The following is a 127,310-nucleotide window of genomic DNA, read 5'->3' on the forward strand; positions in this document are numbered from 1 at the left end:
TCCTACCTGAAAGATCGATTAAAAACAGACGAAGGTCTAGACTGTCCACTCCACTCTTCTATCTGAAGTAAAAGGCAGCAGAGGGGGTTGTCAGGTGTTCTCCATTAGTGGATAAAAAAGCAGAATCTCGCTCCCTGCTGACTGTACACTCACATAACAACATGGGGGCATACATGCATGTGTGTGTGTGTGTGTGTGTGTGTATGTGTGTGTGTGTGTGTGTGCTTGCGCGTAGTTAAAAAAGAAAAAGCCATACACAGCATAAGAGAGCAGAGAGAACAGAGCAGCAACAGAGCGAGATGCAGGTCATAGCAGCAGGTAAAAAATCCTGTTTTCCTTTTTGGGTATCGTTTCCAAGGTAACTTTAAACGTGCTTGCTGTAAAAATCTAGAAGATGTCACTTAACAGTGCCTCAGTGGGCAGTGAATGTGACTAGTCCATCCGGATCTCATAACATGCTCATGGACCACTGCAGAAAATGTGGGCACCACAGTCCTCAGGTTCACATCTACTGTTTTATCAGTACGGCTCTTTTGCATTAAATAAGCATTACAAAGTGTGTCGCAATCACACACAAAAAAAACACGCAAAACAGAAGGGAAAAAAAATCCTTTTCTGATTATTTGATGTAGGATATTATTGCCATCATTGTTAATGTTGTCCATGTGCAGTTTTGATAGAAACGAACACACAAGTAGAGTTTGTCTTGACCTTGTGGATGTGTCATGGTTTTTAATGTGACGCTATTGTTACAAGATGCTTCTGATCTTAATCCAGCCGGCAATTATGTTTGGCAACACAACTGGCAAAACAAATTAATAGTACATTAAAATACATTTTAAGGCTGATTTAACACAGATGGCTGAGATACAGTTCCTTACAGTCACATGGACTGAACAGAAGAAAGAAAAGAAAAACAAGATGAATGAGAAACTAATCATCCCTGCAGAAAACCACATCAACAGTGATCAGTCCTTAAAGGAGGATTTGGACAAAGACACTGGTTTAGTTCGGGCAGTCAGACCTCCTCTGAATGGAGATGATGTTCTTGTGCTGCTGTTCAGGGATCAAAAGTTACACACTTCTTCTACTGAGGGTCGTGATGTCAGAGATACAACTGAGAGCGAAACTTTACCTCTAGTTAAAGTAATTGGAAAGTCCTGATGTCAACTTAAAACCAGGAGCTAACACCTTTTCAGTTCTAGCTGCATTCTGCAAGGCTTATTTAAAGGGACAGTACACCCAAAAATGAAAATTCAGCCATTATCTACTCACCCATATGCCGAGGGAGGCTCAGGTGAAGTTTTGGAGTACTCACATCACTTGCGGAGATCCAAGGGGAGAGTGGGTAGCAACACAACTCCACCTAATGGAGGCTTACGGCGCCCCAGATTCAAACGTCCAAAAACACAGAATTGAAACCACAAAATATCTCCATACTGCTTGTCCGTAGTGATCCAAGTGTCCTGAAGCCCCGACATGAAAAGTTGTTTGGAAAAACGTCATTTGAACTCTGGTTTTAGCCTCATTGTATGGAGATATATTTGTGTCTTTATTACATGCGAGAAAATAAGATATGAGAGGGGAAAAAAATGTTTGAGAGAAAAAAAAATATTTGAGAGACAAAGTTTTCACACTGATAGCAAAAAATAATAATATTTGAGACTAAAAAAAGTTTTGAGAGAAAGTATTTTGTCATAGAATATAAAAAAAAATTATTTGAGATTTAAAAAGTGATTTCCAAGAAAAAAAACTCTCTCAAAAACCTTTTCTTTACTCTCAAATATTATTTTTTTGCTATCAGTGTGAAAACATTTTCTCTCAAAATAAAATTGTTTCTCTCAAAACATTTTTCTTCTCTCTCTCAAAACCTAAATCTTTGCTCTCGTGTCAGGATTTTGCTCTCACTGTGAAAATAATGTCATGGACGGGGCCACGTTCCTATTGGCCAGTCTCAATCGAATTGACAGCTAGGTGTCTTGGGAGTCGAATTCAACTGAATCATTCATCCACCATGGTGGATTCACCAGCATAGATGTCCTGCGTTATTTGGGAGCGGATATGCATACATTAACGTTATGCATGTGTGGCCAAATGGAGAGGAGAGGGAAATGAACCGACAACACCACCTGTGGAATTGCACCCCAGGGAACACACTCAAACCTGTAGACTACTCTTAACAACAGAAGGTCACACAGATTCGTACACTGGTAAATATGGGGACAGGAGACGGACTTCCAAATATAACAACACAGAGGTCCAAAGCCGCATGAATGCACAGCCGCGTTACAGTGTGCTTTAATCAGTCTGTGGAAAACCGGCAGAACAGCAGTGGAAAACGGAGCGGCCGCACCGGGGCTGGAGGCCGTGGATATTCGTCCTTCAGGATGCCCAGCTGACGGCCCACGTCACCGTGCAGCCCCACACAGTGCACAGAGGAGGAGAAGAAGCCACAAGCTGTGGCCTCAGCTACAGCAGGACAGAGAGCAGGACAACCTGTTAACATAAAGTTAACAGAACTAGCAGAAGTAGAAATAAAAAAAACAGAGCGAGCTTACCGGAGCGAAGGGAGCTTAACGCACAGCGCACAGCTCAAACCCAGTCACCGTCTCGCAGTGAGGAAGAGCAGACACCACGCTTTTCAAAGTCCCCTCCGAAGCTGCACACAACAGGAACGGCCAACGCCGCTGTAAAGCGAAGAGTCACGGCAGCTGTGACACCATAATACGCTTTAACAGTACACAAACATTGCAGCACCCATGCCTACCTTATGAGTCCCAAGTTTGGGTACAGAAACCGGAGCACGACACACACAAAGCACGCCAACCGGAGCACGCCACACACAGCCCTCGCCAGGTAAACGCCAGGTAGAAGTGAGCGCGCCCGTGAGGGGAAGACCAAATAACGCAGGTGCCACCACTGCGCAATTAGGCTCCGACAACTGGAAATTAGGCCCAGCTGATGCCAATTAAGGGCGGAGGTGTAGCAGCGCTCACCCTGCCACACATGGAATGTTGGAAGAGAAAAGCACCGTAGTAAAGTAACGTTAATGGGATAACCTAGCTAGATGTAAAGTTAACACTAGCTGGCTAGTGCAGTTAATAACACAATCTCGGTAAAATAACGTTAGGTGAGAAAAGGGATTCATTATAGGAATGATTTTGATAACCAACTTGCTCAGCTAGCTACCCATCAATTGTGTGTGTCACCATCTTACCCAAACATTGGAGTCTCCGCTCCCAAATAACGCAGCGCATCTATGCCGGTGAATCCACCATGGTGGATGAATGATTCAGTTGAATTCGACTCCCAAGACGATCCTCACCTAGCTGTCAATTCGATTGAGACTGGCCAATAGGAACGTGGCCCCGCCCATGACATTATTTTCACAGTGAGAGCAAAATCCTGACACGAGAGCAAAGATTTAGGTTTTGAGAGAGAGAAGAAAAATGTTTTGAGAGAAACAATTTTTTTTTTAGAGAAAATGTTTTCATACTGATAGCAAAAAAATAATATTTGAGAGTAAAGAAAAGTTTTTTGAGAGAGTTTTTTTTCTTGGAAATCATTTTTTAAATCTCAAATTATTTTTTTTTTATATTCTATGACAAAATACTTTCTCTCAAAACTTTTTTTAGTCTCAAATATTATTATTTTTTGCTATCAGTGTGAAAACTTTTTCTCTCAAACATTTTTTTTCCCTCTCGTATCATTTATTTTCTCGCATGTAATAAAGACACAAATATATCTCCATACATTGTAGCCTGTAGCTCTAACTGCTTCTGTGTACACCGCCATCACGTGTGTGCACTTGCGGGAGACCATGAGACATGGGCACCGCGTGCAGAGAGGCAGTTAGAGCTACAGGCTACAATGAGGCTAAAAAAAACAAATAACTTTTCATGTCGGGGCTTCAGGACACTTGGATCACTACAGACGAGCAGTATGGAGATATTTTGTGGTTTCAATTCTGTGTTTTTGGACGTTTGAATCTGGGGCGCCATCAGCCTCCATTAGGTGGAGTTTTGTTGCTACCCCCTCTCCCCTTGGATCTCCGCAAGTGATGTGAGGACTCTAAAACTTCACCTGAGCCTCCATTAGCATATGGGTGAGTAGATAATGGGTGAATTTTCATTTTTGGGTGCACCATCCCTTTAAGCCTGAAGCAAATGAATGACGTGACTTTCTCCATGTTGCTGATCAGTAAAAAAAAGTATTGAATATACAATAGTTCAACAGTATGAATCTTAAGCAGTAATGCTACTAGGTGTTAAGCAATCAACTTACAAAGGTTTCAAGTTCGTCAGACCTGGCTTGGTAAACTGATGCTTCCTGTTCATGCACAGTTCCTTCACTGCAGAGTGCTGTCAAATTAATTATAATAGCTGCATTATGTGAAAACGCCTTGTGGGTACTCTGTGTGCCTTGAATTATTTGCTTTTAAATTGCTTTACCTTTCGGGGTAGCTGTCTGTCCCGTGAGCAGAGGTAGTGCGGCAGTGGTCAACAGCAGAACGCTGTGGAGTGACTGAACACCTGCCAATTTATTTTAATGCATGGACACGGAGCAAGTGTGTGTTACTCTCCGAGGATCGATAAAGGTTTATGAGACTTTGAGTGTATAGTTTAATTTGATTACATACATCTTGTAAAGGCTTTTTAGTTTCATGATGATTTTCCTTGTACATATGCTACAGTGTTTTCGGGTCCAAGCTACCTAAAGTGAAGTCATTTATTATTTGGGCTGCAGTTTATGGTTTCTTTTTGGAGGAAAAAAAGTCTGTCTCTCACACACACACACACACACACACACACACACACACACACACACACACACACACACAAACAGAAGCAGCCTCCTCTATGAAACCCAACCTGGATTGGGTTGTTCAGGATCACTCTGGCTAAATAAATTTGCTTTCCCACTTCCTCCCAACTCAGTCCCGTCTCCACAAACGCCACACGCCTCCGCAAATTGTTAGCACCCGCTGTCTGTAATGTGATATTACAACAATTAGCAATTAGACACTATGGAACACTGGTACATTAAATTTATGTTTCTGTCTGCGCCTTTTGCAGATGCGATGGTGCTAGGTGTCATTGGGAAATTTTATCACTGCTTGGGTAATGGAATCGAGGAGAGAGGCGGGAGGGGTCCGAGAGATTGTGTTGTCAGGGCTTCCTGACAGACGAGCAGAGCTTTTCCTTGGAGATCTTTCCCACCCCTACTCCCCACTCCCTATTCCTGCTCCCTCTATTCACTGTTAATGTAATGAGCTATATTGGTATGACTGTTCACAAACAATTATTGTAGAGAAAATTACATACAATTGACATATAATTTAGATAATGATTAGACCTTCCAGGAGGGCACGCTTGTGGATGGAGTAGGAGTGTTTAACGGAAAAAAATAAACGAAACAGATAAAACTAAATAATTACAGCTGCACCTCAGCTCGTGAAGAAGAAAAACAAATCGGCAGACGATGAGAAGAATAGTAACAGTTTCATGTGTTTCATGTGCCGATATATTTTTCTGCCTCCAGAAGAGCTGGAAGAGCTTTTAAATCATATGTTGTTCAAAGGATGTATCAGATTATTTACATTTATATATTACTTTAGTTCTAACTTCCTTGTTATCTGGTTGTTTTCCTACAGGAGAGCGGACATCGCTTCCCTCTATAGAATTTGATCGAATCGACACCTTTCTCCAGGAAAACAGGGTTGTTTGAGGCTATAATGAGTTTGTGGTAAATGAGTTCACATAGCTGATATTTTTCCTCACTTTAAATTGGTTCCACTGGTCTGCTAGTCTGCTCGGTTGTACTTGAAGATTAATAGCGTTGAGGCTGAGTCATTGTCCATCGATTGTGTTTGTCTTTGTTTATAATTTGGTTGGGGCAGCTTGTCTGAGTGTTGTTCAAGTGTCAATTCAGCAGGGCAACTCAAATATGACTGTGACTGGAAAATTAACATTAAATTGTGAAAAAGACCCATGACATTGTGAAAGAAGTTACTCATAGTGATGAACCCACAGAGAATTATCAGCTGATCTGCAGCTCCCCTCGGCTTCACAGAGCATTTTGACAGTTATGGCTCCAACGTCACTGTTTTGGTTCGCTCTCACTGCACTCACGGCGTTGTTTCCAGCTGCAGCAGGCAGCTGTTCCTGGCAAAAAAAGCTCTGATAAACCAACTGTGCTACCAGCTCAGCATCAAAGGTCAGACAGACACAGATACCAAGTCTGACTAGCTGGTGAACACAGTGGAACGTTTAGCAGATAAAGAGCCAGATATTTCCCTCAGGAGTAAGTAGAGACCAAAAAAAGATTTAAAAGAGCTTTAATATTGGCCTTACATTTACCAGGTGGACAGAAACAAGAGTCTAAATGAATGATAACGTTGCTTTGTAACTGCTGGATGTGTAAATAAGCAACTGATTGCTAGTAACTTTGTAATATCAGCTTGCTAATGTTGTGTGCACAACTTGTTCATGTTGCTCCCAAAAATCTGTTATTGCAGGTTTAAATCAAGCAACCTTCACAACCTCATCATTATATTTGGACCTTCTACATCAGACTTCCAAAATAGCCCAGAGTTTAATGTGCAGTAGAAAAAAAAAGATTGCCACAGGCATATTGCCAAAGCACATTATTATGCTTTGGCGATGATTGAGGGTCATAAATGTTACCTGCTCAACAAGGCTTAGTAATTCCTGGGGTGATTACTGGGGTGTTATTATTTATGACCCTCAATCATTCTTGTGCAGGCAGCTGATAACAGAAAAATATGTCAATGACAACAGCGGTTTTGTGTGATCAGCCATAGTGAAACACAAAAAGAGACATCACAGAGTGTCAGAGGCTGCAGACAGAGGGCTTCTTAACATCACAGACAAGCAGCATATTGGCCATGTTTGTCAGTGTAGAGAATACATCATCTTTTTAAAAAAGATTACTCTCTTAAGGAGTATTTGAAAACTCATTTTTTTGCTGGTCAAAAATATCAACATAGTGGGGGATGAAAAGCCAAAAAAAAAAATTCATTTTGTTGACACATTTATATGCTTTACAGCCAGTTCATACTTGCTGTGTCTATGAGTCTACAAGGGTCTGCAAGGGTCTTATTTGGTCAGCGTGACAAGTGCTGTCAGCCGCCTACATTCATGAGGGTCCACATGGATGCCTTTGGTGACGTCCGCATGAGTCCAGAATTTGTGACCCAATTTAATTTGTGACTGTACGCACAGGAAGTGCACCGCATGCACCAAGTACAAATTATAATCTCTTGTTCCACACTGCAGTCCAGTTGGGGGCGTATGCAGCTCTAGCTGGTTTGCCAAGAAGAAGAAGAAGAAGGCTGAATCCAAATGTCCAGCCTTTAGACTTGCGGACTAAGCCCTCACGGACTTTAGTTGTATGTAGTGTGACGCATTTACTGTCATCACGTAAAGTCTGTGAGGGCAGAGACTGCAAGCAGCTGATAGACAACCCTCCAGACTGTTTCACTCGTTGCTGTGGAAACGTTCAACTATCACTGCTGTCGATGAATAGTTGATGAATAGTGCCTACTCATGCGTCTCTGCAGATAACAAGATGTAGATTCCAAAAACAGAAATGTTTGTAAATAAGGACAGGGCGATGGGCCAATTCCAATTCTCTTCCGTTAACCTTACCCCTTGGTTTCAAGTTCATTCCCCTCAACGACAAAGGGGTAGTGTTGAGGGGTAGGGAATTTTACCTACGAATCGGGACACCACTTCATGCAAATTAGTGTAATAGACGTGTTCACCTACATCACGCATATCGTCGACGTAGGCTTCTTGGGGTCCATGTCATTGATCCGACAGCCCATGGGTCCGACATCCCATTAGTCCGACGGTCCGCGGTGCTGAACGGCTCCCGGCGGGCGCTGCGACAGGCTCTGGGTCAGCAGGGAAAGGCTTGAGGCGAAGCAGGCTCACGGCTTATGTGTTTGTCACTTTCTTCTTCATTTTAACCCACACCATGATCTTTTCCTAACCCTAACCAAGTGGTTTTTGTGCCTAAACCTAACCAGACCTTAACCACAGGGCATCATGATGATTTCGGAACGGACTTCGGAACAATGGGTTTAATATGGTCGGAACAATGGGATGTCGGACCTAACCGGCTTCTTGCACGGACAACTCTGTAGATATTCATGTCGGCTACATCGTGAATTAACAATTTTCAAGCATTCATATTCTAACTCAACGCTTACAGACAACAATGCATATGCAGGAACATAACACATTCCGACATATTTTGGAATTTTTGCATGCTTATTTGCGAAAATAGTACTTAAAATTGTGCGATGGCTTTCTCATGGAGGCTGCCATCTTCCTGGAAAACTCGCCTGGCTGGATAGTTTCGCAATGCATCCTGGGAAATTCAATCTTCCCCTCAGTTGAGATGGGTTCGTAAGTGTGCGTTGCATGGCCCTTCAAATTAAGTGGGGAATTTAAGGGCTGAAAGCACTTCCTTATGTTTGGGGGACACCTTAGCCCTTCACGAGAATGCACAAAAACAAGGGCTAGGGCCAATTTTGAGGGAAAGTGTGAGTATTGAGACAGACCCAATAACTCAATAAATTGGGTTTTACTTACATTAGAAGACCTTCTTTTGTTGTTTTTAAGCCAATTTTTCAGCGTATTACACAGCGCAGCCTGATGGGCTGCAATAATAAAATGCATTTTCATTCCCTCTACAGCCTATACTTATATTTCTGTATCATGATGTGGTTGAATATTATTTCTGGCCAGCACAATTCAAGTAGTATTTTAATAGGCCTAACAATCAATAGCTATTTTATACATTCATGCGTTGTTTTTTTTGGCAATTGAAAAAAAAATAACGTCACATCCATATTGCAATGAATTGTGTGTTATTAAATCAGTAAAGGCTGCTGAAGTCTGCACCCCAAGCGGACTCTCCGGACGTCTGCAGAAAGTCCACTTGAGGCCACTTGTGGACTTGTTGAATTATGGATTTGGACATCCCTTAGCTACTGGACTTTCCGGGAACGCACCCGCAAATTCCATAAGCCTGCAAGTGCGGACATTTGGATTCAGTCGAAGAAGAGAAAGAAGAAGAAGAAAGGAAGAAGAAGAATAGACAATAACAAAATGGATGCTTGTTTTGAAGACATGTTGTGCAAGGAGATCTGCTGTTACCCACATTTATATAATTAGTCTAGTCTTAGTGTCCGCACACAGATATATACAGACACACACATGGTGGCTGTCTTTCCTGTCCTATAAAGTGGCCAGATCAGCAGCAGATAAGGAGAGCAGTGTGTGAGAGAGATTATGGTAAATATAAAAGGTCAACAAGGATAAAGACACAGAGAGTGAGGAAGGCAGGAATAGAGAGAGCAGAAGAGAGAAAGAGAGGGTGTGTGTGTGTGTGTGTGTGTGTGTGCATGTGTGAGAGCTTTGAGGTAGTCATACATGCAAGATGATAAGTGGTCAAACTTTCCCCAGATAACAGATGTTGTGTTTTATAAGACATCTTTGCATCAGAGAAATGGGACAGAGAAAAAAGCGTATAGGAAGATGTATGTTTGTGTGTGTGCATGCATGTGTACAGTATGAGTGAGTGTGTGAACCCCCTGAGGTGCAGTTTAAAGGCTATTTAACATTTAACAGCTACCACAATAAAATAACTAATCCCAAAACCTGTGCCATAAAAAGAGTTGAAAAAACTCACTCAGGCTGACATTTACCACACGGACACACAGCTCTCAGGCACACACACATACACACAAAGAGCAGATGCACTTACATACACTGAGACATACAGTACATGAATACACACTGCATGGGGTTTATCCTGGGTTATCAGGGTTCCTGTTTCAGGAGATGGGCCTCGGCTGGTTTCCCACTTGGGAGCGAGAGAGAGGGAAATGGATTGAAGAGCCGCCCTCTGATTTATAAACCATGTATGTGGTTTCTTCTGTTAGCCCTATGTGTGTGTGTGTGAGAGAGTGAGAGGTGGTGGGGAATGGAAGTATTCATACTAAAGAACTCTTGATGTGATGTAACAGTTTGTGTGTGCATAGCTCTGTGAGTTTATATACCTTCTACACTCACTTATTCAGCTCTTGAGTAGCTTCTTCTGTCTAAACAGGAGCACAAGTAGCAGCAACACTCTGTTGTGTCTTGCATGTCGAACAAGGACATCAAGTCACAAGAGCTTTATTTTGCAAATGGATGTTTTTCTTCTCTCAGCTGGTACCCTCTCATAGATCACATGGCACAGATGCACAGCTTTGTGACTTGACATGAGCCAACAAAATTTAGTGGCGCAGTAATTGGTACTGTTCTGTTGTCGTTATTTTAATTTAAAATATGTGCTCAAGAGTTACCACCCACACCAAAAATCAGAAAGAAAGAGCCTAGTTTAAGTTAAATTATGGCCTTGAGGGAACAGTGAGTTTTGGATCTTGATGTGTTTGACATTTATGGGAATGGATCACAAGCACAGGCTCAGATACAAAGGATTTTTGGCACTGACACTTTGATTGAAGCGAAGTGTATTTAAAGGCATGCAATACTCCCACGTTCCTACAGAAATCAAGAAAGATATTGTTTTTGTTTATAGCCCCGTCAGAATAGCAGGGGAGCTCAGGACGTACAGTATCTGAGCTGCAGGTATTTTGCAACCAGTGTTACAACACACAGCAGCTGTGCCCAGTTCAGTGAGAACAACAAAACAAAAACACTTATATAAATAACTGTGAAACTTTCAATAAAAAGGTTTTGTAACAGTCCTACAGCACGTTCACATTCATGCATCAGCATCAGATCTTTTCTGCTTTCAATGCAAGATATTCCCTTATTTGCACCCTGCAGGTCAAAATGGCTCTAACTGGTTGTCACTGGATATGCAATACACAAAATAGCAGTGTAAACATTCAGCTAATTTTCACAAGTGTAAAATCCTAGCAGCATTCAGATGTCTATTCTTTTAAATGTGAATGGCAGTGAACTGCATTTAGCAAGGATTTGAAGGGATGAGCTCAATAATGCAATGTGCGCCCCAATGCACATGAGCCGTGGTGGATCTCCCTGTAGGCAACATATGCAGCCACTCAGGGTGCCACCCAGAATGGGGGGTGCCAAAATTGCTGAGTATGCCAGGTCTGCCAACACACATGAAGTGTGATAGAGACAGTGACAAATCACAGTAATAAAATCATACCAGTATGATACTAAATTACAGATTACAATATGTAACACAGCCCAGTCAGCATTAGACAGGAATTGGTTCAATGGCTACCAGAGGGGCACTTGTGAACTGAAAATGTGACCATGCCATGACCATATGGTGCTGATATAATCAGTGTGTCCATACAATCTCGAATAAGTGTTTTTAGCACTTAGAGGTTAAAAACTGTATCAGACATCAGTGTGATTGTATTCTGCACTAAGCAGGGAAAGGAGCGGCATCCCCAGCTGCTCCGCTCAGGTGCTAACAGTGGAGGATTGTGATTCAGCTGGATACAAGCAGCATCCAAGTGTGAATGGATGCAAGTTTTGCAAGGAGAAACAGCATGCAGGCTTAAAAAAATGATTTTGGGAAAAAAAAAAAAACAGTGATGTGTACTCATTATTTTATTATTATGAAACTATCCAAAACCAATAGTAAGAAGTACTTCCACTGTTGAGCAGTGTGTTTATAGTGGCAGTTTGTAATTTGCAGATACTGTAGATCACAGATTGAAGCTCACAACTGCTGCAGAATACCACTATAAAAAGTAAACTCTTCAGTGAAAAATGTCCTCTATGTAATTGTAATTATGTAAATGTAATTTCCTAAACTTAGTCTTAATCTGATGTCATCAAATACTGGAGCTTGGGCAGTGACACAGCAACAGACCAAAAAAGCCTACCATCATGTTTCACAGCTGGTCATCGCTACTGTTTAACAGCGCCCAGCGGCGTCTGGGGAAACACAGCAGGATAACAATGGAATTGAAACTACGAATTGGGTCCAATAACCACTGACTTTCACCCAGGAGGCCAGTGTTTGCTTCCTGTAACACTGTAAAGCCAAACCCTGTTCTTTCTTCCTAAACCCAACCACGTACATTTGTTGTTGAAGGAAAGAAAAAGCGGTGCTGAAATGTATTTTGAAAACAGACAATGCACGTAACAGGCAGAAGTTGACATGGCATACCAGGACGTCAGCAACAAATGCACCCAGGGTATCTTGCACGTCACATCTTGACGTGGAAATCCACGACCAAACGTCGATATGTGACGAGGTCAAAGTGAGAATTTGTTGAATTTTCCACATGATGCATAAATGTAGTTTATAGGATGCCTATTAGAGATGAACAGCAAAACGTTTTCTATGAAGCACATACTGTATGCATAATATACTACAGATATATACCTAATGCATTAGGACACGTGCAAAATACATCTCAAGAATTTAAAGTCAGTTATTCATGATGTCTTATTAGAATGAGTCTTAAAGCATTGCCATTTACAAATAATTGCCTGTATTTGTTTCATAAAAGGTAGACTGCTTGATGTAATGAAAACTGCTATGCAAGGTTTGAGCTATTAGACATTTTTGGTTGCATATAGTAAACTACTGTAATAAGACAATCACACTTTTGTTGCTTGTGACATTTACCACACAGAACAAATACCAAGATGGGACACATGCACATATTCTCCTAAAAATTAAATCCATTTGGCTGTAGAAACATAAGCAAAGCAGAGTTAGGCCACTCAGAAAACCAGTTGCAGTATGAGACACTCTTCGGTTCATTGACATTCATACTTGTATTTTCTGATGTTATTTTTGAGACACCCAAGTATGTGGGGTCTGTGGGTCGTGAACAGCCAGTATTCCCAGTCAGTTGGTGATGTTGTTTTAACAAGGCTGTGGCTCTGCTCACGCTGCCACACTTCCACTTTGAATGTCTGTCATGCTCTCTCGAGGTTGTGAATGCGGACTGTGGTGTAGGGATCAACAAACAACATGATGGCTGTGTCCTGCTCCTGACAGAGCCCTACAGCAAAGTGTGCTCACGGGGCACAAAACCAACACAGCCTTACTTAACTTGAAGCAGAGAATGAGCTCCCACAGCCATATTATTCATTCATTACGACTACAAAAAGCACACTGATCTTCATAAGACTTCACGTAGCATGTAAGATCTTATGAATGTCTTATGACTGATGATGCCTGGCATCGTAATTCAGTATGGAAGCTTAAAACAACTGTTATTATTCAATACACATGTATTGTAATCCACTAAGTAGGTATACTTTTACATGGCATTTTGGGTGTTACCCAAACCTTAAAAAATGAAGTAGGTATCAATAGAGGAAAGGTAAATTAAGGTATTTTTAAATGTGTACATCTGCAGAAGGGACATCCTAGGTCTAGTTTGTCAACACATCAGTGGACTTTCACCTCTACATATGACCCACTAGGTACCCTCCTGCATCTGTTGTTCATGTTGCGGGATGGCGTGTTAATTTACGACTGCTATATGTGTCTTTTCAAAATACACTTACACTTTCACAGGAACTGTACAGTTTATGTTTGTTAGATGCATACAGACTTTTTCAAAATAAACCTGCAACATCAGTAAAACGCCTCGCATCTACATTTATTTCCTTGTGCAACAAAAGCATGTGGTAAGGTTTGGGGAAAATTGCGTAGGAAAGAAGCAAGCACTCTCAAAATAAATCCCCTCGAAAGGTGCACGGCCAAAAACAGCGAAAAAGGGAAAAATGCCAGTACTCACAAATGTCCTTTTGGTAAATTTAATAAACCAACTTGGGTGGCAGTACCAGAAACACAGACGTTTCGACAGAAAGTCTTCTTCACTGAAGAAGACTTTCTGTGGAAACATAAACTTTGGCTCAATATTCATATGTGAAGTGAACACTGGCCTCCTGGGTGAAAGTCTATATTTATACGGTATTTGTTGGACACTGCCCCTCCCACCTACCTTGGCGGTGCCAGATCAAAGTCGCAGAACGCGAATGGGTCTGGACATGGAGTGTACGTTTCCTCTATTCCCGAGGGGCGGTATCAACGGCTGTCACTCAAAGTGCCCCTTCACGCAATTTGAAAGACAGAAAACCAATCAGATTACACGAAACGTGTGACGTAGGCTAGCACAACGCCACTGTAAACAGACCAGCAAGCTAGTGCAGCGTGCAGCAGAGATGAGCTGTGATGATGTCTGGGAAAGAGTGTTGCCGTCTTTGCGGATTTCCTCCTCACTGTGGACTCTGAGTTGCATGGCTGTGATTCCCAGCTTGGTTGCTTCCCTGACCTGCTCCTCCATGAGAGCTGCTTTTAAAGAAAATATACATTCCAGTTCGTTCAACACATTTACCGTCGCAGTTTCAAAATCAGTAGCCATGTTGGTTGTTTATGAAATGCATTCACTCCGCTCCTTGTCCCTCCTATTCTGATGACATGCCCGCCCCAAATTATAAACAGTTGTGACTGGCCCGGTAAGCTTTAACCAATGCCAGAATGTGCCTTAATGATTGCATGACCAGACTGATCTGTGGAGCAAAATCAAATATGAGCTTGCGAGATAGGATGGTTTCACCAGGCTACCTCCCACCTGCCCTATAGGAACTTTACAGCTCCTTAAATTATGTTTTATTCCGCAGCATTTCACATTGATGCTGCCTGGCAGTGTATCATACCACCACAGAAGCATGCCTTTTTGCATAGGTGTCTGACACCAAAATCACAGACCAAGCGATGGTATTTGATGATTAGGATTGAAAACGGATTGAGATTGTGGGATTTTGTGACATCTAGCTGTAAGAGTTTCAGCTAGGAGAGGACCCACTACATACGTAGATATAAACAGCTCATTTGTAACGGAAAACGCAATGATTCTTAGTTTCAGGTAAATATAAACTAATAAAAAATTGTTGTAAATATTACATACCATTTCTGCCAAGAAACCCCATAAATCCTACACAACAGTCCTTCAAATGTTGTTTCTTTACACTCATAATGAAAACTGTATTTTGCTATGCTTATGGTAGAGATGATAGCAAGTGTTGCAGCACAAGAAAAGCTTGGAAAATGCTCATATTCTCAGGTAGTCCTCTCAATTGTCTCTCTAGCAGGGTCTCACTTCCAGATCTATCTGCTTGGGTAGTGTTTCAATGACCCCGGAGTCATCCGTTAGCGTCTGTATAGATACACTGGGCTTTCAACCAACTCCAGTGTAAACCAATCTGTGCAACTATCCGAGTAATGGAAATAGTATAAAGAGCACAAAAGTCTGCATAGGGCAGGTGGGAGTGTCATGGATGGGTCAAACTAGCACAGGACTTTGACCCTAAAGATCTGTGTTTCCATGCAGTGTGAAATCAAAACCCTGTTTCCACCGAGCACTACAGTACGATACAGTTCAGTTCGGTACGCTTTTTTTGCCGTTTCAACTGTGAAAAGTTGTGAATGGTACCAATAGAACCGTTCTGTACCACCCTCATTTTGATCCCCCCCTCTGTTGGGGTACCTAGCACACAGATCGGTTACTAAAAGGTGGAGCTGTGAACACTGTAGTCTGTTGATTGGTCAATAGAGGACGGTCACTCTGCTCAGGGCTGACTTGTGGCTGGTTTTGAGGCTCATGTAACCACTGTTTATACCAAGTTTTTAAATATATTAGTAAGTTATAAGTATAAAATAAAAGGATGTTTTGCTGCTTCTTGAAGCAGCTAGAGTCAGATAAAAGAAATAACTTAATTCACTGGGCCGACTGCCAGCAACTTTTAAGGTGGAACGTTAACTTGTTATTTTACTCAATGTATGAGTTGACGATGTGACTCCATCGCCGCAACTTAAATTTCAGTGTGACAACTTTGACCATTCCATTAGTTTAATTGTCTCTTTTGGATGACACATACTTTCAGTAATGAGTGGATCTTCAAGCGTTTTTAAAATATATATTAATTTTGACCAGGTTATGTGAGCTGCATATATCTCAATCCTCATTTGGAGACAAAATAAAAGCATTGCCGAGCAGCATTCCTGTGGGCTCTGGCAACACTAAACCCCTGAGCTTACCTGAGAAGGACTAAATACAAAAACCCACTATTTTGAAATATCCCAAGGAAAGAGACTCTCACTGCAGCCTGTTCTGTTTTGTTATGAAAATGTTGGCATGCAACCTTGTTCTGTGGATGATAATTGAGGTGCAGGCTGATAAGGAGGAAATGCAGTGAGTGCTGGACGGAGCAATGAGTGACAACAACAACTCCGCCCATGTGAAAGAGTACTGCTTGCGATGGAAACGCTAAGAGAACCTAGGGTCTAGGTACCATGTCTGAAGGGTTACTTTAATTCTAAAGGTACCATGCCATAAGTGTTTGGTGGAAACTGGGCTTTTAAGTCAATATTGAGTTATTTTGATATGTCATTAGTCACGAGGGTCAACTGACATGATTAACATCAACCACAATCTTCTCCTAACCCTAACAAAGTAGTTTTGTTGGGTAAACCTTACCACTGACCCCTTTTTAAGAGTAACCATTGTTATCAACTTCAAAAAAAAAAAGTAATGACCTAGAGAAAAAGCAAGATATAAATCAAAATATATTGTATTCCATTGTATATTGTATATTATATTGTATTCCAATTCATGTTGCTTAGAGTTATTGCAGTCTCTCTTCTGCCAAAAGTTCAGAGTCTCTCCCTCTTGCGCCATTAGAAGGAACTCAGCAGATGAGGGCCGGGCAGGAGAATGCTGCTCACCAAAGTCCACAGGAGTTTGGGCTTACCATAACAAAACTTCTACACTTGGGACCAGAAAAGCACATGCACAAGAATGCAGTCAATTTAACCGTTTAAAACTGTAGCATTTCCTACCAATCTTTTTACTTTTTAATATACTTTTTGTATTTATTTATGCTCATCTCTCCCTCTCTCTCCCCATCACAGACGTTGATACATACACAAATTATGTCAATGTCTCTCACACACACTTCACACTGGTGGTTTCCCTACATCTCTCAATAATCTGTGTTTGAAGATATGACAGCCTCAGTGGTTTTAGATAGATCCAAAGGACATAGATTACACGATAGAGAGCATGATAGAAGTTTCCTATGATGATCAGATAAAGAACAACCACAAAGATAAGCTGCTGAGGAGGGCTGACATAGAGCTGATGAGGTGAGTGGTGTCAGTGTTTGCATGACACTCACAAGGAGACCTCAGAGCAGAATGGCTGCAGTCACAGAGCTCTGCTTCCTGCTGTTTGCTCTCATTAATAACATTCATGCAGAAGAACGCATCAAACTCATAACAGAATGGGACTCTTACACCTTCAACCTCCCCGAGGCCAACTCCTGCCTGATCTCCAGATTTGTTGGTGAGCAGAAGCTTGTCCTGTGGAACACCTCTGACCTCTGGTCCAAGAACTCCACAGTACCTGAAGACTTGAAACAGCGACTTTCAGATGTCAGCAGGGAGAATATTTCTACTTACATGATCCACAACCTGACCTATTCAGACTCCGGCCAGTACCAAGAGGTGTGTTGGACCGAGGGCAAAGTGACATATGAGAAAAACGTCAGTATCATCATTTGTAGTTTAATGATGGGGCTATTAGATCAACCAGTAAGACCTGGAAGAACACTGGACCTGCCATGTATTGGAGCGACTGACAATGAGAATGTTCTTTGGCTCAAGAATGACTTTAGATATGGTCAAAACATGTGGACCAGAGTTTTTGGAGACAATACAAGCTCAGGAATGGACAATGTAAGAGGAAGATACCAACTGGTGGAAAACACATCAGCTCTTCGTGTATTCAATTTCACAACAACAGCCATCACAGAGTTCATCTGTCTGGTGATGAACCAACAGCAGTGTGTTAGAAACACTATACGGTTACGCCTACAACCTGAGACAATCTACCACTCTGTGGAAGAGACGGCTGTGTTGCCATGCACGTTTACTGATTTCAGTGATGACCAACCCCCTCAGTGGCAGTCCAACAGTCCTGGATTCACCATGTCTTCAGTTCCCCAAAACCACTCTCTGGTGTTGTCATCACTGATGTTAAATCAGTCAGGTTTTTACTCATGTGAAACCTCCATGAGAAAGAAAACATATCAACTGTTGGTGTGCCCCAAATTTGGCCCACCTGCTGTGGAGCTCTTCTCAGAGGGAGAAAATGTCACTCTCAGATGCAGAGATGTGGTAGCGGGTAAGAAGCCCTATTGGTTCTTTAAGTCAAACCAAACAGAAGGCAGAATCGTTTATGTGCGTGATCTGCGCATGAGCAGAGTGGGCTGGTACTGGAATGGGAGCCTGGTTATCTCTAATATCTCGCTGAAAGATACAGGAGAGTATTGGTGTGCAGTTTTGAGCCCAGATGATCAGTGTGTGTCAACAGCCAAAACTCTTCTTAGGTACAGAGAGCCCTTTGGGATTCACTCCACCTTCTACAAAGTGAGATGCGCAGTGCTCAGTGGTCTGCTGGTGGTACTCTGTGTTGCTGTAGTCACTGTGAACCAGAGGACCAGGAGAGGAGAGCAGCTTTCAGCTCAGACAGACAGTTAATATGCATATGATCATTGCCTTACTGCCTTGATAAAACTGAGTTATATACTTTATGAGAGAACTATTATTATTTGTCTTATTATTATTATGTGAAATAACAATGGGAGAACAGAGGTGAAACATAAGATAGGAAATGAGAAAAATACATTCCAAATGATTTAAGTAACCAATAATAAGAATTAATAAAAAATAATAATGGTGAGACTAAAGTTTTTAAGGTTGGAATTCAGCCTTTAATTTAATATATATATATATATATATATATATATATATGTATGTATTACATTATATATACAGTACATGTTGTTATTGTTGTGATATTGTTTTTACCTTTTCAAAATTAATGTTTGAACATTGTTTATACATAAGGTGTTTTTTTTTTATCATTTTACATTTTTATCTTGTGTCATTACATCAGTGTTTTTTAAATCAAATAATTATGTGTTTTTTTATTATTATAGGTGCCTTTTATGCATTGATAATTGTTTTATCTTGTGATGTCATATATAATTGCTATTATACCTTGTTTTATATTAATCAGTAATAAACTATCTATCATAAGGTTAAATATAAACAATAAAACTTTTCTGATTTATAAGAAACAGATCTCTTGGTTTGTAAAATGTATCTAACATTACATTTTGGAACAGATTAAGAACATCCACAAATTTCAGTTTTATCTGTGCCTGCACTGCAGATTGCATTTTACTGCATTTTACTCCATCCTGCTTTTTTATCATTGTTTGTGAACAAGGCACATGTAGGTTATAATAAATCTAGTTTTCTAATTGAGGCCAAGTGCGGGATAGCAGATTCAGGAAAGTAAATTTGATTTTACTCAACAGTCATGTTTTGGTGTTTGTTGTGTTGAAATGCTCATGTGCTCGTAGCAGCCACAACATAATGAAGTATGACCTCAGAGTGACTGGAATGAAACTGTAATGATGTTGTGTAAGGATTAAAGCCTGGGAAGTATTGGGTTTCTCTCTAAATCTCGATGTGTCTGTGAGAATTAGACACACCTGAATAATTCTTTGGAATAAGAGAGAAACACAGATGTTGTGTTTGAGTATTTAGTTGTTATTCATCTCACCCTAAGCAAACGCAACATGTTTTCTGTTTGTCGCAAAAACAGAAAACATTAACATATATTTTGTCAGGACAGGAATCTAGAAGTACAACATAGGCCAACACACTCTTAACTGTAGGAGAAATAAATACCTCAGTCACTAGCTTCCCTTTTGAAAAAGATAGAGTGATCCTGATGGGTGAAGTAGATAGAAATGTCACAGCGGTGAATTCTGACAATAAAGATAGCAGGCGAGGGTCAAAACTGAGAGGGCAGCCTGAACAGGCAAACATACCAAAAAGGGCCCAGCAAAGAATCATAAGTCCAAGGACCAGGTAGAAGGTCAGGCAGGCACAAAGATAACAGGTGAAACAGGTAAAGGAGTGTGTGTTATCAACTGCAGGGCTGATGAGGGAAAGAGGATACAGGTGTGGGTGGGAGGGGACGTCAGGTGACCAGGACTTGCTGATGGTTGGAGGACGGCAGGTGTTGGGGTTGAGAGGAGAACATATGAGGTGCATTTCATCATGCTAACATGTCTCGTCACTTCACTCAATCACTTTTCCTTCCTTGCATCTTAGTGAGCGGATGAGGTGAGGAAGAGACATGAGGAGGAGGAGCTGAAGCTGCCAAAAATGAAATCCTTGATTTCATAACATCATTAAGTGACATCATTTACATATGAAGTCCTGCTCAGCTGTATCACCTGTCAAACCAACTGGTCCATGAACCTTTTAGAGAGTTTTTAAAACCTTGTAGTATTTTTATAAATAGATAGGAGGGTTTCTTTTAAACCTGTAAAAGTCTTACGTATACAAGAGAGCTTAATTCACTTAGACATGTAAAACTCTTAACCATAAAGAGAGGCAAACAGACATAAGATGACAACAAAGACACACAAATGTGCCCCGAAGACAAACAAAACCACTTAAATAAAAAACAAAACGGCCACAAAGATGTAAAACAACCAAAAAAGAGAGGTAAATCAACCACTGAGATGCAAGATGACTACAAAAACATGCACAGTGACCGAAAACAACCACAAAGTGATGCAGGCTGAAAAATCCACCTTTTTACTTCACATTTCAACACCCCTTGCTTACAATTGTTTGTCTCATTTCTTTAGAAAACCCATCTGTAAGACCTTGTACTGTTGCTCTCAACAAGCTTCTAGTCATTTGTTTAAAAAGTTAAACTCTCAGTTCTGGATTATACTGAGCTCTTCCTCCTACATGGTTTGACTGCACTTAGTTTGAGTCGCTTTGGAGCAAAGCATCTGCCAAATGGATGTAATGTAACGTGGTGAATACCTGCAGGTTGAGTTAGCTACAAGCTAATATTACAACAAATTCTAAACAAGTAAGAGCTAACTTGTAAGCCAGCTTTCTTACCTTGTTACGCAGAAATCACAAGTTAAGGAGATGTGGCAACATGGGTGGCCTCTCAGTTCGAGGTTGTTTTTTATAGTTCTGACGCATTGAGGGCCCTATTTAGATGGTCTAAAGCCTGACCACTCCTCATTTTTAGACCAACACACCCAGAGAAGCGCAAGTTCATTTGCTAGTTAGACGATGAGGGCGCAGGGCGTGAAAATGACAACTGCGCCTGCATCTATAGCAATGACACTTGCGACATGGATTATGCGCCCTCCGCCGTCCGCTTTAGACCATCTAAATAGGGCCCTGAGTCTTTTATCACACACACGGACACATACACATACTCACTGACCTGTTTGTCCAGGCGGGGGTTTGGTCCCTTCTTTCAGTTTCAGCTCATCACAGCCTGGCAGTCCTAATTGCTCAGCTGGTTAATGGGAGAAAAACTGAAGCAGCCGCGATGACATCATTAGGGTTATTTTTCTCAGATTTGAAAAAGCTCAAAGCAAAGAGCCACAGAGGACAACATGCAATATTTTTATTTTATTTTAGTGTGTTAAACAGTGCCCCTCTAATTTTATACTTTTCACTAAAACATGCAGTATTTACTGGACAAAACATGAGGTCTCATATTGCACTAAATACCAACAACAGAGAAGCGTTACATTTAAAGCCTTCTAATCAGATGTCAGAGAGTTGATAAAAGGGTTTGTTTTGTTTCCAAAAAAAGGCCTATGTGGTCTTTAAACCCACTGAAGCAAAAAGTGGGCAGCATGTTTTGCTGCTTATTATGCTGCAGCTGTCAAAGCTGCTTCTTCAGTCCAAACTGGATTCAACTTTTTTTTAACCTCTGGGTCTTGGAAACAGACCGAGCATACCAGCGACAGAAGTAGAGCAGAACATTACACCAATGAGTTTAAAAGAGGAGGAATCTAAGAGAGGACAGTTTGGAGATAAAGGTTAGGAAGACGAAGGATAGGTGGGGGAGATGAGGGGAGAGACGTGGAGAGAAACAGAGGGAGAGGGAGAGAGAGAGAGATCCATACAAGCTGCCCAGTTTGGCTTCTGTTTAGAGAATTGAGAAACAGGAAATCAATAGCAGCGGCCACCCAGGCAGCCAAATAATGGAGGCTTTACAGTGGCACACAGAAAACGATGACTACACATTAATAAGGGGAATGGTGTTTGGGGGGGGGAATGAAACATATGCTGTGGCCTGGCTGTGGAACAAGAAATAGACAGAGAGTGGGTGCAGCAAAAATATAGAATGCAATGCAAATATCTACATCCTTTCTTTTTCCGTAACTGTTTATCCTGTTAGGGGTTGCGGGGGGGCTGGAGCCTATCCCAGCTGACACAGTTGAGAGGTGGGGTACACCCTGGACAGGTCGCCAGACTATTGCAGGGCTGACACATAGAGACAGACAACATTTACACCTACGGGCCATTAAGAGTCACCAATCAACCTAAAATGCATCTCTTAGGACTGTGGGAGGAAGCCGGAGTACCCAGCGAAAACCCACGCTGACACGGGGAGAACATGGAAGGTCAGCACAAAAGCAAGTCTTTGAACCAGGAACCCTCTTGCTGTGAGGCGACAATGCTAACCACCGCCTGCAAATATCTACACTTGAGCATAAATACACAAACTGATGATGGTTACTTAGTACAAGTAATTAAAACAGGACAATGTGCTAATACCCATATGGCTTTATCTTATAGTGATCTAATGTGAAATCTATTATGTGCAAGGTAGATCAGCAGAAAATGTTTCAAAGAACACATTCAAGGTTGGACAGAGAGCCCTCAAGATGTCAGCAACAAGTTTTCTGTAAAGTCTTGTACGATTTTAGTAAATTAGATTAATCTAGTGGGAGTTGTTTTGAATATGTTATTGACTCTAAGGACTGTTTAGTCTTCAGTTTCTGAACTGTGACAGAGCAGGGAATTTTAAAGACTTAACGTATTATACATCTCCCTCTCTATACTAAACAGTTTGATTGCAAAACAGACACAAAATTAAAGCAGGAAATTGTACACACTGCCGATAACACTTAAGATTAATACAGCTTTGTGAAACTAAGCTCGTCATTTTGCACTTTGAAACCTAACACCGTATCTCCTTGTATCCTTCACAGGCCTCTCTCGCTGTACTACAGACTTCTGAAATCATCAGAAAATCTTCATTAAAGTCTCACCCTTTCCACTGGTTTACCTCACTCTGTTGAAGTCATCCTGTAATTGACGAGAAGTGTGCAGTCAGCTTCCTCCTTAAAGGTCACATGGAGAAAAAAAATGTCCAACTGACAGTAACGGCTACACTGGGATTGGATCCTCCACCGTAGCTGCTAATTTCCTCTTAAACCTGACCAAATGTCAGCAGCACGCCTGTTTGAGGATCCTGCAGCATAGTGTCAGTTTGTGATGGTTAAAGATGGTGCAGATGGTATTGAATGGTGCTGTAGTTATTAGCTATGGTCTGAGAGGTGTCTCAGGGTATAGAGTTACACATTAAGAAAATATTAAAGAATAGATCTCAGCTCAGATGAGATATGTAATCTCTCCAGCTTGGTCTACCCCGGGGCCTCCAACCAGTAGGATGTGCCTGGAACACCTCTAATAGGAGGCGTCCAGGAGGATCCTGATCAGATGCTCAAACCACCTCAACTGACCCCTTTTGACGCGAAGGAGCAGCGGCTCTCTGAGCTCCTTCCGGAAGACCGAGCTCCTTACCCTATCTCTAAGGCTGAGCCCAGCTACCCTTCTGAAGAAATTAATTTCTGCCGCTTGTATCTGTCATCTCATTCTTTCGGTCACTACCCAGATCTCATGACTATAGGTGAGGATCGGGATGTAGATGGACCAGAAAATCGGAGGCGCCACACTAAACCACTAATCCATCTCGCGCCCTTTTCTGCCCTCACTCGTATACAAGACCCTGAGATACCTGAACTCCCTCACTTGAGGCAGTAACTCTCCCCCAACCCGGAGAGGGCAATCCACTGGTCTCCGGCAGAGAACCATGGCCTCAGACTTGGAGGTGCTGACTCTCATCCCACCTGCTTCACACTCGGCTGCAAACTGCCCCAGTGCATGCTGGAGGTCATGGTGTGATGAAGCCAACCACATCATCTGCAAAAAGTAGAGATGCAATTCTGACACAAGACCCCCCCAAAGGACACAGTCGTGAGCCTTCTCCAAGTCCATAAAGCACATGTAGACTGGACGGGCAAACTCCCACGACCCCTCTAGCAGCCTCGCAAGGGTAAAGAGATGGTCCTCCCTGCTCCACGGCCAGGATGGAATCCACATTGCTCCTCATGAATCTGAGGTTTGACAATCGGTGGGAGCCTCTGTTCCAGCACCCTGGAGTAAACTTTACCCGGGACACTGAGCAGTGTGATACCCTGATAGTTGGAGCACACCCTCCGTTCCCCTTTTTTGAAAGTGGGAACCACCACCCCGGTCTGCCACTCTGCAGGCACCGTACCCGACCTCCAGACGACACTGAAAAGGTGTCAGCCAAAGACAGCCCAACAATGTCCAGAGCCTTCAGCTTCTCAGGGCGAAGCTCATCCACAACCGGCACCTTGCCACTGGGGAGCTTTTTGACTACCTCAGCAGTTCTGATATAAATGTTGTTTTCTATATTCTCATTTATGTATTTATTTATGTTTTGGGAATGGGGTGTGACAGGGTCATTCTTCCAAAATTGGATTTGGACAGGATTTTTTTTTTTTTTTACAAACAATAAACAGGAGTTTTTTCTTGTGAGAGTGGGATGGGACAGGAGTAAAAATGCACTCCCGTGTCACCCTCTAGTGTACATTGGGTTTATCAGACTGCCGGCTGCACCTGGACACAACGCTGATTAGAACAGTGAGAGTGAACCAACATAATCACAACACTTTTAAAGTAGCCTGGATCCCCACCAAAGATTGTTGGTTTTGGCATCATTTAAGCAGGAACTTGGATTCTAATGTTGCCTTATAATTTCATGACTCATTGTCTCTGCAGCTGCTTTATAAGTGTAACTCCAAATGTGAAATAATATGCAGTCGTCTTGGATGATTTAAGTGAAATTTAACCAAAGGGATACAGCCTTTCACTCATACATTATATTCATTGCTATAATCATATATTTAGGACATTTGACGCACAGTATTATTTCATCTTTTACGCTGCGTTATGAAGATCTGACATCCGTTGGCCTTATCTGTGTCATTTCTTCTTATGATAAATGAGGAGGGAACATCATCTGTACTTAAGTGGATGTAATGCATCCGATGTAATTACAGACAAGCTTTCACGCTGACAAGAGCTAAATAAATGTAATAAGACTAACAAGTGACTTTACCGTTACACGGGGTAACACCAGCACTGCCTTGAAAATAGACTATGACGCATGACACAGTGAAACTGATCCGGTGATTAGCTGACTTACATATTGGACATTACCTTTTATCAGGTTTACCGTATATCTGAGATCATTCTTTCTCCAACATCTGATTAAAACTGGTGTCTTCTTTTTGAAGAAGGAACTAACACGTCGGTGCTTCCCCCACCAGTGTTGACTCACACTCGTACAGTAGAAAATAACAGTTTCAACAGTGGAGACATGAAGGCACAGATGGAGTTGCACGAGAGACAGTGTTTAACAAAGCAAAATCCCATGCAAGGATGGTGTAGATAACTGATGTTAGCCAATCAAGGCGGTAAGAATGGCAGGCTTCCTTGTTTGTCGAGTTGTAAGGAGATTACTTACCACCGGCCATAGCATCTTATCCCCAAATCCCTCTCTAACACTAGGCAGCCTCAAGCAAATACAGCTCTCATGCTCCTCGTTGCCACCCAATCCTGGCACTGTGCTTCCTCCTGTGTGTCAGGATATAATCAAGACAACATAAAACACAATAGAGAGCAGACACTGACAAACAAAACAAAGAGAGGGCTCTAAAAAGCCAGAGAGGGACTTAAAAGATTACAAGACACCCCAATGTATTCCAGCCAAATTCAAAAGATGAAAAGCAGGAAAATATGCACTCTTCATTAAAAATAACTGGGAGTCAGTGTTGGAATAAATATATCAGCATTTAACGAGTTAATATGTACTGTGCATCAACATATGGCATAATTTTGTACTAATAAGAGCATAAAAGGATCCCAGAATGGATCACTCAAAATGGAAGTTATCTATTTTTTAATCAAAATATATCCATCTATATACATCTTGGAGGTGTCCTGTGATTCCATTTGCATGTCAAATGACTCAGTGTGGGGTCCAACACCAGGACCGAGAAACTTTGACGGAAAAATCAACACAGGATGTAAAATGAGAATTACACAAGGACACACAGGGCAGGTTTTAAGAGATCTAAATGCTGTCTGTAACCCAGCAGGGTTGTTCAAAGTTTCAACCACCTTGACAAAGCAGAAACTTCTAATACAGCTACTTCACATTTAGGTGCTAACTTCCTTATTTTTGGCTCAGTTTGGGGCGAGGAGGAGGGTGAGAGATTACGCTCAGGCTGGCGGTCAGCCAGCTCCGACGTTTGAAGATGCCTTTTGATCATGGCTACATATGTTTTCTTTTTTTCCACATTAATTAGTGCAGCCGGCCCACAAGGCTCATCGCTGCCATCAGAAGCCTCTTTAGTTAAAATTCTCCATTAGCGGGCACACATGTTAACACGCGAGCACACACACACACACACACACACAAACACACTCAAACAGATTTGTTAAGTAAATGAGAGTAGCTTTATAGCAACCCTCTGTGAGCAGTAAACAGACGTTTACATCACTATAAAAAATTGGCAGGATGTTAGGACATGGCAGGGAGCCAGCAACATGTTGCAAGAAGGCTTCGACTCTTAACCAACCTCGGCCTTACACATGCTTCGATTACAAATAAACATTATGCAAAATGTGTGTATATGCTAATCCCAATCCCAAATTTCCTCTTGCAGAGTGCGACTGCAAAATCAAACCAGAGTGGAGGAAAAGAAAAGATAAAACAATCCTTCATCTTTCCATCCATCATGACAATAAGCACACTAGAGATGTTCACACTTTGTCTAATCCAGTTTATTCTTTCTCAGTAAAAGAAAAAGTTGGAAAGGTGAAGCATAAAGTAAAGCAATGGAAACAAAAATATAGAATTTTCCACGTTCATCTTCCCATTTTATAACCACATTACAACCAAAAAAAAGCAGCTCTACACTAAAGTGTAAGTGAAAAGCAAAAAGGGGTTAAATAAGTTTTTCTTTAAGATACAGAATATTCATTCATTATGCATTTTCTGTTCATTCCTTCCACAGTCCACCAGGAAAACGTTTGAAAAGTAATTATTTGCTGATTTTAACTTTCAGCACTCTGCTCACCCCAGCCGCCACCTCCCTCCTCCTCTACAGCAAGAAAGAGCGAGGGAGGGGGGAGACAAAGAGGGTGAAATAAGGAAAAACAGAGCAATCAATAAGGGGAAAGATGAGAAAAGGAAAGTGAAAGGCAGGAGGAGGGAAACGCATGTGAGCTCATCATGCTAGCTGGAAATGAAAACATGGGTATTAAAGGAAGGAAGGAGATTAAAGTACTGAAAACCTTGCTTCACATCACCTTTAAAATGTGGATAACTGAAATGAAGGCCAAAGACAAAAACCTGAACTGTAACAACTGTCACCCATCTCAAACAGGAACCTCTGAGTAACGCTCTTCTGCCATCTCAGCTTCAGTCCAAACTCAAATCATACGGCAATGTTTCGATCTTGCCTGCATGTGCTCAGTGTGAACAAAAGCTGAGCACATGAAACAACACAAAAGTGTGACAGAGAGTGTGTGCATTTGTAAAAGTACAGAGGTGTGAGGACGTGTACAATGCAGACATTTCAGGCAGAGTCATAAATCGTACACTCACTTCCATGTACGTCATGTCCTGTAAATGTTGTCTTCCTGAAGTTTGTACACCAGCACGCGTAATCCACATGTTGCTATAAAACACACGTGTGGAGAGGACATGGTCTTCATGTCGTAGGGGCTGTGGGGAATAAGGAGATGACGACCGAGACGAAAAGAGGAAGACAGAGAAAATCTGCGACAAATTTACGTCTTGATCAGTCACATTCCAGCGTTGGAGACAGATCCGTGTGCAATCCAAGAACAGCCAGCTCATTCACACGGCATAATGTGTTTAAGTCCGGCTCACACTGCAAGTTCTGAATTTGGACTTACAGTATCACCCCCCAGTTTCATTATAATGGCCTCCTGGACTGAGCCGAGACACCTTCGGAATAAAACAAAGGAGTAAAAAGGTGTCCTTTAGAGGAAGAGAGAAGGATGTGAGTCGGTGAGGGGAGCGGTGAAGATTGGGCTTTGATATCCTGATAACCTGAGGTGGGTGATTAACAGGTGTTTCTAAAAGTTTAGGATTAGGGGTAGTGGACGGCCAGGGGGTAAGACACTGACTTTAACTGAGGCTGGCTTGCTCGGTTTGCTTCACAAAGTCCATGCTTGGCGCAGAGTACAAAGCAGCTCTGTCTGATTTTGAGGTAAAGAGCACAGTCTACAAACAGCGCCAAAGCAGAAGTGTACACAAAGGGTAACCGTCCTGTTCTCCTCCTTCTCTTGTCATTCTTTGTTTTTGTTTTGTTTTTTTATTTTTTTGAGGTAAAGAGTATAGTCTTAAACTGGCTTCCAGGACAAACATTTGTATAAAGCATGTTATTTCTTCTCGTCTTGTCCTTAAATTCGTTCTTACTTCGCTCACACTTGTGTGGTCAGGAGCTCGCAAAAAAAGTGAAGAAACTCTATATTTCCTTTGCTCTTTACTGTTCTGTCATTCCTGGGTTTGGATTTTTCCAAAAGGCATCTTAGCAGCAGGGATATGATCAAGCCAACAGAAGCAGAAAGTAACCAAGATATGGGATTTAAAAAGAGCGAGTATAATTTAAAAGAAAAGTGGGTGAAGGTTTGTATCCAAAAAACCTGCAAAAGTCTTGAAAAACAAAACGAGAGGAAAAAAGAAAAAAAAAATCAAATCCCTGTTGGTGCTAAGACACCGTCTGAACACCGAGATTCTTCTGAGCCCCCGGCACGCTCAGGAGCACTCTTCTCCGATGCGCTGGCATGAGCGGCCCACCTTGCGGTCGAGCTTTACCATCTTTAGGACGGCCTCCTGGCGGCCACGGCCCAGGTGGTCGAACAGACACTCGTGTTGCTCTGGGAGCCGGTGGAGCATACAGAAGACATAACCTGGAGGGTGGGGTGAAGGGTGGGGGTGCATGAGAGGGAGAGCGGTTAATTTTGCCAACCTCAGCAAATGTACAGTACAGTTACAAATTACCGTGGCTGCACTTAAAACTCAGAACCTGAATTTAAAAGTTATGTAAAGGCATGCATCTCTAAATAAAAGCCTATTATGTGAAAACATTTGAAACCACTACACTTTATACAAAAAGTAAAAAAGCAACACTGTAGATGCCAAAACAGGTTGAGATACACTCCCTTTTTAAATGGCTATGGGCAGATAAGATTTACTGCTCTGCGACCGTGTCTTTGTGAAACGTCTTGTTAGCAGAGAAGACATTCTAGTTGATAGCTTCCTCTTTTGACTCTATTCAACAAAGGCAGACAACCCTCATCTCTCTCATTGACTCTCTGTCTGTACTGTAGCACTCTCAACAAAAGGCCCTGCCACTGTAGGAGGCTCGTTAAGCTCAGAGAAGCTCGTTAGCTCTCATCGTCTTAAATTCATTCATTAATACACATAATAACACTGCTGGCATTCAATGAGCGGTGATTAAAGGCCCAGTTTGACAGCTGGTTGCTATGCAATTAAAACCTATGCGATTACAGCACACACGAATGGAGTGGAAGGGAGAGTGTTTTGTAGCATTTGAGGTTCTATAAAGGGATGGGCTGCGAGACACTGTCCAAATCCAGGGGGGGCAACAGTGGTAATCCACACTACTTTCTTAGTGTTATAAAAATAAAAAATAAAATGGCTTGATGACGTTGTACAAATTTAAAGCTCATTAAGATGCTTCATGCTACGTACAATAGCATGTACATATCACTCTATTTTACAGCAAAACAGCAACAGCAAGACATTCATTTTTAACTGCCTGAAAATCTGTGTATGTTACGACGACACCATTTGTCCCAAATTAAACTGCACCAACTCATTATAAGCAAGATATTTTGGACTCTTTTACCACACTACTTTTTAAAAGTTTGTTATAGAAGACCACAATTTTGTTATTCCCCCATTAAACACCCCGTAACAAAAAATGTTCCACCAAGCTCACTGCTGACACTTTGAGCTGTGAATGGAGCTGAGATTTAAAACATCAACGAGCTGGGAGGACATTTTGTGATTTCAAAATGCGTCTGGGCAATATCCATGTGTGTTCACTAAGTTTCAAGTTTTCAAAGTTTTTATTGCATAAAATCCAAAAATTTATTTTACCTGAGGTAAAACTGAAAAAAAGGCTATTTCAGGAGAGTAGCTGAAACACACACACACTCAATCACACATTGTGCAGAAATCATTTACACATAACCACTTATTGTAGCAAAGACATTAATTAATAGGCTAATTATGCTATTAATTTTTTTCCCATCACTGCCGCTGCACAACGTGCAACATGCTGGCAAGGCCAAATGGATTGCGGCCATTGTCGCATTAAAAAGTAAGTGTGACTGGATGATTCATTATTTTTACATACAAGAGCCAGATCTGTAACGAAGGTTACTGGTTAAATGTATTGTGGTATTTCTCTAATTTTAGGGACCATTGCTTGCAAAGTGAAACACAAGGAAAAGTGGCAGGCAGGAATAAATTCCTGCTTCTCTTTGATCTCAGAAGAGAACCTGTATGATCTAATTAGCTTTTTAAGTTCCTGTGCCTTCACTCCGTGCCACCCTAACACCTAGTCAGATGAATATTATAGTCACTGTGTAACAGCAGAAGTCTACCGAGTGTGACAACACTGGATCAGATACTCCGCTGGAGCTATATTTTCTCCCCCATTTACTATCTGAAAAGCGTTCATGCTTTCAACTCATTATCAGACCTTCTTGGCTTACACTGTGAAACATTCTGCAGAACCATTAGCAAAGTAATCTGCAATTATAGCAATAGTCAGAAATCACTATAATTGCCACCATTTCCCCTTCAGTCTGTAAAAAGCATGTTTTCATAGTAACCGTTGGACTATTAAGGATGGATGGCCCATGCATTAAGTAGTGCCTGGTGGGAAAAAACAGGCAAGTCAATTTCCAATTTAGAAATTATTGCGTGGGTTTAAGCAGATGGTCTTTAAGCAGTGAGGAGCTGTGACTTTTTAAGTACTTTAATTTGTATGCAAACAAGTTGATTAGCAAGCCAAGTATTGCTTTAAACTGCATTAGTGTTTGTGGTAATTGGCTTATGTTTTATGTGCAATGTGAAACATTCAGGCTTTCTGTAATGGTTCCCCCAAGGCTAGCAAAGGCACTCTGGTCATCGACATTTCCGTCAACACATAAACACATGCTCAGGTAGAAGATGCATTTCACTGCGCTCGATGTAAAATTCGCAAAACCATGACCAACTTCACTGACCCAACATGCATTTATGTATTAAGAAGGCCAATATCAATGATTCAGCAGTCATTTATCACCTCATGCACATGCAAGACACAAAGCTGAGGTCTTTAATAATAGTTACCATTACTTAAAGCTGGAGTGCAAAACTTTTGCCTCCTCTCTTTGGCAATAAGAGTATTTACACAAACACTGTCCACGTGTACATTAGACGTATGCCTGCAGGTGAGCTTGCTGCTTTAATGTGCACGCTACTGTGTGTGAGTGGGCCTGTGCATGTACAGGTATCTGGTCATGGGTTAAAGCAGTGGTTCCCAACTGGTCCAGTCACAGGGTCCAGTCATTAGCTCAAGGTCCACACAGTTTAATATAGTCAGAGTCATACAATGACGCAATGCAGTCGAGCTAGTTTGCGGTCTCCGTTTAGTAGCTGTCCATTTTTCCTCTCGCTCTACAGCAGGAAACGGCACTTCAAAATGAATGCTCAGTGCGGGAAATTAACTGTACTTCTTTACAAACACTTCCGGTCCATTCAGAATGGACCCACGACCCACCAGTTGGGAACCACTGGGTCATAGTATGTGTTCCAGTGTATGTTTATGCGTGTAGAGTTGTGTTATCGTACCACAGCGACAGGAGCCCAGCTCTTGCTGTACCAGCTCCAGTTTGGTTTGGCAGCGATGGCAACGTTTGCGGCTCCGCTGTTTGGAGCCGCTGCGAGACGAGGATGATGATGAAGCAGACAAAGATGACGATGAAGACTCCTCACCCTCTGCCACCTCAGCCACTCGTGCTCGCTTCTCGGGTGAAACGTCGCTTTCTGACTCCGAGGCTGGAGACACATATTAGCAAAGACAAAGAGAAAACAAGGCTGTCAGCTGTGCTCCAATACCACAAATATTTTTTTCTTTTAAACATTTTTGTACTTTTAATAAAGGTAAGAACATGTACAGTAGAAGTTTCTGGATGTACTGTTCATGCTGTACTGACTGAAAGTGTGGAGTCAAATGCAAAATGAATAGTAAAACGTTGACAGCTCAACAGCAGGCCTCACACAACTTTAAACATGTTCTATTGGATAAAAACTTGTCTATAAAATGCAATAACACATCTTTAATCAATCTGTTTATACTCCACTGTTCAACTTAGGGTAATCTTCTGAATTTGGTTTGAATAATTATGATTAAAAATATGTATCTTGGACCAAATGTCTGCACTCCTGTATCTCCAAAATTTTCATTCTACATTTCAAATATTGTCAGCAAAATAAAAAGTCTTTCTAGCATCATCACGTGGCAGCATTACAGAACCAAATAAGCTTGTCAGATACAAAGTATTAGGCAGCTATGAAGAGATCTGTTTTCTGCTGTGGACAGATACAAAAGCATTTTAAGGTTAATCGACGTTCAAGAAATGGATTTAAATAATCAATCTACCAATAAACTTACAGCTAAACCTTCTCCACATTTTATAATCCCCCTACCCAGATAAGAATCCAAAAAGCATTAATCCCCTGTGTAACTAGGAGAGCTGCTTTGACTAGAATTTCAAGAGAAAACTTAGGACCTCCAATAATAAGCTCTACAACAACTTCTATTTAATATAAACGGGGGGGTAACAGATGATAGGATGCTGGAACAAAAACAGCTTTTTGCGTTAAATAAAAAAGGTGCTTTGCAGATTAATGATTCTCCTGCATTAGATTACGTTTAACTCAGCACCTGGAGACAGGTAGAGCATGTAGCCAGTTCCACTGTCCGGCTGGAATTTCAACTCAGCTTTTCTCATCAATCCTGCAGACTTTTTCCCCTGCCCCAGCCAAATGCTGATCAGCGCTCAATAAATCTCTGAGAACTAGGCCAAGCTGAGCAGCCAGATCCCCCTAGCCTGGCTCATCGATCCCTATATGTGCGAGAGCATGCGTGTCTGTACATGTGCAAGTACATATTGTGGGTTTTTTTCTTTGAAAAATTGTGCCTTTTGTTATCCTGGTAAATCTCTGTGACCAATTTACACTGGCTGAAATGTCAACAACTAGCAAGTTATTTAATTATTTTTTCATGTCAAAAAAAAAAAAAAGATCTGAGACATTTAAACTAAGAACTGATTTAGGAGTATAATAGGTTGCACAAAAGCATATCCAGGCTTTACACTAAAACACATTTAGAGACAGTAAAAAGTGAAACGTCAGCTCAGTCACAGCACAAGGTTTAAATGATGTTGCGTGTGCATGGGTGTGCTTACATGATCCCGCTGCATTAGACGAGGGATCAACATGTTCACACACCACTGCTGAGCCTTGCCTGCTCCGCAGTCGTCTTAAGTCATGTGTGAGATTTCACACGTGTGAGTGCAGCAGGTTGTGTCACCTCAGGATGAAGGCACAACAGAGGGAAATCTACACTAGAAGGCAGCCTGCAGTCTTCTAAACCTTGTTAAATTTATTTCAATCATTGCTGCTAATGCTCCAGTGTACACTGGCTCCTGTGTGCTCCATGTTTTAGTTCTGTAAGACGTGCATCATTGTGACCTGTTGTCTCTTAAATAATACAGATTTGTTTCTTAAATTTGTAGATTTAAACACAGGACCTTCTGGTTATGATGATCTATGTCACCTTTACAATTTTGAATCTTAATCCTTTGTCTGTTTTTATCATTCTGTGCAACTAATGCATATGTATATATTTATTTGTAGCCAGCATTTGCACAAGTAAGCACTTGATTGCCTTTACATTTGCACCCTTTTGCAGACACACTCTACTGCGTCCCCAATATCCTTCCCTCTGCTCTTTCCACTGGAAGAACAATTAACCTGGCTATTTTGGATCAATCCGGTGAAGTTGATGCTAATGGCTCCCCCGCTCCAATAGTTTAAGTGGACATGACAAGCACATGGTGCAAAACACAATAACGGACATTGTAATGGTAGTGCTGAGGCTTACCTGACTCAAAGGAGCGTTTTGTGGGAGTGGAGAGTGAACTGAAGACTGTGTCTGTGCTGGATACTTCTGAAAGAGAGATACAGTGAGAAAAAAGGAAGAGAAAGAAAAGATATAAAAAGAAAGGGGAAGAAAAGAGAGGACATAAGGACACTGGTTTCTTACTTGTGAGGCTCTGTTGTAATTTCTCTAAGACAAGTGTAAAACAAAATCAAATGTCTTCTGGCTATATTGACAGAGAACAGACAAATAAATCATTCAACAATAAATCCCCTATAAATAGACAATACAATTGCCAACGGTCCAACAGTCCTGATATTCACACTTGCACACATATATTGATCATGTCTTTGCAGTGGTGGCTCCGACACCATGGAACACACTTCTCACAGACATACGACCTGTGATCTCTGTTGCTAAAGACTGGCTTGTTCAAACTGGCCTTTGACTTGCCTCATCCTGTCTAGTGTTTGTAAATTTTGTGTGTTTTAACTTTGTTTCTTATGTTTTATTGATATCTCTGCCAGATGTAAGCCTAGAGGGGATCATGCATTTGGTTGTGTGTGTTTGAGTATTTGTGAGTCTGCAGCTGATCAGGGGTCCGTTTCAGAAAGGAGGTTCAACAAACTCTGAGCCTAACCCTGAACTCTGAGTTGAGTAACTCTGAGATGGGAAACTCTGGGTTACGGGTTTCAGAACAGGTGATTTCAATCGGTTCAATCAACACAGAGTTTGTTCACTCTGAGTTAAGCGCGTGCACCACGACTTTAAAAAGCCATCATCAATGGAGCCCCGATACCACGATTCACCATGGCAACAAGCGACAAGAAAAGGTCTGCATTTTTTTACTCCTCTGGAGTTAGATATTTTAATGCGCTCATACAGCGAATTTGAAGCTGTTTTCAGGAAGAAGAGTAACACGGCTGCAGCAGCGAAGGAATGGGAGTCGGCGTGGGAGAAAAACACACTTTAGGATCCAACTTTACCTTGAGGACAGATGATCAAACTCGCTGAAACCCACACGACACTAAACGAATGAATGAATGAATGAATCACACTGCGTGTGTGGCGTAAGAGGGAGGAGACAGCTAGAAACTTGAGGTTCATTGAAGAAAACCTGCTCCCGACCAGGTTAGGTTCACAGAGTCAGTTGCCATAGTAACCCAGCAAGCAATAGTCGTGATTTAAACGTATTGGCTATATTTAGCTCCGATTTAGTCTAGCTACATATAACCCAAATCTAGCCGATTGAATTTTGAAATTGATTAAATGTAATTTTCGCCATTGCAGATGGCGTGCGGTATGATATTCAATCACATATGGAGAGTCAACAGTAATTAAAATATGTTTATTTCCATTTTTTGGACATGGTCTCTACATAGCCGTATAATTGACGACGTCTATACTTTGGCTATGGTTAGACGTCTTCCAAATTCTCACTGACAGCCCAAATTCAGCCGTGATTTAGCCTAGACGTCAGGTCTTCATGTAGACGGCTATTAGACATTTTTTAAACCAAAAAATGCTTGCTGGGAACTGACACCGAGCTTCAGTTACCTCTCTTTCTGAAACGGGCTGGAGTTACTCCGCTTTCTCTGGTTTAAGTTACCTCCCTTTCTGAAAAGGAAAACCCAGAGTTTCCCTCATTTCAGGGTTAACAGACTCAGAGTTTTCACTAAACCTGCTTTGTGAAACGGACCCCAGGCATACTACTGGACCAATCATCCTAATATTTTGCAAGCACATTTATGACTATATGCTCAAGGACTTCTTGTGGTTGCAGTGATTCACAATTGTTGAACAACCTTTTTTAATGACTGTTTTATACCATCATCTCACCTATGTTAGCCGGCTGGTGGGGGCCACAAGTTTCCCATGAATCAGCTCAGCTAAAAGCACCAAGCCTTGCTTAGTCTGTTGCACACTACATTTTGGCCTCCAGCATGACTCAGAAACATCCATAGAAACGTCTGGTCTTGTTCTGAACCACAGCATCTGCAGATTAATTTGATACCTCACATGTTATGATCCTCTGAAGCGAGGCATGATAGGAGATCAATAAGTCAACCGTTTTTCTTATCTTCACCACCATCTTGACTGTAACGGAACCACCAAGTGCAGCTGTGCCGCATTCTGGCTGCCCAGCTGCTCTGTCCTTCGCACGGTATTCTCCACATGGCATCATACCATAACAAGGTATTTCAGAAGCAGAGCATTTTGCCTGTTTGACTTTGTTGATTTCTTGCATCTACCCTAAATGATTTCTTTTTTGTCTGTTTTAACTGTGTTCCTTGTTGTTATCTCCTACTCTGTTGTGCTGTAGCCTCCAGAAAAAGTTAATCCCCTTTAAATTCCAGTTATGAATGACATGGATCACAGATTTCTGACCGTGTTTTACTTATTAAGGATACATTCAATTTCATAAAAAAACATCATATCTATATTTCACATACTATAAGCAGGAGAATCCGATCTGCTCTGTGGAACCCGCTGCAATTCCATCAAAAATAGACGAAATAGGTATTTTTCTTAAGCTACTGGGACACTTCTGAAAGACGCTGCAGCGCATCTGCTGGAATTACAAGAATTGTCTACAGTGGCTGTATTCAATCTGAATGGCCAAGCGGCCACCTGGCAGAGATCTGCACTCTACTGAATGCACTTTTCCAGTTTGTTTCTTTCAACTGTTTTTATGGTCTTGTTTTTAACAATTTTACTCCAGTGAAGCACTGTGTGACCTTGCTCTTTGAAAGAGGCTATATTAAATAAACTTTACCCACTTACACACCACACAAACACAAAGGTTAAATATGGAAGCCAAACAACCGTGTAAAAAATTGTTAAACAGCAACTGATTGACAGATTAGGTCATGTGTTAGGTTGCCCTGAAAGGAACATAGTTTACAATCGGAACAGCCAGAGGACAGAAGCTGTTGGAGAGTCTTCTGGTGGTTGCCCGGATACTGCAGTACCAATTTCCACACGGTAGCAAGATAAAAAAGACTGTGACTGAGGTGTGTGGAATCCTTTATTATGCTGTGAGCTTTTTTCTAAAGAGACTGTGATAGATGCCTGTGAAGGAGAGACAGCAGTCTGCGTGTGTGCAGAGTGAAAACAGTCACAAGACTGCTGACTGTAGGTGGGAACAAGAAAAGATATCATCCACCTGATCCTGATAATTTAAAAGTTGGTCTTTAAATGGCTTGTTTTGTCCAACCAATAGTTAAAATCCCCAAGATCTCCTGTTTGCAGTAACATAACAAATATAAGAAGAAAATCCTTACAATTAAAAAGCAAGAACCACAGACCTGTTACCACTTTTGCTAGAAAAAATTCTTCAACAGTTAATCAATTATCAAAAAAGTTGCAGATTCCTCTTTTGTCAATCAACTAATCAAAATCGGTTATTTTTCACAGGTCTGGTAACATATTTTAGCATCAGTCTAAACTTAAATGTGTGACTTAAGTGGATTTTTAACTTGTTGATGAGTAAACATAAATGAATACGTTTGTCGGTCTGTGGGTGAACTACGAGTCAGTCCCATGAGCAACCTATTTAAAAATCTAAAAACCAGAAATAATCATGTCCTTATGCAAATCACCCACAAGCTCCAGATGTACCCGAGAACCAGGTGGCTGTGGGCACAATGTTTCACAAGTTCCACACATCTATTTGGTAGCCACTTCATTGTCCTGTCCTGGATCGGCCTCCACAAATAACCTTGTCACTGTATAGCAGTGACCGATGAACTGGCAATTGTAGGTGTCCTTTTAAAACCTTCACTTCTGAATAGATACCCTTTCCTATCATTCTCTTTATCTGTGCCATGAGGACAAATATAGCCAGAGCAGGGCACTGCAGCTGCTGCTGGTAGAAACTAGTAGCAGTCTTCTACAGAAAGATGCCCTGAACTAAAAGCTACAATACTCTGGTTGTGACCACTAAAATTTGAGCTTGTGTATCAAAACACACTTATAAATAAACAGACCATTAAGCACACATGACTTCAATGTATATGAGTAGGTAGCATCGCAGACCATACAGACACATCCTTACAGAAACATTATGCAACTTTTTATTTACCTTAAAATAACAGCTTCGATATCATTGTGATGGTACACTGACTTGTAATAGTGAGAATTGCGCCTCTTTCATTTCCACTCCGCTTCCCAAACACCTGTTCTTGCACTATGTAACTTTACTAAGCAAGTAGGGTCTCTTGGGGAAAAGTACGTAACGCTTCATGGCATTAGCTAGCTTGGCCTTTTGGCACTGGTTATTGTTTTGTTTTCTCAATGCTTCATCTGTACGGGTGTCACTTTGTTTTTTTTGATACTACGGATGCTGAGAGTTTGAAAGATTAAAAAATACAAACAAGAAGAAGCTAGCTCGGTATTCTCAGTACAGACATCATAGCAGATGTGAAGAGACCAAAGTGGACGTTGATTTAGGAAGCAAATAAGAGAAGAAGAGTCTGTGCATTCCAAAATATACCATCGTATTTAGTATACCAGAAAAAGATTACATAGCATGTAAAATACAGTATGCCAAAAACACCATGATGTCTTAATGCATCCAGGCGCATTTTGACAGCATCCTTTTTTGACTATTCTGACCCACAATCCTCTGCGCAGCGGAAGATGCGTCACATCGTCTGAGCCGCCAACAGATGACAGCTTGACAGCTTGTTGACAGCTCATTTTGACAGCTCTCAGAAGCCACAGTGACGGATGACAGCCAATCAAGTGACTGATGACCAGTGGTATAGAAAGTAATAATAAGAATAGGAATTGTTTAAGTGAACAAAATAATAATAGGGATTACCGAAAACAAAAGGATATAACTATGAAAATAATAATGGCAGAGAACACGGATATGTACTTTCAGTGTTGTGAATATATTATGGTAGAATCTACAATTTATGCAGTTATTACTTAAAAGGTAAAACTACATACATTGGAAGGTCACAACAGCAGAGTTCTTTGGGTTGACCTCTGTCTCTGGCAAGCTCGGTCAATGGCGTTTTATCTCCAAGGTAACAGATATATGAGCAAAAGTTCAAGGCACAATGTTATGACGAAGTAGTATGTCCTAATTGTATGTAACAGTACGTATTTTGTTGGGGCAGTTGAAGTATGACCTGATAGTAAAAAGAAAAAGTATGCAATTTCAAAAGTAGGGATAGAGTGACCAAGCAAGAGGTAGTACAAAAGTAAACTAACACACCAAAACACCAATTCTTGCATATTGTTGCTTTAAGTGTGTTCCAGACCCCATAGGCTCAAAAACAGAGGCAGCAAAAATGTATCCTTCCAGCAGGTATAGCCTATGGCACTCATCCAAAATAATAAACCCATTATAGATAATAATACTACATTTTACTTGAAAAGAAAACCTAACAACATTCATCTCTTACTGATAAACTACTGTCTTACCGTCCTGAGCAGGTAGAGATGGCACTCCCGTCTCTCCTGGCGAAGGGTCCTCTGATGCGTTAGGCATCGACATCAGTGACTGACTGATGCTGCTGTTTGTTTCATTACAGAACATGTCTGCTTGGCTGCTGCTGGAGCTTGAGGAGGCCTTTGGGGCACAATCGTCGTCTGGCTGTTTCTTCTGGATGTCTACGAAAATAGTCAAATGGCAAAACAATTGTACACATCCATAAAACATGTTTGAATGCATCTACCAGCTTTGGGGTATGGAGTGGTTAATAACATGGGCAACAGGCCAGACAAGTGTGGTATAGGGGGGAGCTCAGGCACATCTTTGTGTGATGCTCAAAATCATTTAGAAATTCTGGTGCACTGACACAGTTTGCAACTTGCAACAGTCCCACACACAAATTGGATGGAATTTGTGGCTGAGATGACAAAGAAATGCAGAAGTTCAAGTATAAAGTATATATAAAATAAAAAGTTAACAACTGTCACGCTAAAAAATGGGCGAAAATTGGCGTTTCCACCCGTGTGTCTTTTTTCAATTACTGCCGATTGGAACAACTGTAACCTTTCCCACTTAACAAAAAAGCCAGATGTTAGTGGGTGTCCAGTGTTTAGTTTTTTGTCCAGTGGGAAAGGAGCTTCAGACCTTCTCTTTTCATCACTCAAGGTTTTTCCAGAACAGTTACAGAAGTGGAGACAGTTTTTGGACCCCCTTATTTGGCCCACACAGGTCTATGTCAGACACAAGATCAGTCGCCCAAACAAGCACATAGAAGAAAAAGAACTTACCTGCAAAACATTTCGAGCAGAGATTCATAGTTTTGCTTGACCTGAGGAAAAAAACAGAGAGCGAAAGCACCTGTTAATCAAACAGTGTGTATCAGAGGTCCAAAAAATGCAGAGTGGGACACAAACAAAATGTGCCTTTTGCTGGTGGGTATCCATGCAGCAAGAGCAACAACATGTTTCCATGATCCGAAGTCGAAGCCTAGGACTTCATTTCTCATTTAGGATCCCAGTAGGGAAAAATTCAAGATGAAGATTGTGATCCGTTACAGTATTAAATTATTCACTGCATCCAAAGCTGCAATGTATGAGGCTGTCGAGGTCTAAGTGGCACATGAGCCACCAGGCTACATCAACTTGAATGTGACTTTTGTTTAGATCCATTTCTGCGCATATTTCAACCCATGCATGAATATTAAATATAAAGACCTTGAGGAGACACAAAAAACTGTATGCTTAGTTCATAAAGTGAACGTCTAGGGAAAGCAAAAATAAATATGCGTAATGAGTTTGTCACAATACAGAAAATTGTTAATTTAAAAAGGCACCAAGTGTATAAAATCACATTTCAAAATCATGACAAAAAAAGGCAGTATTCTCTGCTCTGAGACGCTGAGGGCTTGTCCACTGAATGACACGCCCACAGCCACGCCCACCTATGGAAAAGCTGCACCCTCTTTTAATTACAGCACTACAGTGTCCACCTAGTAGTTTTATTCAAATTCAAGCCAGAGGACGCTGACCTGCCAAAAAAATCAACAAAGTCTGCAACACAGTGATAATTTTTATTTATATTGTCAAACAACAACAAAACTCAACAGCTCTAGTTCTTAAAAAGTGTAGGGGCGGGGCTTATGCCAAAAAAAAAAACCTGGACGGTCTAACACTACAATTCGTTAATCTATAGTTCCCAGTCTTTTCATGTTTTTTTCAACTATGTTTTTCTAGCATATAAAGATTTTACTTTACCCCGACTTAAATGTTTTTGAACCATACCATGTCCTCCTGGTATCCAAATTGTACAGTTAACACCAACAGTAATTACAGATGTACAGAGGACATTTATATTCACATCAAACTTTTTTTCAATATTAAAATTCAACATCAAGTGTCACTGTTCTAGCTAACAAGCTCACAAATGATGACTGTAAATGTAACTGTAAAGCATCAGGGAGTCATAATAAACTAGCTATCCGGCAGGTAAAGAAAGTCTTGCAGAAAGTTAATATAGCTTTAAAATGAGCTGAACTGAAGTCAAGTGCTGTTGTTAATTTTACCTACAGTATATCTGTAGTGGTGAAAATAAAACTCAATTAAATGTGTGTAGGATTTAGTGGCATATGGTGATGGGGTTACAGAACTTGAACTTCTCCTGTGTAACAAGTGTGTAGAGGAACTATGGTGGTCGATGCGAAAACGCAGAAATGTGTGTGGCCCTATCTAGAGCCAGAGTTTGATTCTTGGTTACTGTAGACAACATGGCTGACTCCATTGAGGGGACCCACTCAGTGTGCAAATATGTGTTTCCTAGGATAGCAAAGGCATGATGCACCCTACTCACCCTCTGATTGGCTAGTATCCCTTGCTTTTGTTGGTGGATTGGTTAGATTTAAGGCAAGTGGAGTGAGACAGGTTAGGGTCAGAGTAAGCCAATCAGAGGCAGAGTAAGGCAGAGTAGGGAGAGTCATGCCTTAGCTACCCTAGGAATCGCAAATTCGAGCTCTGTATCATTCTACGGTAACAAAAATACAATTCTTATTTTCAGGTGATTATAAACTAATGAAAACACAGTTATGGATATTGTATGCCATTTCTGCCAAGAGATGCCTCTAAATCCAACACACTGGACTTTTTAAAGGTTACAGGTCATGATCAAGGTCAATGGTTAGTTGTATCTGACTAACAAACATTGATTCTGTAGTCATAACAATGTGCAGTGAGGTTGAAAATGTCAGTGTGGTGGAACAAGTTGGCTTTACAGTTGATTTCCCACAAAAATTTGAAGGCCTCTCTCACTGTGTTGGCAAAGTACACAGATATTACAACCAACTACTCAACTGGTCTGATGAAGGTGAGCAAAAGGCACTGATGGAGAAAACTACAAACCCCCATAATGTACCAACTACAAAAAGGTCTACACACACTTTATCCTTCCTATCGTGGAGAAAGATCTTTGATATAAAATTGCTGTTATAGAGTTGATCACTGAAGCCTCACTGATTTTAGTGGCACAACTCGATCACAACAGATGGCACTAGCTTTCCTCTGGGAGGGCTCCTCTCATTTCCTCTCCAGCCCTCGTCCTTACTGTCTGCGCATTGAGCGTGACGGTCGCTGCTATCAGTCACATTCTATTTATTTTTGGTGCTTCGTTGCGCACCTTTGTCCTCATTTCTAAATGTAGGGGTCAGCTGCGGCCAACCTGAGGGCTGTCTGTCAGTCTGCTGGTGTGTGGTCTTGGGTATAAAGAGAGTAGAGGAAGCAAGAAATAAGGATAGAGAAACCTCATCATGAGGTATGTGCAGGGAGGAAGCCGATACCGGGTAAACAACAAGTCATATCCTGTTGTCAACCTTATAAATCAGAGGCAATCAAATCACAGATTAATTAAGGAACTAAAAGGGGTGAGAAAGGATGAGGGGAAAAACATGCAGGAAAAAAGCTGCAGCATGCTTGTTAGGCTGAGTGAAGTTTGAACAGAGCGCACACAATCAGTCTATCTCATAGCTGGCTCACTGCTGTTACTAATAAGACTATCTGATTGGAACCGACAGCAAGATGGGCTCCGTCGCCTTGGTGATGAAGCTGATGAGTGACACAGAGGAGCAAAGGGTTGGATGGGTGATAAATGTTTTGAGGGAATTAAGTTCAACTGAATATGACTGGTATGAGCAGTTACGTACAAAATAACTTCATACACAGATCGGAGTCTGTTAATACACAGTATTCACAGACATTTTGTCACCCACGCACATGGCTGAATTAGTTATTAGACAATGGTATATCTATGGGGACTGAAACAGCGACAGCGAAGGGCTCAGCTGTGTGTTATGTTACAGAGCGAGGACAGATTACACATTACAGTTCTACATTTGCACCTGGAACATGTCCAGTAGTTCTGCTTTGCTGATGGGCGCCTGAATAAAAGCTCTAAAGGCAGATGAAGCTTGTTCAACTTATCCATTAAGGATACGAAATGGCAACTTCCGTGTTAATCTAAAACATTTTTGCTATGAATAGCAATATAGGGCTAATTAATAAACTAATTCATAATGCAATTGCTTGACTAATCCAGCAATTCTCTATAGCCTTGGCAACCATAATCTTCATTACTTTCCAGTGTTATACATCTTTTGTGCTAATATGAAATCATTAGGCTGGTGATGTAGTAGTATGGATTTTAGAAATCAGTTTCTTTCTCATGGATCCCACACAGCATACCTCAAACAGGAAACATGATGTAAAGCATATTTTGGCAATATAACATACATTTAATATAAGATAACTCTTCTTTCAATATATTTAAATGTGTTAAGACCATTGCCAGTAATAGAGTTGCAATAATTAATTGATTACTAGTCAACTATTAAATGAATCACTAACTAATCTGATCAGCAGTTAGATGGTGTGAGTAATTTTTTTAAGAAAAAATAGTCAAATTCTCTGATTCAAGCTTCTTTAATGTGAATATTTTCTGGTTTCTTCACTCCCTTTATTCGGGATGCACCAAACTGATATCTGGATCGAATATCAGCCCCAATATCATCAAAATAGATGGATCGGGTGTCAGAAAATGCAACCTATACCTGAGGCAATCCTTTCCCTTTAAATCTATTGCGACGTGAGCTATGTCATACGTCATGGTGCAAAGGAGAGAATCTGCTGTGTGGAAGTATTTCACACTATTTCAGCTGCTGTTGCACAATTGTTTTGTTTTTTGTTTTTGTTAAAAATAAATAGTTCATCTTTGCACTAATCTGTTTCATCTTGTTTTGTTTTATCTTAGGAAAGAACTGTGTAGTCATCAATGCCTGATGCCTCTTAGTCTTTTTCTGTTCTACATGTAAAGGTATATAGCTTTTTAGGTCAACCATGGTATCGGATCGGTATAGGTTATCGGCTGATACTCAAAGCCACAGCATCGGGATCGGTATAGAAACTGAGAAAGCTGGATCGGTGCATCTCTACCCTTTATGACAGTGAGTTTCTTTAGGACAAAACAAGACATTTGAGGATGCCATCTTGGGCTTCGGTAAACACTGATCAGCATTTATTTTAATATTTTTACACATTTTACTAATTTACTAATCAAATAAAACATCAAACAGATTAATCGACAATGAAAATAATCATTGCTTGCAGCCCTAGCTGGTAATGCTGTACTGTATGAATGAACAGGAATGCTTTATGGCAAAATTGAAGATCAAGTCACATTTGAACCTTTAAATTAATGTAACACTAAATGAATGCTCCACCAAAATCCCATTCGAGTAAGTTAGCAGCTAACCATAGTAGCAACACACAGGAGCTAGGTCTTTAGCAAACAGGGCATTTGGACATGACAGTGATACAGTACTGTGTTTAATTTACTATGTTAAGACAAGTACCAGTTAAGCTGCTCTTGCCAACCTTGTCAAGGAGCTACACTGACACATGCACTAAACTAACAGAGACCAACACCAACAATCCACACCTGCAAGGAGAATGTAACAACTGATAACAAGAAACTTGCACAAGCAGACTGTAATAACTAGGCTTACATCTGATGCCTTTGTGATTACTAAACCCAGATGTAGTTCAGGTTCATCCTATATGCAAATAAAAACTGTCATCTCCTATGCCAAAACAGGCAACCTAAACAAGGCATTCAACAATCTTGCTTTATGATGATACATTTTCAAAGCCACAGTCAGTATAGCTTGCCAAATTAGCTACAATCTAAGTTTCGAGAAGCACTCTGCAGCTTGTGATCATCATTAAGAGACACAGGAAGAATCTCTCTGAAGCCATGTTGAGAAAAAAGTGAACAAGAAGGGTGAATAAACATATCATTTCCCCTTCTTTATTTGTCTCCCCTGTCAGAGATCACTTTGAGACAATCAAGCCTTCTGCTCTCAGGGAGAAATAACAAAAGGAAGAACAAGCATTCATCTCTTGCTAAATGTCAGATGCAATTATGGTTTATGAGGCACAGAGCACCAATCACAGCCATACAAAGGTGCACCTGAACATCTCCCTTCAAGGAAGTTTGGGGCATAAAGAGACGTGTAGAAGTCAAAAAGTAAAAATGAGAAGTGTCCTGATGCTATAAAACAACCTGAAGGAACTTATATTTCAAATGTTGTCATACATCATGCTGACAAGTCTGGAGCATACCAAACAACTCACAGGTGATTCTAACCTATTTCCATTTTTTCCATCCCAAACCCAATGACATAATTTAATAGTCCTCCTGTCCTGTGGGTGATCCAAGGACCCACACACTTTTCACAACAAAGCCTACAAGCAGGAGAATCTAATTCAGGGGACAAATTTCTTCACTGAATCAATCATAACAGGGAGCAAGGTCTGCCCTATTTCAAAGGTCCCTCCCAGTACCGCAGAGAAAATCAGCTTTTATCGTGCCCAAATTTGGAGGAAGCCATCAGTGCATACTTAGTGTAACCTCAATGTCACACAATCCAATCTTCCCATCAACTAATAAAACCAGATATTATCCCAATACCATATTGTATAATAGGAATGTGTCCAGGTGCTGATTAATTACTAGTAAATTCATCACCTTGAAAGGAGCATGGACATGTTTCCAGGGGCGTTACAGATAAACGGAAGTTATGGAGATATTAAAAGTACATTGTTTGGCAACTGTCCATCTTGCGATTAAGTGAAAGATCACAACTTGCAGTGAACACTCTGATGTCTTTAAACTTCCCCCAGGTTTCCAGTGTCAGTGTTGATCATAAACTTTGAAATATTGGACTTAATGTGTGGACAGGGGCTGCAGGACTGCATCGTTAATGTTGAAAGAGCAGGCTCAGCTTGACCTTCATATCCTCTGGTATCGATCATTCCCATTATTAGTTAGTCTGCTGATTATTTATTTGACTGATTGATTAATTGTTGGGTCTCAACGTCAGCAAATTCAGGGGAAAATGCCTATTACCTTATCAGAATGTTATTTTGTCAAACCCAAAGAGGAGTAAGAAAACCAGTAATGGTTTACATTTCAGTGAAATCAGTGGACCTTTGCAGTTTTGTCTCAAACTATTATTCAGTGTGAAATATTGTTGCCAATTAATTTTCTGGTGATCAACTAATTGATTAATTAACTAACTAACGCACATTTTGTGTTTTGCTACTATAGATCACATAAATTCCTGCAGAGTGAAAAGCACCTCCAATTGACCTTTACCACATAGGTGAACCTGTTTGTCATCATCAGTGGGGGAGGTCTATCTGATAATCAGGGTAGACTCATATTCAGGCAATACTGTGACTGACAGCTGTTCTGATTGTGAAATCATCTTTTACATTACAATGTCTTAACATCATCATCAATGTCAGTTACACATACTAAAACAACACTCAAAAATATGGTATGTAACACTAATTGTGCACTAGTGACTTGGTAAATGCTGGCAAAAAAATAAGTCAGCACCAGCAGACTGATATTACAGTGAGAGCAGCAATGAGAAAAAATGAAATAACCAGTGTCCATTCCACAGCTGTGATCTTCTGCCTAAAATGGGTTGAGTAATTGTGGATTTGCTCAAAAGAGTTGCTAAATTGGGGCAAATAATACTCAGTGTTGTAACAGTCTGTTGTAAATGTGAAAGATGTTTGATGCATAAATAAAATATCTTGCAAACAAACGTGTAATTTTTAGTGCTGAGATTCGATAAAGTAAGAAATAACAGAGATGCCATGGTTATGGTGCAGACACGGGCCCTGTTTACATGTTGTTTTAACATGCATCTTGGGTGATCGGATCAAAAGTGGACAGCTCCAGTAAATGCGCCAAATGTGTCCTCAATGCGTCTTGAGTTCTAATTAGTGCTGCACGATTAATCTAATCGCAATCGCGATGTCAGGCTGTACGATTACATAACCGCATAAAAGGCTGCGATTTGCGATTTAAAGGATAACTAAGGTATTTTTCAACCTGGGCCCTATTTCCCCATGTGTATGTGTGCGTATGATTCATAGGTACAACTCGTTTTAAAATTGGTTCAGTATTGAGGGAGGCGGATGCAGCCGGCAGCCGCGAAACGAGCTAAAACGGTAACGGGGGCAAATGCGTCCCGTATAAGTTTGCGCATTAAAAGTGCTTTTTTTCGCCACTGACCGGTTCAGATCGCTTTGCTTGTTGCCCAAAGAAAACAGAGGAGCCATGCTGAGCGCCGCGCTGGTTGTCCCAGAGTACAGTTGAGAGTTTTACTGCATTGATTGAAAACAATGGTTCGTGTTTGTGCTTATCCGAATTGCAAGAACAGGATGTCACACAACACCCCGTACAGCTTTCACAGGCTGCCTTTGTCGGACGGCGAGATGCTGAAGTCGTGGCTAGTTGTGCTACAAATGGATGCTAACACTCCTGTCCAGACACTGCGCCTTGCAGACCATCAGGTCTGCAGTGCTCACTTCTCCCAAGATGCCTTCTCTCCCAAGCCGAAGAAGAGAAGGCATCCAATCCCGAAACACCTCTTTCTCAAGAAAACGGCTGTCCCACGAGTAGAGAGAGCTACAGACACAGTGGAGCAAAGCTCTCGCGAGATGACGTCACACAGCCCAGAGGTAAGGGAAACGCTTAGTATGCTATTTACAGAGATAGCACTGGCGATCTGAACCGGTCAGTAGCAAAAAAAAACACTTTTAATGCGCAAACTTATACGGGACGCATTTGCTCCCGTTACCGTTTTAGCTCGTTTCGCGGCTCCCGGTTGCATCCGCCTCCCTCAATACTGAACCAGTTTTAGAACGAGTTGTACCTATGAATCATACGCACACATACACATGGGGAAATAGGGCCCAGGTTGAAAAATACCGAAGTTATCCTTTAATGTAAATAAATGTTAACGTGTGTGCCTGTGAACGTGACTGCCTCTCCTGTAGTGTGGAGTTTGTTGACATCACGCCCACAAGCTATCCTGGTGTGTGCAGCACGTATGGTCAGGTGACCACCCGACGTGCAGCAGTGACCAACACAGACGCTGAAGAAGAGCATGAACACGACCATGAACAGGCTGAGTTGGTGGCAAAAAAAAACATCTGTTACATGGCGATACTTTGGATTCAGGTACGGCGACGTTGAACAGAGAGACGTGCTGTGTAAGTGTAAAAGTTAAAGTCGCCACGTCCCGCGGCAACAAGACCAATTTATATCAGCACTCGAGACAGCACAGAGAAAAGTAGGAAGAATGCATGCGAGAGAAAGCCGACCCGTGTAACGTTAAAGACAAAGAGACAACTGAAAGCCACCAGAGCCTCATAAAACAATGTCCAAGCACAGTTACGCAAACATTTGTAAGTGTCACGGGGAAATCACAGACTCCATAACAAACTATATAATAACAAATGAAAAATTGAGCAACTTTGCTCGGGTTCGGCCCACTTGACATGCTGCTGTGTTGTGCTATGGCGTGCTGGAATTTGTCATTTACGTGACAACGCCTGAACGTAACATATGCTCGCTCTGCTGTGTGTACAGTGCCGTGCTACGCTGCTGTGTAAGCAGCGTATTTGACTGTGCTCAGTCTGATGATGGTTATTAACACACTGTCCATAAAATAACTGTCAGGTCAGGTCAGTGCCCCCGATATAATGTAGGGGAAACACTGAATCAAGCAAGAAGACTAATGATACCATTTATGTATTATATTGTAATCGTAATCGCAATCATAAATCGCAATATTGTCCACTCAAATCACACATTTTTATAAAATCGTGCAGCACTAGCTCTAATCGCTCAGACCAAATTTGGAGGAAGTCTGGGAGTGGCCATATTCTTCCAGCAGTGTGTACACTGATGTGTCCTGGGCCACACTGAAGAACCGCCTACTCAGCTGTCACCCTTGCTTATCCAGCTCTCCAGCAGATAAGCAAACTTTCTGTTGCTGCCATTACACAGGTTCGACGCAGCATTGAGAGGCCACTACAGTTAAACACCTGGCCGGTCTGCTAACACAGCAGCAACTGTTCAACAGTCCCAGCAAACTCAGATTGACACGGAAAGGTTAAACCATGATAACCACTAGGTAACATTAGCTGTGCAATGCTAACATTTAGCCCTGTCACTGTGTGTGCAGGCGGACTCTCACCAACTGTCCCCGGCGCCAAGCTCACACTCCCGCAGCAGTAGTCCCCCAGTGATTGTGAATGAAATGATGTAGGCTACATGTTAATTTGCATATACTGTAGGGCGGGGAAGTGAGAGCCAATCACAAGTGGTCACTAAAGATACATATGGAGACACTTTCTAATGCCAGGTATGAACAGACGGACTTAAAGCTGTCCACTTGTGATCAGTTCACCCAAGATGCATGGTAACACCAGGTGTAAACAGGCTCATAGACATCATATTTATCAGGGCGTTCTTCAAAAATACTGTCCCTAGTAATGAGATCTGGTGATTGAAATTGCAATAGTTCTCATTTCAGATAATTTCTACGATTCTCTGTGGTGAGCTGTCACCTCTAAACAAATCACTTCTTAAAATATAAAAACTGTGAATTCAGTACTTGAGTGCAAACTGGGCAAACTCCCATAGCTTATATGAATATAAGTAGGGAAATAAATAAACAATTCTACTCCTATTTGGCTGGGTGCCACATTGCTTCCAATCCTTTCTAATTGAGCTGACAATCATAGACTGTAAACCACAAAAACAAGACAGTAATTCACTGAAGTCAATCAAATTGTGTCTCCAGCATGTACAAAAAATAGTAGGACAAGCCCTTTCTGAAGTGGCATCTCTGTACCAAATGTGGCTCACAATAACCTTTACCAAAATGCAAATAGTAAGCTAAGTGTAAAAGCACCAGGGTGTATTTATAACTTTACATTTGTAATACTTTATATATGTCGTTTAAGGTCATGTTTACCACTTCAGATGTGCTCTATGAGCTTGTATATTTCAGTAGATTAAAATGGCATGATTGGTGACAGAAGCATGTGCCTGACACTTAAAAATCATGTCAAATGCATGTCAATATGTGTCACAAAACCTCACAGTATTTTGTGTTCATATTACTCTGTTGAGATATGGGTCATTCTTTTAGCACATATCCTGTTTTAGTGCTAATTTGAACTGATAAAACCATCAGTGCCTTGTTTCCACTCAGGTCCAGTTTATGGTTTAACAGCTGCCCTGTGTGTGCTATGTCTAACGGTAACCAACTGCTTCAGTTGTGAACTGCATACTTTCAAACTAGCCGTGTTATTAGCGCTGTCACACCTGTCACATTACCTGCAGGGCTTATTCCACAGCCCTGCCCTGCTCTCTGCCTCTACACGAGAAGGTTACCGAGGCCAGCTGGTGTCAGGCTAGCTGCTAATGCTACAAAACAATGGGGAGGGGGTAATAACAAGAAAAGCAGCTCATCCCTGTTTGAGCTGCTAACGCTAGTGGCTAGCAACTCTGCTAGCTGTTGGCAGAGAAAGAAAGCATTTGCAAGCAAGACATTTGAGAGGTTTTTCGCCTTACCCCCAGAAACCACAGGGGCAGCGCGGGGGTATAACGTTAACGTTACTCGGAGGTTTGCTGCCCTCGCTCCCCGTGTCCCCCATGTCGGTCTTCCGTGTGAGGCTCTCCGCGTAGCAGGTGAATCCGGGGATGGAGTGAGGGCCTCGTATTGGCGTTCAGATCCCCCTGGCTTTGACAAGTACACAGTCTATACCCCGGCCAGATTATCCTTCACAGGTTCACTAGGCGAGGAACGATTTGCCGACACGAGCGGCCACTGACTCCGTAAAATGAAAACCGTTTAAATAGACGTTGAAACATTGAAGCCGTCAACGGCAACGACGGGCAGAGCCACCGGGGAATCCTGGGCCGATCAGCTGGAGAGAGGAGCGAACCACTGCCAGAGAGGGGAGGCGTGTCGGCATCTGGACAGCCTAAAGTGAAACTGACTTGACAGAAAACGACAAAAATCTCATTAGTTTTAATCATTTCAAATAATGCACGTGCTTAAATACCACTTGTACTCAGTAATTGGTTCATTTAAAAGCTTTGCTTTTGAGAAGTACCTCAGTTAACATGGTATGACCCATACAAAACTATCTTCCTACCAGCACTGCTTCCTACAACTAGAGCCCACAAGACCGAGGTGGAGTATTGAGTGCTGTAAGCAGGCATATTTGAAGTTAAAAAAGATTTAATTTAGTCTGTATTTCCTTCACTTTCCATGGTAGTTTCTGCTTCTGTTTGACTGGTGACACATTTCAGTTGTAACATGCCACTCTTGTCATTGTGAATGGTGTTTTGAAACACACACATGATTCTTTGAAAAGTGTTTTTCTGCTTCCTGAAAGCAGAATTATAGTAAAACTATGCACTCCTACCTCCATGTTCTTTCTTTTTTTCTGTACACTGATGAAATTTAAATAGTGTCAAGTGGGCAAGAGGCTGAAAATTATCCTTTGTTATTCCAAACACGGTAATTTTGATGTCAAAATAGAAAGTGTTAATAACAAAATTAATGATGGCTGAGTTCCATTCAAGTGCTTCAGTTTTAGTATTCTAGCTTGAATAGAACAAAGCGATTATAAATGTTATTAGTCACTATGACAAGTCAAATGTCTGCTGTGAAAAGAATATTGTGATGTATTTCCACTTTTCAGTGGAAAACATAGCTAAATGGCCCATTACACCTACACAAAACAGCATGTCTTCAAAAGGAACTACTTTAGCAAGTGATACATTAAATGCTCTTTTCACCTCAAATTACCTTTACCTGAACTATAATAGATTGCTTAACCAGTCTTCGTCCTTTAGGATGACGGCTTTAGGATGGCGATATCGGCCAGTCGTTCAGGTTGTCCTTCAGTCTGTTTGTCTAAAATTTTGTTAAACCGGAAAGTGAAATAACCTCACAACCAGTGGATGCAGGCAACGCACTTCCTTTCATAGTCAACACATTGAACGCAAGCAACGCGGGCAACACTTGAAATGCAATACATCTCTCGCACAGTAGGGGGTAGCAGAGTCACCGTTACATTCCGGGTGTCATACGGGGTAATATTCAGATCAAAATGGCTACTGAAGAGGAGTGCATTCTGATGCTACTTTTGAATCGGTGGCGGCAAAAAATCAAGCAAAACGTAAGGATAGGCCTAGAAGGTGGTATGTCCATCCTCTGAATTGCAGCAGAGATAAGGATGGTACTAGAACTGTCATATAAATGGGGGTGTGCCCATACGAGTTCGCAAAGTTTTTCCTCCTCGCCCGCCATATTTCATACCTGCTTCTTCTGTGAATAACAAAAAGTGGTTAATTTCCAGTACGTCGATTGCATTATCACCCCCGCTGGCAATGCATGGTATTACATGCGTCGCTGCATCAGGTATCAAAAAAATGGACAACACATTTTGAGAAGCAAGCATCATGGCGGCCCATGTGTCTCGATGCGTCCCAAAGCATTCACGTCTGCGTGCCTTTGCGTTGACTATGAAACAGCCCTAAAACTAATAATCACATCCCTCTCAGCCTTAGCTGTACTCAGCTGTACTGAGAATATTGCAGCCCACTTATATGCAAAATGGCATGTGCTAAACATCAGCATGTGGCAACCATTAGGCCTTTCATGACTCATCAGGTAAAGGTGCAATTAATATTTTCAGTGGCAACATGTGAAAAATAGCCTCTTAGCTAACTTGGGCAGTTTTAAATCATGTGCATTTATAAATCTGCACTGCCCTTTCTCAGATCGACTAAAATGATACAGAATTTTGGCTGAATTCAGTTGTGCATGAGCTAGGGTCCCAGCCTGATGCATGCTGGCTCACAGTCACTATTATTTTCATACCTGTGCTTTTTGTGCAAAAGTCCTGCTGTTTGGTGTTATCATGCATGTTAACATGCTAACTGTGGTTGTGTTAACCTGCATGTTGATGTTAGTGCCAAAATAAAATCACCACAATAATGTGAATGTAAAATGGGTCTATATTTTTCAATCATTGCCACGGGTGTTTGTGCAACACTTAATCCACATATAAGGTACGCACTGGACACATTTGTCTTGTGTATCTCCACAGTATCAATGGCTTCCAAATGGCTGTCAAAGGACTCTGACCCACTGTGATTGTGAAACCTCAGTTTTGCAAAGAGTAGTTTACATATGTGTCATATGTACATCTTGTTGGTCTTGGGGGAGAAATTAACCAAAACTAGGGAGTCAACAGGTTTGTGCTGCTTTATTCATTACTTGTAATGACTGAATAAATTATCAGTCAAGGCAGCATGGTGGTGCAGTGTTTAGCATTGTTGCTAACAGCAGGAGGGTTCCTGGTTCAATCTCAAGGTGGGGGCGTTCAAACACCTAGGTGGGGGACCCCCTCTGTGTGGAGTTTGCGTGTTCTCCCTGTGTCAGGGTGGGTCTTCTCCAGGTACTCCGGCTTCCTCCCACAGTCCAAAGACATGCAGGTTAATTGGTGACTCTCAATTGTCCCTTAGGTGTGAATGTGAGCGTGAATGGTTGTCTGTCTCTATGTGTCCCACTAGCGACCTGCCCAGGGTGTACCCCGCCTCTCACCAAAGCTGGGATAGGCTCCAGCCCCCTGCAACCCCTAACAGGATAAGCAGTTACAGAAATGAATGCATTACCAGTCAAAAGGTTTACATGTGAGATAAATCCTGAGCAATCATTTCACTCAACAAAACCTAAGATTGAATGTTTTGCTGACATCACAGGCAGTTACAGCTGTCTGGTTTCTGGCTTGGGAATGAGGTTGTTTCATGTTCACAAATATTGATGGTGCTGTCTACGACAACAGAAATAGCATCAGTGGATTCTGTTTTTCACCTCAAAATGACTTTCAGAAGAATGCAGCACTTTACTTTAGAGCCAGGAGGTTTGGATTCCCCTCAGCAAGACCTGCCAAGAAGTAGCTTCTGTCTGCAGGGAAGGACAAGTGGGCCCTGGGTGGAATGAAGATAGATAGCTGATAGTTCATTAGCTAGTTAGGCACAGGGAGGGGTATACCGCAGAGGATTGCAGAATCTCGCTTTTCAGTGTTGCTAAGAGCCCATATTCCTGCGCAGGGCCAAACAATGCCTGCAAAGGTTTAGTTATTATTTGCCTCTCAGTCTCAATCAAGGCAAACTTTTCTTTGTTGACCTTTTGTCACCTTAAGACTTTGTATTTCTGATGGGATATATTGTTTCAAATAAACAGATAACAATGGTAAATCGGTGTAGAAAACATGGACATGGTGAGCCCCGATTTTGGCCCCGCAGTGGAAAAGTGGTTGTTGCTTCTCTCCCCACAGCCTGAGTCCAGCCTCAGGCTTGGTTATCCTCCAGAGATTTGCAGAACACCACTTCAAAGACAGATCCCCTCTCCTTACATACCGTATACCCTCTCTCCCCTCCCCTGCTATAAACACAAGAACTTAAGGAATTAATTAGACACTGGATCAAACACGGGTTAGTAAATTCAGCTCGCTGAAGATACCAGGAATAGTGTAATCGCATGTTGAGTGTTGTATCCCTTGTCATGCTGGGGTATCTTTGATATGTATGTGAAAGCCTGCTTTTCATTTCAGATCCAGCTTGACAGCTTTCACTGGCAGTCTCTTGACCTTCTCTTATTCACTGAGGGATATGGTTAGGGATATTTTGCAGAGCTTTGCTCCTTACACTGAGGGACAGCACCACAGCTCTGTAAAAATGCAAAGAAAAAAAAATACTTCATACAGCAGCCGCTCCTTGAAGGCCTGTTCTTTAAAGAGAGATTCTGCCACAAGGGCAGCTCCCAAATTCATTCTCCCATGGCTCACATCAAAGAAGCAGAAGTTCTGATAATCTGTAAAACATTACACAATCCTGTTTGTGTGAAAGGTGAAAAGGTGGAGTAGTTTTGCAGGACATCATCTGTCTCTATCCAAGCTGTTACTTTTTTCATCCATGTAACCAGTGTAATATCTTTCTTTATATGTACACTAACAAATCGCAGCCTGCACTGCGCATGCCAATTATCCAGCTACACTCGCATTACTCCATGTGTCGATAAAGAGAGTTGATTCATGGCTGCTAATATGAGAGGCAGGCTCGCTACGACATGCTATAGATGGATTGTATGGGAAATCTATGTGAACACATTTGTCCATAAATGAGAGTCCTTCTTATCTTTTAATGCCATTCCCAGATAGGCAGGCTGGGTGTTATTGACTGGAGGACAAGCAACATGTCACAGCTTGTAGTTTTGCTCTGAGCGGGGGTGTATCAGAAAACAGGATTATCTAGTTTAGTCAGATCAATGTGAAAACAGCATATTGATTTGAATAAACAAGCTATTTAGACTTCGGATATTCTTTGTGATATTTACCACTGGTCAGTTTATAGGGACATTTAAACATCAAAAATGTCATAACAATGGTGCTAGTTGAAAAAAATAACCTGGAGTGTATAACGGCTGATGAAGACCGCCTTAAATTATTATTCAAGTTCAGTTTCTCATGCCATTCCTCTTGCTGCATTTTTGCGAAACACTTAGCAATGCAGCGTAATATATTGCACTTGCCGTGTGCTGGTTGGACTCAGCCGAATGATGCTAAGTGCCAATGCTTTTTTATCAATATGACGTCCTCAGCTGCACAAATGCTCATTGACAGACAGGAAAAACCATCTTTGACAAGGAGCTGAGAGATCATAGCTTGGCTGTGAAGCAGCAGTGGCTGTAGGTAATGTTTAGAAGTACACACAGGCAGGATACACATCAGAGAGGACCCTGCCAGGCAGCCAGTAAAAGCTGTTTGCACTCCTTCATTCAAGACAAAATGCGCCCCCACCTAATTATTCCCTCTCACTCTCTCTTTCTCGTCGTCTCTCTTTCACCACAGTTTCTACCATAACCTTTTCCTGCCTCTGCACATCTTCCTCTCGCTTTTTTCTGTCTGTCCTTCACTCTTTTACACACACATACACACACACACACACACACCAACCGGCCAGCCTCCCACTGTGTGCAGAATGTGTATAGTGAAGCCACCCATGCATTAGGCGGGGGAGCCAGCATAACCAGCCTCCCTACCATCTCACTATCTGCTGATCAAAGAGCCGCTAAACAGCCAGAAACTACAGCGGTTGCAAGAGCGGAGCATGCACAGCAACACAATTAGCAAGCACCACTTTTTTTATATGCTAAATTCCGCTCCTGATCCCTGACATTTTCACACACAAACACAGGCATGCATATATGTGCATACAAATTTGGGGAGTATAAACACAAACATGCAAATACCTCTAATTGTATTAAATATTTTGCACACACACACACTCATATACACGGAGTGAGATGAACTGCGGTTTCACCTGTGAGTGACTGTTCACGATGTCATCAGCCACTGATCTCTAAGTTGCTCAATTAAAGTTAGTGAAGAGCCTTAACAGGGCGAGGAGAGGGGAGGAGGAGGAAGATCAAAGAGAATACAGAGAAAATCCTGGCAGGAGAAAGAGAGAGAGAGGAGGAAGAGGGTGTGTGAGAGAGTGCACAGAGAGGGAGTGAGCAAGTGAGTGAGGAAGAGGAAGAGGAAGGCACAGAGAGAGGAAGACAGTGAAAGAGATGGACAGCGCAGGGGAGAGGCAGAATGTGAGCTAGAAGAGAAAGAGAAGGGATGGCAGCATAGACAAAACACCCAGCCTGGTATTCAGGTTTCTGTTGTAATGAATTGTCTCTCCTCTAAGTGATGTAGGAGTCATTGCAGAAGTCATTTTTATTGTAAAACCCCCGTAAGCCGGCAGAGTTGGTGAGAAAACAGAGGTCAACTCATGTCATTAACAATTTATCAGCAGCAGCATCCAGCGCCTTGGGCACAGCTCTTCCACACCTGGAAATTGTTGAAACATGAAGCAGACAAACAAATCCACATTTTTAAGATTGGTGAGCAATTGTGTTTTTGTGTGCTCGTGTGTGTGTGTGTGTATGTGTGTGTGTGTGTGTGTGTGTGTGAGAGAGAGAGAGAGAGAGAGAGAGAGAGAGAGAAGGCAACTCAGGATGCCAAACTGATAACCTAATGAATAATTAATAAATAAAATAAATATGTGGTCTTTCTGGAAGCTCTTCCCACTTGTGATGGGTGGTCCGATTCATTTTACAGAATCAATTCCTTTGAGTTGATACATGTAAATGTAGGCTACTGAACCTTTCAAGTTTTGATCATTTTTGCTAACTATGGTGTAGGATTCTCTGTGACAGGCCCCTTTAACACCAAACACTTTCAGTATGGTACCTTTGAAACCAAAAGTAACCCTTCAGACATGGTACCTAGACCCTAGCGTTTCCACTGCAAACAGTACTCTTAAATGTGGACAGAGTTGTTGTCACCCACTGCTCCGTCTAGCACCGACTGTATTTCCTCATTATCGGTGACACAGATGGAAGTCTGCTCCTCGTTCATCATCCACAGAACGAGGCTGCATGCCAACATTTTAAGGACAAAACAAAACAGGCTGCAGTGAGAGTCTCTCTCCATGGGATATTTAAAAATAGCAGGATGTGCATTTAGTCCTTCTAAGGCAAGCTCAGGGGTTTAGTGTTGCCATAGCCCACAGGAACAACAGTCTAGACGCTTTTTTCTTCTCTGAGTGAGGATTAGAATATACACCGTTCACATAATCCAGTTGAAATTAATGTATATAAACACTTGAAGACCCACTCATTACTAAAAGTGTATGTCATAAAAAAAACTAAAGTGATGGTCAAAGTTGTCACAGTGAAATTCAAGGTGTGCTGATGGATTCACATGATCAGCTCATGCATTGAGTAACATTGCAAGTTAACGTTCCACCTTATAAGCCACCAGCAGTCGGCCCAGCGAATTAAGTTATTTTTTTCTCCAACTCCAGCTGCTGCAAGAGGCAGCAAAACATCCTTTCATTTTATAGTTACAGTTTACTAATAATACTCCATCGTATGACCAGTGGCTACATAAACTCTCAAACCAGACACAGCTCAGCCCTGAGCAGAGTGACTGTCCTCTATTGACCAATCAACAGACTGCAGTGTTCACAGCTCCACCTTTTAGTACCAGATCTGTGTGCTAGGTACCCCAACAGAGGGGGGACCAAAGATGGGGACGGTACAGAACGGTTCCATTGGTACCATCCGCAATTTTTCACAATGGAAATGAACAAAAAGCATACGGAACTGAACTGAACTGTACCGTACTTCTTGGTGGAAACAGGGCTTTGACATACATGTGCATTTGACAGCCTGCGCCACAATACTTCTATGTAATGCATTACTGCTCATCATGTATTAGTTTACATTAATAAAGATAAAATATCCTATGTAAGCTCAATATGATGTTACAGTAATGTCACTGACAATGATCTATCGTTCTTTAAGGGCCAAGTAGTAGATGTCCCAGTTACCTCCGCAGCCCTTTGCTGCATTCATATGGTGAATAAGAATAATAGCTACTTTTTGCAAATTGTAGTCGCTGTGTGATTGACAGTACTGGGTGGATTTTAAGACTCTTTACTTGTGCTACTGTTATAGTACATTTTAGCAACCAGCATTATCCCATAAATGCCACAAGTGACATTATTCAGCAGACATTACATAATCTCACTTTCAGTAAACCAGCAGTAGGCCTACCATCTGGCTGGAAAGAAGAAAGACAAACAGGCATTCATGGTAGCAAGAGAAAGGCTGTCAACCAAAGTTATTAATGAGACATTTGTGAGAGAACAGTCATTTGAAACATAATAATTCAAATTAAGAGCATTTTTTCATAATGTTCTTAACACTAAAGGCAATGCCAGGACATTTCTGGGAGCAGTGCCAGGTGGGGGTGAGCCACAAATCTGGGGAATGTGTCTGGGAGAAATGGATGTGGATCCTCTACTGTAAAAGGATCACAGTGCACATGAAATGGCTCTGGCTCACTTCACTGCCACTGCTTATTCAAGTGTGCCCTCCAATGGAGGAAAACGGGTCATGTTGACAAAACAGACTCCTCCGCTGGATGCTTAAGTGATACTTGGTTCTTTTTTTCCCCCAACTGTGTTTGGGCTCTGTGAAAATGTTATTTCTCACTGTGACTTAATTTTCTCTGCCCTCAGGTGCCAAAATCAGTGAGCCGAATGCATTTACAGTTAAACTCTGAAATTACAGGCACTTCTAACCATTAAGTCTAATTTGATATCACAAAATACTCAGTGGAGCAAAGTGAATAAGTCAAGTCAAGGATGTCACATAAACCCTGAGCTAGTCCAGTAAATTACAAACCCAAACTTTGGCAAATTGAATACTTTTCACTCTCTGAGGTCTCGGAGCATTATTTCGGATAATCCAAAAACAGTTGGAACAAGACTTCATTTGTAGCATATGTTCATTAGTGAAACATTATAATGCAGTTTTTGGAAAGGTCGCTGAATGATTGCGAGGTTTTTATCCAAATGCTAATTCAGTAACTGATTGGAAAAGCGCAGTAATGTGATGATAATAATATGCAGATGAGTTCTCATCAGAGCTGTCTATCCATTAATGAGATGATATTTGAGTGTACTGTATGAATGTGAGTGTGTGCGTCATGTGTGTACATGCAGACAAGGCTGCATGCATATGGACAGGAAGTGTGTGTGTATGTTGGAGTGCACGTTCACTTTCATCAGAATATTTAGCATATTAATGTTCAATCAATCCACTACCCCTGCACTAATGCAAAGTTTGATTAGGACGAGCCATAGTTGGTAATAAACAGACAGGAAGCAAATGCACTTGATTATATCACAGCCAGCTTATCTTCTTTTTTGGAAAGTTTTGAAATTAAGATATACAGCTTGAAAAACTTTTATGGCAGCATGTGCGAGGGTCGTAATGCAGGTTGCCATCTGATACTATCTGTGTGGCGTTTGATTCCTGCCAAAAAGATTTGGGTTCAGTTCACTCAGTGGTGGAAAATAACTAAAAGGTCTTATTCAAGAACTCTACATAAGTAAAAATTCTAAGGTACTTGTTCTCATATCCATTTTGTTACTTGAAACTTCTAGTCGACTAGATTTCAGAGGGAAAAATTGTGCTTTTTACTCCCCTACATTTTTGTCAGATATAGGCACTAGGTACAGATCGAACCTTGAAGAAATTCGGTGTACTCTGTCTAACTCCCTCATTGAGTTCTCTAAAATTTGGGCACCTTTTTATTGAGCACATCAAAAGGATGAGGAGTCAAGCTGACTAACCACATTGGACTACTTCCCTGTACTGGACTGTACACTGTGCTTTGATTTATCAGGACACTCTGTCTTCGTTGGACCTTCCCCGACCACTCATGGTCTTTACCCCATGGATGCTATTTCTCTACCTCAACCTTCTTGCTGACACATTTCGAACTGGCATATAGTTATAGTAGTCTTTTTCTTTTTTCTCTGTCTTGTATTTTTCTGTCTGTGTTTGTGTATTGTTACTGTTAAAAATTCAACAATAAAATATATTTTTAAAAAAAAGATTTTACATTAAACAATTCATATGATAATTTTACAATATATAATGCATTGTTAACGATTAAACCATAGTTTCAACAACAGTTTGAGGTTCAAAGAGGTACAATTTACAAGACTAAAAGAAATAATTAAAAAAGAATACCAATTTACTTTTGATACCTTATGTACATTTTGTTACTTACAGTTCTGCATTTACTTAAATCAGATTTGGAATACACAACTTAACTTGTAATGGAGTAGCCTGCTTTCACATTGTTGTTTTTGTACTTTTATTTAAAGCTGTAGCTGTGAGACGGCGCCTGGGTGTGTTTATAAAAATGCAGCGCGACAATATAAACATTTCATACACTGTCTGTCTCTGTTAGTCGAGACTCCACTCTGCAGTGTAGTTTACACACTTGCCTGATACACCAGAGAATTACACAGTAACACTGTCCTTCATAATCTCCCCCTCTTACTGTTAACTATAGATTTAATACTGATTAAAAGTCATTTTACATTCACATCCTTGTATTTATTATGTTCATGTGTAGTGTAGGGTTATATGGTGGCAGGGGCAGGCCATTTGTTTTTTCCACAGTCTAATATTGGCAGGTATGAAAGCATCAGAACTGTTCTTGGTTTTTGTTGTGTTAACAGTAGTGATGTCAGGTTGATTTGGTTAGGTCAGGGCTACGGAATATTAAATCAGCCATATTTTTTCACTACATCTTGGCTCTTATTACCCTCAGGTGAACATAAACTACAGGTTATACACTTCCTTTTGAAATACAAAAAATGTAAAATTATTGGTTATCGTGTCGGTTATCGGCCATGAGAAGCAGGAAAGTATCGGTTATCGGTATCCGTTGAAAAAATCCATAGTGGTGCAACCCTATATCAGCTGGCTTGAGTCAAGCTCAGATCGGCCAATTCGCACCGCTGCAATTTTTCTCTGCAACGTTCTAAAATGGTTTAGTCTCACTGTGAATCATTGATCTGAACTGGTCTTACCACAGCTGTCAATTGTTCTGTGAACTGTCAAACTACGCAGCACTGATCAAATATGAATAAAGATGATGTTACTGCATGTTTTCAAAAACATATTTTATAGCTTTGTTCAGCTGTATAATAAGAAAGTTTGCTCCTTTTTGTGGGCAGTGCTTGGTACTCCAGTCGACTATTTCCAACATGGTGGCCAGGTCACTATCTTTCTCATTTTACAGCTAAACAGTACACTAAAACATGTTTCTGAAAACATTTGGGCCGAGAAAAGTGACAGGATCTTGATTCATATATGATCAGCACTGCCTAGTTTGACAGTCTGACCGCGCACAAACAGTAATTGAGACTCTCCTCGGCTGTGATTGGTAGTTTTTGGTGCACCGTGGTAGATACTAGCAAATGCTATTAGAAGCAGTAGGAGGAGGAGGAGGAACATGCTTTTTTTTGTTACACAGATTATTTGTCTCATGTACTTCTTTCAGAATAAAGAGGCAGTTTCAGCAAATACGACAAAAAGTAATATTCATAAAAGTTACCAACTGTGACTTTAAGCACAGGATCTGAGGATTTTCAGAGGACTGTTCCAATTTACAAAATGTCAGGAAAAATGTATGTTTTGTCCTGAGGTGACAATGTCAAACCAGAAACACACAATTTGTATGCACCTGATCAGTTTAGCAGTCTTATACTCATGACATTGAACTGAGCAGTAAACGGCTTCACCTGCCCGGCCCCCACACCGTCCGTCCACAGCGGGATGAATGATTCCTCATTTTGTGAAGCACACAGAGGCATTCATGAGAATTCACACACATATCCAATGAAGGTACAATTCGCACGTCTGTGTGATCCAAGGGAGTTCAGTGTGGATCTCTGAACATGAATAATTATATTTCACAACTACAAATAAGTCTCATTCTTAAACGCCATCAAATCCCTGAACTTCACTGACACTGAATGGAGAGTTGCCTTGCATCATCTCCAAAGCACCACCACCACATAAAGACACACACGCATTAAGGGTTTTTTTTGTTCTTTTTGTAAATTCAGAGTAATTTTACTTTTTCTTCCCAGGACCCAAATGAAAAATGTTGTTTCTTTCATCCTGAGACCCAATGCCCATTAAAGTGATGAAACACAATGTAACTCAGTGCAACATTTCAAAAAGCTAGAAAATATAGGAGGAGATATGCAAGCCAATGCATTTACGTTATGTCATGTTACAGCCACCGTATATGCACTGAATCACAATTCCATCTCTGAGCTGATTGTTGCCAAGAGATTCCTGCCTCTTGTCAGCGTGTACTCAGTCTTCATGTGGGACCAGTTGAGTTGATTCTGCAGGACAACAGCATTCTTCACCACAAACGTTTTAACAGAGCCAGACGCAACAGGCTACACAACAAACATGCTGCTTCTCTAAACAGTTCCAACCTAATTTGGCAGAGGTAGCGGCTTCTCTGCAAATGTCCTTTCATTCAGCTCAGCCAATGCAGATTTAGTGGCACCTATTGCAGAAAACTGTCACTTTCACAGGGACCGCATATGACAGACCCTGGTTTGAGGCTGTGTGCAGACACTGTACCACTAGAGGGCAACAACAGTTTCTGCATAGCCCTGTATTCTTTATGAAATTACAGTAAGGAACTAGAATGCATACTTGGCTAGAGACATATTATTTTTACCCAGATTTCCTTATTCTGCTGCTGCCATCCAAGGTAAGGTTGTCACCACATATTGTGACAAAATAAGAACAACAATAAAGACTGCTGCTCCCCATCTTCATCCTTTGACTACTATCACAGTTACAACCACTGCTAATCACATTAAAGCAATTTTTCATATTATTGGAATTAATATATGTATACATGGATGTATATTATAGTAATATTACCACTATACATATGTGATACTGATAGCACATGCTCATACCTTTGCAGACCTGGTTAACAGTGCTGCACTGACATCTGGTGGACAATTTTGGCACAGTCAAATCACAGTTCACTAACACAATCACCCAGTCTTCTCCATAAGCAAAGGTCTGATTGTTCCTCACATCAAGCATCACGTACAGCCCACAAACTCATGAAATGATATGAAAATATGTACCAACAAAATAATACAAATAGCTTTCACAGCCCTGGTGGAAGTTCAGATTTTTTTTAGACAATCAGAAGTAGAGTCAACTCCACCAGTTTGTGGCATATCTCATAATATTTCATGGTCACACATCAATAGAAACACGCTACTGTATTGTTTATGAGTACACTACAATACATACAAGATATAGTGCACACATTTTCATATAAGATACTGAGCTAAAGCAGCACTCAGGTCAGGAAGACACAGAAGGGATATTTGCCTCGAATCACAAATTGGTTATTTCCCACGTCCACTTTATGTTCAGCAAGACTGATACATTTAATAACCGCCGGCAAATACCATGCAGCACTGTTCCAGCATATTCCAGTGTGAAAGATAGGACTGAGAACATTTTAAAGAATGTGCAACCATTAAAGAAACTCTGATCTTTCAGTTTAAAACCTCAGGAGCAACATAAACAAACGTGTTTCCTCATTCGTGATGAGCCTTTATGTTGTCTCTGCAATGCATTTAAAATGATTTTCCTTCCGCTTTGCTTAAGTGCGGTATCTTGCATATCTAAATCCTCTGATTTACATCAAGTGAACTTTGGTCCAGTAAAAACTTTATTGCACAGTAACTGCATGAAGAAAGGTTTGACATGGTTGCTGAATGCTTCCTGTAAGTGCTGATAACATTCAACAAAAAGTTATGGTTTTTGTCAATGATTTATTTCTTCATGTGGAGAGAGATATCGTGAGGATGTGGTCAATCTCTCAAACACATCTACACCTTCACTTTAAATATCTAACTCTATATATAGGTTAATTCTAATTACAGCAGAGGTATTCCTACAGTACGCTGTCTGGAAACGTGAATCCTCTTCTTTCATCCCTGAACCCAAATGACAAATAATTTCATCTTGTGCACAGTGTAGCTACACTGGTCCAGTAAAATATTGGCCACACGTCATATATGTGTCTGAAGTGAAGTTTTATTTTCTCTCTCTCGTCGTCAGCAAACACCATAAAAACAGACATTGTGAAAACTACAAGAAATAAAAGACATAAAAAGTTTCAAATACACATTGCTCAGTCTCCAAGTAAATCATCTGTTGATACCTTTGTACAACAGAAATGTGATTAAATCACATAAAATCTGAAAAGGTATCATGTTGTCCATGTAAAGGCACATAAAAAACATTATACACAAGTATGAATCAAATAAAAGACAATTACCGTGTCCTCCTCTTGGACTCCGTGCAGAAAAAGGTTATTTTGGGACCGTATGTCTTTCCTCTGCATCAATGTTGGTGTGCACCCATAATGCCATGGTCATGCCCTAAACTAAACTCTGGGCATGTGACCTGTTACGCCTTACACTTTACATTAAACCTTACATAAAGACCCATACATTTCCAACCAAACCAAGGAGGTATATTTCAGACATGATTTAACCAGTGTTACCCTTTTATCCTCTTTTTTTATTCATTAATTTATTAATGAATAAAAAAATAATTTTCAATCATTTTTAATTACTGTATGAACAAAAAAAATCATGAATTTATGACACAAATATAAAAAATAAACATCATGTCTGTGAGACAGTTACACACAGGTTCATGAATACAGTGCATCAACATTTAACCAGAGGTGAGCTCTGATTTTTGGCTCCGATCCACTCTGCTGACCTGGTTGTCAGTTCTGTCCCTTCTCACTCAGCTTTCTCAGGGGGAACTACTTCCATCAGCAGCTGGAGGTACATGGTGATGGGCCCTGCAGGGGAATGGAGAGCATATGATGTCAGCACAACATGACACTGTATTTCATTCATTTGTTTTCCACCTTTTGAGCACATTATTTCACATTTTATTCTATACTGATGGTCAAGAACTAACAGAAATATTTCAATACATTTTGAGAGAAACTCCAGAATTTCAGTAAAAAATTAAGAGTAAACTTACTCATGAGTTTGCGTCCCCAGTTGACCTTCCGGTGGACAAAAGGGTAGTAGAGGAGAAGTCCACTGAAGATGAAGATAGTGCAGTAGAGGTACTCCAGTTCTGGCTTATCAATGATGGGAGCCAGGACTAAGTAGCAGGACACCACGACCATCAGCATTGGTATTACAATCGGCACCTTTATGTAGTGACAAGATTACACAGGGTCCACAGTTTAGTATTTTTACTTCCGAAATACTTACTGTACTTCGGCTCTGTGATCACAACAAAAACTGAAATTCCCTCAACAAGCGTGCAATTGTTGTTGTTGCAATAATCGTGCATTTTATTTAAAAGGCACCTTTCAAAACATCCAAGGTCACCTCACAGAGCATGGATGGAGGTGTACAGTAATGGAACTTGATGGCACTCGGTGTGTGTGGTGCTCAGAGCACAAAAACACTACATTAAAAAAAACTCAACAGCAATGTCTCCTTCCAGAAATCACGACCTGGTTACTATTCACTGACCTTTTTGTGAGCAGTTTCATGTGGGAACTGTTTCTTTCTACCCAACTACATCCGGCAACCGTATAACCACACAGAAGGAAACATGCCAACATGTAGCTAACGTTACAGCTCAAGGTCTGTGGATTATCTTGAATAGGGGAGACCGAGGTTGGTTGTCACAGTGTTTATTACAGCCACACTGGAAGGCGCTGTGACATTATGTTGATATCTTGGCCGGACATCCTGCTCATTTTGCACTGGTCATTTTTAGGAACAAACACAAAACATTGAGATGAGGAAATATTTTGTCATTTTTATGGGTCAGAGTCATTTTTCATGTTGGTGTTGTTTTTGTATTAAAAGCTTGAAGGTAATTAGTCGTTAAAAAATCAAACACTTATGATAAAGTCAAAGGTAAAAACTTTAATTTGAGTCAACTTTTAGCTAGCAAGCTAAAGCCATGTGGTAGCTAGCTTAAAATGCTCGTAAAAAGGTCAGTTGGGGACGGTTGTCTCACTGCTCTGGGCGTTTATTACACATGTGACAGTTCAGAAATACAGTCAGCATGGCATTCTCAGGTGTTTTTGATTACACATACACACATACACACACACACACACACACACAAAATGCTACTTTAGTTCCTCATTACCATATCTCAACAGTTACATACTTCAGCCTAGGCTGTTTGACATTTTAACAAAAGTATAATTTGTAAAAATGAAAGGTATACTCATTTCAAGCCAAGACCTTAAGCTTTCATTCAATGTAGGAATGACTACTGAAAGATGTTTTGATGATGAGCAATTCACACAAGCGTGTGATGATCAACCCTGGTCTCCCTTACCTGAGTCATGATGTCTGGACAGAGACAATACTGTTAAGGTTTTTATATGTAATTTTGCCACTTGGAGCATCACAAATTGAGTGTCATCTAGTTCCATTATAACTGAGAAAAGGCAGATACCTCTACAGCCCCTATCTCAAGCACACGGCAACTCACACCAAAACAATCTAGATTGATAAATACCACAACAGGAAAAATGTTGACTTTGGGGTGGGCTTTTGGAGTGAACTGTCCCTTTAAGAAATCCATCCAGTTGGAATGTAGATGATTCACCAGTTCAGTTATATTAACTGTCTTGCAACCTAATCAGTTAATGAAAGTTTGATTTCCTCCAAAACACAACACTAGACAACTAGACTCTGTCAACTTTGCTGTCGTTCAAATGTGCGATACAGATTGCAGTTTCGAATTAACTAAGCATCAGAACACATAAACCTGTTGAGTCAAACACTATAGCTGGCTCTAAAAAGACAACTGAGAACTCCTCGATCAGCAATCCTCACCTTTACTGGTCTGTGGAGCTCCTTCCTTGTGAAACGCATGACTATGAGAGACAGCGCTGTCAGACAATAAAAGGCCCACTGAGCAAAGCTGAAGTAGTTAATAAGGCTGTTGACGTCTGATGGGATAATGTAGAAAATAGCCAAAAGACCCTGAAACAGAGAGAAGCCAAACACAGAGAGCCACCAAACAGAGGAATATCTTGTTAAATATTTTCAAACTTGTATTGTTGTAATTACACAAAGGATATTTAGGGATCTTTGGCCTGTCACAAACTGTACTCAAAACATTTTAAATGTGATGTTGCAGAGGTTTAAACATTAAAAAAGACAGATGAACATGTAAGACCAAATTGAAAAGGGATCTCTGTCAATATGCAGGACTTACATTGAACATGAGAGCGGGGGCTGGAGTGTAGCGCTTCAGGCTAATATAGGATAAGATTTTCACTATGTGACCCTCTCTACCGGCCACGTAGGCCAGTCTGTGAGAAGAGAAAGGCAGAAACATAATGTTTTGTTGAGTATTCTCGTTGTACTGTACTCGCGAGAATCTTTTTTTTTTTCTATTTCTATCTCTTTCCTCTTGTCTGTCAAAGTCTTTCCACCTCTAAGGCACATCAGTTTTCTCACTTTCACTTTCAAACCCTGTTTACTTGAGCTGTCTTTCTCGTACATACAAATATGCACACCACACAGTTTTACACACACAGACAGGAAAATGTATTCTTAACCTCCTGTAATTCATAAATAATGTGACAGTTGTCTTCTTTTTTTTTCTTTTTTTTTTTTACCTGCCAGCGGTGAAGCAGCTTCCGTTGGCAGAGCCGAATGTGGAGAAGACAACAAAGACAGGAACGATCCAAGACATAGAGAAAAGGACTCTTTCTCCAAAAGTCTAAAGAGGCAAAAACAAATCCTTCAGAAAAGACAGAGGAGCAGCGTAAATGAATACTGAGCTGTTTCTGCAGTTTAAACTAAAATTATCCGGAATAAACAAAAATGTCAACCTTTTCTCATTCTACCTTGTCAAATACTGCTGCTTTGTCAGTGTCCTGAACGTCAAAATATAATGTGCTAGGTTGCCTTCTGCGTCAGTTGTGGACATTCAGTGACAGCGTCTCAATTGACGCTTGCTACATGCATTGTGTCTGTTAAAAAAACATTTCTGGTATATACATGTATTGTAAATATAATGTGAGTAAAATGACTGGTAGGGAGCTCCAAATGCTGTAAATAAGTTTTTTATTTAACACAACACAGTCAAGTCATGACGAACTAAGAGTAGTAAAGACAACTTTCAATCGATCTTCATCCACTCAAAATTTTTGAAAGGTGGAAAACACACCTATATTTACACATAATGCACTGATATAGGTGTGGTTTCCCTTCTCAAACATTTTCATCAGACGAAGATCCAAGTAGGATCGAAGCACTGTCTTTATTAAACTTTTGTGGCATGGAGTAAGTGTGCAGTAAGTGTGTTATATTTTTTTTCTTTCATGTACGCTGGTTTTTGATAGTCTTGCACCTCATTGATGTGCGTATAATTACTCATTAGCTATGTCTCAAAGCAGGGGCTGCAGCCTTTGAAGGTCTATGTCGACCACATCCTTTGAAGACCGCATCAGCCAAACCGAGCGGTCTCCGAAATGGGACAGTCTGGTCTGTGGAGGATTTCCTGGTTGCATCACCAGTTGTTCTCGCCCCGACCCATTGGTGTTGCTATTACCTAGCAACCAGCTGTGTTTGACTAAATAAGGAGTAAGCTAGTAAGTTAGTTAGCCCTGAATCATGGACCCAGAGATTGTTATTACATCTATATGTATATTAACTGTTAGCTAGTTAACAACTGTTAGTTAACTTCATTTAATATATAATTGTCACTGACACCCAATGTATCTTGGGATAGGCTGGGCCACGAAGGATTCATCTGTTGCATCCTCCAAATTCTGGGAAAGAAAGCTGCATTTCTCGGCCACATTTGAAGGAGCCTTCGAATTGGGACAGCCTTGGTCGCGCTGATGTGACGCAACTGGTCTTCAAATGCAGCCTTCAAAGGCTGCAGCCCCTGAATTGAGACAGAGCTACTCTCTCTCAAGTTCTCTGTATAACCATGGCAACCTTCTATGCTTCTTACCACGGCAACAGCTGGAGATACCAACAGTTCAGAGGTGGTCATAACAGTGAAGTAAGAGATGTTGACCATCACATAGCACACAGATACCAAAGGGATCCCAATTAGGATGGCCAGTGGCAAGTTCCTGAGATGAATTGACAGAAAATGTATTTACTCAAAAGGTTGTGCAGCCTACCTTGTCAGATATGCTGCTCTGACTTTGGATAATGACCATTACATAATTACACTTTTTTTTTTTTTTTCTTTAAATAAGTTCAGATTTCCATGTTTAGGTACTTCCTAAAAAACTAATGAGTAGTACAAGAACATTAAAAAACTTAGAGATGAGTTTTAGTTTGTCTTACTTGTATGGATCTTTCAGCTCCTCTGTAATGAAATTCAGTTGATTCCTAAGAAAACAAGGGATGTGTGTCATCTTTAAAGGTAGCGTAGTGCCATAAAATAAGAAATACGGGCAACTCTAGTTCTTTTTATTGCAAGCATTTGTCCTCTAAATACTATAGCTTGATCACTCTCCTCTGTAGAGCAACACACTGAAATTTCCATGGACCTGCTCGGCCACCCAGAGAGACCTATTTTGTTCCTGCAGTAGGGATCACTGTAACCCCTTCAATTTCAGGTTCCCCTTTAGAAAAAGTGACTAGAATGGAAAATGTACCCAAATCGACCTTACACATCACAAAGACAGGAATCCAGTCAGGCTAAAATGCTCTGCCACACACTCCAGCGCCAACAGGAGATGGAGAGAGGCTAGCTAAAATCTCCTATATGGCCACAGCACAGGAAACCCCACAGTGCAGAAACAGCATAGGAAAGGGACCCACACAAAAAGTCAAACTTCACCTGCTGCTTCTCTGTAATACACAAGCAACTCTCTAAAAACCATCTCAAGCCTCTGTTACTGTGAAAAAATAGACTTAGTACAAACAGAAAATATTCAAAGCTGTTGTTGTTGGCCCAGTAAAGGTCAAAACACACCGGCGGCGTCATATGACGGCGGCATCATTGACGCGAGTCAAGTGCCGCCCCCAACACACACAAAACGCGTCGAGCCGCCGCTGTTGTGGGTTTGTAAATAGAAAATAATGGGGGCGGCTGTTTTGACGCGCGTCGTACGGCGCCGGTGTTTTTTGGCCTTAAGCCACAAACATCGTTAGACATTGATATTTGGTTGGTTTAAGGTTGTGATGTCGGTTAACCAAAAATAAATGTCAGAGCAACACCTAATGCCAACGTCAATTAGAGTTAGATTACCAACAACAAATGACATTGCTATTTTGTTAGCTTTAAGGTGTGTTCATAAGTGACCAAAATCCAAAGTCTTCCAAACGTCGCTAACATCATCTTGATGTAGAATAATGATGGTCAGTTGTGAGGCCTTTGAAAATGGCCATGCCACTTCCAAAATTAAGCCCAACTTTGGACCATTATTTAGCCCCCTTATTAGTATTCTGAACCTGGATTGTACCCATGGAAAGGCACCCATCCATCCATTTTCAACTGCTTATCCGAAGCTTGGTCACGGGGGCAGCAGGCTGAGCAAAGTATTCCAGATGTCCCTCTCCCCAGCAACGCTTTCCAGCTTCTCCTAGTGGACCCTGAGGTGTTCCTAAGCCAGATGAGATATGCAATCCCTCCAGCGTGTTCTGGGTCTGCCCCAGGGCCTCCTACCAGTAGGACGTGCCTGCAACACTTCAATAAGGAGGTGCCCGGGAGGCATCCTGATCAGATGCCCGAACCACTTCAACTGACCCCTTTCAACACAAAGGAGCAGTGGCTCTACTCTGAGCTCCTTACCCTATCTCTAAGGCTGAGCCCAGCAAGCCTTCTGAGGAAACTCATTTTGGCCTCTTGTATCCGCGATCTCATTCTTTCAGCCATACCCATAGCTTATGACCATAGCTGAGGGTTGGGACGTAGATGGACCACTAAATCAAAAGCTTTGCCTTGAGGCCCAGCTCTCTCTTCACAGCACCCGCATCACTGCAGACGCCACGTCACACCGCAATCCATCTCACACTCCAGTCTACCCTCACTCATGAACAAGACCCTGAGATACTTGAACTCCTTCACTTGGGGCACTAACTCACACCCAACCCGAAGGGGGCAATCCACCAACGCACCCTTTAAGTACAATTATAGGTAGGAAGACCTTGACTGATGGCTGACTTGAGGAATGGAGGAATAGTAAGATGCTGCTTGTGATATTTCAGGTCCAAGTCTAGACAAAAAGCTTCTGGATGCATCTAATATTCACAGACCTAAGGGAATAGCTGGGGAGGTTATAACCATTTGCTGGGCCCCCCTGCCCTATCATGTTTAAAGTAGCTGAAAATCTGAGTGGGGTCCCAGTCTCCTTATATGAGTCAGTGTAGCAGAAAAAACTGAGAAAGTACAGTTCAGTGCACTGCTTTAGAGAGGAGCATGGTCAACCCTACACATCCTAATGAAGCACAAAGTGAAGTGAAGTATAACTGTTACCATCCATCATAAGCCCAAAGCCCATTATAAAATGCAAGTCCAATTGCTCCAACAGACGTTGATGTGCCATCAAATGCATCCGACAAAGTCTCAGTCTTTCCTGGATAGAAATAAACAACAATACATACGTGAATATTAATACCTATTATGAAATGTTTCTTTAAAAAAATGAAAGTTGTATGTTAAAGACACTGAGAGTGCAAGCAGGCCCACCTTGTGCCAACATAACCATGCCAGCTACCACCATGACGAGAATGATGAAAAGTTTGGCTGCGGTGAAGAAGTTCTGCACGTAGCTGGCCAGTTTGACACTCACACAATTGATAAAGGAGATCAAAACTGAGAGGACACAAGAAATTTAAGAAATAAACAGTAAAACATTGTTACTTGGATATTTGAAATTATTGCGTCTCTCAAAAAGTTTATTTCTATACTTTTATCACCTCAAAAATACCCTTTCCCTTTTACATAGATGTGAACAACTTCATAATAATTCACCCTTCACTACATCCCAACTCCGGACACAGACTGTCCAATCATAATATAGCATCAGGCTGGCTCAGACCAGGGCCCGACAACAACACAGCTGTGCTCCATTGTCTCTGATGCAGTCGTTTCAGATTTCCTTCATTTTCAGGCTGGTGTTGTGGATTTGGAGCTAAATGTTGTGCCTGGGGCACATTGTGTATCAGTGATACTCGTTACCTGGAGAGGTTGGAAAAATATGTACGCAGGGAAATGTTGCTGATATTGAACCAGCTGTGTGTCATCACACTGTGTGCAGATGAACGTGGTTTGACTTCCCCCAGAGATCCCTGCCTGTCCAGTGGCGGAGGTCCAGGTGCAGACAGCGGCACAGGGGCGATACCAAACACCGTTCATCTGCACACACTGTGATGCCACACAGCTGGTTCAATATCAGCAAAGTTTCCCTTTATATTCATTGTCTTCTGTGATGATCAGCAGTGATGTGGTGGTTCACTGTTACACTGTGATCTGTAGCCCATAGTTCGGCTTTAGCTTCTAACTATCTTTGTCTTTTTAACCTGTTGTTGCTGCTGAGTCAGTTTGACATCCTGGATATATCCTTCAAACACAGATTGTAGACCCCTCTGTCTGCTTCTCTCTGGAATCACTGTTTCATTTTTCCAAAAGTATGATAATATTTCTTCAGGGAGTGCAGTTAGTTACAGTGTGGGCTCCATGCTTACTCTGACAACTTGTTGGACCATCACAAAGGGGTGGGGCTTAGGTCATGGATGAATGAGACTTGGATTATACTTCATGAGTTGTGTTAAGAGTTTGTAAATAGATGTTTTGATGTAGTTTGTTTGTTTGTTGCCCCTTAAGAATCCTCTCAGTTTTTGGATTCTCCGTTCACCGCGGAGGCCTGCGAGAAATACCTTTTCTTCACAAATTCAACATGACATGGGGTGAATAACTGAAATACAAATGGTCATTTTGTAGGTAAGGTATTCCCTTTAAGTTACAGGCCGTTAAACCAAAACAGTGAGCTAAAATTGTGATGGAAATACAGAGGCAGTAATTCTCATGGGGTTTATCACCACGGCACTTCACTTTACAAGTAGTAAAACATTCATTGCAGCAGCTTTAAATGCATGATCAGTAAGTTATGTATAATTTACTGCCTTTAACCATTATGTCACAAGGATGAAAGTAAAACTTACTTATAGCTGCTGCGGACAGACACTTGGTAATAATAAGAGGAGGAGTACAGCCGGCGTAGAAAGGAGTGGAGGCATATTCTGCAAAGCTCAGAGTGATGATGGCGAAGGAGGAGGGCTTCAGCACCATGACGGTGGTCCAGGTATAAAGGTAGGCTATGAGGGAGCCAAAAGCCTCGTTTAAATATATGTACTCTCCCCCCGATTTGGTGATCATGGTACCAAGCTCAGCATAGCACAGTGCTCCTATATGGTCACACATACAGAGACAGAGAGAAGAGGACAAGGACATGTAAAACAAACTCATATTGGGGACTTTAATAATTGTTTCTGGTAGAAAATTCAAGGGATGTTCAGAATATTCTCCTACCATCTCTGCACACCCTCAAAGCCAAAGACAGTCAATTTTTTATGTTGAAGCTGTGTTAATAACTTTACCCCCCAAGACAATGCAACCCCAATGATAGAGCGTAGGCGTATAAGACTGATTTCTACAGCAAAAGAAATTATACAATTACAACTGAATAACTTTATTACACATAATCAAGACTGAATGTCTTAATTACATACTGTATATCCTAAATATCTATAAAGCTGTAGTTGTAATTTATTAAAAAAAAAACTTATTTCATATTTGCTTAAACTGTCACAATATTCGCACAGCACTAAATGAGATAGATAATAATCTGTTTTTTTTAAAAATCAACATTCTGCCCATTCTATGCCCTTGTAGCACTTCTCATGGTGAATTGCCTATTTCTCATTTCAAGTGTTTTCAGAAACACATTTCAGTGTACTGTTTAGCTGTAGAAAGTTGGTCTGGCATGTGGGCGGTCTTTGGTACTTTGGTTGACTGTTTCCAACATGGCGGCCGGGTCACAAACTTGCTTTATTTATTTATTTTTTTTCCAGCTAAACAGTATACTAAAATACTGAAAATATTTTAGGTGCCAAATAGGCAATGCAGTTTGCACCTTGATTCATACTTCATCAGCACTGCCTAGTTTAACAGTTGACTGGTTTCTGTTTGTGTAGTAATGGTTAATTGGGGCTTAAACATTATAATCAAGTGAAGCAGCCAGAAGTCATGCATGGTTCAAGCGTGACCCGCGGGAGTGCCAGCCAATATTTGGTAAATTAGTGATGATCTAAAATGCTGTGATAAGAAATTACCTTGGCTAAAGTGAAGTCAACGAAAGCAGGATACAAATGATAGGAGCACTCCAAAGTATAAAGGAGGTGTGATACTTCTCCTGGGTGTGCACGCTTCCAGCTAACCTTTGTTTTGCTCTGTGCATCAATAAAGTGTAATGATACTGTAGGACATTTTTGTCTCATTCCTCATTTGTCAGAGTGGAATAGCAAAATTTCCACAACAGTTACAACTGGTGATAATATATGTGAAATATTATACCACACATTTCATTCTCAGTTTTTACAGAAAAGGAAAAAAAGGAATGGAGTGGAGTGGTACAGTAAGCGTGCCACAGTTATTGTAACCTAAACATATGTGGTGAGTTAAATTGTGTTTACTTGTCATAAAGGTTTAATGTTGTTTTAAGACATAATTGCCACCCATATTTGTTATTACACAATAATACATACACAGTGTCATTTAAAAAGATGACTGCATCTGTAAAACATCGACATCTATATCTACATCTACATCTTTATTAGACTTCCAGCCTTTATGTTACAGATAAACATGAACATTTACCACCATAAAACAAAAGGACAAAGTCCTGTGTATGTCCATTCTAAGAAATGTGACACATAAACACAGATTTTTTTTTTTAAGCCTCCAAAGAGCAGCTTTGCTATATGGCAATCATGGCATTTTTACATTACATAAACAACAGCATGATAACTTTGTTGTTAAATATAAAAACAATCTGATTCAACAGTTGTTGGACTGCAGAAATAACCAGTCTCCTTACCAAGCAATTCATTTCGATGTTGGGAGCGTATCTATGTTTCCAGAGTTCTATGTTTCCCAGGTTCTATGTTCCCCACTTAACCCTGCAAAAAAGCTTCTATGTTCCCCGCTTACACAAAAAAGGTTCTATGTTTCCCTGGTTCTATGTTGCCCGCTCAACCAAGCGGGGAACATAGAACCCTTTTTGTGTAAGCGGGGAACATAGAAGCATTTTTGCAGGGTTAAGTGGGGAACATAGAACCCGTGAAACATAGAACCCTGGAAACATAGGGATGACCCCCTAATGTGCTACCTGTGATGAAGTGGCCATACATACACCTGAGTGTTAAAGGTCCCATATTGTAAACAGTCAGATTTTTATTGTCTGTGTGTTGTTGTTGTTTTAATATAAAGTAGGTTAAGTTGTTATATAAATACAGTAACAGTATCAAAATGCTAAATCCACAGAGAAATGCACAGTCTGTATTTAGTAACTGTGCCTTTAGACGAGCCATCAGGACTTCTGTGAAGCTGTGATGTCACAGCTATGCTATATAGAGCGTTTTAAGCCCAGTTCAGACCAAAGATTCGCGACGAGACGAAACCGTTTTAGAACGTTGCAAAGAAAAGTTGCAGCGGTGTGAACTGGCCGGTCTGAGCTCGACTCAACCAGCTGATGGTGTCACCTGCAACTCAGCTGGTCAAATCACCAGCTGCTGGTTTTAGAATGTAAGGCTCACCTGTTTCAATAGCCAATTGGCATGTAGTGAAAAATATGACCAAAGCAATGTCTTACACCACTGACCTCAAAGATTAAAAAATGAATGTGTATTACATCATAAAGTCTATTCTTATTTTTGTGTCCATGTTATAGCGTACTCTCTGTGAAGTGCCTTGTGAATCTCTGAGCCACTCTCCATACACAGACAGCTATCAGAGCAGGGAAACAGACATCTCTGATGCTGATTAAAGTGATGTTTTGGCTTGGATGCCGTTCTCACCCAGAGTGGATAACACGCCACAGGCAGCCCAGATGAGGAGGCAGGGTCCCACAGCTCCAGAGTACAGCAGAACAGACTTAGGTGAGATGAAGATACCCGAGCCAATCATGGTCCCAACAATCAGACAGATGCCACTAAACAGACCGACCTGAGCACACACATGAAGACACAGTGGTAGAGGTGTTACATCAGGGCTCATAGTTGAATTTTCTTCCATGCTATCTTCAGCAAAAAATTGTTGAAAGGAAATCTTTTAATTACACTGTGCTGTTAGATATCAGTAGTGTTCCAAGTTCCTGGTTTGTCCCTGTGTGTGTGTGTGTGTGTGTGTGAATCTCTTTCTCTTCCTGCTCATCATCTCTGCAGTATGTCTTCACCAGCTCTTCACCCAGTCATTGCCAGGTTGTCGTCTAACCTAACTGTGGTAGTCAGATATTTTTAGGCCTTCCTACTCCAGTTAATTCTGCGAACTTTACTGGGGTTGTTTCCTAGTCAGACATTAATCATGTTTTCTCCCTGTGTCTCAGGATCATCTGCCGCCTTTCTGCCTGCCTGCTAACCTTGCGCAACCTCAGCCTGCCCACGCCACTCACCCTCGTCCAGCCTAGTCTGCCATCCACTATGGGGTCAGTCTCAATGTCTCCAATTTACAGGACTTAATCAGTTTCACATATTTGATATCAGGAGGAGAGCACATCCTCCAGGATCTCCTCTTAACTAGCGGTTAGCCTCTATCCCCCTACACAGAGTCTGCCACGTGTAAAGACGACTGTGACCCTCTTCTTAATTAAGTGAAGGCCAACCAAAGCTAAATGTCGAGTTAATATTGGACATGTTGCTGTGAGTCTACTGGATGTCTGTGGGCAGATACCTCCGTACACCACGGCTCACTGAATAGTTTGGTGAGTATGAAAAAAATAAAATGCTACAGCCTTTACAGTCACCAGATCTCAACCCAGTTTCACATCTATGACATTTATTGGACCATCATGTCAGACAATACTGTCCACCACCATCTTCATTAGACCAAATGATTAACTTTCATTTTCAAGACTTTATAGTGATGTCTGTCTCTGACGCTATGTGTCCTTCTGTTATACTACGTCTCTCTTGCAAAATAGATCTGGATCTAAATTAAATTACCTGATTAAATTAAGGTTATATGAGGAAATATCTTGTGGAGAAATGGTGTTTACCCCTCAAATAAAGTTTCACAGACTTGGCAAGGGGCACTAAAATTGCTCTGGCTGCATGTGATGGCCCAATACCTTACTAAAACACTTCATGTTGGTTTATCCTTTAATTTGTCACCAATCTGCAGTAAAAAGGTTGAAGAAGTACTGAATGGATTCCCATGAAAGTTGATACACACATCCGTTTTGCCCAAATTGACAATTAGAGAGGGGGTGAAGGGGGACGCCATTCCCCTTGTTAACAAAATGAGCAAAATGTGTCCCCCTTGTTAACCTGCCACCACTCTCCATGCCAGGGTTCCAGAGCCAGACATCATACTGTCTGGACCCAGACCTATAATCAATAAATTACTCAGAAATACTGAATTTTGATGGAATGTTTTTAGTTTAACCGGCGCAGCATTTGTAGCACTGCTGAATTAGTGAGATACGCACTCGGAGAGACGTTCTAAAAACAGAAAAGGAGACAACAGAGCTCTTGATCAAGAATGGGCAGACTCATGTTCATTCTTTCCACGTGCAGTTCAAACCCTATATGTCTCATCATATGTTCAGACTGTGACAATCATTAAAAGCTGCCATGTGAAGTGCAACTACGAGACCAAGCACGGAGCATCTGCTGAGAAATCATACTCACTCAAATCCAAACTGAGGACGCAGAAAATAAGATATGGCACTGACGTCTGCAGATAACTGGGCTCACAGTAAAAACCTCCTAAACATCTGGATCAGAAAAAAGGACAGCACTGGAGAAACACTGAAACGAATAAATTCAGCTTTTTTACCGGTTTTAATCACCTGGTCCAGAGGAGGAGACCTCCCACGAAAAACCTCCTGAACAATAAACACTAAAAGAAATCTAACTGGGTGAAGTTTTAAGTGGTTTCAATCTGCCATCCTCACCATTAAATGTGTCTAAGTCCCACTAAATTTTACACACTGTTTATCCTGCCAGACTCACTTTTTCCATCTCAATCCAATATGTCACCTAAATATATCTTTAGTAGAGTGGGGAAAAATAGTGCTAAAACAATGTAATAATAACCCTAATTTATCCAGGGAAATGTATCCTTTCAGTCCCCCTAAATTCACCTTTGGGCTTAGGCAGCTTAAGGGGCCTGGACAGCACTACTCAGTGGATCACTGTGGAGTTAATACATAGAGACGGTTGTTGTGGTACCGCCTGGTACTCAGCTCCAGCCCCTACTATTGGAAAAAAGGTACGGATGGTGCGATCCTACTGTGTGAACATCTAATGAGACTTGTTCTCAGGAACCCACACGCACATAGGGAAACAGATACACACACACACACACACACTCACTTCTCTTTGAAGCGCAGTAGCCTTCACAGGCTGGTTGACTTTTGGCTGACAGTCCAAGGCGCAGCCGGTGGAGCCATCCTGGGACTCCTTCCTCTTCCTGATGCTGCTTTTATCCATTTCAGTCTGCTGGTGCATGAAAAACTGCAAATGCATGCACAAGTTTTACACAACTTCCACAAACCTTTACCACACAAGTTTTATTGGTTTATGTTGTGATAAGGTTTACAGAGAAATACTGCAACCAGCCAGCAGTAAAATTTCCTCCCATCTAGCAAAACAATGAGGCCCACACAAGCGATATAACTCAGTGACCCCTCAACCCCCCCACCCCACCCCCCAAATCCAGTCTGTTTACTTTGTTAATCCTGTGATTTTACGGATTGCATTACTGTAAAAGGCCCTGATCCGGATTTTGACTTTGAATTTGACTCTGCACAGTGTGTTTCTTTAGGTTTCTAGATGATAACTGTGTCACTGTGTCACAGTGGTTTTGAGCCACAGTCTCTGTCTAGCTATACCATATTTTTCAGCATTAGCTGTCTGTGAAGCAGCTCAGGGAGGGGGTTGACAGTCTTTGAGAGAGACTTCATCTGCTGAAAAGCAGCTAAACTTCTTTATTTTGGTTTAGGGTGGATTTTCACTGTGCTGCAAGAGGACCACCATACATTCCAAGAAGTCTTGCACCTTGTATAAACCATTGTTTGTGAGGAGATTTAAAGTCAAATCACTGCAAGGTTCAGTGCAAGTACCATGAGGCTAATTTTTGCACTTGTGTGATATCTGTCTATATATCCATCTATCCATCCATCTATCTATCAAGACGGACATGAAGCCTTTGTGTCATGTTAACATTAAATACAGGCTGTCAGTGTTACTGAGACTCTTTTACTCTGACAATGACTTTGTTAACGTCCTACCTGATACATCATGATAAATAAAATAAAAAATATTTCAAAAAAATGTTTCACTTACGTATGACTCTGATGAAGCCCCCTCAGTGATGCTCCATGAACTTTGACTGTCTCCAGCCCAGGTGCAGTGTAATGAACTCACCAATGGTACTTGGCCAAGTTAAATAAAGTAGAGCAGGAATGTGTCATGTTAATGAAAACCTGGGGCTCTTTGTGACTGAGCACACTCCTCCAGTGGGAGGTTCCCAGATCTGATTGGACATCCTGGATAACCCTGGTACGAAAGGGAGGTGGGTACAATCGTGGAAGAAAGTTACTCTGTAGACACTTTCAGGACAGTTTCAATTTTCAACAGAAAACTCTGAAACTGAAATACTTCCTTCTCTCCGAGCTCCACAATGCCTCTTTGATAAGGATATATGACACCCTTGTATGTGTGCTACTACATTTGTGTATGTGTTTGTGTGTTACACTCACTTTACTACCCTCGCTCTCCCTCTCCTCTCTTCTATTTAAAAGTCTCTCTCTCTAGCAGAAAGTCGCATTTTATATTCTCCTTTCTGTTTATTTCCCAAGCAGACCATTTTATCAGTGTTATCAGATTTCATGATGAATATCACTCCACTTCAGCACCAATTGTATTGAAAGGTCAAGCTTCTGCTTTGTTGATCCACTCTGCTTGTTAATGTGTGCGATCTCCAGATTTTTGTTGCAGATCTTGTCTGTAGTCGGTGTAGATGTATAGCTTCTGGGGCGTGCTTTATCATGCTTTATAAGTCTAACTGGGACAAAAGTTACCATTTTGTTTTTTCCAGTAATGTTAGGATTGAATTTCTGTATTTAGGCACTCAGTGTCAAAGATGATATCCATGACAAAATGACACAGGATGTGTATGAATTGTCAATGACAACAATCCTGAAGTTTCGTTGTCCAGTACTGATTTGTGTTACTGACTTCCTGCAGTGGCTGCAGCAGTTTGGGCACTTGCTCATATACAAAGGACATGTTTTTTTTTAAGCCTGTAGGAGAATTTGAACAGTTGCCGCAGACAGACAGCCTGGCCTGCTCATGGTAATCTGCTAACACACTGGCATATGACCAATAACAGAATGCAAGTTTCAGACACGTTCACTGGGGCTTAGGATCTGACTTAGTGCATTCACAGCAACAATTCAGGCTTTTGAGCCTCTGTGCTTTCACCGCTGCATATAAACTAACTGAGGAAGAAAATATTCCCAAAAAATGAGAAAGAAGTTTGTGAGAAAACAAGAATCAGTCATAGGCTGATGATGAAAACTAGCTGTGATGTTTCAGGTAAACAGATTTGCAGAGAGCGTAGAGACTGTGTACACTGTGCCTAAAATGTAGTGAGATCCCTTAAACACAAAGAGAGATATTTAACGTTTTGAATAGTTATTTGATGATGTGGTGGTAATGACCTTTTCCTCTGACATCTGAGGAAAAGTGTTAAATATTTAAAAATGTCTTAAAGTGACGTGCACATCCATGCTCAGATGATGTGTCCTGGCAAAATGACAATGAAGCTCAGCTAGATAATTGAAGTTATAATGAGATTTTATTTTGGAGAAATTAAGAATCCAAAAGTGCCCCAAATCAAATAATCACCCAGAAATGAATGGGGCCCTCCTTCCAATGCTGTCTCCAGGTCTCTTTATACATCCATAGATTTTATTTAGCCTACAATACATGCTGACTGGTATGAAACACTTTTGATTAGCCAAGAGCGAATCAGAAGCAGCCAACAAGCTAAACTACAGGTACAGGTGCCTTTGTTTATATTTTGTATTAATATTCTAAAAATATATATAAATTAAAGTTAATTTAATCTAAAGCTGACAAACACATCCAGTAGAGTAAAAAGTACAAGAGTTGCCCTCAAATGCACTAATGTAAAAGTATAAAGTAGCAGAAAAGGCAAATACTCCAGTTAAGGAAGTAAAGTATATGAGTTAAGTTACTTTCCATCAAACACACACACACACGCATGCACGCACACACACACACACACACACACACACACACCCAAAACAATTATAGCAAGGGGTCAAATTGGGCAACGACACTTGTGTAAAGGACATTTTGAGGTCTGCTTTATTTATGTAGCTGTTGAGTTTGTGTGTACTTTAGCTACAGGAGGTGACTGAAAATACAGAGACAAAATTTGCATGTTAACTGAAGTTTTCTGTTTATTTATTTATTTATCTAATTTATTTATTCATCTAATCTATTTATTTAGGGACAGAGGGCTTTAGTAAAAAGACACCCACCCAAACCTTAGACCCTTAAAGACAGCAAGGAAAAACTCCTCACAGGAAGAAACCTTGGGAGGACCTAGTCAGAGAGGGATCCCCCTCCGGGACGATCAGCTGGTGGGTGTCTGGAGTGTCCCTGTGTTTAGATGCTGGTGGTCTGTGTTCACCTGAACATGAAGCTGCGTTCACACCGGACGCGAGTGAAGCCAATTACTCGCGCATAACGCGAGTAACACGCCGCGCGTAACGTGCGAATTTGGACGCTGGACCATTTTGTTAATTCGCGTTATCACATTCATAGTACAACCATTCTGCAAACTAATTAAAGACACATATTTACAGAACTTACCAAGTAGACCAGTCTCCTCGGTGACTTTCACCCAAGCCTGCTCCTTTTTGTTGCAGTCTCTGTAGAGTAGACATGTAGTATCATATAGCTCCGGGTAGCCACTGACGACCATGGCTGAGATAACCACCATCGCTGCTTTGCCAACAGGTCCTCAAACTGGGCCCAAGTCAGCCTGAAGTACCGCTGAAAGCGACTATCATCCAGACGGAGTTCCTGGAGGAGGTGGTGAAAGTCGCCGAGCTGGATGCACTTCTGCAGGATAGGGTGAACCCAAAAACGACGGCATTTGGCCCTCCGACGCATCTGGGACTTCCAGAGCAGGTACAAAGCAGCGATGGTGGTTATCTCAGCCATGGTCGTCAGTGGCTACCCCTTGGTAAGTTCTGTAAATATATGTCTTTAATTAGTTTACAGAATGGTTGTACTATGAACGTTAGCACTAGCTTAGCTCCAGTTAGCACAGCCAGCTTCCCCGCTACTCGCGCGAATGACGCGATAACACAAATTAACAAAATGGTCGTCCAAACTCGTGCGTTAAGCGCGAGTAATTCGCTTCACTCGCGCCTGGTGTGAACGCAGCTTAAGTTCAATATTCTCAACTCAAGCGATGAGGCGTCGGATGCGAATTTCGCATCTAGCGCACCGCGCTAGACGCCCCTATTGCATCCATCGCGTTGCGCTAGACACGTCCATCGCGTCTTTGCATTGACGTTGTATGTAATCTTGACGCACGAATTTGCGAATTCGCGTTTGGTGTGAACGCAGCTTGATGTTGCTGGGTGTCAGTGATGTGATGATGCTGGGGTGGAGGGGATGTTACAGCATCTGTCAGGACTGATGATGTTACTGTCTGGATTTTTTAGGTCTTCTGTCATCCTCATCTTCCTCAACTCTTCCCCTTTTCCTGGATGTTGATGGAATTGGGTCCTCTTCTTCATCCTCAAACATTACATCATCATCTACACTGTCCTCACAGATGCTGTCGCAGTCGCTGTCACAGTCACTGTCGCTGTCTGCGAATTCATCCCACCACCTGAATCTTTTACTCTCTCTCTCCTCATCCTCATCATCTTCTTCTCGAGCCCGCCGCCTGGATCCGCCAGGCAGCGGGTCATCCTCCTGCTCAGCATGCTGGTTGCTGTCCTCACCCTCATTGCCTTCCTCTTGAGGTGGGTCATCTGCTGGTTCAGTGTGCTGGTTGATTGCCACATCGACCTCTGCAGCTGGAACAACCCTGAAGGCTGGATCAACCTCAAAATGAGGATTGGTCCGGTTGTCACCATTGCCAAAATGGTGACTGAGGATTGGTCCGGTTGTCACCATTGCCAAAATGGTGACCTGGAAGAGGCAGTTGTCCTAGTGCTGGAATAACTCGAAATAGCACCCTGAGTATTCTGTGGAAGATCGGGGGTGCGTGTCCTTGAGGGTTCATCTTAACAGGTCAGTCGTTCTGTGTTGAGTCTCCTCTTGGGAAATATGCTATGGCATCTAACTGACGTGTGTACACTTACTTCTGTTTGACAGGGTTCTACTTACAAACTCTGAGTTCTTGGATTGTGATGTCATCAGTGACATCATCAGTGTCAGTGATCAGTGTCATCAGACAGGTCATTTGCGATTATATGGCCCAAATATGTAATCTCACTGCACACACTGAGTGCAGTGCCAGACAGATAGAAGTCAGGGAAGGTTGACTGTCTGTCTTCTCTACTTCTGACAATCATGATCTTACTCTTTTTAGCGTTGTATTTTATATCAAAATCAGCACCATACTGTGTGCATATTCTCAGAAGCTGTTGGAGACCAGCACTATATGGGCTAAAGATGACCAAATCATCTGCATACGTAAGGTGATTAATTAGTGAGTCACCAACCCTACAACCTGTACCACATGCATTTAAAATTAAAAGACAAATCATTCATATTGTTGACCAATAAAATGATACCTGCCTCCTTGTGGGCACGCTTGCTTTAGTTTTAGAATGTCCGGTCTGGGCTGGTACTCTTAAACAGGTTTCATCCACTCCTGCCCTCCAGGGCTTTATTAAATGTTCTTCCCTTGCTTTCTTTACGACTTTTGGAATAAAGGGACTGTTAATTTACAAATGTGTGCCTGTATTTTTTACTATAATAGCCACATAATACAATACAACAGGTGGAAAGGAGAGGCAATTACCAAGACAACCCCTATTTAGGAATGGTTTTGCAGGTGGTGGCCACAGACCATTTCCCTCTCTGCATCCACTCTGGTTGGTTCTTGGCTAGTTTTGCATTTTTCCAGTGCCCTCACCACTAGTGGTATCATGAGGCGGTATATGCAGCTCACAGAAGTTGCTCAGTTGGTGCAGCTACTCCAGGATGGCACATCCATACACGCAGTGGCCAGAGGGTTTGCTGTGTCTCCCAGCACAGTGTCAAGAGCATGGAGGAGATACCAGGAGACAGGCCAGTACACCAGGAGAGGTGGAGGGGGGCATAGGAGGGCAACAACCCAGCAGCAGGACCGCTATCTGCTTCTTTGTGCAAGGAGGAACAGGAGGAGCACTGCCAGAGCCCTCCAGAAAAACCTCCAGCAGGCCACTTGTGTGCATGTTTCTGCCCAAACTATCAGAAGCAGACTCCATGAGGGTGGCATGAGGGCCTGACGTCCACAAGTGGGGCTTGTGCTCAAACCCTGGCACCGTGCAGCCCAATTGACATTTGCAAGAGAACACCAAAATTGGCAGATTCGCCACCGGCGCCCTGTTCTCTTCACAGATGAGAGCAGGTTCACACTGAGCACATGTGACGGACGTGACAGAGTCTGGAGACGCCATAGACCACGTTCTGCTGCCTGCAACATCCTCCAGCATGACCGGTTTGGTGGTGGGTCAGTGATGGTCTGGGGAGGCATTTCCTTGGAGGGCTGTACAGACCTCCACGTGCTAGCCAGAGGTACCACGACTGCTGTTCGGTACTGGGATGCATTCCTCAGACCCATTGTCAGACCATATGCTGGTGCCGTGGGCCCTGGATTCCTTCTGATGCAGGACAATGCCCGGTCTCATGTGGCTAGAGTGTGTCAGCAGTTCCTGGATGATGAAGGCATTGATGCTACTGACTGGTCTGCCTGTTCCCCAGACCTGAATCCAATCGAGCACCTTTGAGACATCATGTATCTTGGCATCCACTGCCGCCACATTGCACCACAGACTGTCCAGGAGCTGACTGATACCCTGATCCACGTCTAATTGATCACTATAAGCGGATAATTATTATAACCGATTTTTTTTTTCTGAATTTCTGATGCAGATTACCATCTAATCGACATTTGTATGGAAAGCCAGATTTTCGGCGAATGTTGGCCCATTTGCCGGCAAGCTGCGAGCGTTTAGACACACAGAGCCGGATAGGCAAGTTGATCCGAGGTGCCCAGGGTAGACATATTGGCGGAACCTTTTTGGTTTAAAAAGAACGAGGCGGCCTTCTGCCACGGGAGGGGCTGCTGATGACTTGTGGGAGGAGCTGTTGATGACACCGCACATGCGACCCACTGGCAGTGGATAAACAGGAAACAGCTGATAGCAGGAATTAGCGAGTAGCTAGTAGCAAGAGGAAAACGCAAACCTGAGAGACACTGTAAAGATGAGCAACTGGGGAGACAAGGAATTGCACACCCTCCTTGCCCTCGCAAACGAAGTGGCCATTAACCGTCAAGTGACGGGAACGGTGTGGGACAGGCCAACTTATGAGAGAATTGTCGAAGGACTGACCAGCCGCGGCTTCCCTCTGACGTCACTGTTTACGTCACACGCTGAGCTACATGTTTTGTTACTTGTTCAGTTCTCAATAAAACACCATATCAACTAGTTTGGCATGATCTTATATTATTACTTTTTTATGTTAAATAAAGTTAATGGAATACAATTGTTCTAAATATGAAATTTAATTTGGGGAATCATGAAAGTCAAGTAAACTACATGAATTGTCAAGTCGTGTAACCCATAGACATGTATACATAGACGCCGCATCGAGCGCTGAGCCGTACCTCAACGTCGCCACCATATTGGATGTGGCAAGAATCAGAGCGGAGAAGATGCCTCATTCATGTGCTGCATGGAAGTGTACGAATCGTTTTACTGTCCAAACCAAATCCCAGGGAATAACCTTTCACAGGTAAGACTTAAAGGTAGGGTCTGGAGGATTTTCCAGTTGCTGTTTGTAAACACACATTCAAATTTGGCCCCTCCTATCAGGCTCAACTTTCCCGGGTGTACGGAGCCCGGAGGTACGGAAGAAGGCTTCACAGAAGAGGTTCAGGCAAGGCTCGCGCTGGTGCACGCTCGGACACGCTCGGACACACTCGGGCACGGCACCTGCGCTCTCTCATTGGCTGGGGAAATCTCCGCCCAGAAGCGGTCCAAGCTCACAAAAACATCAAAATACAGTTAAAGGGCAGGAGCTCTGCAAACAGAGTCACCACCACACATGAGTAGAAGCCCATAGGTGATGATTAAGCAGGATTTCATTTGTATATGTCTATATTTTGTTTTGTTTGAAAATCCTCCAGATCCTACCTTTAACAATTACCTTTGATAGTATTTGGCCCATAGACTGCATGATTTGGCCATTATAACGTCATTTTTAGAGCATAATTTGCCGACGTTGTGGAAAACACTGTATTCCCACGCACAATTCATTCATTCATTTCATTCATTTATTTTAATTTATTCTGCTCATGGTAGTATATATTTTCATCAAAACATATACAGCTAATAATTTAACAACTCAGTTTACACATCCATAGTCGGAAAGGAACAGGATGAAGAACAATCTTTCATTACCAGAACATAAACAATGAATTAGCACGGTCAAACCCGCCTTCAAACAATGAAGTTGTCATTCTTATTTTATTCAATTGCTCCGAACATTTTAGTAAGATTGTTGTTATTTGCTTGACTAACTTTTGTCATACTATGTAGGTTTCCCAAAGATACTGCTCGGAGGAAACAGTGAGAAGTACTGTAGCTCTCCGGAGGGAAGGGTTTTCTGCTAGCTCGTCTTCCATGCTCTGCAGTGAGCATTTCAAGCCGGAGGACTTTGACAGAACAGGTCAGACAGTCAGGATCAGAGATGGAGCTGTCCCTTCTGTCTTCAGTTTCCCAGTTCACCTCCAGAGGGTATGTATATCACCATAGGCTGTAAGGTTTAAATAAATGAATGCCATACCATGCTGATTTTTTTTTCTTTTCTGAGTGTGAAGGAATCAATTATGTATTTTGTAATAATACACTGTGATAAAATTAAAATATTGTATCCTTCACTTTAGCCTGTTGCTAGCAATGATGTGACTGACTGTGACTGGGTGATTGAAAACATGAGTTATAATATTTCCATCCTTTGTTTCTACTAGGACCACTCCTATGTCCTGCCTTCATCACCTGATGATCTGAGGGCCAGACTTAGTGATGCCTTGGCTAGGGTGGAGAGTCTGGAAAGAGAGAAGAGGAATGCAAAGGATAGAGAAGGAGGAGGGCAAAGAACACTGTGTGCAGTCTTCTGGAGGATCTCAGAGGAAAGAAACTCATAAATGAAGAGCTGAAAGACAAGCTTGATTCATACTCAGGTAAAATGAAAATACAAATTTGTAGAAAATCTAAACTTAAGTTGAATTATACTTTACCATCTTTGTTTAGACTTCCTTGTTATTTCAAGTGTACTTAATAATTAGCTTCTGCTGATTGAATTTCAGATCTTCCGGTACACCTCCTCTAAAAAAACAGCCATGAGTACACCAAAGACCAGAGGGAGTTTGCCATCACTCTCCACTTATACGATCCAAAGGTCTAAGCATATCTGAGAGTCTCTCAGTATTAATCTCCCACATCCACATACATTGGAAAGGTATCGTCCATGTTATTTGAAGTCATGTTTTCTACATAAGTTGTGCATATTTTATCCCTTTATGACTGAACAGAGTGAACTGCAGCAATAGCTACACTTACACTACACTCTTTATTAACATTACCATGAATAAATAATGATAAAACAATGAATAGAGAGCCTTAAGGAGATCCCCCCTCTCTGACTTTAATATTTTGCCAATGGGTAATGGCCAATATGGCTTCCAGTGATTAGTGATCAGCCTCAAAAATCCTGATCAGGGCATCCATATTAAATAACTGCTTTTTCTTCTTGTCAAGGTGGATGAGTTCTGTGGATGCAAAGCCTGGCCTCAACATGGCAATGTTGGACATGTTGAAAAGAAAAAAAGAGCAAGATCCAGCTAAATATGAATGTGTGTGTCTCATGTTGGATGCCATGTCAATTAAAAAACATGTCCAGTATAATCCTCAAACCCAGAAAATGTCTGGATACGTTGACATGGGGGATGGTGTGAATGAGACCGACACTGCCACTGAGGCTCTTGTCTTTATGGTGGTTGGCCTCCAAGGCCATTGGAAGGCTCCAACAGCATACTTCCTGACCCAGTCCCTGTCCCCAGAGACACAGGAGGTACTACTTGTGCACGCACTGGAGGAACTGCATGAGCACGGCATAAGAGTTGTCTGTGTCACAATGGATGGGCATGCCTCCAATGTAAGCATGTGCAACAGACTTGGATGCCAGCTAAAGGGAAACCCTGTTGAGCCCCTAAAAACATCTTTTCAACATCCAGTGACTGGTGAGAGGGTGTTCGTGATGATGGATGCTTGTCATATGTTGAAGTTGGCACGGACTATGCTACAAGCATGAAGTCCAATCACAACTGGCCAGATCAACTGGATGTACATTTTTCATCTGAATGATGTGCAGACAAAAAATGGATTGCACATGGCCAACAAGGTAACCAAGGCTTAAAGTTCTCAGGCACCATGCCTGATTTTCCATATACATCATCATCATCATATATGTATATATATCTATATATATATAGATATAGATATATTCATTCATTCATTCATTATATTTTATTTCCATGTCATGCCATATATTTGGCAGTACCAACGTTTCGACTAGACCGTCTTCATCAGGGTTTTGGCCCATCCCACATGGGATTACAAGACACATATTTACAAAATATACATCTTCCGGTCTTACATATACAAAACATGTGGAAAAAGAAAAGAAACACAAACAATATAAATAAATATAAAAGAACTGTTATATATCTATGATTATAAAGAGCTTTTTTCCTCTTTTCCCAAGCTTTCTCCAGATACCTGGCTAATCTATACGTTTCATATGTAAACAGCCAACTCAGTCTTTGTGCGTCATCCATATTTACAAAGTCAACATCCATTCTTATCTTACTAAACAAAACTTTATGCAGTTCATAATATAAAGGACAGTAGAAAACAAAATAAAACTCATTTTCTATATAATTTAAAGAACATATTGGACAAATCCGTCTTTCTTCTTCTAAATTAACATACCGTCCAGTTTCCACAGCCAGAGGTAAAATGCCAGATCTCAGTTGGGCACATAAAGATCTCTGCTTTTTTGACAAATCATATACAACATAATTCTCTGTACCAATTTTTATCCTTGTAAAAGTATGCAGTTTTGGTTTAGTCCATATGTCCTCTGCCCACTGTACTTTTTCCTCAGTGAACACAGATTCTCTAAACAAATTAATATTAAGTTTTTCATTATTAAAAAAGGCATTACCAAACCCAGAACTACAAAATAATGTACGTACATCTTTGGACCAGGAACCATTAATTTGTTTATCCCAATTGAATATTTGCCTCGTCAGCCTACTTTCTTCCATATTAAGTAACCGATTCCATAACTGAACAATACATATCTTACAATGAACCTCACATGATTCCCATCCCATGTCCCCCACTATAGCCAACTTTGGTACATATTTGTGCACACCCAGGAAATAGTTTATAGCACTGTTTTGTACTGATTCACACATAGAAATATATATATATATATATACTGTGTATTGTTTTTCGGCACTACCTTGTTTTCTATAGCTGATGTAAGGTGAATTACTCCTGTGTGGGATCAATAAAGTTCTTATCTTAGCCATCTGAGAAGATCAAATACATTGTTTTTGGTGCCTAACTGTTTCCCAAGTATATAAGTGTGTGTGTGAATGAATAAACGAGAAGCATTAACGTAAATTTCTTTGTAGAAAGGCGCTTTATGAAATTAAGTCCATTCACTTCTATTAGTTTACAGCGCAGCCTTGCCACATCCAATATGGCAGTGACGTTGACGTATCGCCGCAGCGGGCAAACACACTCGATGCGGCGTCTACATATATGTCTATGGTGTAACCAGCATTTAAGAGGCCATTTTGTTAATAAAGAAGGCAATGTAAAGAAGGCAATGTGACAGGAAATGTTATTACAGAGAGGGACCCCTGATGATCACAACTGCTGCATGACAAGGTTAGAATCTCTTAAAAATGACTCATAAATTGACGTTTTTAGGCTTTGGTCAGGTTTGGTAAGTGTACATGTCAAATGATATGACCCTAGAAAAACATAAATAATTCATAAGAATCATAAAATTAATATTTACTTTAAAAATTATGTTTGAAATATTGAGACTAAGGCCATGTGCTTACACAGGTGTCCATGGTAATGCCTGTCAATTTTGATTTTATTGACTTATTTATTTATTTATTTATCATTATTTAATTATGTCAAATATCAGCAGTTTATGACAGTAATTTGTCAGTAGTTTATGATGCTGATTAAAGATGTATTATAAGAAACTACTTTTGAACTTGTACAGTAGCTTTAAAATACCGAAAAATCCAATAATTCATGTAAAGTAGAAATGTTACTCAAACATTAAAATTTCTGTCTGTAAAATACAATTATTTACATTTCTGCTATTTCATTACAATATATAATACACTTATAGAAAACTAAAGTAATCAAACTAAATAAATAAAATCAATTTTCCCCATTAGATGCCAGTTTCTAACAAGGAAAAAGTGGCTCGTCATAGAGTGCTAATACTAATGAATGACTTTTTCCCTTATCAGAATTTAAAATACAAAACATAAAACATGAGTGATGATTATATACAGGAAAATAAATGTGGAGTAAAATGTGGAATAAATGTAATCCACTTTTGCAGTGCAACACTGTGTTTTTTAACAAATTGTACATAATTTGTCAAGCGTTATTTAGAAAAAAAAAGGGGGTGTTTTTAGGAAATGTCCTGCTCAATATTGCCAAAATGCATTAAAATTTAAATATAGAAATACTCCAAAAATATCTTATTTCAATTGAATGCTTTTAAAATAAAGAATATTTTTATAAGTACACTTAAATCTACTGTAGGTGGATAAAATATTTAATATTTATCATTCTTTCGTGGTTACACCATTTGACATTTTCAGGAGCATTCAGTCTTACTTTTGATAAGAAATGGTGCAAATGTCATTTCAAATGACATAAAACCAACAAAAATACTGAATGTACATTTTAGCAAATCTGATGCATGCTTTTAAAACTATTTTTTAAGATATTTCTGAATTGCTCATCTTGCCAACCCTTATTTGTCACTGACCCATGAACAAAAGTAGACAGGCGGCATTTTGCTGCACTCCCTGATTTTGTTTTTATACTGCCAATGCTGAAAGAAGACTGATTGGGCTTTCCTGCAAGTTTGCACAATTCCTATCTAAAAAGGGCTACACACACACACACACACACACACACACACACACACACACACACGGTTTTGAGGTCTGCTTTTTTATGTAGCTGTTGAGTTTGTGTGTACTTTAGCTACAGGAGGTGATTGAAAATACAGAGACAAAATTAGCATGTCAGCTGAAGTTTTGTGTTTATTCATTTATTTATTTATTTATTTATTTATTTATTTATCTAATCTATTTATTTATCTTATCTATTTATTTAGGGACAGAGGGCTTCAGTAAAAAGACACTCACCCAAACCTTAGACCCTCAAAGACAGCAAGGAAAAACTCCTCACAGGAAGAAACCTTGGGAGGACCTAGTCAGAGAGGGATCCCCCTCTGGGACGATCAGCTGGTGGGTGTCTGGAGTGTCCCTGTGTTTAGATGCTGGTGGTCTGTGTTCACCTGAACATGATGTTGCTGGGTGTCAGTGATGTGATGATGCTGGGGTGGAGGGGATGTTACAGCATCTGTCAGGACTGATGATGTTACTGTCTGGATTTTTTAGGTCTTCTGTCATCCTCATCTTCCTCAACTCTTCCCCTTTTCCTGGATGTTGATGGAATTGGGTCCTCTTCTTCATCCTCAAACATTACATCATCATCTTCACTGTCCTCACAGACGCTCATAGCTGTCACAGTCACTGTCGCTGTCTGCGAATTCATCCCACCACCTGAATCTTTTATTCACTCTCTCCTCATCCTCATCATCTTCTTCTTCTCGAGCCCGCCGCCTGGATCCGCCAGGCAGCGGGTCATCCTCCTGCTCAGCATGCTGGTTGCTGTCCTCACCCTCATTGCCTTCCTCTTGAGGTGGGTCGTCTGCTGGTTCAGTGTGCTGGTTGATTGCCACATCGACCTCTGCAGCTGGAACAACCCTGAAGGCTGGATCAACCTCAACATGAGGATTGGTCCGGTTGTCACCATTGCCAAAATGGTGACCTGGAAGAGGCAGTTGTCCTAGTGCTGGAATAACTCGAAATAGCACCCTGAGTATTCTGTGGAAGATCGGGTGGGTGTCTCCTCAAGAGTTCATCTTAACAGGTCAGTCGTTCTGTGTTGAGTCTCCTCTTGGGAAATATGCTAATGCTTCTAACTGACGTGTGTACACTTACTTCTGTTTGACAGGGTTCTACTACAAAAAAAGAGTTCTTGGATTGTGATGTCATCAGTGACATCATCAGTTTCAGTGATCAGTCAGTTCTATTGTGACGTCATCAGTGTCAGTGGTCAGTGGCTTTCTGCTTTCTCAAAAATGCTGTGCAAAACATAATCATATTTATATATTGAATGTGTTAGGTAAACATGATCAAATGCATCACTTCCATAAAATATACAGAGAATGGCATAAGAATTTGAGTCACCTCTATCTCTGCAGCTCTGTAGTCATCCAGCCTGCAGATGGCGGAAGCGGCGCGAGGCATCTGTACTCGTGTCCTTCCGCAATAACAGCAAGCAAAACAAATGTCGCGAGGCAGGTAGACGGACAGAGGGCTGCACAGTTTCAAAGGCGTTTAGTGGACATTAAGACTACACTTTGCTATTTTCAGAATGAACACCAATTTGAAGCACTGGAAGGAGGCGGCTACTCTTATTCTGGTCGCGGGCCACCAGCTGACAGCCGCGTCAGGGTCACCGCTGGGCAGCAGCTACGGACGGTCACACCTGCAGCACAGGACCCACTTTGATTACGACGTGTTACTGCTGAAACGAAGCGGTAAAAGTGGTTTCATGCCCAATGCCTATGTGTTTCCCGGCGGCATGGTGGACTCCTCGGACTTTTCTAGTGAGTGGCTGGACATTTTTAAAGCTTTCAGGAACTCTCCAGACTTTGGACTGAGAGGGGTCACCCAGCCGGTGGACACCAGACCTCCAGTGTACGCCACCGACCGACTGAAACTGGGCTCTGCTATCTCAGGAGAGGTCGCCTTCCGGATCTGCGCCTTGAGGGAGACGTTTGAGGAGTCCGGTGTGCTCCTGGTTGTGTCCAAACAGGAGGAGAAAAGGTTGTTAAAAAGCATAGAGGACAGGGGTGCCACTGAGGAAGTGCTGCATTGCAAAGTCAACGATCTGTGCAGTAGTGAGCTCACCAGGTGGAGGGCTCTGGTGAACCAGAACCCCTCCAACTTCATCAGGATGTGCAGAGAGTTGGAGGTGCTGCCAAACATCTGGGCTTTACATGAGTGGAGCAACTGGCTGACTCCCAAAAGGAAATTCACTACGAGGTTTGATACAGCTTTCTTCATCTGCTGCCTGCAGGAGATCCCAGAGACACTCCAGGATGAGAAGGAGATAGAGCACTTTCAGGTGATACACAAATCCATATATGTGTCTATGAAACACATTAACATCAAATGTGACAGGGAAATGGACAATTTTGTTTTTCCTTAAGGGGAGACACATCAGGTGGATAGGATTAAATGTTTCAGCAACAGATATCACCATGAACTAAACTGATCACTGACATCAGGACAGTTCTTTTTAGTATACTGTAATTTTATCTTTAAATACGCAAACAGTGAATTATATAATTTAACATGTACTAATTTGCATGAATTTACAGAACAAAACTCCAAATATTGGATTAAACCAGGCTCAAGATTCTTGTTCAGTTTTGTTGTCATATTAGAGTCAAAGGTTTTTACAGAGGGGAGTTTGGATATCTCTTTTTATAACTTCATAAATAAACTTCCTAAGTTGATTACTTATTACTATTACTTGTTTAAAATAATTTCCATTAGCCTGAAGAAGACCTGCTATGGAAGCAAAAATAGCCCAAAATTTCAAAATTGGTCAGTGCATGCAAAAACTGTTTTCACCTGGGGTGTCTCACCTTGAAATAAATTGAATTATGTAATCATTAGAGGTTAAACAATTCATTGATCAGTCAGTCAACATAAAATAATTCACAGTCATTCTGATGAATGACCCATCACTTATGTCAATTTCTTCAAGCAGAAGTGTGAAACAGTTATTTTCTTCAGCTTCTCAGCTGTCTAGATTTCCTGTTATTGTCCACCAATAAGTAACAAGACATTACAACACAGGAATACCATCCAGGTTTGAGGTCATTGACTCCTCTAACCTTATTCAACCCTAAACAGTGTTTCCATTACATAGTTTGTCTGCTAACAAATTGATTTTTTTCAACTATAAAATACCATTCACTATGTAACATATTAAAAACTAAAACTAGATAGCTGCAAGCGGCTTTGATTGGGGTCCAAGCTGATTTTCAAGCATTTGGGTGCTTGTTTCTCATTTAATTGACGATAAGAAAAATTCTTGTTTTGTTTTGTTTTTTGTTTGTTTTGTTTTGCTTTTAATAAATCATCATTGTCCTCACCATATGATGATGCTCTATTGAGGCAGAGTATATAAATCAACTTTCCGAGTTGTAGCTTTTGACCTTCAGTGAAAACATGTTTCACACTACATTTGTGTTGAATTTTTGTGTTATTCAAGATCTGCATACCGTGTCTAGTAATTTCTAAATAAATACTGCCACTGTGTGACAAGTGTCAAAACCTCTCCTGGAAAATGTAAAGATTCAGACCACACATATGGTGTCAAATGTGGGCTAGAAACGCCAACTCAATCTTTGCATCTAAATACATCCACCCAGCTACTGAGAAAATAAATTCACCAATGTGTATGTACAAGCATCAAAAATACCTAGAGACAAGCTTGGAAGGTTTTAACAGAATTAGATATGAAGTGAATGAAGTTCTATTTGTTTTGAGTTGAATATTAACCTTTATAATCACTTTACACATCTTGGATATTTGAGATTTGTCAAACGAGATGGTGAATTTGAGTCTTGAAATTGACAGAGTAGCACAGGATGCGGCATGTTAACTTTCAAACCACAAGAGATGGGCAGAAACAGGAAGATGCATCTACCCAGGTGCAGTTAGTTTCCTTAGAATGCCTTCAACCCCACCCACCTGCTCCAAGGCCAAGAGGTCAAACCAACCTCACAAGCCGAAGGCAGAGAGAGGGATGTCACAAAACTTGGAAAAAATAAAAAATTAAAAAACAGGACCACTGTTGGGGAAACAATTCTGAGAAAAAATATCTTATCAACTTGTTTTTCTTGGGTGTATTGTCAAAGATTTTGGTGAAATTTGTGGAGAAAGTTAAGTATTTGCCCACCTAGAAATTTGATCCTTGAGGAGTAGAAGACTTACTCACTGCTTCACTAGGATAACATGGCTCTTCATGCAGCTGTTTACAGTACCATATTGCCAAATATTTCCGTGAAATCTGGTTAAAAATTAAATGAAATAAAACATGTTGTGCACACAGCACAAAGTACAACAAGGCATTGAATATAACTACTGGGTTACCAATTAACGGATCTGAACACCATTTGAATCATGATATCTAGTATCCAGAGCATATCCGTGTCAGTTCCAGTAGCATTTAAATGAGGACTTGTGGAGGTATAGCCTACAGTACCAGTCAAAAGTTTGGACACACTTTCCCAATGGGAAAGTCAAAACTTTCGACTGGTACTGTAGATGTTAAATGATTTTGCATATTTTGAAAAATATGTCTGGTGGACTTCTGAATAGAACACAGGTTGCAGTGAGGCAAACTTTTGTCACAGTACAGTGGATGTGCTGAAAAAAAATCAGGTCTGTGGGACATACTGGGGATTTAGTTAGATTTTTTTTTAAGTTTGACATGTGACATGTCTTGAAATTTAGATCTGTTGTAAGAAATCATCACCAAATTTTATGCATAAACTGAGTCATTACTCTTGATCGTGCATACCAATTTTTCTTTTTTAATTTGTAGTTTATTAGTGTTTAGGTTCTGATTTTCACATATGTTGAATTTTCATATTCAAGCACTGACATAAAAATGGAAAAATAAAAACAAATACAGTAACAAAACTATATACAAAACACGGGGGAGTAACATTTTGCACAAGATATTCAATAAAGTAAAGAAATACAATCAGGCCATTTGGCTGTGATATAGTTACACCATTTTTGTCTTTGTGAAAAACTGCATCCCAGATTTTGTACATTCCTTGTAGCCGATCATGAGTTATGACCTTTTTGCATTTGTGGCGCCCCCAAGTGGCAGAATATCCCAAGACTGTGACTCAAGCTTAGCATCTGAGCACGTGCACCATGTTTGGGTATAATTGCTTAAGCTTATTTTAATTTATGAGTTATTACTTAAAATTTAAGTTGAAGGCACAAAAATGTACAATATCAGTACGGGCTGACATATCCTTGATAACGTTAGATCTGGGGTGTTGGTAGATGATCCTGCCAAATTTTCTAGAAGATTGGCCCAACGGTTTCTGACATGTTAAAAAAATGAGGATTTAAAAAAAATTAAGAGCTGCAGCATTTAACATTGGAGCAAATATGCACATGAATTAAGATTGATGAATGAGTCTAAGCCAAATCCTTATTGAAATAATTGCAAAAACATAAACTTGATTGCTACAGCGCCATCTTAAGGTCAGGGATTGTCATGAGTAGGTTTTGAAATTTGCAACCCATTTGCCAATTTTGGTGACTCCCAAAATTGGTGAGTCCCAAAGGGCATAGCGGTTTTGACTTTGGGTCAGTTTGAAGTTTATTTAACCAGCACTGAAAGACTCGCTGAGATTAAAAATCTCTCTACAGTTGCACAAACATTGTGTAGTGTCTTCTCCAAAACAACAGCCGTTTAATGGACACTACATTATTCAGTATCATTTTGTGTTCCAAACTAACACTCCTGTACGGTTGTTAAACAATACCTTTCTCTGTACGTTTCAGTGGTCCACACCCTCAGAGGTTATCCAGAGCTACCGGGCACGGGAGTTGTGGATCGCCCCTCCGCAGTACTATGAGCTCAGCCGCTTGTGCCGCATCCCTTTGCTGAAGGACCTCCACAACTTCTCCAGCCAGCGTGCCACAGAGGGCTGCGAACAGTGGCTGCCTCTTGCCGTCCTTAAAGATGATGGCTACATATCACTGCTGCCAGGTGCTGATTATCAGTCTCATCTAGTCCACTCTCAAACCAGCAGAGAAGCATGCCAAATTGATTTTAAATAAAATGAAATATATATTTAGTGCAGCTTTATGATATTATAAATGAATGTGAAGCGATAGTCTATATTTGTCTTATAGTGTTGTCTGGGTAGTCAAAGCCCGATTATTATTATTATTATTATTATTATTATTACACATGTATATCTATATATCTATCTATATATATGATATCATGATATTATTTATAGGCCATATTGCCTAGCCCTAGTCAAAAGTAATAAAATACAGTTTCAGCGTCATCTTTTAAGAAATCTCTATAGTGAAAGATGAACAGGTTGAGGTAATTTAGTCGTAGTGACCAGATTCTGACTGATGCTGTTGATGCTATTTAGCTGTTCCACTGAGGAATCAGTAACATCAGTGCTGATAGATGAAACTTTTTTCCTTAATCTTGTCTGCTATTTTCTCTTGCTCTTTCAGGTGACAGTCACTACCGGTTGGATGCGTCAGGAGAGGCCGTGGTGAATCCCGACACAGACTGTCCGCTGGAGGAGCCTCAAGATGATTCTGCACTGCACCGCTTTGTGAGCTCAGATCTATACACTTTAAGTCTACAAGTAACCATCACGCCGAAGTACAATCAACTGGTTCCTGTTGAAGACAAAACCTTCCTGCATAACTCAAAAAGTCAGCTTTGACTTGCCCTACCAGCTGTACGAGCCCTACAGCTCCTCTGTGCACTTGTAATGAAGCAAGACAAGTTTACTGTTCTGATAGTATCAGAGGGGCCTTTGTCACAGCACATATTTCAACTTGTCACTGTGGGAAAAGGACAGATGTTACAACAGTAACGATGGCTGTCTTCTAATTATGTGTCTTACCACAATGTCACAGTCATTCATCCAGGAAGCACAGATGGAGGGCTGGGTATTGGTACTCAGTGCTTTTCCAGTCAAATGATACCTGCATTCAATCCCTTTTGTATCCAGATCTAGAAAAAAATGACTGTTTTTATATTAATCACAGCCAATCAGTGTTCCTCAACTTTAATGTGACATGTGATTTGCCCTGTACCACAGCAGACACAACCCATACAACCTGTGATGTGGTGAAGTCAAGCGCGATGGCAGTGATGCCTCCAAAACATTCAAAAGTATGGCTATAACCTACTACATGCCTGTAGTAGAAAAAAATACATCAAATAAGTATTCTGTTAGCATCATTATTACTTTAAGGGTACTGATATTGTTACTGGTATTGTACTTTTTTGATGCTATACCCAGCCCTAGCTGGAAACTTGTGCCCTGTTTCCACCAAACACAGTATGGTACCTTTGGAACCAAAAGTAACCCTTCAGACATGGTACCTAGACCCTAGTGTTCCCACCACAAACAGTACTCTTAAATGTCACTCTTAAATGGGGTTGTTGTCACCCACTGCTCCGTCTAGCACTTGCTGTATTTCCTCATCACCGATGACACAGAGGAAAGTCAGCACCTCGTTTATCGTCCAAAGAACAGGGTTGCATGCCGACATTTTCAGAACAAAATAGAACAGGCTGCAGTGACAGTCTCTCTCAATGGGATATTTAAAAATAGTGGGTTTGTGCTTTGTCCTTCTCAGGCAAGCTCAGGGGTTTAGTGTTGCCAGAGCCCACAGGAACAACACTCGGTGAAACTTTCTTTTTACTCCCAAGTGAGGATTGGGATATACGCAGTTAATGTAATCCAGCCAAAATTAATATATGCAAATGCTTGAAGATCCACTCATTACTAAAAGTGTATGTCGTATAAAAACTAAAATAATGGTCAAAGTTGTCACATTGCAGTTTAAGGTGTGCTGATGGATTCACGTCACCAGCTCATGCATTGAGTATCATAACAAGTAAACATTCCACCTTAAAAGTCGCCGGCAGTTAGCCCAGTGAATTAAGTTATTTTTTTCAGCAACTTTTCAGCTGCTGCCAGAGGCAGCAAAACATCCTTTCATTTTATAGTTACAGTTTACTAATATATGTAAAACTCTCCACAGTATGAACAGTGGTTAAACGAGCCTCAAAACCAGCCACAACTCAGCCCTGAGCAGAGTGACTGTCCGCTATTGACCAATCAACGGACTGTAGTGTTCACAGCTCCACCTTTTAGTACCAGATCTGTGTGCTAGGTACCCCAACAGAGGGGGGACCAAATATGGGGACGGTACAGAACGGTTCCATTGGTACCATCCACAACTTTTCACAGTGGAAATGGAAAAAAAGCGTACCGAACTGAACCGTACCGTACTGCTCGGTAGAAACAGGGCTTTGGTGAAGCAGTGACTACTCGCAGGGCTAGTTAGTGAACTGGTGTAGCTTGTGAGCGTTTTAATGCCGATATTGGCTGATACCTATGACGTGCTGATATTATCGTGCATCCCTACTCTACTGTTCCGTTTACTTCCCCCTGGCATGTTTACCTTTGTGCGCCAGTATGTTCAGCCACAACATATTGAAGCGGGAACATTCAGCTCTCCATGCTCTGAGCTCTTTTACTGTGACATGTCAAGATGTCCTCAGTGGTGAAAGGTTTGTTGTGTCCTTAACAGTGACAAACCTTGATTTATTTTCTCTGAGGAATACCCCTGGTTGTAACCGTACTATATTAATGACTGTTAAGCTGCTATTTTTTCTCTTCCGTATGACTCTTCTTCCATTATATCACAGTTGTTGCCATCAGATCAGAAGACAACTGTCTCTCCACCAGCCTCATCACTTGTTTATTTTTAATATAACAAATGTGTAAATGACGAAAAAGAAGTGATTACTAATGGCCTTATCGTACAAATGTTTTACTCAGAGTAATTTCTGTTTGCAGCACATGTAAAATGAAGTGTTAGTCATCAGACTTGAAATGATTCAGGCGCCATTTTTTTTTAGTGTAAGATGCTGGGTTTGTTTTATTAACGGGGCCTGTTCTATTACAATATGCTGATTACAACACGTGACAGTGAAATCTGATTTTGTCATATTTGTTTATTGTGTTAATGCTGTTGTCGGGGGGGGTGGATAACAAGATGACCACTTGTGTGATGAAATTTTTAAGAATCATGTTCTATGGAAATAAATAGGTTTCTCAAGGACTTCCTGGTCTGACCCTGTCTTTACATTTTAGTTTGCTCCACACTATGAAGACAATTTTAAAGTAACCTTTTTATTTTGACAAGATGTAAGCTGTAACCATAGTAACAGACTGACAACCAAATATATCAAAGGGATTTAGAGACATCACCTGCAACTAGAGAGTGTGTGTGTGTGTGTGTGTGTGTGTGTGTGTGTGTGTAACGGAGATCCCTCTCAGGAGGAGTTCATATGTCAGTGATGGAGGCACCGCAGGGCTTCCCCCCCTTTCTCCTTTGGGTGTCTTTCCTGCTCACAGCAGGGCCCTTCATGGCAAATTGATAAATCATAAGGAATAATCTCTGTCAGATGGATTGTACCCTGCGTCTGCCATTTAAAAATTAATTTATTATTAAACAGATCAACGTATGCATTATTGATTTGATCTTTTTACTGATGCTGTCTCACACTGCTTTTAGGTGATTTGGGCTTATGATGGTTAGTGATGCACACAGTGAGCTGAATTAAAGAAGCTGGAGAATGCATCTAAGTTAAATTTCAACATCTATCATCACAATGCCTGTTTTAAAAAAAAGCAGCTTATATAAAGTAACTGCATAGATGCATTTACACACAACCATCACTCACTCAATAATGCTCATAACTAGGCTTCTGTTTGTAATTATCTGAGCCTCTGTACTTTTTTAAAATGATCTAAGTGACATGCACGGGAAACTTGTCATCTTGAAATGGTAAAATAAAAAAAGGCCCCCTATGAATTTGATGTTATTTTAACCACAATGCATTATATATAGTATATAGCACAGGATGAGCTATAAGTCCTCATCTTTTTGGCACAGAAACACTAAGTGCACTTTAGATGTGATGGACTGCTGTTAAAGAGGGAAAGATCTATATATAGTGATTAAATGTATTGATTAAATGAAAAGGAGTAAGTGTGTCATGATGTCGCTACTTGTTTTGACCAGCAAAGCTACCCTGAAGTCACGCTTACCTGATAGGAACATTTCCTTTCAAAGTGACGAGGCACATGAGAGCGAGTCAACACGACTCAATCTGGATTTCATGTTTTCTGACACATTTCATGTCAGCGTGGGGGGAGGATGCTGAGGTTATTCAGCTCTGCCCTCCTCTGTCCTCAACACATCTCCTCCTGCCTCTGAGTGCTGTGTATGTGTGTGTGTGCGGTGCATGTGTGTGTGTAGGATGGTGGTGGCAGAAAGGAGGCGAGTTGAAATAACACCGCTCAACCTTCTGTGCTGTTTGCGGTGGAGAATCCGTTGAGGGTTTCTATGGCAACCCACAGCCTTGGAAACCCAGCATCTTCGTCCAGATGATGCAGTGGTCTGTCAGTCTCTGCCAAGTGTGTAGCTCGCCTCTCTGCGAGCCAGTCTGCTTCGTTTGTTTGTTTCCAAGCGACGGAGTGAAGCATGTAAGTGACTCTGTAATGCACAAGTTCACGTAAAATGCCTCCAAACGTCTGTAGAGAAAGTCAATTTACTCATGCTGTTTTTTTTATACCTGAAGGCACACTCTCTAAAACTTAGATGCTGTGGATATTTTGAGAGGCAGCTTGCAAGCCTTAAAGTTACATCAAAGTAGACTTTTGTACAAACAGTCTTTTACTTGAAATGTGAGGGACGAATTTTAGAGTGCAGTTTTTCCAGAGGCTTTATCTCCTCCACTAGTCGAGTCCCCTCCCTTTCTTCCCCATGTTTAATTAATCGCCTTTATATTTTTGGAACTCTGGATGACAATGCAAATCTGTCGTGAATTTCAAAGAGGTTCATGACTCACTGTTAGCAGAGCTTAGTGCCTCTGTGAGATGACAACAAGGATAAACAAGATGTCAGAGAGCCTTCTGTGAATCGGGTGTGAGCGTAGCATGCCACTGATTTTCATGCATCAGTGTCCTGCCCAAAAAAAATGCTCTCCCCTCTGTGGCCTCGGTGCTTTTAGGAGCGGAGTTATCTTGCGTTTCAGCATTTTTATTTTATTTTTTTTACAATGTTCTATTAATGTTTCTCCACAGGTTTGTAACCTCGAGAGGCTGAGAGGAGATAGACGGACTGGAATAAGAGATAAAACACAGTGGAAAACAAGAAAAGGCATTTAAGTAGTCTGCTGAATAAACATTTAATGTCCCAAATGATTGCCATCTTAATCTGCAACTTGAATATTTAACACTTGTCAGGTTTTTTTAAATGTAATTCTGTTCCATTACTCCCACATGGAGTCAGGCCTCTGCTCGGAGGAGGAGGGTAGCTTTAATTAAATTTGATCCTTTGAGATTATTACATACTTCCACAGCCGGCAACTAAGGCTGAGTGGTCTTTAAATGCCAGGGGTCTATTTAGCGTATACAATTATCAGAGAATACCCTCAGGATGGGGGAGGAGATCATTAAAGTCAATTTAGAGCTCATTTGATGTGCAACTGTTGAACCACGAGCAGTTACAACAGACTTTTCATCAGAATTCACACTGGAGCAATAATTCACATTATGACAAGTAAGAATTAGTGACAATTTCCAGCAACTGTACTGTAGATGATGGATGTTTGCTGCCTGAAAGCACCAGCAGCAGTGGTGTATACACTCCCGGTACCTGCGTAAACCCATAGTATAAATGGTCCTCCTTGGTAACCTAACCAGTTATCTAGTAGTACATCCACCTCATCAACTACCACTACATCACTGACCATCACTTACACAGCTGATGTCAAAGGATCTTTGTGAATCTGTCGAGGAGAGACACAGGATGCTCACAGACACTGTGGAGTAGGGGCGTAAATATAAACAGTGCAGACAGGGCAGTTGCATTGGGGCCAATGGGGAGAGCGGGCCCTCCAACCATAGGTTAGGCAGATAATGGGCCCTTGTGAGTCATTTAGATTGCCACCTTAGAAATATGCATGTGTTCAAATGAAAAACGATGCCATGTGCTTTACCCTTTAAAAAGGCAAACCCATCTCCATCTTGGTTTTCTTTTCTTATTTTTTTTGTAAAACAGCCATCAGCAATCTATAACAAAATATGTTATAGCATATATATATATATGCTTACTTTACATAAACTGCAAATAAGGTATGAAAAAACTTTCAACTAAACATATACTTCCTTATTTTCTTTGGTATTTTTGTCTTTACACATATGCAATGATGCTTTCTGGCTGATATGATGATGGTGTTATCCACTCTATTTGATCATGTGACACAAAGATTATACAGTAACTAGTTTAGGCACATAACAAGCAACTAGCATGCCTTGGGGCCCGTCATAATAGCGTGCACTGGGGCCCGTTGTAAATACCTTACACCACTGCTGTGGAGTAACATCTCAGTATTGATAATCGAACACTTCTCTTTTTTAGCAGGTGTTAGCAGCACTTTACACCCTCTTTATGTTCCTGCTGTTATATTTGTACCTGAAAAGACTGCAATAAAATACCTTCTCTGTCTGTTTCTGCTTTTTAATTCAGCCCCTACTTTGTAAGAAGTGATGCAGGCTGCGTCTTTATAACTCCAAACTATGTAATTTACATTGAACTTGGAGAATGTCATAGTTTTATTTATTTAATTGTGGATAAATCATCTCAATTCCAGTTTTGAAAAATCAAGTTAAATCTAATTTGTAACCTGCTAATAGCACAGTTTGAAGGAAGAAATGGAGTGTTAGACATTCAACATCCATAATGATTTTTGACTTAGTGTTTTGAATATTTAGATTTTTTTCATTTCCTATAATGATGCATGTAGCCGACTATATGTATGAGCTTTTCTGTTTGATAAGTATTGAAAGAAGGTGCAAAATTGTCAGGAGGGTAGACATGAAACAAACTGTATCAGCCCACTGAAAGCTGAACATTTCTAAAACCCCTATAGGAAACATATGATCATCCATAGCAGAGTGTTATATAATTCCCATTCATGTTTCTGATTTCATAACATCACAACAGTCAGTGCACTCATGTCGTGTAAACTAACATCTCTCTGCTAAGGTATTTCCCAGCTATCAGCCCAGTCTGTGGTCTCTGGCTAACCCCAAACTGTCCCACCTCCCAACCTAAATCAACTGTCAGCAAACCATGTACAGGCTTTGGCTCTGGCAGACGCAATACCTTCAAATACTCTTATAACTAAAACCATTAGGGAGTTAAAGCATCTGTTTTAGTGTCCTTTCCATTTCACGCCGTATGCTATTTTAATCCAAGGTGGTTACGTCTAAGATACTAATCCTCTGCTTAAAATACCTCTGTGTACATCTGATGTGTGTCAAGCTTTGCAGTGATTACAAACTGGGCTCATGTAAAAACCATTAGCTTTAGCTCTTAACGTCCCACATAATATAAAAGCGGTGTTACATGCTGAAACACCTGGGAGCCTTTTCTTCAAACTACAAGCAAGTTTTGGAGTGCATTTCAACATTTTATTATAATAAATATACTTATGTACATTATCTGAGACAGCAGTCTGTATGTACAAACCCCTCTATTCACATGTTGCAATGTACATTCAACACTGTTTGCAAGAGAAACCCTGAAAAGGAACATGAACAGGCTTACAGTGAACGGGTGCATTATTAAAAGACCGTGGACCGTCTCTGAGGTCCCCAAGGCTCTTATGAAGCACACTGTGATTTGATGCAATGAAGTAAGATGAAGGCCTGCTATACATATGTTCTGCTGTATTAAAACTGTGCTAACAGGAGTGTGGAACAGTGCAGATTAGATCACATCCAACTGTGACACTGGCTCTATGAGTTTTCATACAACATGACCCCATTTCTCAGACTCTAGATGCTCCCCCCTCTCAACACGTCTGACTTTGCTGGATTGAATTCATAAATTTAAAGCATCAATCAGCAGAACATCAAGGGGGGAATACTTAACAGTAGGCTACATTTACGCTTGAGCTTTTCCACTAATCCATTTGGATTACGTGTCGTTTGTATCATCCTGATGGCCAGACACTGTCACGTAATTTCATGATTTTTTTTCCCTCTCCTCTTCCAAAAATACACGACCCCTTGGCCCCTCAAAATACTTAACCTCAAATTGTGCCCGGTGTCCATTCTATTGTTCTACATTTTATCTAGTGCAACTCCTCAACTCCACCGAATACATTCACAAATCCGAGAAAGATTAATAACTTTGCGTGTCCACATAGCCTATTTTTCAGCCCCTCAGGTAAAAAAGCTCTTTGCGGAGCTGCTGGCTCTTACAGCCGCGGTGACGCGCCAGTGGGCAGCCGCGCAGGGTGTCCATCAGGGTGGGCTGTCGGTGAGGCAGTTCAGGACATATTGATGACCAAATATCCTAGCACCACAGCGACCGTGACGATGATAAAGAACACGAGCACGGCGCAGATCGACGCAAAGCCAGCATCCCTGTTGCCTCCCCCCTCCTCCTCTTTGGGCTCCTCTTCGCAGATGGAGATGACACCCACGGAGGAATTTCCTACACTCATGTTGGACTTGAGCTCCGCGCCCGCCTCCTGCTTCGCCTCGACGGCCCACGGCGCCACCTGCACCTTCATCTCCATCTCCTCCATCATCTGGGTCACCTGGGTGATCTCGGACTGCAGGTCCCGGAGGTCCGCCGTGTCGATGTTGCTGTCCGCCTCGTATTTCATGTTCTGCACGCTCATGGCGCGGGCCGCCACCGTGGTGGTGCTGCCGGTCATCCCCGTCTGGATCAGGTGTCTCGTCGGCACCTTGAGGGGGAAATCCTGCGCTATCTCCAGGGACCTTTTCATGTCCACCTCCAGGAGCTCCATGCTGCTCGAAAACAGCACCCATAGGCGCTCGTACTCGGCCCGGTCCTCTTTGCTGATGGTCTTATCTTTGAGCAGAGAGGTCAGTTTAGTCCTGTTGGCCACGGCCAGCTCCTGGGCCTTTTTGCGGGTCCTCTTCAGCTCCTCTCGCAGGTTCTGCGAGTCCGAGGTGCTTCCCAAAGCGATCACCAGGTGCCTGTAGCAGGCGGTCACTTTGTTCAAAGCGTCCAGCATTGTTTTGCACTCATCTTTCCCCATGGCTGCTTAAAATATAATCTCTCTACTCGCCAGAAATATGAGAGAATGAACAAAAGAAGCCTGGAGAGAAGCTGTTGGTGACGGCGCTTTATCCACTGTCCTTAGTTTAGTTTCAACAGGAGCACACCCCCAGCTCTACAAATCCCCTCAACGCACTAGTCAGAGCAAATTCCTCTCTATCCATGCTCCTTCCTGTCTGCAAGCAGGCACAGAGAGCGGCTTAGATATTAATGCGTCCGTAAATGGCTTTAGGCTACCTTTGCGCTTCCCCACTCGAGATCAAACAGCGCCGGAGCACCTCTCCTGCAGAGCGGACGCTGAGTGGATGTGAAACAATCCAACCTGCCTTTTTAGGAGACTGAGATCCAGATTCAGCTACAGGTGTCACAACATCCGCTTTAGTCCCGTTTGCGGAGAGAACACGGCGCCTTTCTCGTCAGCAGCTTAAAATAAAGTCCATTAATGTTCAAAGATGACGCGCGGCTGGGGAAAAAGGAGATCCTCACTGAGAGTTAAAGAGATAGAGAGGCTTCAAAGCATCCAGAGGAGCCATTGTTTTTTTGGTTTGGGTTTTGTTTATCTGTATCTGGGAGCTGTCAGCTTCAGCACCCAATCGACGATGTTTAAATACCAGTAAGCGCCTTCTGAGGTCACATGTGCGCACTCAACAGAGCCATGCAGGCAGGGAAACAAAGCAGCTGCGCTCCCATTGGTTTGGTCACACAGGCGTCTGGTTCAAAAGCACCCTGTCATTGGCTGCTCTGTGCCTAAGGTGGGCAGTGCTGCGATGTCTATCAGCCAGGGCGTCAAATCACAAAGCTCTAACCTATCTGCTACTATCTTCCATTTGTCATCAGGATGTCTGCATGTGTTGTCAGTTACAAGTGAAGCAATGATTGACAACACTCAGCATTTGATATATTTATCTTTGCATTTAAAAACAGTACTTGAAGAGGAAATGAGTTAATAATTTGAACCACTCTACACCTGCCTGGTTAAGACATATCACACTTTTTGTTGTACAGAGAATTAATGATAACGTGTGCACAAGTGACAACCCGTGTATTAATTTCTCCTCTACTTGCTCGCATGCCTTACAGTCAATTATACCCACACCTGCCTGCACACTGTTTCTGTCCAGGAAGGATGCCAGTGGTTGCACACACAGTGCTGGTAGGATAATGTGTTGTTTACCTACTTGGCTCCTGCTGTGTTGAGAGGTGAGAGGCAGATAAGGCTGTGCGGTGTTTGCCTCCTTTGCTCTTTTTGCATTATTGAGGCGGATGGGGCCTAATGATCCATCGACTGCAGTGTAAAGCTAATGGAGCGAAGCGCAGTGGATGCCCAAGGAACTGAGGGTGAAGCTTATTGTTTGGCTTTATTGTGGCACAGGTGATTTATTGCTTCTGTTTCATTTATTCCAAGCTTGAAAAAAGTATTAATTTCAGTCACATATTTATAAGGCTGATTCAATCCATTGCTGTATGTGTTTCCGCTCTATTTGTACTGTAAACTGTGCTGTTTGATATATTTGATCTGCTGATAGACGTGCCAGTGATGTCTGACCAGTAACAAATATCTTGGCTGAGTCAGATGTTTTGTTAAGCTCTTGGCAAATGGATCGTCTTTCCTTTGAATATGTTTCCATGGCAACCTCTCACCTCTTGGCAAGCGCTCTTCAGTAATTTTTCCACATGGTATTCAATTACTGCTGGTGCAGTAAGTTGTCAGCCATCATCCTCGACGTCTCAGTTGCATTTAGGATCACAGTTTGGCTGCTGTCAAAAGAAAGATTCATGAATAGCGGCTGGAAGATGTAGTGTAAGGGCCTTTTGAGACCTTTTTTTTTAATGGATCTATTCCTTATTTGAAACGTCCTTTTTACAAAGGAGGTACATTGCAGCTTCCTTCTCTCAGCTCACAAAATATCAGCAAGTTTTTCCAATCCTGAATTAACACGTGTGGAAACTCACAGTCAAAGTCCGGAGGACAAACAAGACCTGTGGCCTGCCGTCAACAACAAACTTGGGAATTTATTTCTGTCCAATCTCTTCTTTGTTAAGGTGATAACCTTTACATGGAACTGCTGACAGCGTTGGGGTAGAATTGCTGGATTACACATGTACAATTGGCTGTGGTGTCTGTCTGTGCTCCTATAATAAGATTGCTGATAAGCTGGTCTGTTAGATTCAAGTGTTAGGATGAGTCAGACGTGTTGTGGTCTGATTGCTCTCAGAGTGAACACATCATGGAAAACGCAATGTGATTTCCTGTGCAGAGGCTCTCTGTGGTTTGCTGTTACACAGAGAGGAGTAACAAGATAGCGAGGAGCTCCCAGATGTTAAGGTTGTTTTTACACAGATGAGTGCAATATGCTGACTCATGAAAAGACAAAAAAAAAATCCTGGATGATTCTATTTGTTTAATTAAATTTTGTAAGAACAAATGTCATATCCTGCCTTCCTGACAGTAATCCAGTCTTATTAGGATTTTGCATCGTAATAATAAAGATGCCGTACATTTTTTTTATTCATGGTCCGTTTTTAACTTAATGAGTATTAGCAGGGTTATGATCACAAGTAAAGATGGCTGAAGCCAAAGTAAGTGCAGACCAAAAGCAATAATAAATGGGCAATTCAATTCAATTCAATTCAATTCAATTCATACTTTATTAAAGACACATCTCAAGGAGAGGTCCATAGCACCATAAGAGCAAGACAAACAGCATACACAATTTTTAAAAAAACAAAAAGATAACAAATATAGCAAATATTTGTTGTCCTCATAATGCTTCTTAGTATTTTTTAAAGATGCACTATGCAGGATTGTCAGTAACTGCTAAAGAACACACTTGCCAGCAAAAGTCAAAGTAAAAGCCAACGTCAATTTCACTCTGGTTTGGTGTTTTGTCTAACTATATTTGTGTTTTTTTCTTCTCTGTGTCTCTTGGATGGCAGCCGCTACCTTTTTAAAAAGCCCTGACTTCACCTGTGCATTGTGGTGGTACACGTCCATAAATATAAGAAGAAAATAAGAAATTACAGGCAGAGGGCAGAGTCTCTGCAGATATATGGTTAAATCCCCATACAAGTGTTTGTATATTTTACAAAAATCCACATACAACTATTTGTATGATATCTAATGAATTAGTGCCCAATGAATTCAGTGCATTCTCACAGAACAGTCCATATGATATCCTGCAAAAAATGTATGCACAACAGTTTGTATGATATCCTACAAATTAGCGCCCCATGAAGGATGTTACGCCTTTAACGTACAGTTATGTAATTAACGTAAAGTTACGGAGGCTAGGTTTAGGCAAGTAAAGTTACTGTGGTTGGGTTTAGGAAAAGAAACATGGTGAGAACGTACCTTAAAATGACTCAAAGTTCACACAGTTCCAAACATGCAACTCCAAGGGAAAGTCTGAGTTTTTGTGACCCATCCACCACCCCAACCTACCTCCTTACAAGACCACTCAAGGCTACTTCCTTGTTTACTCCTGTCATTGCATTGGTCATGTCATCGCAGCCTTTCAAAATGCTTTAAAAGTATTTTCAAAATACTACAAAAAACATACGAACAATTTGTGAGAACAGCCCAACGAATTAGCGTCGCTACCTGTTACATTAGGTTTAGGGAAAGAATCATATTCGAGTATCATCACCTTATGTTATCATACAATTATGGCATTAGCATCAAGTAACATAGATTAGGGTTTGGAAAGTAAAGTTATGTTGGTTAGGGATTGGAAAGTAAAGTTTTGTAGGTTAGGGTTTTGAAAGTACAGTTATGTAGGTTAGGGTTGGGAAAGTAAAGTTACATAGGTTAGGGTTTGGAAAGTAAAGTTACGTAGGTTAGGCTTTGGAAAGTAAAGTTACGTAGATTAGGCTTTGGAAAGTAAAGTTATGTAGGTTAGGGATTGGAAAGCAAAGTTGCGTAGGTTAGGGTTTGGAAAGTAAAGTTACATAGGTTAGGGATTGGAAGGCAAAGTTACGTGGGTTAGGGGTTGGAAAGTAAAGTTACGTAGGTTAGGCTTTGGAAAGTAAAGTTACGTAGTTTAGGGAATGGAGGGTAAAGTTACGTAGGTTAGGGATTAGAAGGTAAAGTTACGTAGGATAGGGTTTGGAAAGTAAAGTTACGTATGTTAGGGTTCGGAAAGTAAAGTTACGTAGGTTAGAGTTTGGAAAGAAAAGTTACGTAGGTTAGAGTTCGGAAAGTAAAGTTACGTAGGTTAGGCTTTGGAAAGTAAAGTTATGTAGGTTAGGGATTGGAAAGCAAAGTTACGTATGTTAGGGTTCGGAAAGTAAAGTTACGTAGGTTAGAGTTTGGAAAGAAAAGTTACGTAGGTTAGAGTTTGGAAAGTAAAGTTACGTAGGATAGGGTTTGCAAAGCGAGCTACTCCATTCTTTACTCTCATCAGCACCTTGCTCATGTGATCCCAGCCTTTCAGATTATGTGGGTTGTACTTTAATTACTGGCTCATGATTACGTGGGCTGTTTACGAATTGTGGTGCATTACTCTTTGTAGGTATATAAACAGTGCACGAGAACAGCCTGGATAAATACACTGCCACACTCTTTTAGTGGGCCTTAAGTGACGATTGAAAGGGATTAGTCTTTGTTTTTTTAGATTATTTTACATATTTTACATACACCAAAATGTCAATGGAATTTTCTACATTATGTTTGTACTATTACATTTAGTCAGATGTAACTGTCAAATTAGGGCCATGGTCACGGACAATACTGTTAGGTGACAACCACCACGACAAGGTAGCATTTGTTACTGCCGGTTGACATCAGTCTGCTGCATCTATCTCTTCCACTATTTGGAAATAGGGCCAGATGTGTGTGTGTTCACAGCAGGAAACACTTGATTTGTGTCACACTTGAAAGTGGCATTTACTTTGGGACAAAGAGCGTTTTTGTTTATATACAAACCAGCTCACACAGCAGATCTGACCAATAACCTTCAACCATGCGGACACAAATAGTGTCAAAATGTGTTTTCATTCATCCTAGATTACAGTACATAATATCACTTACATGACAAATGGCAGCAAACTGTCCTGAAAATAAACATATACAGCATGCTTGACTGAGGCGTGCATGTCATCACTAAAACCGTGGAATTAAAAGATGAGCAAAACACCTCAAGTTCAAGAGGTTAAGATGAAGAGGAAACCAAAGGAGCAGGAAATAAGTTGGCATAGGGCATCTGACAAGTGATGCTATAAAATGATCTACGAACGGTATAATCCAGATTAGTGGGTCCCCGAAGGTCCTGGGATTAGCAATATAATGCCCTCTAATGTATCTTTTAATGGAGGCTGTCATCTGTCTCTCATGCATTTTCATCATATGGAATCGATGGTTTAGGCAGGAAATGGAGCTCGCTGGCCCTCACTACACTTCATGTGATAGCGGTCAAAAGGGGACAGACATAAAGATGTTTTCCCTTAAAGCACAATAATGCTCTGCACAAACACATTAGAAACTGTTGGAAAAAGCCCTGTCAGCTCCTTTGATAATCCCAGTAAAGAGCTGCTGCACGGCCCTTTACTTTAACATTCAAGGAGGCTCTATAGATGAAGTAAACACACACACACACACACACCATGTGTTTCTCCTACTAAATGTTTCAAGCACAACTGCATCCTTTTTGTTCTTTGATTAAAACTTTAGCAGATTTGTCTAAACCTAACATGCGTGTCTTTTGGTGTGGAAAAAAACTGTAGCACCTGAGGTAAACCCACATAAACTCAAGGGAACTCCTCTTCATTGACCCCTCTCAGTCATGTACTGTATCTTCTTGCTGTGAGGCAGTAGTAGCCGCAATCCACTGAGCCGCTGAGTGGTCAAAATATCATCTCCTAAAATCTTCTAAAACACCCCTCTTTTGACTCCTCCAAGTCTGACATCTAACTTAGCAATGCCCACATCTGAGATAAAGTGTCTGGAACAGGATTAGCACTTTGTGTGGCCCTAATCTGACATGATCACGAAAAGCCAAGTTGACGTCTTGTTTCTAGTGTAGAAAAAAAAAATCCCTTAAAAGCCAAAGATTACTTGGGCCTCAGATTTAGATTTGGAAGCGGGCTGCTGCTTGTTTTAAGTGGTTTGGGACGGCTGGGTTAGCGGGGAGGGAGGTGGGATGAGGGAGCCCAGAGATGGAGGCTGTTTGTGGAAGTCTGAGGAAGACTCAGTCAGTCAGAAACAGAGGCAGAGCACCGAGGGGAGAGGGAGAGACAGGCAGTGAGGGGGCGAGTGCGAGCCAGAGAAAGAGGAAGTCTGTCTTTGTTGAATTATTGATGGACTTCATCCACTATGTGGTCTCTTACACTGCACAGCATGCAGCAGCGGGGTGAACCATGAGTCACGCCTCAACTCCACCGAGGTCCAGACTTGGGAGGATCTCCACTCGACCGTGACTTACACACACACACACACACACACACACACACACACAATAATGCTCCTCTCTCAACTCCCTATGAAAAGGACAGCTAAGCTTACCTTAAAAGCCCTCATATAAACTTTGTATTGATCTTTGCAAATGTGATGCAGCACTTAGGAAGGGTGGAACGCGCGCGAGTGTGTGTGAGCAGGCTGAACTTAAAAGCCACCCTTTTTGCCATCAGAAAGATGCAGTCATCATTCAAGACTAACTCTTGTTAAAACTGTTGCTGAAACTGCATGCAGTGAAGTTTCTAAAAAAATATATAATTCAGAGGGTTAGAAAGGAAGATTGATGCAACTCATATTTGTCTGTGAAATGAAGAGCTACAGTTTGTAGTCTGCTAGCTTAGCTTAGCTTAGCATAATACTGGAAACAGGCGGAAAAAGATTGCCTGGCTCTGTTTTGAATGACAAATTTCACCTACCAGCACCTCTAAAGCTCACTATCACATTTTATCTTGCAAATTAAATCAAGACATCAGGGTAGAAACGTCAGTTTGCCGTTTTATGGAGGGATGTGTGCTAACCAGCGGGCCAACATTGTCTGACAGTAAAACATCAAATTGCCATTAATTGTTGGGTGAAAGTCGGTGTTTGTTGGACCCATCCACCACCACCACTACCGCCCACCCTACTCTGACTTTCGCTGCTTTAACGTTCGATTTTGTCCCACCGCGTTCCCTCTGACACCACAAAGTGCCGTTTAACTATAATGGTGACCTGCTGCATATCTTGCCGACGTTAAAGGACGCCTTTTTCGCCAGTGTCTGATGCCGCAAGTCACTGCCCAAGTGCCGGATTTCGACGACTTCAGAGCGAGACCGGGTTCCATGGGCTGTAGTCTCAAAGTTAAAGGGACACCTTGCTGATTTTCAACCAGCTCTGTGTCATCGCGCATTGTGCAGTGTGTACATATATGAATAATGTTTGGCTTTCCCCTGTGCCCATCCACTTGCAAAAGTCTGGTGGGAGATGTTGAACGGACATGACCCAGTCGGCCTCTGCTGGTGGATGGGTGGGGAGTCATTGGTGAAAATCAACAACATTTCCCTGTAATGGACAGACGAGATTGGTGTCAATCTTCTTATCTAACTCTTCACCTTAAAACAAATAAGCGTTATTTCCCAAAATGTCTTTTCTTTGAATGACATTCTCCCTCAGTCTGACCAGTTACATGAACTTGCCACTGAGCAGGACTCTTATTTTTAAAATTGAGTCTTAATTTCCTTGAACAGGAGTACTAATGAATGGGCTGGCACTGAAGTATGAACACCAGTATCTTCGGAGAGTGGAGTAAGGCTCCCTAGAGCGTACAGGTAGTAGCCAAGGCTTTCCATGCTAAACTGAGATGAGCCAAAAGGATCCGTGGCATCTGCTGTGTAAAGGATTAGCTCTAATCCTATGACATCAAGGTAAACTTCAGTGATGCCAAGGGATGTCTGCAGAAGTGAAAAGCCATACATGTTGCAGGTTTAATCAGCCTCATAACATAACATTACCAGGTATTTTGTGTCGCTGGTCACTTTCTCTTTCATAGTCTCTAATAAAAACATGTGAAAACAAATACAGTCTGCCGCTTTTCATCCTCTGGTGTGAGGGTTAAGGAGGAACTTGTTTGTCCGTGGGCCTTGATGTAATCCATTGTACCAGTCCCTTTCTGCAGAAAACAGAAAAGTAAGGAGGAAACTACAGGCGGATTCAAAAGGTGTCCTTATAGGCTCTCAAAATTCAGGAATGAGCTCTAACAACAACATACTCTCAAAACTTTCTATAGATAAAAGAAAAACCTTTAATGATCTTGAGCTGCTGTTACTCATTTGTACAGCTCATTGTTCTCCACTGAAGCTTTTCTACTGCAAGTGCACACTGCAACCAAACATATAAGGAGAGCTGGTGTCCTGGAGGACAAATGGTCTTGGCCTTAGTCTGTTTTACTCTTGTGGTTTTAGAAAAGCCAACGGATTGCCTTTCCTCAGAAAATCCCCTCTAAAAGGCTTCTAGGTTGGATTTGTGCGGGCGCGGAGAAGGTATATGCAGTAGAGATAAGCCTGTGCAAGGTTAAGAGGCCATTCCATCATGGCCCAGGTCAGTGTCACTCCTCATGCCGCGGTGGACGACACTCCTGACGGTCTAGACTCTGATACTCCTGCTCTGATTTACCGTCAGTCTGCTTTTTACTTTTCATGTTAATCTGTCTGAAGAAGAGTTCCCATGAATACATTTTTCTTAGATATTTTCAGCATGGACAGATGGCAGAGTACAGTCACACTAGCGAGGTCTGGTGTGTTGAATATAAATGAGCACAGTTAGTTAGTAAATACTGTATATACTGTGATGCCTTTACGAGTAAAGAGAGGACAAAGATTCTCAATCTGAAGGGTTTTCTGTCTCAAGTGAATTATGATTAAATTAATCCTATTAATGGATCCACCTAAAGAACTGTCAAATATCTAGTCAACACATTTGTCTTCATTTAATGGGATCTTTTCAAGGTTAGCTGTATTTCTATTTAGCATCCTATGATTGCATATACCCATCATACATTGCACCCAGCTGCAGCTATAGGCTCACATGTCTTCCTATCCTCTCTCCTTCTCTCACTCTCTTCTTAACACAGATAAGTTGATGTCAGTCAGTGGTATTTAATTCAAAAACACCAAGGCAATTCCTCTTGAGGTATTTCTCTCTTTAAGAATTTATGAGGACTCTTCTGCTTTCTCTTTTTATTTTTTAACAAGTGTTTCCCTTGTAAGTCTCAACAGGCCTCCACACCCTGACATCTCTCATTGTAGCTCAGGCCTGGTACCTATGTCTTATAGCATGAAATACAGTTGGGCTTTGGAAGGGGAACATGTGCAAATATGGGGAGTTAGTTTGCATATTCTTTAAAGGTATAGTAAGACATACTTGGATATACAGTACATAGGAGAGAAGATCAATGACACACCCGTGTCTGTACAGTAAAGCTACATCCAGCTTAACACAGGAAACAGCAAACCCAGGTCTGTCCCAAGGTAACAAAATTTGCCAACCATGTCGGTATTGATCTTTTTGTCTGACTCTCTGCATAGCTGTCAAACTACCGTATTTTACCCCTCTTTCCTGCCGTCCTGCCGTATTAGTATTTTCCCGTAAATCCCCCGTATTATAATATAATTTTAAAAAAAGAAAATATTCCTCTGCCTCTCCAAACTGAACTCTGTCACTAGCCTCGCGAGAACTGCCATCTGCAGTAGCCTGGGTGGCAGTTGTCGCGAGGTTAGTGTCGACAGCGGGTCTGGTTGACAAGTGGTTATTTTAGATTTCCTGTACACCCAGGGATGGGTTTTGCTATGGGCAATGTGGGCGACCGCCCAGGGCGCAATCTATGTGAGGGCGCACGAGCACCCTCCAAAAAAACCAAAACAGAACAAAACAAAACTCGCCAGTTTTCTAGACTACCGCTCATTTCCACGTCAAGTTAGTGGAGTGGGCGCTGGGGCACCCCTATTATCATGTTTCAACCAGCAGCAGAAAGGAAAGGCGAATCCTGGCAGTTGTGGGTTGAACGGGGGTCACAGACAGGAATACGGGGGAGGCTCATAGTGCTCTACGGTACAAGATAACGTCTGACTCCAGGTCCAGTAATTTCCTCTTTCGTTGGTGTCATGACTGCCCAGTAGTACCTGGACAACGGAGCTGTGGCGGCACACAGGTATGTGGCGTGTCAGAGGACAAACGAGCCGTTCACATTTCTGTCTTTGTGTCAGTAACGGCCCACAAACCTCACCGCCGAAAAATTTCCCTTATTTTCAAATCCAAAACTTGACAGGTATGACTCTCTGTAAGAAGTGATACTTTCAGATTTGGAAGTATTGCTTTAAAGATGCGTAACATTCATAATCTATCTATTATTCAGAGTCTGTGCCAGGATTTTCTACGCACAGCTCTCAACATGGATCCTGCAGCTAGCAGCTAATGGTGCTAACAGTTAAAATAGTGCTAACAATGGCAACAGTGCTGACAGAGCTAACAGTGTTAACCTGGGGGACCAGAGGGTGGGAATTAGGCCACTTTTGCACAATGACGCAGTCCTGCCACCATGGGTCAGGATGGCATTATTAGTAGTATCCGCCGTGTGAGCACAGTGCAGAGTGGACACAATCAGCTAGCCAATGGAACACACACAGGGAGCCACATGCACTAACATGCACGTGCACCACACCAGCTACCTCAACTATGATTAGAGAAGCTCAGCTTACACCCATTGATGTATAATAATACCTAGATACTGGACTGCAAGATGGCGCCTAGTCCAATGAGAACTGCTCACCTGGCACATATGCCAAAAAAAAATTCTAGCTTCTGGATCTATGGCCCACTGAGTATGCCCAGTGTTGTTTCTCCAGGCCCCACTCATCAGCTCACATACTTTACATTGTGACGACATCACGGATTGTTAAATCGTTTTTCTCGGCTTGAGGAAAGTTTAAAGTATAAAACCTCCATGGATCAAAAATTCAGAACAGTAAGAGTTATTATTGACATTGTTTGCAGTTCAAAGTGTCCTGTCAACAGTTTTATAAATGTCTCTTTTATAGTGGTAGTCAATGGGGTAAATGCTTTGGGGGAGCAGGGGATTTATGCACTGCAATACTATAAGTGGCCACTGGAAAAATGTAGGAGTCCAGATTAAAACACACACAAAGGAAGTGTGACTTCATTTTCTGCTCAGGATGCCACTTTATCTTTACATAGCAGATAGTTGTTTGCTGCTACAGTAGTGTTCTGGGTGTTATATACATCTCCTTTAAAAATATTTTCCAGATTTTTACTTCATACAGATCAGTTTCATAACTTTAACAGTCTCTTTACTTGTTGTATTGCTCCTTAACATTGCACATGCATGTTATATCATCTTTATTAGATACAGATAAACAACTAATTGATTGTGTAACACAATAAACAGTGACCAAAGGTAAATCAGAATGCATCATGAGGAAGTGGTGTGATGGGGCGTTAATATATACGGTTATGCTAACACATTCTTTAAACGGCCATAACATCTTAATTTGTCATTCTGATGTTTCTGGGAGACAGCCAACAAGTGACACTGCCCAGCTGTGGCTTTGTTCCCAGACCATATGAAAATCAGGCAGTCTCCACTGATGGACAGATTTATGTGATAATCACTTTATGCGTGTGTGTTTTTTCTCTCTCATTCTCCAGATGTGTGTTTCTCTCTTATCCTCTCTGTTGGAAGCAAAGCCTCACATCCCTCCCCCCCTTTTACTCCTGCAGCAACACAGATATACACACACTGACAAGGGGACCGGATACAGTCACATCACACACTTGCTCCAAACCACTCTGCTCTCCACTCCACTTTGCCTCACTTCATTTCACTCCAAAAGCCAGCATGTCAACAGAGGGTGGTGAGGGGGGGGGGGGGGGGGGCTGTGCCAAAATAATAATGCACATGGGAACCCAAGGCCCCTGGCGGGAGATTTTGTTTGTTACATGAGCACTTAGCATTCATTATTTAATCGGATACAAGACTCCTGATTACATCAAGAGTTAAAATCAAATACCCCTGCTTGTCCCGGTCGCTGTTCTCTCTAATGCATATTCTGGTACATCCAGGTTGGAGATGTTTTGGAGAATGTAGCCTATATCAGGTGGGGAAAGCCTTTAGGAGGAGGCAGGAGACTGTTTATGTGTGACTGCTCTTTTGGCAGTCAGTCAGATGCTCATCAAGCCATAATGGAGCGAGTGAGAGAAGCGGTTCTGGAAATGGAAAAGGCTTCAGTCCCCTGATTCAGCCTTTAAGCTGCTTTAGAGGATTGCTGGGTATTTTTTCTCTCCCTCGCTCTAAAACAGACAGCTGATATTGGCTCTGAACCAGAACAGGAGAGGGCAGAAGCCCTGAGCTTTCACTGCGCAGCTGCACACACAGGGCAGAGAAGGGCCAAGCTGCTTTGTCTTGGCTTTATAATCCACTCTTGGGAGACACATAACAGCAGAGACTGCAGCCAGGAAGGCCCTGCTGCTCCCTGCTGGGGACACACTGCTACAAGTGGGCATCTGTTTCCAGCTGACCTCAAAAATCCCTGGTCAGGTGAAGTTAAATATTTCACTGAGTCAGACCATAAGCTTTCCTTCAGCCGTCAGTCCCTAAAATACCTGTCGTCACATCACCGACTGGATCTGAAAATACATAAAAGTTTTAGTCTGTTTTCTGCTTTGCTGAATGAGTCATGTCAGGATTTTGCTGAAGTTCAAGGTTATGGTCACCGTAGAAACGTCAAGAGGACTCACTGAGTTTGGTCTTTTGAGAGAGAGGCCGGGTTCAGATCAGGCAAGCTGCAGAGCTGTAAAATATTCATCCATTTTCTTTAGCTGCTCATCCAGGTCAGGGTTGGGGCGCTGGAGTAGTTCAAGAGCAGGTTGCTTTGAAAAGTGTCCACAGAACCCTCTGTAAGCGGTTACAGAAAGACGTTCACTGTGAATTTTTACATAATTCAAGTTTTGAGAGTTTGATTGCTGGTGAGTATATCATATGTACATGAATGACAATCAATGGCTAATTGGAATGGTTTAAAAAAAAAACATACACACAGAAACTTTAAACTACAAGTCCTGCATTTGAATATTGTCTTCAGAAATATAAAGTACATATAAAAACACTGTGGCCTCTCAATGCAATCAAGTTTTAAATGCATAGTTAAAAAATGTAAGGATTTTAAACCTTTTATTTAACACAATTATTGATCCATAGTGTAGTAATAAAATAGTCTAATTTTTAAAGGGTAGATTTGTGCCTGTGATATATCCATGCACACATAGAGTAGCCTATGAATATAGGCTGCATACATCCAGACATGTATGCATATATACATATATAGGCCTACCTTCAGTGGTGAAATGTAACATAGTACATTTACTCAAGTACTGTGCCTAAAGTACAATTTCAACATAAATTTAGGTACTTCACTTGACTATTTCTATTTTATGCTACCTTATACTTCCACTCTGCTGCATTTCACAAGCCAGTATTGTACTTACACTCCACTACATTGACATGGCAACATGAATTACTAGTTACTTTGCAGATTCAGATTATTAATAGGTTACAAAATGTAATCAACGAATAAATTATGATGTATTGATACCCTAAATTATATAAAACATTACTAAAGTGAGGTCCACCTTTACCAGCTGCAACATTAAAGTGATTAAGACATTAATGTAAAAATAATTATAATCCAATAATATAATATAGTATTATTTATGCTAATATTTTTGTACTTTTACTTAAGTAATATTTTGAATGCAGGACTTTTGGACACTAATGCCTCTTTTTCTGATGTAAAGGGTCAGACTGCACTTTTACAAACTGTAAATAGTCTTAATCATAATAGTTAGACCTTTAATAGTTGAGTTTTATTAAGTTTACCTGAGCAGTGTCATTGTAGTGTCACTGTATTTAGCCAATAGCACCCGTGAGTGGAGAACTGACATTATCGCAGTTTTGATGCTGCAATTCTGTCACCATCCACGATGCGGCGCTCTTTAAGCAAACATTATTTCGCCGGACTTTCACGAACGTTAACGGAGAAACCCGAGGCGAACCCCGGAAGCTCCGTCGTTACTGGTCACTGTCGTCCCGTTGTTAGAGCGATGTGTTGCTGCCGCTACGGGTACGGCTTCGTTGAAACTGGAGTTTAGCTCAAACTGGACACCAACATGTATTAAGAAGGCGCTCCCAAGGAAAGAAATTAGGAATATTAAGGTATGTCATTCAGCCGTCACCGGGGAGACTCGGCTTTAGCACCCGTCCCTCGCATACAGTGTTAGCATGCTAGCTGTGTTAGCTTCTGTTAGTGGCTAGTTAGCAAGCGAGATTTACCATCCAGTCCGGATGCATGTGAAGTGTCAGTCAGGCTAGCAAGCTGCTGCTGGTGTGTGTGTGTGTGTGTGTGTGTGTGTGTGTGTGTGTGTGTGTGTGTGTGTGTGTGTGTGTGTGTGTGGTGTTCAGTTTCAGTCACGACCTTTACAGTTATCATTGCAGCATGGCTATGAGCTCTAATCTCAGACACACCTCTCCAACTAATCTGTTGGGGTGCTTCAGTTTCTGTGGTTTGTCTGGATAAAGCTAAGTGTCACCTGGCTGGATTCAAGGTTGGACTGCCTTTAGAAAAAACGTGGAAATGTCACCTACACGTCAGCCTAGTATCTTAACACAGACTGTAATGCATATCTCTATGCATTAGCACCAGTCAGTGCGGGTGGTTTTGGATTCAGATCGGGAGGAAGACAGTCACAATAGTATTTACTAAAACCTTGGATGTGGTCCATAGTGATTGTCAGTATGTGTCAGTGATTTCTGCATCTCAGTATAACCACTGTAGTTAGGAGGTTTGGAAAGAAACCTCAACTACATTGAGAGCAGAGGCAAATAGAAAGAAAAATCTCTGTCAGAAAATACTTGCAGTGTCACCACATTTCTGTGAATAGCCATCATGATGGGTGTGTTTCCTGTGAGGAAAAGGAGAACACTTGCAAAATCCTGGGCACAGCGTAGTCTAATTGAGTCACTGAGGAAGCAAGCATTGTACAAACTGTGTCATTTTGTTAGGTACATGTAGCTAAGACTTCATGCAGTCTCATACAACAGCCCTGCAACAAATCCTTCCTTTATAATGGTTATGATGTTAGGATTTGTTGAAACTATTATAGAGAGGTGTTGATTCAACTGTTTGGTCATTATGGAGACGTTAGTTCATGAAGTGTTTCCAGTGTATGATCCAGACACAACAGTTTCACTGTAAACAAACCATTATAACCTTTTAGGTTTAGCTCGGTATATATTAAACTAACAAACCGGCAGCTGACTATTTTTGTGCGTTTTGATTCTGAGATTAAACCCATTTTGTTTGTGTTTCTTCTTCAGGGGTCAGCCTACATGCCAGCCTGCATATGTACTTCAACCTGAATGCTGGTCCAGGAGGTACACAACACAGCATGTTAGTGTGAGAAGAGAACATATCAGGTAGGTTGCCCCACATTCTTTCACTCAGTTTGCATGTCTTTTGTTTCGCTGCAGACCTGAATGTGGACCCGGGGCAAACAGAGCGAAGCAGCCAACCTCATGTTTTCTGTTTACCTCTCGTGCAAAAGCTGGAAGAGCGGCATTCCTGATGTTGGCTTTCGCTAGTGAAAAGATGTGTTTTCTACGGAAACACTGTGTAGTAGACTATTGCTGAACTGTCAGTACCAGAGAGCATTTGCTTGATAAATTGTTTACAGCCTGGCTCAGTGTTTTGTTGGTTTTGTCTTGTGGGCATTTTTTCTGTTTAAAAAAGGTATAATAATAGGAATGTAAGACAAAGAAGCCCCAAGCTGCCGTCAATCACCTTCAAAGATAGTGTGGATGGCTTAGAATAGCTTGAGTGTGGACACAGCGTCATATAAATCATTATCAATGAAGCAGTTTATTATGACAAATGTCTGTTTTAGCTGTGTGACAAATAGCACATCAACTTTTGAGCTTGTGTGTTATTTGATACAACGTTTTTTATGTGGTTGTAGATAATGTCGGTTTAATGTTTTAACAGAGCAGGCCATAAAAATAACAGGTCGTGTACTGGTTGCATGTGTCATGTTATTTGTCATTAGATGCTGTGATTTCTTCAGTTGTGTCAACATGCTCACCCAGGGGTGATTTTATTTTTGGTTGTTACTGTTCTCAGTAGGACTGACATTAGCTTGGCCATTATGCTGCTCGGCTATTCGGAAATGTGACAGTGAAACATAAACTCGCCCAGCAAATCGAAACCCATTTCTTTCAGGAGTATTTTTGGCTATTGTTTTATCAAATTTTCTTTGACGGCAGATGCCAACCCCTGTGTGTGTGTGTGTGTGTGTGTGATGACTGTGCAACAGAGTGACCCTGCAAAGTGATCTGAGCAGGATGCACTGAGGTTACTGCTGGTTGTGTATGTCAGAGAGAAGAGAAGAAGAGAGATAAGGAAGAGGGGGAGAGACGGGGACCAGTGGCTCTTGTGTTGTGCCCTCTGACTGGGAAGGGCAGACAGCTGGACAACCAGCTGGTGTGGCTTTAATGGACCTCCCTTTTATTGACCACAGAAAAATCAATGCACCTTTAAAGAGCGTTTTCTGCCCTCTTAAGGACAATGCTAATTTCCTTTGCTCAACAGAAAAACAGCATTCTGGTGGTGATGTGTGGTAAACAGTGCTGTTTGTAATTGAATACACTTGTTAAATGTCATATTGACAGAGGCACCCTTTGGCAGGCCCTCATACGGCTTCTACAAATAGCATTGCTTTATCACTACAATTTCTCTTGACCTTTTTGATTTTTTTGTTGTCAGGTTTCTAAATACCAGACCGGGGGGAATGATAAGGGGAGAGGGTATTGTGACAGAACTTAAGGTGTCCAAAAATGCCTATTAGAATTTTCCAGCATTTATCCTCAGCTTCTATGGTTTGTGCTGGCGTCGGCTTTGTGAATATCAACTACCTTAATATGACTTGATCTCAGCACATGTGGCACTGTCTGTGTGCTCAGGCATGTGCCATGAGTACATCTCTACAGTAGTTTATTTAACGGATGAAGCACCTTCATCCGTTTTTTGTGACGTACTGCTTTAATTAAGCCCTTTAAAGCAAACACATGAGCCAGAATCAGTCACTACCATTTTCTGTTCTGACTTTGAAACTATCAGATCCTAATACATTTTGTTCTTTGTGGTCAATTCATTTACTTGGCAGTGCTCTTAGTGATCTCAGTCACTTTGATGTGTGAAATAGTGCTATCAACGGAGACAGCTTCATGTCCAGCCTTGATCTTACTGATGCAGAAAAAATGTAAACCTTTTTAAGGCAGTTCAGCTGCGCTCGCATCATTCAGTGGCGCATGCTGTCATGTCATTAATTGAAACTGTGGAGGCTGTTTATTTTGTTTTGTCACAATCGGCTTACTTGCTGACAAACTTCTGTGTTTCCAGTGTTTTTGTAGTGACTGTTGGAACATTTTCGACAGCTGATGTAGCCAGAGAATAAAAACATTACAGAGCTTGAGACCTCCCTCCTCTTGTCATTATGCACAATAGAAAACAAACCTGCTGCTGTTATTTACAAGGAGCTTTACACACATATGCCTTATGTTTGTTTATAGAGTAACAGAGTATAACATAACCAGGAAATGTAAATATAAACATTTAGTAATATTATGAAGGGGCTGACATATAGTCTGTTGCTGCTGATCATTTTTTCCACTGTCAGGCTGTGATTAATGGTGCCCACACTCACCCACACGGGTGTTTTATATTACTCTGACTAATAAGACCTCCAGTCAGGTGAACGTTGGCTACAGTGTGTTGTTATTTGAGTGATGTCACCAAACTCTGTGTACTAATAAGAGTAATTATGTGAAGTTCCCCACCATAACAGGTGACGTACGTGTCAATGGACTGTGGGCGTCTAGGGGCTCAGAGAATTAAAAAATCATTATCATGAGCAAAGTCAGACCACAGACAGTCCTTTTATAGTTTTAGAAAATGTGCAGAGGTTTAATTTTTAATTCTTATTTCAAAATGGTAAATTAATTTTTTATCTGGAACACAGTGACAACAATTACAGAGCAGCTTCAGAAAAGCCTACAATGTTTTTCATCCAACGTATCTTAATTCGCACTGTTTCCAAAAAGGGAGCTTTATAGCATCATCTCTCTAGCATATCAAGTAGTCTATCCCTAAAAGGGTGTAGCCTAATTTTGCCAGACAGGTAACATATCTGCTGTCCTTCCATAACTTTTTATAGCCAGGCACAGTTCGATTTCATCTGGGGAATTTTGTTGTGTGTCGTACACTTTCCGCTCTCTCTGTGTTTCCCGTCTGCAGTTACACCTTAAACTGTCTAAAGTAGCAAAAGAAAATGCCAATAATGCAGTATAGAATAACATTTAAGAAAGTTTTATTGATTAGATGTCTCTTTTTTTTAAGTTGTAGCTCTGTCATTAATAAAGTTAAACAAATTCTTGTCAGGCCCTCCAGAGGATGGATGTCAGTGTATGTGTTTCTGCTCTGTACAGTTAAACCTGACGTGCCATTGAGACAAGGGGCTCTAGTTTCCCGGCGCGGTGCAGGATGGCGAACCCCGCGCAGAGCTAGTTTCGAGCAGCGCAACCCGAGGCGCGCTCAGTTTGGTAGTTTGGCAGACCGAGGTGCGCTGAGATGGGTGTGGCGGCGCAGCAGGGGGAGGTGTCGACAGATGCAGCTTGGCGCAGTGACAGTTTCGTGCCAAAAGGGTTCGCCGAAGGTGCGCTAAAAACTCGCCAGCTGAAACCAGGTCTACTGTCAACGCAGGGCGAGCGCAGCCGGTGTAAGTGGAAGTTTGGCTGACCGGCGGACAGTGCGCACACGTCACCAAAACCTCACAGGCAGGTTTCCAGAATGTCAG

General features: G+C 41.4%; 6 protein-coding genes, 1 long non-coding RNA gene and 1 pseudogene across 9 annotated transcripts in view; 3 read left to right on the top strand and 5 right to left on the bottom strand.

Moving 5' to 3' along the window:
• Positions 1-2,253: 2,253 nt before the first annotated feature.
• Positions 2,254-3,362, bottom strand: LOC126389969 (uncharacterized). Its single transcript, XR_007569913.1, has 3 exons — positions 2,768-3,362; positions 2,559-2,687; positions 2,254-2,469 (listed from the first exon to the last, which is right to left on the bottom strand). It is a non-coding gene; the product is annotated as an uncharacterized LOC126389969 (long non-coding RNA).
• A 23,745-nt stretch (positions 3,363-27,107) lies between these two features.
• On the bottom strand, positions 27,108-51,880 carry LOC126389932 (AN1-type zinc finger protein 3-like). Of its 2 annotated transcripts, none has more exons than XM_050043927.1 (6): positions 51,490-51,880; positions 40,791-40,831; positions 39,993-40,181; positions 34,560-34,622; positions 32,243-32,449; positions 27,108-29,283 (listed from the first exon to the last, which is right to left on the bottom strand). In XM_050043927.1, the coding sequence occupies exons 1-6, from the start codon at positions 51,570-51,572 to the stop codon at positions 29,129-29,131; spliced, it is 738 nt and encodes a 245-aa protein (XP_049899884.1). In that variant the 5' UTR covers positions 51,573-51,880; the 3' UTR covers positions 27,108-29,128. The 2 variants fall into 2 exon arrangements, with proteins under 2 accessions (XP_049899884.1, XP_049899873.1); XM_050043916.1 differs by having other exon boundaries at positions 34,560-34,625; positions 51,490-51,877.
• Positions 51,881-65,492: 13,612 nt separating this feature from the next.
• slc7a9 (solute carrier family 7 member 9) lies at positions 65,493-81,177 on the bottom strand. 2 transcript variants are annotated; one of them, XM_050043835.1, is made up of 13 exons: positions 81,025-81,177; positions 80,053-80,193; positions 77,536-77,683; positions 74,623-74,865; positions 73,148-73,273; positions 72,935-73,034; positions 70,798-70,842; positions 70,454-70,577; positions 69,108-69,211; positions 68,702-68,798; positions 68,317-68,466; positions 66,482-66,656; positions 65,493-66,293 (listed from the first exon to the last, which is right to left on the bottom strand). In XM_050043835.1, exons 2-13 carry the CDS (start codon positions 80,185-80,187, stop codon positions 66,232-66,234), a joined length of 1,509 nt encoding a protein of 502 aa, XP_049899792.1. In that variant the 5' UTR covers positions 80,188-80,193; positions 81,025-81,177; the 3' UTR covers positions 65,493-66,231. The 2 variants fall into 2 exon arrangements, with proteins under 2 accessions (XP_049899792.1, XP_049899796.1); XM_050043839.1 differs by lacking the exons at positions 80,053-80,193; positions 81,025-81,177 and adding an exon at positions 79,366-79,383.
• Positions 81,178-84,254: 3,077 nt separating this feature from the next.
• LOC126393852 (clumping factor B-like) lies at positions 84,255-84,909 on the bottom strand. The gene has a single exon (XM_050050244.1). The coding sequence runs from the start codon at positions 84,907-84,909 to the stop codon at positions 84,430-84,432; it is 480 nt and encodes a 159-aa protein (XP_049906201.1). The 3' UTR covers positions 84,255-84,429.
• Positions 84,910-87,661: 2,752 nt separating this feature from the next.
• Positions 87,662-89,415, top strand: LOC126393862 (THAP domain-containing protein 6-like; annotated as a pseudogene).
• A 5,271-nt stretch (positions 89,416-94,686) lies between these two features.
• Positions 94,687-102,358, top strand: nudt19 (nudix (nucleoside diphosphate linked moiety X)-type motif 19). The gene is made up of 3 exons (XM_050043845.1): positions 94,687-95,546; positions 99,026-99,233; positions 99,722-102,358. The coding sequence occupies exons 1-3, from the start codon at positions 94,791-94,793 to the stop codon at positions 99,937-99,939; spliced, it is 1,182 nt and encodes a 393-aa protein (XP_049899802.1). The 5' UTR covers positions 94,687-94,790; the 3' UTR covers positions 99,940-102,358.
• A 2,075-nt stretch (positions 102,359-104,433) lies between these two features.
• si:ch73-167i17.6 (regulator of G-protein signaling 9-binding protein) lies at positions 104,434-109,028 on the bottom strand. Its single transcript, XM_050043941.1, has one exon. It carries the CDS (start codon positions 108,384-108,386, stop codon positions 107,646-107,648), a length of 741 nt encoding a protein of 246 aa, XP_049899898.1. The 5' UTR covers positions 108,387-109,028; the 3' UTR covers positions 104,434-107,645.
• Positions 109,029-122,461: 13,433 nt separating this feature from the next.
• Positions 122,462-127,310, top strand: part of zdhhc7 (zinc finger DHHC-type palmitoyltransferase 7) — a 16,941-nt gene continuing 12,092 nt past the window's right edge. The window contains exons 1-2 of the mRNA XM_050043892.1: positions 122,462-122,619; positions 123,781-123,879. The gene's annotated coding sequence lies outside the window, so the exon portion shown is untranslated. The remainder of the gene's footprint in view (positions 122,620-123,780; positions 123,880-127,310) is intronic.

The sequence above is a fragment of the Epinephelus moara genome, chromosome 1 (assembly GCF_006386435.1).
Source record: "Epinephelus moara isolate mb chromosome 1, YSFRI_EMoa_1.0, whole genome shotgun sequence".
NCBI classification, from domain to species: Eukaryota; Metazoa; Chordata; class Actinopteri; order Perciformes; family Serranidae; genus Epinephelus; species Epinephelus moara.

Excerpts from the sequence above, each read along its gene's own strand:
- LOC126389932 (XM_050043916.1), bottom strand. The coding sequence starts at position 51,572 with ATGGGGGACACGGGGAGCGAGGGCAGCAAACCTCCGAGTAACGTTAAC. Across the intron at positions 40,832-51,489 it reads TGCCCCTGTGGTTTCTGGGG|GTCAAGCAAAACTATGAATC; the intron begins GTAAGGCGAAAA and ends TTTTTTCCTCAG. Across the intron at positions 40,182-40,790 it reads CTGCTCGAAATGTTTTGCAG|ACATCCAGAAGAAACAGCCA; the intron begins GTAAGTTCTTTT and ends CTATTTTCGTAG.
- slc7a9 (XM_050043835.1), bottom strand. The coding sequence starts at position 80,187 with ATGCACCAGCAGACTGAAATGGATAAAAGCAGCATCAGGAAGAGGAAG. Across the intron at positions 77,684-80,052 it reads CTACTGCGCTTCAAAGAGAA|GTCGGTCTGTTTAGTGGCAT; the intron begins GTGAGTGTGTGT and ends GTGTGTGCTCAG. Across the intron at positions 73,274-74,622 it reads TCTGTCCGCAGCAGCTATAA|TTTTGATCTCCTTTATCAAT; the intron begins GTAAGTTTTACT and ends GTGTCCTCTCAG.
- LOC126393852 (XM_050050244.1), bottom strand. The coding sequence starts at position 84,909 with ATGGTGACAACCGGACCAATCCTCAGTCACCATTTTGGCAATGGTGAC.
- nudt19 (XM_050043845.1), top strand. The coding sequence starts at position 94,791 with ATGAACACCAATTTGAAGCACTGGAAGGAGGCGGCTACTCTTATTCTG. Across the intron at positions 95,547-99,025 it reads AGGAGATAGAGCACTTTCAG|TGGTCCACACCCTCAGAGGT; the intron begins GTGATACACAAA and ends TGTACGTTTCAG. Across the intron at positions 99,234-99,721 it reads CTACATATCACTGCTGCCAG|GTGACAGTCACTACCGGTTG; the intron begins GTGCTGATTATC and ends TTGCTCTTTCAG.
- si:ch73-167i17.6 (XM_050043941.1), bottom strand. The coding sequence starts at position 108,386 with ATGGGGAAAGATGAGTGCAAAACAATGCTGGACGCTTTGAACAAAGTG.